Here is a 113,214-nt window from a genome sequence, read left to right as displayed (position 1 = left end):
TGAAATAAAAAAACTATTACGCATTCCTGCTCTTGTATCCCGATCTCTTTATATCAACATGACACCTGTATTGAAGCTTTGCCTGTTTGATGGTTCGGTGGGGGGCATAGTGGATTTCCTATAAGTGTCATGACATTGCCCTGTTGGTGAGGTTTATGACCCTCATAAATACCTTTACCCTTTTCCTCTCTCTACTCTACAGATTTGACTCTTGGAAAGCAGTTTGTTAACATCGAGAGAGTCTGGTAACATCAAAGGGGTGGGGAACGGAACCATATTTCGGTAATCCAACCAGTTGAAAATATCCATTGGTACTTGAAGAATACGATGTCAGATCAGTTGTGTTCTGAGACATTATTACTGATAATAGGATGACATAAACTGTATCTTGGAAAGTCTACACATTCTAGTTATCAGATTCACATGGAATTGTTGTGCAATTTAAATGTTTAAATATGAAACTATTTGTGAAAAAATTTAATGTAATTTTAGCTTCTAAATGAGGGAATTGTTTTCATGAAGTAAACTCTGCTCACTCAGTGGCCCCACCCAAGTGAACAGATATTGGTTTTGAACTACAAATCACGACCTTCTCTCCACCACTACAAAAGCCACGTTGACGAAAAGTCAAGCATGTGTTGCCGATGACGTGAGGACTGCTGTCCATACGTTTTAAATGGCTAATATCAACTACAGAACTAAGCGAACCTCAGTGTGAGCTCTGGTTGCGAATGGTTGAACGACTTGTCGTGGTAATTTCCTGTATTACTAAATGAGGAGAGTTTACAAACTTCACCATAGCCCTTTGACTCTCAAAACAATTCAGTGTCTATAAATGAATTCCGAGAGTGCTTACAAAAGAATACTTAGTATCTTTTATAGCCAAGATCCACCCCTCTCAACTCACATGACGAACCACAGATCTTAGGAACTTCACAAATGGCCTTTTACTTGAGAGAGGAGTATCCCATAGCCAGATAGCATTAGCTATAAATTATTGTTCAGTTTGGTCTCTTAGACGAGGTTCTACTTCTCGTTCTTGGTACTTCATAGTACCAAAACATTACCTCATCCAATGGCATATATCAATTGTCAATTCTAGATACTTCCATCTCAAATACACCCCTTTCTGGACAAGCTCATGGAGGGGAGTGAGCCTCTAGGTCATATACTAGGTCAAGATAAGTTTCAACATCAGAGGGGACATACAATGGTTCCAGACACTGATATACTCCTCCCCCCAATGGGAAAAGGAGGGAGTGACTGGAGTACAGACATTGTGGAGCCCTTCACATGGTTTAACAGATACATTCACATATGAAGACAATCCTGACCTCTCCCTTCTCTGGGCCCCAAGTGACTATCTCACATAAGCATATTATGAAAGTAAATAAAACATCTTATTTATCAATGTTAACTAACTCATTCTGATTCAGCTACGACCGACTACAACCTAACAAAATTAACATTGCGTTCCCGGTGATGTGAGGACTGATGTCTATACATTTAAAAGGGTGAATTTCAACATGGAGGTGACGATCGACACGCTGGAAGGATGAATTTCGACTATACCAACCAGAATATAGCATGAGCTTATAGTATGGCAACTTGGTATGAACTTTGAACTCTTATTCATTTAAAGAAGTGATACATCCTAGACGCCGAGTTAGCAGCAGCAGCTGTAAACGTGGGCTCGGAAAGAACGGACAATCTTCAGAAAGATAGGGTACTACAATGGATCCATTCTACCACAAGACATATTCTTCAAAGGACAAGAGAGATCTCTGTTGGGCAACCCAGCCTTCCATCTACAACCAATCTATCGAAGCGCAGCTCAGAGTAAATATTTCTTACATTTTCCTTTTCCAAATGGGCAGTTATTTAGAATGCATAAGATTCTGTATTTACGATAGCATAGCTTCATAAGGTCCAATAGAGACTAAATTATTTTGTTCCTCAGTCTTCCAGCGCTTTCATTCAAACCCAACCCCCTTTCTTTGTGTAACCAGCCATCATATTGGTTCTGTCCATTCAGGACGCTTTCTTGTATGACATAATTAGTCATCAATGTATGATCCATCCTGTGTATATGTAATTCTTTGTGATTATTTAGGTATTTAGTAAATAAATAATTAAAACACATTTTGTATTGCTGATTCAACTTGTTAGCCAGGGTTCGTGAAGATAACCAAGAATTTTACGACATTCAGATGAGACTGAATGAGGTGACAATTAATAATTGACTGCTATTGATATAAAAGATGACCCGATCTTTAAGAGTTTTTTTCGGAAGACAACAGCTCTATAAACATTATTCCATGGACATATTTAGCAAGGTCTTTAATCAGCCGTATCCAATACCAGGTGAATCAAAATCATTCATTATAGCAAGCAGGGTTCGGATTTTCACCCTCCAGACATTATTTCCTAAAGGTCAAAATTATGAAATGCCTATGTATGTTATGTTGTAAATTAGAACATTAATTATGCCCCTATTTTAGATTACTATGATGTTTTTTTACACTGTACCCAATGATTCATGAAAATTTGTTTGGTAGGTCATGTCCTCATTGTGGTTTTGCAGACATGTTTGATACGTTTTATGTACACACATTATTCGAATATTCATGAAATGCATATTGTTATATTTGGTAGCACTTATTTGTTTTTCCTTCACCTCCTACCCCTTTCGATGCATGGAATGGATGTGGCTGTGACTTGGTCTACATAAGGGTGCTAATTTAAAAAACTCACAAAAGCTCTGACGATGGCCGTGAGGCCGATACATAAGGCTTATTAAAGATCAGTGATACGATCAAGAGCCGTGTGCGGGTTCCTTCTTCTTTTTCCTCATCTTATCCGGGTGTTGCCATGCACTGCAAAAAAGATAGCTCAGATGTGCGAGTGCCTTCTGAATTTTGAATTTGACTTTACAAACAACAAGAGGGCTTAACAGGAGTCTATTTCTTCGGAGCCTAGACCTATATAAAATAACTTAATTGGCTGAGATAGGCTATGAGGCTTAACAGCCTAAGAAGTAGGATTTATTAGGCCAACTTACAATTGCAACTGATCAAAAATGTAGCCTCCTACATAAAACAATCATTTTAAAGAAGAAAAGTCTGCACGTTCAAACTTAAACAATGTAACTAAAAAGAAAGCGCACATTTGCAATTCCCAAACTCTAAAAGTAATTGGAAAAGTAGATACAAATGATGTATGACATTGTGGTTACAATAAAGAATGTAGCCCATCATGCAAATGATTCCTGTTAGCAGGACAAAATACTTTTTATAGCCCGGCTACTGTTGTGAAAATCCCTCAGCTTGCCATGTATTCGATGCTTAAGTACTCTAAAGTGTTACATTTCTAACTCAAAACAGCATTTCTTCATCAACATCTTTAGGCTTTCATTAATCTTCTTGATCTTCTTTCTTTTTTTCTGTAGCAATTTTGAGAAAATTGCTCAAGGTCAGCGGTTGATTCGTCTGTGAAGATGACGTTATTGAATGTCTCACCAGCTTTGATCCATACCTGGGCTTGGACGCAAAGTTCTTTGTTTGTCAGATGAATCATTGGGTTGAAACTACAGAACACTACAAAACAAGCGAACACACATGGTTAATATTCTGAGAATTAAAATAAATAAATATATATACAGTGCCTTGCGAAGGTATTCGGCCCCCTTGAACTTTGCGACCTTTTGCCACATTTCAGGCTTCAAACATAAAGATATAAAACTGTATTTTTTTGTGAAGAATCAACAACAAGTGGGACACAATCATGAAGTGGAACGACATTTATTGAATATTTCAAACTTTTTTATCAAATCAAAAACTGAAAAATTGGGCGTGCAAAATTATTCAGCCCCCTTAAGTTAATACTTTGTAGCGCCACCTTTTGCTGCGATTACAGCTGTAAGTCGCTTGGGGTATGTCTCTATCAGTTTTGCACATCGAGAGGCCGAATTTTTTTCCCATTCCTCCTTGCAAAACAGCTCGAGCTCAGTGAGGTTGGATCGAGAGCATTTGTGAACAGCAGTTTTCAGTTCTTTCCACAGATTCTCGATTGGATTCAGGTCTGGACTTTGACTTGGCCATTCTAACACCTGGATATGTTTATTTTTGAACCATTCCATTGTAGATTTTGCTTTATGTTTTGGATCATTGTCTTGTTGGAAGACAAATCTCCGTCCCAGTCTCAGGTCTTTTGCAGACTCCATCAGGTTTTCTTCCAGAATGGTCCTGTATTTGGCTCCATCCATCTTCCCATCAATTTTAACCATCTTCCCTGTCCCTGCTGAAGAAAAGCAGGCCAAAACCATGATGCTGCCACCACCATGTTTGACAATGGGGATGGTGTGTTCAGGGTGATGAGCTGTGTTGCTTTTACGCCAAACATAACGTTTTGCGTGGTTGCCAAAAAGTTCAATTTTGGTTTCATCTGACCAGAGCACCTTCTTCCACATGTTTGGTGTGTCTCCCAGGTGGCTTGTGGCAAACTTTAAACAACACTTTTTATGGATATCCTTAAGAAATGGCTTTCTTCTTGCCACTCTTCCATAAAGGCCAGATTTGTGCAATATACGACGTGCAAACTTCAACTATGACAGACAAAATGTGACAAAAAAAATCACATTGTAGGACTTTTAATGAATTTATTTGCAAATTATAGTGGAAAATAAGTATTTGGTCGATAACAAAAGTTCATCTCAATACTTTGTTATATACCCTTCGTTGGCAAAGACAGACAGAGGTCAAGCGTTTTCTGTAAGTCTTCACAAGGTTTTCACACACTGTTGCTGGTATTTTGGTCCATTCCTCCATGCAGATCTCCTCTAGAGCAGTGATGTTTTGGGGCTCTTGCTGGGCAACACAGACTTTCAACTCCCTCCAAAGATTTTCTATGGGGTTGAGATCTGGAGACTGTCTAGGCCACTCCAGGACCTTGAAATGCTTCTTACGAAGCCACTCCTTCGTTGCCCGGGCGGTGTGTTTGGGATCATTGTCATGCTGAAAGACCCAGCCACGTTTCATCTTCAATGCCTTTGCTGATGGAGGGAGGTTTTCACTCAAAATCTTACGATACATGGCCCCATTCATTCTTTCCTTTACACGGATCAGTCGTTCTGGTCCCTTTGCAGAAAAACAGCCCCAAAGCATGATGTTTCCACCCCCATGCTTCACAGTAGGTATGGTGTTATTTGGATGCAACTCAGCATTCTTTGTCCTACAAACACAATGAGTTGAGTTTTTACCAAAAAGTTATATTTTGGTTTCATCTGACCATATGACATTCTCCCAATCTTCTTCTGGATCATCCAAATGCTCTCTAGCAAACTTCAGACGGGCCCGGACATGTACTAGCTTAAGCAGAGGGACACGTCTGGCACTGCAGGATTTGAGTCCCTGGCGGCGTAGTGTGTTACTGATGGTAGGCTTTGTTACTTAGGTCCCAGCTCTCTGCAGGTCATTCACTAGGTCCCCCCGTGTGGTTCTGGGATTTTTGCTCACCGTTCTTGTGATCATTTTGACCCCACGGGGTGAGATCTTGCGTGGAGCCCCAGATCATGGGAGATTATCAGTGGTCTTGTATGTCTTCCATTTCCTAATAATTGCTCCCACAGTTGATTTCTTCAATCCAAGCTGCTTACCTATTGCAGATTCAGTCTTTCCAGCCTGGTGCAGGTCTACAATTTTGTTTCTGGTGTCCTTTGACAGCTCTTTGGTCTTGGCCATAGTGGAGTTTGGAGTGTGACTGTTTGAGGTTGTGGACAGGTGTCTTTTATACTGATAACAAGTTCAAACAGGTGCCATTAATACAGGTAACGAGTGGAGTACAGAGGAACCTCTTAAAGAAGAAGTTACAGGTCTGTGAGAGCCAGAAATCTTGCTTGTTTGTAGGTGACCAAATACTTATTTTCCAACATAATTTGCAAATAAATTCATAAAAAATCCTACAATGTGATTTTCTGGATTTTGTCTTCTCATTTTGTCTGTCATAGTTGAAGTGTACCTATGATGAAAATTACAGGCCTCTCTCATCTTTTTAAGTGGGAGAACTTGCACAATTGGTGGCTGACTAAATACTTTTTTGCCCCACTGTATCGTCCTACTGCCCAGCCGTAATATATTATCGTTTTTAATGTCCCATTGGTAGGATATACATGCTCGTAGTTTGTCTATTTTATTATCGATTGATTGTAAGTTGGCTAATAGTACCGATGGTAAAGGTAGATTACCCTCTCAGCGACGGATCCTTACAAGGCACCCGGACCGTCGTCCACGATACCTTCCTCTTTTCCTCCTGCTAATGACAAGTGTCTGGGGGAAATTTTCGGGTGTCTGGAGGAAATCCTTCCCATTCAACTCATTGAAGAAGAAAAATTCCTCCAGTCCAGTACGGGGTGAGTAATCGCCGCCCTGATATCAAGAAGCTCTTTTCGGTCATAAGACAAGGTGGCAAGAACATTATGTACAAAATAAGCTTCAAATAACGCAAAAGAAACCATACACAATAGCACAATTGATTATGGGATCATAAAACAGAGGTCATCTCCTTCGGTGCCATTTCCTTCAGAGCCTTTACTTTCCAATGGGAGCAAATTAATCATAGCAGGCAGAAGAAGCGAAGAGGTGGGCAGAGACAAGAACGAGCTAGGAAGATCCGATTGGCACATTCTAGCTAATTTTTGCACATTTCATTTAGGGAATGTCTACTCTGTGAAGCAAGTGTGTGCAATGTCTCATTTCGTTCTTGTACTCCTTCTAAACAACACCATAATTTGTTTGGGGGAAAGGGTAAAGTCTACAAACTTCAGTCCACTCTGCCTTTTACAGATTGTAGTTTTGGAAATAGAGAACTGAATGGAGATCAAATGCTTTATCGATAAGAACATTTGCAGAATATCTGCCAAAATCGATCCTCTCCCGTTACCGGCCACTGGGCTTCCGCTCATCACCATATTTGGTAGTGAGTGGAAACGCCAACTGGATGCTTCACGTTTTTCAACAGGCGAAATCTCTGGTTCGAGGCTTTCTGGAACGCTTTGCAAGTCAGACCAAGCTGTTGTTTGGGGTTAGAGAAGTGAAACATTCTTCCTTAGTTGTTAATTTTCTCAAATTCTAAAGGCACAGCCTAGAGTCGAGCCAATGTGTTCAGTAGTCGAACATGTTTTTTTTTGTATAAAATAACTATATCAAAGGCATTACTAGTTTGACTTCCTGCACATGCGCAATTCGGTGTGAGACAAATGTTAGACCCCATTCCGTGTTTCTGCGCGTACATTTTGCTACCCAAGGTCGCGCCATGACATCGCCTACAAGTGTAATCTGGGATTTCTATTGGAGAGGCAGTTTTAGTACTGTCTTTAATGTAGCCTTTTGACTTTGTGGCTGTGGTAACAACCTTGCAGTGCAGTGCTTTTCCACGTGACCGAACGCGGAAGCGGATTGTACAAACAACAGCTGAGAAGTCTGGGGATGATGATGATGATGGCGGAGTTGGTGCAGGGACAGGCCTCCGTGGCTCAGCCCGGAATGAAAGCTGACGGCTTCGCCGACGCTTTACATCGGGCTCGACAGGTAATAACAGTATAAACACTCGCAAAGAAATCGATTGATTTTGAACTAAGCCTTTTAAACGACGAAAACACTTTTATTTTAACTCGCCCATCACCAGTTTATGCTATGCGCTCATGGAAAAACACACTAGCTAGACAGCTAATGTTACCTAGCCGGCTAACTAGCATGCTAAGCTAGTTGACAACCACAATAGTTTCGAGTTCGCAATGAATACTCGTGCTCGTTCATTTTTGGATACAACAGGGCACGACAGGAAACAATGTTTTTATGTAGTTAACCGTGTTAATGTCTTCAAGTGACTTCGTTAATCCAGCTAGGTAGCTAACTAGCTAGCTACGTTTTCTACACGTGTCCACATGCAACCTGTTGTTCAGTCACTGAAGTTCTGGGGTTGAAACCCATAACAATCTGTGACAAGTGGTCGAAGGTTCCAAACCCATCCACTCGTTTTTAAACAGATATCCGTTTTGTTTCCCAGTGGTAGGTAGACAACATTGATCCAGTTGCCCCTCCCTCCCCTGTTGAGACAGTGTCAAAGTTTGTAGCTCCATTATGTAACTGGCAAGCACCAGATATACACTTCGGGGAGCGGGTGGTGTCTAGTCAGGAACCCGTTTAGGGAGTAGGTTAATTCAGTACTATGTTATATTTTATCTTATAAAACAAAGTGTTTTTCGGGACGAGCAAAACATATTTTTACTAGCCAACTACTATAACTAACGTGGCTATTTTTTGTGCATCATAAAGGTTAGGGATAAAACTTTTTTTTAAAAACCTTTATTTAACTAGGCAAGTCAGTTAATAAGAACACATTATTATTTACAATGACAGCCTATCCTGGCCAAATCTGATATTACAGTGCTCCCTTGTGCGAAATATACATTATTTAGTTTTGATTGATTGACCCATCTATTACATTTGACAGAAACTTGCACTTTAGCACCAAAACTCATGGAGAGGTGATAACTTGGCCCCTGAAAGATTCAAAATCATTTCAAGAGTTGACAAGAATTTATTTGGAAGGAGAATGGTACAACTGCATCGGCATACATTGGCAACTCAAAGTTCAGGGGTGGGGGGGACTAGATCCATTGGGAAAAACAGTTTTTAACTGTCATCCAACTTGGAAAATCAGGCAGATCTAGAGCTCAGACTTTCTGACCTGAAGTTATGATTTGATCCCCATTTTTTTTTCTTTTTTCTCCGAGTTCCCAGTTGTCTTGAAAGCACCATGACCATCAGAAGCTGGTAACATCAGTCCAGTAAAATAAAAAAGCGAATAATTCAAATTTATGCTCAGCTGTGCCTCGCAAGTGCTACACCAACTGATTTCTTTTTTTAATCAAAGCTTGCTTTCGGAAATATAATATGTTCAGAGAAAAACAATATTGTCAGGTAAAATGCTGTGACAATGTATTTGGCCTACTGCACACAACTCATTCCTACAAATAGTTTTTATTAGGTTCATGTTTTTGTAGTTGTGTAAAAAAAAATAAAGTTGGTTACCGCTGGTTTAGACATTTCAGTTGCCGGTGAGTCAACTGCGTGTTGTTGTTATTCAGCAGATGGTGGCCCTAGCGCTCATGATGCTTTTGACCTACAGATATTGGATTTGCTTGACGTGTGGGGCGGCAGGTAGCCTAGCGGTTAAGAGCATAAGACCACTAGGTTACCCTGGGGCGGCAGGTAGTCTAGCGGTTAAGAGCATAAGACCATTAGGTTACCCTGGGGCGGCAGGTAGCCTAGCGGTTAAGAGCATAAGACTACTAGGCTACCCTGGGGCGGCAGGTAGGTAGTCTAGCGGTTAAGAGCATAAGACCACTAGGTTACACTGGGGTGGCAGGTAGCCTAGCGTTTAAGAGCCTAAGACCACTAGGCTACCCTGGGGCGGCAGGTAGCCTAGCGGTTAAGAGCGTAAGACCAGCAACCAAAGGGTCGCTGTTTTGAATCCCAAAGCCAGCTAGGTGAAAAATATGTCGATGTGCCCTTGTGCAAAGGCGCTTACAGGCAAATTTTGGGATTTTGTCAACGAGACCCTTTATCTACGTCCCTAGAGTCTGGAGAAGTCATGGATATCATTTTTATGTCTATAATTTTTGTTTCTTCTAAGACACCTGTCTGATTCGTGCCTTTCTGAGTGGACTAATACGTTGTGGAGGCTGTGGGGATGGCACAGTCCACTTTAAGACGTGCTGCGGAAGTTGTTAATGGATATTTTACCTAAGAAGAATGGTGCATCGCTAATAACAATTATATTATTTCAGAACAAATGCACTCTCTCCTGCGTTGGATAGTGGTCGCTGTTCACGGTTCTGAAAACATCAGTGCGCTGTTAAGTTGGCGCCTTTTCCTAGACCATGTTGCTACACTACATGGCCAATGCCAAGCATCGGCTGGAGTGGCGTAATGCCCACCGCCATTGTATTCCAGAGCAGTGGAAACGTGTTCTCTGGAGTGATAAACCATCTGGCAGTCCGACGGGTGAATCTGGGTTTGGCGGATGCCAGGAGAACGCTACCTGCCCGAATGCATATTGCCAACTGTAAAGTTTGGTGGAGAAGGAATAATGAATGGGCTGGGGCTGTTGTTCTTGGTTCGGGTTAGGCCCCTTAGTTTCAGTTGAAGGGAAGCTACCTACAGCATACAATTACATTTTTGGTAACTTTGAGGTAACAGATGTATGAAGCCCTTTCATGTTTCAACATGACAATGCCCATATGCACAAAGCGAGGTCCATACAGAAATTGTTTGTCAAGATCAGTGTGGATGAACTTGACTGGCCTGCAATAAATAAACCATTCTATTTTGGAAATTGCATTCAAGAATGAATGCAACTGCTTTGAGTCTTTGCTGTAATAAAGGCTTAACAAAAAAGTTACAACAGACTCTCTGGTACGCTTATTTGTTTAGTGTTTACATGTTCTAAACGGTCAAATTATACTGAACAGAATTATGAACACAACATGCAACAACTTCAAAGATTTTACCTGAGTTACAGTTCATAGAAAGTCAGTCAATTGAAATAAATAAATGATACCCTTATCTATGGATTTCACATGACTGGGCAGGGGTGCAGCCTTGGGCCGGCTGGGAGGGCGTAGCCCCACCCCCACACACACGCTTAGGAGCAAAGCCCACCCACTGGGGAGCCAGGCCCAGCCAATTATAAAGGGTTTTTCCCCACAAAAGAGAAGCTGGATGTGAAGGTCCTGGGCTGGCGTGATTACACATGGTCTGTGGTTGTGACGTACTGCCAAATTCTCTATAACAATGTTGGTGACGGCTAATGGTAGAGAAATTAACATTAAATTCTCTGGCACAGCTCTGTTGGACATTCCTGCTGTCAGCATACCAATTGCACATTCCCTCAACTTGAGACATCTGTTTGTTATAACCAATTTATTGATGTGAGACGTGATTATGATATGCTATAGATCAGGCCCTATTGTTCATGTGCATGGGTCACGGAAACAGAGCAAGGGTTGGGGGAATCGGGAATGCTTTTCCTAAACAAATGAGGGGTTTCAGTAACAGAACTTTAAAGTCAGAAATGGCTGTAATTATGTTGCAGTTTCAGAAACACGGACAGCGCAATAAACACTGATGTTCTGTGGTGGTCGCTGCAGCAGGGAGGAGAGAGACAACACTATAAACACTGTTGATGTTCTGTGGTGGTCGCTGCAGCAGGGAGGAGAGTGAGACAATGGGTGCTAGTTTACAGTCACTTACTGTCATTTTTTAAAAACCCAGTGCAGCAAGTCTGAGCCGAGCCCAGCACAATCAAATAAGTTGAGTTGGACTCCTGCTAGTCATTTGTCTTAATTATTCAAATCAAATGTTATTGTTCACATACACATGGTCAGCAGATATTAATGTGAGTGTAGCGAAATGCTTGTGCTTCTATTATTTAATCAAACAGTGCGCTTAAAGCATCAGACAAGCTCAGTGCATATACTTTATTTGATTAAAACACAATAGATGTGTCTATATAATCGATTGGTCGAAAGTTAAAATCAAATAAAAAAGTGTCTAGTAAGAAGGAAATTAGAGGTAGTTTCAAGAACAAATGCTAACTAGCATTAGAGCAATGACTATGTGTATCTACTAGTTTGCATTTGAACGCAAAACTACCTCTAACTAACTTCATACTAGACACGGAGTAATAAAAATGATATCCATGAGTTCATCTGACTCTGGGGGAATTAGATAAAGGTACATTGCCAAAATCCTGAAGTATCCATTTAACCCTAATTGAGCCCGTATGTGACTAAAATGTAATGTGGTCATAGCACTAGCAATTTGGGAAAACTTAATGCAATTAGCCATTTATGTGTAATGCAACAATGGATACAATGAATGGATTAACTGTTGTATAGAAAATCTGTGAAGTAATTATTATTATTTTTTCTCACCTTTCAGATGGCAGCAAAGATGGGGAATGAGCAAATTGTAGACCCCTCCATGTATGGCTATGGGGGCCAGAAGCGTTCGGTGGAAGATGGAGGTAACCTCCATTTCTCTCCCGCCAACGATTTAAAAGGATAGTTTCCTGTGGTTTTCACAATGTTTTAATCTTCTTACCTCCAAACGAGTTCATGAACATATTGTCGGTTATCGTAACAATTTTCTAAACACATACCATAAAAGCCAATAGTAAAAGCTTTCAAAATTTTGGATCAGAAATGTTCATGTCCAAGTGTTAAGGTTTACCTCAGTTTAAAATGTTTTTATTCTACTTTTGAATTTTTTTGAGTTCTGTTTCAACTTACAGTGCTAGTTAAAGGTTTGGACACACCTTCTCATTCCAGGGTTTTTCTTTATTTTTACAATTTTCTACTTTGCAGATTAATAGTGAAACCATCAAAACTATGAAATCACTTATATGGAATCATGTAGTAACCAATAAAGTGTTTTACAAATCAAAATATATTTGAGATTCTTCAAAGTAGCCACCCTTTGCCTTGATGACAGCTTTGCACACTTGGAATTCTCTCATCCAGCTTCATGAGGTACTCACCTGGAATGCATTTCAATTAACAGGTGTGCCTTGTTAAGTTAGTTTGTGGAATTTATTTCCTTAATGCGTTTGAGCCAGTCAGTTGTGTTGTGACAAGGTAGGGCTGGTATACAGACGATAGGGCTGTCTGGTAAAAGACCAAGTTATATTATGAGAAGAACAGCTCAAATAAGCAAAGAGAAACGACAGTCCATCATTACTTTTAGACATGAATGTCAGTCAAGAACTTTCAAGAACTTCTAAAGTTTCTCAAATGCAGTCGCAAAAACCATCAAGTGCTATGATGAAACTTGCTCTCATGATGACTGCCACAGGAAAAGAAGACCCAGACTTACCTCTGCTGCAGAGGATAAGTTAGAGTTACCAGCCTCAGAAATTTCAGCTCAAATAAATGCTTCACAGAGTTCAAGTAAGAGACACATCTCAACACCAACTGTTCAGAGGAGACTGTGAATCAGGCCTTCATGCTCGAATTGCTGAAAAGAAACAACTACTAAAGGACACCAATAAGGAGAATAGACTTGCTTGGGCCAAGAAACGCAAGTAATGGACATTAGACCGGTGGAAATCAGTCCGTTGGTCTGATGAGTCCAAATTTGAGATTTTTGGTTCCAATCGCCATGTCTTTGTGAGATGCAGATTAGGTGAACGGATGATCTCCGCATTTGTGGTTCCCACCGGGAAGCATGGAGGAGGAGGTGTGGGGGTGCTTTGCTGGTGACACTGTCTGTGATTTATTTAGAATTCAAGGCACACCAGCATGGCTACCACAGCATCTTGTAGCGATATGCCATTCTGCAGCGATACGCCATCCCATCTGGTTTGCACTTAGTGGGACTATCATTGTTTTTCAACAGGACAATGACCCAAAACACACCTCCAGGCTGTGTAAGGGCTATTTGACCAAGAAGGAGAGTGATGGAGTGCTGCATCAGATGACCTGGCCTCCGCAATCACCCGACCTCAACCCAATTGAGATGGTTTGGGATTAGTTAGACCGCAGAGTGAAGGAAAAGCTGCCAACAAGTGCTCAGCATATGTGTGAACTACTTCAAGGCTGTTGGAAAAGCATTCCTCATGAACCTGGTTGTGTGTGCAAAGCTGTCAAGGCAAAGGGTAGATACTTTGAATTATCTGAAATATGCAGTCATGTCCATAAATATTTGGGCATTGACCAAATTTTTCTTTTAGCTGTCTACCACAGCATATTGGAGTTGAAACTAAATGATGAATAAATTGTTTGGTTTTTACATCCAAATCGGGTGGACGGTGTAGGAATTACAGGACTTTTTACATGTGGTCCCCCCTTTCTAAGGGACCAAAAGTAATTGGACAATTGGCCGCTCAGCTGTTCCATGGCCAGGTGTGTTTTATCCCCTCATTAGGTAATTTACAAGTAAGCAGATAAAATGTCTAGAGTTGATTTCAAGTGTGGCATTTGGAATCTGTTGCATTTAACCCTCAATATGAAGTCCAAAAAGCTGCCATTGAAATGAGCCGTCATTAGGCTGACAACTCAAAACAAACCCATGAGAAAGAAAAAACATTAGGTGTGACCAAATCATAAGGTTTTATTTCTTTCTTCACATTCCCAGTGGGTCAGAAGTTTACATACACTCAATTAGTATTTGGTAGCATTGCCTTTAAAATGTTTAACTTGGGTCAAACGTTTTGGGTAGCCTTCCACATGCTTCCCACAAATTATCTATAGGATGGAGGTCAGGGCTTTGTGATGGGCACTCCAATACCTTGACTTTGTTGTCCTTAAGCCATTTTGCCACAACTTTGGAAGTATACTCGAGGTCATTGTCCATTTGGAAGATCCATTTGCGACCAGCTTTAACTTTCTGACTGATGTTGCTTCAATATATCCACCTAATTTTCCTGCCTCATGAAGCCATCTATTTTGTGAAGTGCACCAGTCCCTCCTGCAGCAAAGCACACCCACAACATGATGCTGCCACCCCCGTGCTTCACGGTTGGGATGGTGTTCTTCAGCTTGCAATCCTCCCCCTTTTTCCTCCAAATATAATGATGGTCATTATGGTCAAACACTTCTATTTTTGTTTCATCAGACCAGAAGACATTTCTCCAAAAAGTACGATCTTTGTCCCCATGTGCAGTTGCAAACCGTTTTTATGGTGGTTTTGGAGCAGTGGCTTCTTCCTTCCTTAATAACCTCTTGGAACCACCATTCCTGAATCCGGGATAATTGTCATCAACTACGCTAAATAGCATAGCGCAACGGTCAAATAATCTTACCAGAAAATATTCATATTCATGAAATCACAAGTAAAATATAGCAAAACACAGCTTAGCCTTTTGTTAATCACCCTGTCGTTTCAGATTTTGAAATGATGCTTTACAGCGAAAACAATACAAGCGTTTGTGTAAGTTTATCGATATACTAGAAAAACATTATGTACACCTAGAGGCAGGAAACTTGGTCACGAAAATCAGAAAAGCAATCGTTTACCTTTGATCCTCGGATGTTTTCACTCACGAGACTCCCAGTTAGACAGCAAATTTTCCTTTTGTTCAATAAATATATTTTTTATATCCAAATACCTCCGTTAGTTTGATGCGTTATGCCCAGGAATCCACCGGAAATAGCGGTCACGACAACGTAGACAAAAATTCCAAATTATATCCATAATATCGACAGAAACATGGCAAACGTTTTTTATAATCAATCCTCAAGGTGTTTTTCAAATATCTATTCGATAATACACTGCTCAAAAAAGTAAAGGGAACACTAAAATAACACACCCTAGATCTGAATGAATGAAATATTCTTATTAAATACTTTTTTCTTTACATAGTTGAATGTGCTGACAACAAAATCACACAAATTATCAATGGAAATCAAATTTATCAACCCATGGAGGTCTGGATTTGGAGTCACACTCAAAAGTGGAAAACCACACTACAGGCTGATCCAACTTTGATGTAATTTGCAACGCCACGGTTGTGGGTTCGATTCCCACGGGGACTAGTATAAAAATGTATGCACTCACTACTACTGTAAGTCGCTCTGGATAAGAGTGTCTGCTAAATGACGTAAATGTAAATTGCAGTTTTATTATTAGAGATTCACAGCGATGCTTTGCCTGGCTACCCAGACTCGATGCTTCTCCACGCCCATTGACTTTAGTGTCTTCTCTTCTTTAGTGTCTTCTCTGCAATGAGTCTGGATCTGAGTACCTCCCCGAGTACCTCTTCACCGAATGCATACACATTTGGGACGATCTGATTGGTCCAGAAACCGATGGGTTGGCCCAGAGCAAAAACACAGCGGTTTGAAAATTCATCATTGGCTTTGATACTTTGATTGGTTAGAGACGATCCAATCGCTGGTGACTTTGTTTTGTACAATGCCCTTCATCACCACAAACGACTTCAATGATGGCAGTCTGACTAAAGTATGTAGCGAACAACAGAGCAGCGGAATCATTTTGTCGCATCAGGCTAAACGAAGCTGATACCTATTGTTATTATCTGAATTCTTATTTCGTTTTTTTCCTTTACATGGTCAAATGACTCAAGATTGGAAAAATAAAAATTGACTAAAAGTCAAATTCACTCCGAATTTGGTCTTCGGACTCATCACAACAGCCCCTAAAGAGTTTGAGAAACAAAAGTTCATGCGTTTAAAGATGGCCACGCTATACCAGTAGCGGCGTATCAGCACATATGCTAAAAATATTTCACATCTTCTCATGAACAATAGGTATAAATGGAATGTAGGCCCATGGTACATGTCTTAATTTAGTTTGAGAAAAGCTAAGGGATTGGTCAAAAGATGGCTGAGTTATTGGCAAATCAGATTAATGTGTCCATTGAATAAACCACTTTAAATTCGCTCCACATTGGCCTATCAACTTTTTAAAATGGTTTTATTTAACCCTTATTTAACTAGGCAAGTCAGTTAAGAACTAAATCTTATTTATAATGACGGCCTATCCTGGCTAAATCCTCATATCCGTCGCCCCGTTTGACCTAGAGACTTGGACCTTTTTATGTAGGTGTTTTTCCTCATGGGGAATACATTTGCCTCACTGGCCCATAGATTTTCCTCTATTCTGAAGGACCGTATCTTAAAAATGTTATCAAATAACTCCAAATTCGATATGTAGGCCCATGGTAAAGGCAAATCAGATTAATGTGTCCATTTTAATAAACCACTTTAAATTCACTTTAAATTCAATAAACCACTTTAAATTCACTTCACTCTGGCCTATCAACTTTTAAAAGTTTTATTTGACTAGGAAAGTCAGTTAAGAACAAATTCTTATTTACGTTGACGGCACTGCCCTATGGGGACTCCCAATCACGTCTGGTTGTGATACAGCCTGGAATCAAACCAGGGTCTGTAGTGACGCCTCTAGCATTGAGATGCAGTGCCTTAGACCGCAGTGCCACTTGGGAAACTGGTATATAAACTCAATACATTAAGTGAACACGTTAAGGGATACTTTGGGATTTTGGCAATGAGGCCCTTTACCTGCTTCCCCACAGTCAGATGAACTCATGGATACTATTTGCAAACTAGCTTTTGCGCTAACTCTCTAATTAGCGTTGGCTCGCGAAACTACCTCTACCTTTCTTTATACTGGACACAGAGAGACATACAAAAGGTCGAGTTCATCTGACTGGGGAAGTAGGTAAAGGGCCTCATTGCCAAAATCCCAAAGTATCCCTTTAAGAATGATTACCTGCTGCATTCAAAGATAATCAACCTACAGCACTAGACTGAACTTTACTGATTGCTTTATAAGGAAGAAAGTTCCCACATGATAGTGCTTGCTTTGTTATCCATCTGATCTTGTCCTTTCTGTCATCCTGTGAACCCTGTTCATTGCTGCTTGCAATTTTATTATTGGATTCATTCAACTAATGGGCATTTCAATTAGACTTAAGACTCTATTTTTTACTTTGGCTAATAGTCATCATAAAAAGTAGTGGGGTAGTGTATCCTTTACTCATCTGGGCTGTTACATGATACGCTGCATTTCGGATGAGCCCTCTCGGCTTCTCCGTCAGTTGTTTTCGGCCTGTTGTAGCCTATTATTGTCTCTGGTTTGTTAATGTTGAAGGAATAGCTGGAGTCTGTGCCGTGCCAAGCTTCATCCCCTAGCTTTGGGTTCTGGCCAGAGGGAGGCATGTCTAATATGCTATTAACTGGGAGGGGGTTAGCTTAGCTAGCATACCCAACTTCATACCTGTCATAGGCTCATCTCCTAGTGGGGGGGTGTATTGCACACACACTTTACTTCGACATCCAGCTGTGTGTCTGATATAAAAAAAATATTGACAGATCCATCTCATCATTTTCACCCTCTGCCCAGGCGCATAACTCCTGCAATTGGGCTCTTTGGCACAGGTGCAGGATGCAGTTAATACTTCTAATCTTTTTCTCTCTCCACTGCATCTCCATCTGGCTCTGGTCCCATCCCTGGTTGGCTCTTGTCTATTTCCCTCACAGTAGGTAACCAGCTGGGAGCCATGGTACATCAAAGGTAAGCCTGTAGCCAGCACCAATTTACCCGCTGTATTGACAGACTAAATAGGTATTGATTGAGAAATCTGTGCGATGAGGACATTCCTTCAGTCAGCATGCCAATTGCACGCTCCCTCAACATGACATCTGTAGCATTGTGTTGTGACAACTGCACATTTTAGCCTTTTATTGTCCCCAGCACAAGTTGCACCTGTGTAATGACCGTGATGTTTAATCAGAATCTAGATATGCCACACCTGTCAGGTGGATGGATTATCTTGGCAAAGGAGAAATGTTAACTAACAGGGAGACAAGCAAATTTGTGCACATTTTAGAGAAATTTGTTTTTTTGTGCATATGGAACATTAAAGGCATTTTTTATTTAATGAAGCATGGGACCAGCACTTTAGATGTTGCATTTATATTTTTGTTCAGTGTAGTTCACATTGTTGAATGGAGTGATGGAATGTAATAATTTGACATCTGCTGGCCTTTTTATTTGATATATTTGGTCTCTTTTCACCCCACCCTTTTGTCATTTAGGGCTGTCATGACAGAAGACTTTAAAGTGCCTGATAGAATGGTTGGATTCAGTAAGTACATGTTATGGGAGGTGTGCTCTGTGGTTTGGGATGGTTTTGTCTTTGTATGCTTTGTTTTGAATTATGTTAAGGATGTATTCATTAGTGTTGTCCCTGACGAAATAAAATGTCAGACCGAGAGTCGTCGTCTTTTGACCAATCGATTGGTGGAAATGTTCAGATGTGTAGACACACTGCGTGCCTGTGTTGTAATAAAATCAACTATATGTACTGAGTTTGTTGTTATGCTTTAAGCACACTGTTTGATTAGGAGGACACGCAAATTATTTGAGGGAGCCTGAGAGCCTAACCAGAAGAAAGAAAATCAAAAATGAACATTGTATTTTCAGCTGTTTGAAGCTAGTGTACAAAACCTAAAGTAAAAGATGCAAAAACTAAACTTAAAACCTGGAAACATAGAAATAGCCCACGTAAAACAGATCTACTCTTTCTTAGACTTGCTTGCAATGAGTGACAGATCTATAACACATATTTCTATATGAATTTGGTCATGCCACCCAAAAAGTTACATATTGCAGCATTTATTCAATCAGAAATACTATTAGACATCCCCAAATGGGCACATTTATAGACCTACATTTGCGCACAGGTCACAGGTTAGGTAGCTCGGCCCACTTCAAAATGTGTAATCAGGTGCGCGTCCTTACTCAACATTGACAGGAGCGCTCAAAACAAAAGACAAAGAATAAATTGACAACTCGTAAATGGAATGAAATAAACTTAAACTTCTTTCTCACAAGAGTAGCATAGGTTGTGATCTATGCAAACAAGGTGTCTACTCTGTGAAAATCAGAATGGTCAACAACTGTAACAATATATTGAATGCATTAACAGTAATTACCCTAACCAAATAACAAAGTAGATTATGGGGATTAACGGTAAATGTAAGCTACTACTGGTGATATGTAATGAGGAATTGATACACTAACGCTCAAAGTCTAACATTTGTCACAATGAATGTGAATGAAATGGCAGGAGAGAGCTCATTCTGGAGAAAGATGTGGCTTGTGTATCTTAGCCACACCCCTTCCTGGACTGTGTCATCTCCCCGCGGCCTCCTCAATGGATTAGTCCACTAAGCCAGGCGCAAATCAGACTGGTGTCATGTGCCATGAAAGAAACCAATCTATTTGCGACTGCTCGACAAATCAAATACTGTTAAACCATCAGCCTATCGACCAAACAATCAACCAGTCGACTTTAACGGGGTCAGCCCTAGTATTTATTTTGTCCGACACATTACCTGAACTATTTTCTCCTCTCCCATCCCACTTTTATTTTCCTCTCCTCCCATTTATTTTAGTCATAGGCAGAGGAGGAGAACAAATTACAAGAATCCAGCTGGAGTCCGGGTGTAAGATTCAAATTGCGTCTGGTAAGCAGCCATCAATATGTCCCATAATGTCTGACTACACACACTTCCAACCTTCATATGATATAGTAACTAATATCAGAGTGCTTTTAGTTGAATATCTCAGCAACATATAGTATGAGTGTTGTCAGCTAGCTTGATGCGCTGTCAGCAATGCAAAATGGATTATCATGACTGTTTTTGCTCAATACTGAAGGGGCTCTATCTTGGAAACTTGACTCCTTTAACTGTATGCTGTTCTATACATGATGCTGACTGTCTGTTTGTCATGGTAGAGAGTGGAGGTATGATGGACAGAGCCTGCTCCCTCACTGGAACCCCTGAGAGCATTGAGTGAGTTTCTAGATTGACGGTTGAACGTGTTAAATTCTATAAACTCAGTAGCAGTAAAGAACCGTCGACATCCTTTGTCATTTTGAAAAGAACAATATGTTTCCGTCTTGAGTGTACCCTATTGCATTTAATGGCCCCATATTATGTGGGAAGTCCCCATATTTACGGTCTATAGATGCTCACAGTATCAACTGTAACCCTGTTGGAATTAGGTAAAAATATATATATTTAACGGTCACTCCACAATACTACAGTTTTGACAAGGCATAATACATTTTTAAAAACCACATTGTGGACCACTCAGATAAAGTCTTGAGACACTGTAGGACAGTCATTGTAGGAAATCAGTACATTATTTCATTGGTTTCGGCGATAATACATTCCAGCATCTATAATTCATTGACATGTAACCATTTACACTCCACCAGGCAGGCCAAGAGAATGCTTGGTCAGATAGTGGAACGCTGTCGGAACGGCCCAGGGTTCCACAGCGAGGCTGAGAGCAACAGCTCAGTCCAAGAGATGCTCATCCCAGCCAGCAAAGTGGGCCTGGTCATTGGAAGGGGAGGGGACACCATTAAGCAACTGCAGGTATGTCTTCCAAGAGAAAAAATGACAACTTATTAGGATCTCTGTGGCTATACACCCTCTAGCCTGGCTATTCCCAAACTGGGGTACGCGATGCCGTCGGAGGTACGCCAAATACAAAATGCGGTTCACATTTTCTAACAGATCATTTAGATTTTCCAACGGGGCTATACATTTGGGTGAGTTTTTTTTGTCCCCTGAGTAGCTTTGTTTCACTGCCAGAAATAATATTCAACTATCTAGTATTCAGCAAAATAAAGATTCAATAACAAACACAGGTAGCCTGGTCAAATAATAAACATCCAATCACATGAACCATTACTCTCTTGTGGGAATTCCACTGACGGTCCGTATGTAGCCAAACGTAGCTGCTACTCATTCAGGCCCACGTCCATAGAGACATATACCAGCTCCACTGGTAGTACTGCTACTGCCAGCACTGTTTCATGATGCATCAGTGACATGGCAGGAGGTGTTTTGAAACAATTACTGCTTTGCATACAAGCCAGTGAATTATATGTGTTACAGCTGGATGAGTCACTAGACGTGGCGGGCCTGGCACAGCACCTGGTATATGTCCGTTATGTTTATGGGGGGTCAATTAAGGAAGACATCCTCTTCTGGAAACCAGGACAAAAGGAGACTATATTTTTAAAGTACTGGACAGCTTTGTGACATTGAATGGACTTTGGTGGTTAAGATGTGTTTGTATCTGTACTGATGGCGCAAAAGCCATGACAGGGAGACATAGTGGAGTGGTAATGCGCGTGCAAGCAGTTGCTCCTGACGCCACTTGGGTACTCTGCAGCATCCACCTAGAGGCTCTTGCTGCCAATGGAATGCCTGACAGCTTGGAAGACATTTTGGACACTACAGTGAAAATTGTTAACTTTTTTAAAGCAAGTATCCTGAACTCTCCTCTATTTTCTGCATTATGAAATGATATGGGCAGCGTAATGTAATGCTTTTACAACATACCGAAGTGCGCTGGTTATCAAAGTTTTGACACATTTAAAAAAATTGAGAGACGAGCTTAAAGTTTTCTTTACTGACCATAATTTTCACTTGTCTGACTGCTTGCATGATGACGAGTTTCTCACACGACTGGCCTATCCGGGCAATGTTTTTTCTCGCCTGAATGATCTGAATTTAATATTACAGGGACTCCGCAAGTATATTCGAAATGCAGAATAAAATTGAGGCTATGAATAAAAGGTTGGAGCTCTTCTCTGTATTGACAAGGACAACACACAGGTCTTTCCACAATGGTAGGATTTTTTATGTGCAAGTGAATTCAAGCTTACGGACAATGTTGAATGTGATATAGCGAAGCACTTGAGTGAGCTGGGTGCGCAGTTACGCAGGTACTTTCCCAAAACGAATGACAAACAACTGAATTTGTTTTCCCTTTCATGTCCTGCCTCCAGTCCACCGATATCGTTGCAACAAGCACTTCTATGAAAATTGAATTTAATCAGAAGCCTCTGACAGATTTCTGGATAGGGCTGTCTAAGAGTATCCTGCCTTTGCAAATTGCGCTGTTAAGACACCCTTTGCAACCACTTACCTATGTGAGAGTGGATTCTCAGTCCTCACCAGCATGAAAAATAAATAATCAAATCACATTTTATTAGTCACATGCGCCGAATACAACAGGTGTACAGTCATGGCCAAAAGTTTTGAGAATTCCACAAATATTAATTTTCACAAAGTCTGCTGCCTCAGTTTGTATGATGGCAATTTGCATATACTCCAGAATGTGATGAAGAGTGATCAGGTGAAATGCAATTATTTGCTAAGTCCCTCTTTGCCATGCAAATGAACTGAATCCCCAAAAGACTTTTCCACTGCTTTTCAGCCCTGCCACAAAAGGACCAGCTGACATCATGTCAGTGATTCTCTCGTTAACACAGGTGTGAGTGTTGACGAGGACAAGGCTGGAGATCACTCTGTCATGCTGATTGAGTTCGAATAACAGACTGGAAGCTTCAAAAGTAGGGTGGTGCTTGGAATCATTGTTCTTCCTCTGTCAACAATGGTTACCTGAAAGGAAACACATGCCGTCATCATTGCTTTGCACAAAAAGGGCTTCACAGGATATTGCTGACAGTTAGATTGCACCTAAATCAACCATTTATCGGATCATCACGATCTTCAAGGAGAGCGGTTCAATTGTTGTGAAGAAGGCTTCAGGGTGCCCAAGAAAGTCCAGCAAGCGTCAGGACCGTCCTAAAGTTCATTCAGCTGCGGGATCGGGGCACCACCAGTACAGAGCACCACTAGTACAGAGCTTGCTCAGGAATGGCAGCAGGAAGGTGTCAGTGCATCTGCACGCACAGTGAGGCGAAGACTTTTGGAGGATGGCCTGGTGTCAAGAATGGCAGCAACAAAGCCAATTCTCTCCAGGAAAAACATCAGGGACAGACTGATATTCTGCAAAAGGTACAGGGATTGCACTGCTGAGGACTGGGGTAAAGTCATTTTCTCTGATGAATCACCATCATCATCAGCCATGAATAAATCAAATCATATCAAATGTATTTATATAGCCCTTCGTACATCAGCTGATATCTCAAAGTGCTGTACAGAAACCCAGCCTAAAACCCCAAACAGCAAGCAATGCAGGTGTAGAAGCACAGTGGCTAGGAAAAACTCCCTAGAAAGGCCAGAATCTAGGAAGAAACCTAGAGAGGAACCAGGCTGAGGGGTGGCCAGTTCTCTTCTGGCTGTGCTGGGTGGAGATTATAACAGAACATGGCCAAGATGTTCATAGATGACCAGCATGGTCAAATAATCATAATCACAGGCAGAACAGTTGAAGCTGGAGCAGCAGCACGCCCAGGTGGACTGGGGACAGCAAGGAGTCATCATGTCAGGTAGTCCTGAGGCATGGTCCTAGGGCTCAGGTCCTCCGAGAGAGAGAAAGAAAGAGAGAATTAGAGAGAGCATACTTAAATTCACACAGGACACCGGATAGAACAGGAGAAGTACTCCAGATATAACAAACTGACCCTAGCCCCCCGACACAAACTACTGCAGCATAAATACTGGAGGCTGAGACAGGAGGGGTCAGGAGACACTGTGGCCCCATCCGAGGACACCCCCGGACAGGGCCAAACAGGAAGGATATAACCCCACCCACTTTGCCAAAGCACAGCCCCCACAACACTAGAGGGATATCTTCAACCACCAACTTACCATCCTGAGACAAGGCCAAGTATAGCCCACAAAGATCTCCGCTACGGCACAACCCAAGGGGGGCGCCAACCCAGACAGGAAGATCACATCAGTGACTCAACCCACTCAAGTGACGCACCCCTCCCAGGGACGGTATGAAAGAGCCCTAGTAAGCCAGTGACTTAGCCCCTGTAATAGGGTTAGAGGCAGAGAATCCCAGTGGAAAGAGGGGAACCGGCCAAGCAGAGACAGCAAGGGCGGTTCGTTGCTCCAGAGCCTTTCCGTTCACCTTCACACTCCTGGGCCAGACTACACTCAATCATATGACCCACTGAAGAGATGAGTCTTCAGTAAAGACTTAATGGTTCAGACCGAGTCTGCGTCTCTGACATGGGTAGGCAGACCATTCCATAAAAATGGAGCTCTATAGGAGAAAGCCTTGCCTCCAGCTGTTTGCTTAGAAATTCTAGGGACAATTAGGAGGCCTGCGTCTTGTGACCGTAGCGTACGTGTAGGTATGTACGGCAGGACCAAATCAGAGAGATAGGTAGGAGCAAACCCATGTAATGCTTTGTAGGTTAGCAGTAAAACCTTGAAATCAGCCCTTGCCTTGACAGGAAGCCAGTGTAGGGAGGCTAGCACTGGAGTAATATGATCAATTTTTTTGGTTCTAGTCAGGATTCTAGCAGCCGTATTTAGCACTAACTGAAGTTTATTTAGTGCTTTATGCGGGTAGCTGGAAAGTAGAGCATTGCAGTAGTCTAACCTAGAAGTGACAAAAGCATGGATACATTTTTCTGCATCATTTTTGGACAGAAAGTTTCTGATTTTTGCAATGTTACGTAGATGGAAAAAAGCTGTCCTTGAAACAGTCTTGATATGTTCTTCAAAAGAGAGATCAAGGTCCAGAGTAACACCGAGGTCCTTCACAGTTTTATTTGAGACAATTGTACAACCATTAAGATTGATTGTCAGATTCAACAGAAGATCTCTTTGTTTCTTGGGACCTAGAACAAGCATCTCTGTTTTGTCTGAGTTTAAAAGTAGAATGTTTGCAGCCATCCACTTCCTTATGTCTGAAACACATGTTTCTAGCGAGGGCAATTTTGGGGCTTCACCATGTTTCATTGAAATGTACAGCTGTGTCATCAGCATAGCAGTGAAAGTTAACAATATGTTTTCGAATGACATCCCCAAGAGGTAAAATATATAGTGAAAACAATAGTGGTCCTAAAACGGAACCTTGAGGAACACCGAAATTTACAGTTGATTTGTCAGAGGACAAACCATTCACAGAGACAAACTGATATCTTTCCGACAGATAAGATCTAAACCAGGCCAGAACTTGTCTGTGTAGACCAATTTGGGTTTCCAATCTCTCCAAAAGCAGCAGGAAGGTCTAGGAGCACGAGGACAGATGCAGAGCCTCGGTCTAATGCCATTAAAAGGTAATTTACCACCTTCACAAGTGCAGTCTCAGTGCTATGATGGGGTCTAAAACCAGACTGAAGCATTTCGTATACATTGTTTGTCTTCAGGAAGGCAGTGAGTTGCTGCTCAACAGCCTTTTCTAAAAATTTTGAGAATGGTACCAACACATCCTCCGAGAGCATCTTCTCCCAACCATCCAGGAACAGTTTGGTGACGAACAATGCCTTTTCCAGCATGATGGAGCACCTTGCCATAAGACAAAAGTGATAACTAAGTGGCTCTGGGAACAAAACATCAATATTTTGGGTCCATGGCCAGGAAACTCCCCAGACCCATTGAGAACTTGTGGTCAATCCTCAAGAGGCGTGTGGACAAACAAAAACCCACAAATACTGACAAACTCCAAGCATTGATTATGCAAGAATGGGCTGCCATCAGTCAGGATGTGGCCCAGAAGTTAAATGACAGCATGCCATGGTGGATTACAGAGGTCTTGAAAAAGAAGGGTCAACACTGCAAATATTGACTCTGCATCAACTCCATGTAATTGTCAATTAAAGACATTGACACGTATGCTTGTAATTATGCTTCAGTATTCCATAGTACCATCTGGCAATATCTAACGAGACTGAAGCAGCAAACTTTGTGGAAATTAATATTTGTGTCATTCTCAAAACTTTTGGGCACAACTGTAGACCTTACAGTGAAATGCTAACTTACGAGCCCCTAACCAACAATGCATTTTCAAAAAATACAGATACAAATAAGAGATATAAAAGTAACAAGTAATTAAGGAGCAGCAGTGAAATAACAACAGCGAGACTATATACGGGGGGGGGGGGGGGGGGGGGGGGGTACCGATACAGAGTCAATGTGCAGGGGCACTGGTTTTTCGAGGTAGTATGTACATCCTAGGTAGAGTTAGTAGTGACTATGCACAGATGACAACAGAGAGTAGCAGTGGTGTGAAGGGTGGTTGAGGGAGGCACTGCACATTGTTTGTTAGCCATTTGACACATATGTTCAGGAGTCTTATGGCTTGGGGGTAGAAGCTGTTTAGAAGCCTCTTGGACCTAGACTTGGCGCTCCGGTACCACTTGCTGTGCGGTAGCAGAGAGATCAGTCTATGACTAGGTTGGCTGGAGTCTTTGACAATTGTATGGGCCTTCTTCTGACTCTGCCTGGTATGGAGGTCCTGGATGGCAGGAAGCTTGGCCCCAGTGTTGTACTGGGCCCTTCGCACTACCCTCTGTAGTGCCTTGCGGTCAGAGGCCAGGGCAGTTGCCATACCATGCAGTGATGCAACCAGGATGCTCTCGATGATGCAGCTGTAGAACCTTTTGAGGACCCATGCCAAATCTACACGACTGTCATGGTGTGCTTGAACCATGTTAGTTCGTTGGTGACGTGGACACCAAGGAACTTGAAGCTCTCAACCTGCGCCACAGCAGCCCTGTCGATGAGAATGAGGGCTTGCTCGGTCCTCTTTTTCCTGTTGTCCACAATCATCTCCTTTGTCTTGATCACGTTGAGGGAGAGGTTGTTGTCCTGGCACCACAAGGCCAGGTCTCTGACCTCCCTATAGGCTGTCTCGTCGTTGTTGGTGATCAGGCCACTGTTGTATCATCGGCAAACTTAATGATGGTGTTGGAGTCGTGCCTGGCCATGCAGTCATGAGTGAACAGGGAGTACAGGAGGGGACTGAGCATGCACCCCTGAGGGTCCTCTGTGTTGAGGGTCAGCATGGCGGATGTTGTTACCTACCCTTACCACCTGGGGGCGGCCCGTAAGGAAGTCCAGGATCCAGTAGAAGAGGGAGGTGTTAAGTCCTCGGAACCTTAGCTTATTGAGGAGCTTTGAGGGTAATATGGTGTTGAACACTGAGCTGTAGTCAAAGAATAGCATTCTCACAGAGGTGTTCCTTTTGTCCAGGTGGAAAAGGGCAGTGTGGAGTGCAATAGAGATTGCATCATCTGTGGATCTGTTGGGGCGGTATGCAAATTGTGGTGGGTCTAGGGTTTCTGGGATGATGGTGTTGATGTGTGCCATGTTCAGCCTTTCAAAGCACTTCATGGCTGCAGCCGTGAGTGTTACGGGTTGGTAGTCGTTTAGGCAGGTTACCTTAGTGTTCTTACGCACAGGGACTATTGTGGTCTGCTTGAAACATGTTGGTATTACAGACTCTGACAGGGAGAGGTTGAAAATGTCAGTGGAGACACTTGCCAGTTGGTCAGCGCATGCTCGCAGTACACGTCCTGGTAATCTGTCTGGCCCTACGGCCTTGTGAATGTTGACCTGTTTAAACAAAACACTCACTAAACCCTAAACCTCAACTAAATCTTGTAATGCATAATGTGGAAATTGAGCAAGTTGAAATTACTAAACTGCTTGGAATAACACTAGATTGTAAACTGTCATGGTCAAAACATATTGATGCAGTAGCAGCTAAGATGGGGAGAAGTCTGTCTAATAAAGTGATGCTCTGCCTTAACAACACTATCAACAAAGCAGGTCCTAGCGCCCTAATTTTGTCGCACCTTGACTACTGTTCAGTCGTGTGGTCAGGTGCCACAAAAAAGGACTTGGCTCAGAACAGGGCAGCACGGCTGGCCCTTGGATGTACACAGAGAGCTAATATTAATAATATGCATGTCAATCTCTCCTGGCTGAAAGTGGAGGAGAGATTGACTTCATCACTACTTTTATTTATGAGAGGTATTGACATGTTGAATGCTCCAAGCTGTCTGTCTGAACTACGGGTACACAGCTCGGACACCCATGCATATCCCACAAGACATGCCACGAAGTCTCTTCACAGTCCCCAAGTCCAGAACAGACTATGGCAGGCACGCAGTACTACATAGAGCCATGGAACTCTATTCCACATCACGTAACTGATGCAAGCAGTAAAATTATATTTAAAAAAAAAAAAACAGATTTAAAAAAACACCTTATGGAACAGCGGGGACTGTGAAGCAACACAAACATTGGCACAGACATGCATACACACATGCACGATAACATACGCTCTATACATACACATGGATTTAGTACTGTAGATATGTGGTAGTGGTGGAGATGGGGCGTGTTGTGAAATCTGTGAATGTATTGTAATATTTTAAAACTGTTTAAACTGCCTTAATTTTGCTGGACCCCAGGAAGAGTAGCTGCTGTTTTGGCAGCGGCTAATGGGGATCCGTAATAAATACAAAGGTCTTACTCACATTGGCTGCGGATCACACAGTCTTCTGGAATAGCTGGTGCTCTCATGCATGTTTCAGTGTTTGTAAGTAGTTTAGCTCGTCTGTTAGTCTCGTGTCTCTGGGCAGCTCTCGGCTGTGCTTCCTCTTGTTGTCTGTAATGGTTTTCAAGCCCTGTCACATCCGACCGGCGTCGGAGCCGGTGTAATACGATTCGATCTTAGTCCTGTATTGACGCCTTGCCTGTTTGATGGTTCGTCGGAGGGCGTAGCGGGATTTCTTATAAGCTTCCGGGTTAGAGTCCCTCTCCTTGAAATCAGGCACAGACTGTGTGTGGAAAATTATTTAAGATACAATACATCTCAACATTGCAGAGTTATGTGCATGCTTTCAAGCACACCCTTCTCATTAACCCGTGGTGAGTTATTCACAATTTTCTATTAACAAAAATATGTAAGATGGCTAAATAAAGATCAAAATGATTATTGATTATTATATTTGGATTTGTGCCCTGGTCCTATAAGAGCTCTTTGTCACTTCCCATGAGCCGTGTTGTGACACAAACTCACACTCATTCTTATGTTTAATAAATGTATCGTATAGTGTGTGTGTGGCAGGCTTACAATGATGGCTAAAAAACAAAAGAGAGTACTCTGACCCTGGTGCTAGATAGGGTACGCAGCTGGAGGTTGAATATTTGAAGGAGTACTGGACTATAAAAGGTTTGGGAACCACTGCTCTAGCCTACCATACTAATCCTCTATAATAATGCCACAGCTATCCCTATTACTACCATTACTGATGCAGCACTACCAATACCACTACTACTGCTACTAGGCCTGCACTGCAATTTTTTTCACAACCATAAATACTTCAAGACAAGCAATCACAGTTTCTACAGTCTTTGTAAGTATCAAGTAATTATGATGTTCACTATTTTCCTTTGTTCCCTCGTATGGACAGAAGGCCCACAGGATTGTTGTTTCTCCGTATGCACCCTACTTAACTTCACTCTGCGTCAGTGGTAGGGCTGTTGCAGTGACCGTATTACACCACACCGGCGGTCACGAGTTATGAAGACAGTCAAAGTCCATATGACTGTTTAGTCAAAGTAATTAGTCTTCTCCAAGCTCTGATGCTGCTGATGGTCATAGGTAGCCAACCAAACTTGCTAACTACCTGGTACTCAGCACTCTATTGTCCCTCTAATCACTCGGACCTCAATACAAATTCAATCGAAAATCTAATCAAACACTTCATGAGAGCCCATGAGCTCATGTTGCACAATATTTCTATAGGCTATGCAATTGCGTGAAGGCCTCGTAAAAAGAGTGGGATCACATCAACTTTCTATAGACTAGGCCTACTATATTTATTTCTCAACTTTCCTAATATTAAACACAATTCTTATCTTTAAGAAGATAAGCGCTTATAATGGAAATAAATAAATAGCCCAATAGTTTATCAACATTTTAAGATAAACGGTCTGATCTGTTGCGTCAGCCACATTGCGTAGAAATGTTTTTTTTTATGCTAGTGGTTGTATTAATATGGGATCTATCGCATCCCACAAACCAGGACTATGTTTGGAATATTTATTTCTCTCATAGAATAGGTCAACATTTGTACTATGGGAGGATAATAAGATTGTCATAGGCTAGTGCTTTTGCTGTTCGTTAGGCCTACTTATCTTGTTGGCTGACAAAGTAAAGGTGGAGACAGTTCTTCCAATATCTTCAATATGCACCTCTGAATTGGAAAAGGAAGCACACAGTTGCGTCTCCTGTGTCGGTCTTCAGCCTGTTAGAAAGACCCGATCAGGTGATGGAGATGTGAGTAAGAGGTTCTTCGGAACATGCAGCACTCGGGGAGAAGGGCACAGCGCAGCTCTAGGGGCCAAGGGCACAACGGCACTGGTCGCAAAAGGCCTGGATTTTTTTAGGATGCGTTACGGCCACACCAAGGGGATGCTGTGAAATTCGAGGCATTATCAAGTGCTTGTCAAATTGTGAATGAGAGACTGATAAAGTGTTTACAGCCTGCACAAAGAAACAAAGCAGAGCTCATTTTTTCAAGCTACTTTTTTCAAATCATCATTAGTCTCATCATGCAGCCTTTAAAATATATAAAAAATCTAAACATATACAATGTTTGTAGAACAACTAAAGTTAAATTAATAACTCTAAATTAAGCATATAGGAGGACCCATTCCATTGTTAACCACTCAACACAGAATAGCTGCATGTGCTCACTCCCTCAGATTGTGTGGAGAAAATATCCTTTCTATTTTATTCAACTTTGATCAGCTATATTCTTCATACTATAAAATAATGCCACGGGAATTCTAAGCAAATCTTATCTGCTAAATGAAATAGTGTAGCCCACAGTATTTGGCATAGCCAGATCAGGACCTAACATAAGGACAAGTCAGAGTATGCTGTTCTGTTTTCTGAAGTAGACTACATTTTTTTCATATCGTGTTCCTTTAGACCTGTCTAAAATAAATAATGTATGTATTAGACTTTTTAAAATGTAGATGTTCCAACGGTCTGCATCGATGGCTTGTAGGCTAAGTGTGGAAACCAGGAGATGCTAAATGTGTTTATGTTTATGGTCAGTTATCGTTAGACTGACAGTTATTTGAAGGTGGTTTGGTTCATTCTGTCAGAGAGATCTAAAAGCAGCAGCCTATAGCGAGGGCTCTAGACTAATCTTTTCAAGTTCCAAAGACTATTAAAATGTTGGCTACCCAAGAAGGTGGTTTGGTTCATTCTGTCAGAGAGATCTAAAAGCAGCAGCCTATAGCGAAGGCTCTAGACTAATCTTTTCAAGTTCCAAAGACTATTAAAATATTGGCTACCCAAGAAGGTGGTTTGGTTCATTCTGTCAGAGATCTAAAAGCAGCAGCCTATAGCGAAGGCTCTAGACTAATCTTTTCCAGTTCCAAAGACTATTAAAATATTGGCTACCCAAGAAGGTGGTTTGGTTCATTCTGTCAGAGAGATCTAAAAGCAGCAGCCTATAGCGAAGGCTCTTGACTAATCTTTTCAAGTTCCAAAGCCTATTAAAATATTGGCTACCCAAGAAGGTGGTTTGGTTCATTCTGTCAGAGAGATCTAAAAGCAGCAGCCTATAGCGAGGGCTCTAGACTAATCTTTTCAAGTTCCAAAGACTATTAAAATAGGAAACGTTTTTACCATCTCTGCAACAGAAGAGCCTCGCTATTTTGCAAAATGCATTGCATTCCTGTCTAGTCATTTGAACTCTCGAACATAGATTTTCTGAAATAGTGTAACATGGACCATCAACCCGATTGATTGTCTATTTTAGGATATTTGGTGCTATCAGAAATTATTTTGGTGATTTAATTTTTTTTTTTTTTTAAATGCTGGCCTTATTGCCATTATCTCAAAAGTTATAAATAACAGAGCAAAATGTCAGTCTGAAGGAAGTATGCTTTGAAGTGATTGAAAGGTATTTGAAAGTTCAGGAAAAGACCAGGCATAATGACTGAGCAATCTTTGTGTATGATCTAAAGAGAATCAATTCATTTCATTCTGTGTGGTTTTATCACCCTCTGTTCTTATGAGCCTTGTATGGATTTTGAGTGTCATAGAGGGAAACAGAGGACATGGATGTGGGAGTCTTGACTTTCAGGAATGGGCTCTACTAGGTGTTTACCGTGTGTGTTTGTGTGTGTCAGGAGAGAATAGGAGTGAAGATGATGATGATCCAGGATGGCCCCATGCCCACCGGGGCGGACAAACCCCTGAGAATCACTGGTGATCCCTACAAGGTCCAGGTGAGACGGGAGGCCTGATTAACGTTATACAGGGCAACTACTGTCAGGCTGCTGCATGACGGGGACCATTGACTGCCATGGTGCACACACACCGTCCCGTGAATATCACTTTCTTCTCCCCATAGCAAGCTCGGGAGTTGGTGATCGAGATCATCCGCGACAAAGATCAGGGAGACTTCCGCAGCAACCGCAACGACTTTGCGTCAAGATTAGGCGGAAGTACTTTGGATGTAAGAATGCAATGTGCATGCACCAGATGTCCAGGGAATTTCACATCCCCTGACTAGGGTGTCTTTTTAAACACACCCTTGATGTTTGAGCTCACGTGCTTCTGACCTTTTCCCTCCCTATAGGTAGCTGTGCCCAGGTTCGCAGTGGGGATCATCATCGGCAGGAGTGGCGAGATGATCAAGAAGATCCAGGCTGATTCTGGAGTGAGGATCCAATTCAAACCAGGTGTGTGTCGAACGTTTATTTTTACATACTGTATGTCATATGGAGGAGGGTTTCTCTTCATTGTAGCGATGTAATTATATTGAGGGAATGCAGTTTTCCCTGTTTCTTATCATACCATAACCAAGTATGTATGTGGAAAGAGGACTTTGATTCTTTGTGTTGGTGTGTGCCGTATTCGATTATTTGATTATGGTATTCCAGAAGGTGATTAGCTTGTAGTGTGCTGCACAAGTTTTGAGATGTAAAATGGTCACATTCATATTTATCACCCACCAGTTTTTTTGTGGACCCCAGGAAGAGTAGCTGCTCCATGTGCAGTAGCTAATGGGGATCCTAATAAACTAAACCCACCAAGCGGAAGCAAATGTACTTCAAAGGCTGTTGAAGAATGGCGTGCACCGTTTTGGGGAAACGTGCCGTTCAGTACAAACTGTCATGCAAACGTTGAATCTAACTGAACACAGTCCTGCTTTCAGTCACCACTGTTGGCTTAGTGCGTACTCTACTTCCTACTCCCAACTCCAGATGATGGCATCAGCCCAGAGCGCATCGCCCAAGTGATGGGCCAACCAGACAGGTGTCAGCATGCTGTCCATCTCATCAACGAGCTCATCCAAACAGCACAGGTACACACACACACACACCCAGAACAAACAAATACCGCTCCAGTAAACACTCAGAGCAAAGAACACATGCACACTGCACAGAACACACACTTTCCTTAGAAGTAGAGTGTACACACAAACGCACCACCGCCAGCAAACACACACTTGGCACAGAACACACACCAAGCAAGCACACATACCACTCGTGATCCTTATTTTCCAGTCAATGTATTTTTCCCCATGCTGCGTCTCGACCTATGAGTGTGTCCCAAATGACGGCCTATTCCCTACATAGTGCACTACTTTTGACATGCGACCATAAGGCTCAGGTCAAAAGTAGTGCACCGTGTAGGGAATAGTGTGCCATTTTGGACTCGTCCCATGTTGCTTGTTTTCTGGCGTGTATCGCTCAGGTGGCCAAGACAATTACCATTTAGATCTGCAAATAAGTACTGCTACTCCTGGTCAAATACAGCTAACAGATTAGTCATACGTTTGGATCTTTGTAAGTGCAGACGACCTCAAGCAAAAGTACACGTTTGCAATTAACAGGATTGATAAGATACATTATCAGATATATTCAAATATTTGACCTGTGATATATCACAATGACATTGTAAAAGAATTCCACTCCATGCTTGGGTTATGCTCCGGGGTATAATACCTGTACGAGCTGGTGAGGGTCTCCTTGCTGTATGTAAGAAGTTTGAATGTTTTATCATTATGAATCGCTCATTAACTTTTATATTCTCATTGTATTTATTGTCTGTAATTGTCTTAATGTCCATTGTCTTTGCTTGATGACATGTTTTAATGTATGAAAAGAGCTGCAATTAAAAGTTCCCCATGGGGATAATAAAGTTATCTTATGTGTGATTGGAGCAGGAGCGCGATGGCTTTGGGGGCTCTGGAGGACCAAGAGGAAGGGGACGAGGCCGCGGGGACTGGGGCATGGGCTCACCAGGGGGACTGCAGGAGGTCACCTACACAATACCCGCTGACAAGTGTGGTCTGGTGATCGGCAAAGGTACTGCAACTCGGTCCCTCAGTGTTCAAAGCAGGCTAGGGCAGCGTAGAACCTCGAAGCTACAAACACAAGTGGATATCGTGCGGAACACTGAGATGTCCGAAGTTCCCTTAAAACTGTATCGAACCATTATAGAAAATATGGATTGTGTATTTACACAACTTTTCTCATCTTTTAGCCAGATGCTGTAATTATCGCTTGTGTTTTCTGCACATGTATGCCTAAGCAATATTTATGTTTGTCTGAAGCCTACAAAAATGTATTGGGTTTTTGTTGCATTTAAAGGCCCAGTGCAGTCAAAAACTTTTGATAAGAGCTGTTTGAAAGGACCGCCTGAAGTTTCTGACTGTTTTGTTGGGGTGGAGTTTTGGCCTGCCTGGTGACATCACCAGGTGGTAAATTAGTTAAGAGCAATCAGAATGCGTTCCAAACCTCTCTGCCAATAAGAGCTTGTTGTCCGTTTTCCCCGCTCCACTCAAACCACTCCCAGACCACTTTCTCAACGTGCGTCAATCTCATAGGAAGTCTATGCCAGAAGCAGCTGGGTGGCCAGTCTCCCCCTCTCCCACCTCCTCCTGCACTCATGTGTATATGGCTTTTTAAAGTGACATTCGGTGCCTATGTAAAGTGTCTAATGAGAGGGACAATGCATGTAAGGTGTGACAAATTGTTTCGGTCTCAAAATAACAGCCCGATGGACATGAATGAGGGAATGACTGTCAAATTTGCTTATTTGCTATTCATGCTCACTCTATTGCCTGACCATTTAGTGAGTTTGCTTGCCGCGAGGGGGGGGGTGTACTTGTGTTTTGGGTCGGTTGACAGCGGGCGCGTAGAGAACAGACGACTCATGTGAATGGTGTTCATTTAATAAAGTTAGATCAAAGTTGTATTAATGTCTTCAAGATCACATAATGATAGTATTCTACCCAACAGCATAGTATAACGTTACTGTAAGACAAAAACACCACCACATTTCTCTCTACCGCCCCCGTTGTCCTATAAATATTTTCCTTAAGTATTAAGGAATGTTATTACTTCAACCTTGTGAATGTGACAAACTGACACTTTTTCATTTTTGTCAAAAACAACTTTAGTTCGAAGGAATGCCCTTTGATTTGACAGCCTGCACATGTTAATTTCGGCCAGAGACAACCATTAGACCCGATTACTTGTTCATTTCGGCCAGAGACAACCATTAGACCCGATTACTTGTTCATTTCGGCCAGAGACAACCATTAGACCCGATTACTTATTCATTTCGGACAGAGACAACCATTAGACCCGATTACAAGCATTTCGCTACACTCGCATTAACATCTGCTAACCATGTGTATGTGACAAATAAAATTTGATTTGATTTGACTTGTTCATTTCGGACAGAGACAACCATTAGACCCGATTACTTGTTAATTTCGGACAGAGACAACCATTAGACCCGATTACTTGTTTCTACGCATGAGCTTAGCTAGCCAACGTCGCCATGACATAGCCCTCAAGTGTGATCAGGGATATCTATTGGAGTAGCAGTCTTAATACTGTCTTTGCTATTATTTTTTAGTTAGCTCCTTAGCTAGGGCGTCATTACGACAAAGGTAGTTAACTACAGCGTTTAGTCAACTAAGAGAGAACTCTGTGGAAAGGGGCTTTCCATGACGTTTGGGTATAATGTCTGTACTCACGGGGGAATGGCCACTGACTGGATTAACTTTACGTGAAAAAACTTTTTCTCATTTAGACGACTAACATCACATTTCATCTTCTCACAAATAGTTTCATATTTAATCATATATATTCCCCTACATTTGGATGTGACCCTGACAACTGGGAAATATACATTTTTGTAAAGAAAATATCGCAATTTGAAATGCTTTGGGAGCTCTTTTAAATATTTTTTATAGTTCAAAAAGTATAAATGCCTTGAAGTATCTACTCAAGCAATCCGAGTTGGAGCAGTCTGGACATTTGGAAGTTGTTTTTTTGTTAATAGCTTTAATAATTGAAGCTCTAGAGCGGGCTAAAGAAACCAAATAATAACATGAAGAGTATGTAAGAAATCTAGAGTTGTGCTTTGACTTCAGCAAGCACACCTAATAATAATATTAATTAGTTGGTAACTTTACAAGGGAAGTTGTGGGGCTTGCTAAAGCTCTTTAAAATTATTTTTGTGGAATCTGTTTTTAATTTGTTTTATTATTCTAATAGTGAAATCATTTCAAATGCCCATCCCTAGTCAGTAGTGGTGAGTAGCAGTAGTTGAGTGGTCAGTCATTTTTTGTTGTTGTGGTCAGTTGTTTTGGCAAGTAGGTGTGTGTGGTTCAGTTGTTGTGGTCTATAGTTTTGGTATTTTTTGCACCAAATTTGAGCTAAATACATTTTTTGTGCATAACGAACATTTCTGGGATCTTTTATTTCAGCTCATGAAACATGGGACTAACACTTTACATGTTGCGTTCATATTTTTGTTCAGTGTAGGTACAGAACCTTTAGGGGTGCCATATATGAAGGAAGCAATATAACCCTTTTTGGATCTACCTAGAACAGTTGTTAGTTGTTGTGGTCTAAACTACAGTTGTTGCATGTGAAAACGGAACGAAGTGCGATGTGAAGTGATCGGGTGAAGTATGAATCGAGTGAACGGAGAAAGCTTCACTCTATCCAATCAGAGGTGTACAGATTGCCCCTCTTTTTACAGACAGGCAAACTTGCCAGTTGAGTTATTTAGAGCACGGAGCATGATCCTGAGAAGGACGAAGCTAGTGAGCATTAGAAATGTTCTGTGTCATTCCTGGTCGTCCAGACTGGGGATGCATTCAACATCTTAGTGTTTGTTGGCTGTTCGGTGTGAAACAGATACACAAATCTAAGGAATTACTTCATATTTTAAATTTTAGAACTCAGAACCCATCAATAGTTATAGTTGATACGTGTTTAAATCATTTTAAGTTAGGATAGCCTGAGTTATACTATGCAAATGTTATATGTTGATAAAGATTTAAAAAGTTATAATACTGTTTGGATGGTGTGAACATGTGAGAGTTGGTGTGGTTCGGAAAGTATTCAGACCTCTTGACTTTTTCCACATTTTATTACGTTACTGCCTTATTCTAAAATTGATGAAATTGTTTTCTTCTCTCATCAATCTACACACAATACCACATTGACAAAGCAAAAACAGGCAAAATATTTTTTTAAATGTATTACTGACCCTTTACTCAGTACTTTGTTGAAGCACCTTTGGCAGCAATTACAGCCTTGAGTCAAGTTACAGAAAATGTTGATTCAGTTACTAAAACAGCTGTAACTTTTTATCAGAATATAGTTTTTTTTGTTCAAACAGCAGATTTGAGTAGCAGACGACAGTGTAAACACTAACTTTTTGTCTAAGTTGCTGCAAAGTGGTCAAAGTAGCTGATCTGTGTCAATAGTTGCATTATTGCATTTACAGTGAATCGAAGTGATGTCACAATGGGGCCTTGAGGAAATCCCAATTAAGTTGATAGAGGACAAAATATTTATTACCTTCAATATAAAATGTATAAAAAGGTTGTATACAATCACACGAGGAGGAAATGCTAGAATTTGCAGACGTGCCCTATTTACTTGAACCGAAATACACAGACAAGGAACTTCAACAGATGGAAGATTACAGAGAAATGAGAGAGAGAAACAGAGCAGGCAACGGATCAGGCAGATGTCCCAACTCGAGACATCTGGAAATTGGTGGTGTACCAGTGCTCAATGCCCACTGAAGACAAGTGTCTTTGCTGCACGGAGTGGGACCTACTTATGCCACCTGTGAAGAATCTAGAATTGTCCGGCAACGAGACGTTGATCTGAGAGCCCCGCCTACTTTGTGTAACCAGTTACAATGATTTTCCAGCTCTCATAAACCCAGCCGATGTAGAAACTTTTTTTCCATGTGCCAAAAATAAACTGGAAAATAAACTGGAAGAAGAGACCTCGGCCTGAGGGACCTAATGGCCAGCTGTCAGTAAAGTAAGTAGTGATAGTTTATTATTTTATACATAGACTTCCCAACGGTACAGTATTCATAGGCTGTGTCAAATATGTGACCCGACCGGTTCAAATCGGTCTTATGTATTGATTTTTTTTTATTTTTTACATTGGATAAAAGTAGAGACTCAGAGCTACAAAATAGTATATCATACACTGCATTTTTTAGGAACAATGGGAATGTAATTCTGCTTTGAAAGTTGATCAACTTGTAAAATTCACCTTTGAGAAAATGTCCTTTGAATGTTTTAGTACCTAGTGAAGGGCTCTTCTTTGTCTACACCTATTCAGCATCGTTCACACCCTCTTAAGCTTTAGCCCCACCCATCTCGTTTTGCTCTCGGATCGTTCAGAGCGCACGCTTGACGCTCTGGCCGATGATTTGTTTACCTCTGGTTAACAGGAGAACAGTCTAACCAGCTCTGCTGGCAACAATTTTGTTGCGCTTTTTTGCCGACGTTTACTGATGCCGGCTATATTCAACGAGCGTTATGCTTTTGAAAATTCATCAGTTATTCTGCGTTCTGGCATACTCGGACTGAATTTACGAATGCACCCAAAATGGTTACTTGCATAGTGGAGTATTGTTAAGACAGGTAGCTAGCTAGGTAAACAACGTGTAAGATCATACACGTCACGTAACATTAGCTAGCAAGCCAGCCAGCTAACGTTAGCTAATTAAACAACAATGAGCATAGCGCCAAATCATGTCGTTACTACCCTGCATGAATCTGCTGGGTAGTAGGTTCAACCAGGTTCAATGTAGCTAGCTAACGTTAGGCTCTAACTAGCCATGCAAATGGCTCTGGGATACGAATAATATCAAACGCCAGTCAGCTAAAGTTAGCTAGCTAGGTAACAGTACACTTTAGCTTGAAATGAAACCACTTTCTTTCAAAATGAGAAATGTGTAATATCTGAAAATGTAGCTAGCTAGACTATCTTACCGTATACTGCATCATGCATGATGGACACGTCTCCCTGTCACGGATGCCATGCCATGGTTGCCCATAGTTTGAAGATGTAATCCGGAGACTGGTGTTTTCTTCACCTCTTTAGCGATCATACTCCACTTTTTGGAGTCAACACGTATGCAGCTCCATTACACAATACATTTTATTTAAAATCTGCGTTGGACAGGATTACCTACACAGACTGACCAGCTCAAATAGACAGAAGCCTTCTATATGGCAGACCAATCTGATCTCCTTTCTCGGCATGTCCTGCCCACTCATTATCTCAGCCAATCATTGCTAGTGGGAAGGTTGCTGGCTTTTTCCGTGGCTAAACCAACTAGACTCGTAATTTAACAATTGTATGTGTATTTACAAGTTTATTATTAAGGCACATGAAAGTTCACATCTTCCAGAAGGCATTTCTGCCAAAAAAAATGCAAATTTGATGCAAAGAAACAAACTTTCAAATGGCTCTGCTGTGAAGTAGTGACTTACGACATAAGCCTAGTTTCCTGAAACGAGTCACATATGTCATTAGTCACCTAATATGTTCATTAGTAGGCCTACCTAGTGTTATTCTGCTTTCACACAGCGAGCTGACTTTTTTTTCTACCATTTGTTTTCTTGGCAATATAGACTTGAGGCTTAAAGAGCAACAACTACCCCTCCCCCACTAATGTCTATGCTGGATTCAAGAAGGCAGATGACGCCATCAGAATCCTTTGAACAACCTTCCACCCATGGCTCATCACCTTTCCCTTCTGTTAGTTTCTATATCTCTTTTTATCATTATATATGTTTTGCTTTTATACTGCAATTCTACTTTTAGTTGCCAATGTGTACAAGATCAAATAGTCCGTACTATACATGCAACTCATAGCGTTGAAAAATCCCAATTGACACCTGTGCTATGGATGTATAACAAGACCAGAAACAGTATTATAACTTCCAATTGTTTTGAGGGATAATGATGCATTGTAGACTTTAACATTTACAATTGAGGAATGAAGAACATGTATGACTTTTATTTCACAGATGAAATCCGTAATAATATATTGACAGTATCTGTAGAAAATTCCCTCTGGACCATCTCTCTGACCCTGGGAGTTAGGGAGACCTTTGTGATTATCAGGTTGCATCAAGTAGTTTACCATCACCCAACCAGAGCCTAACGAAGAGGGCAATTCACTCCTCTGTTGTTAGGGAGGTTCCTAGGGAGCCTTCTAGGAGAGTTCCAGACCTTTGTGATTATCAGGCTGCATCAAGTAGTTTACCATCACCCAACCAGAGCCTAACGATTGTCTTGCAGGAGAGGGCAATTCACACATCTGTTGTTAGGGAGGTTACTAGGGAGCCTTCTAGGAGAGTTCCAGACCTTTGTGATTATCAGGCTGCATCAAGTAGTTTACCATCACCCAACCAGAGCCTAACGATTGTCTTGCAGGAGGGCAATTCACACCTCTGTTGTTAGGGAGCCTTTTAAGAGAGTTCCAGACATTGTGACAAACTCTCCCTTACTTTCAGGGTCAAAGAGAGGGTACAGAGGGGATTCTCTACAGCAGTGGTTCCCAAACTTTTATTGTGCCGTACCCCTTCAAACATTCAACCTCCAGATGCGTACCCCTCTAACACCAGGGTCAGCGCACTCTCAAATGTTGTTTTTTGCCATCATTGTAAGCCTGCCACTCACCCTGTATATAGCTTACCTAATTTCTCATGTTCTTATTTATCTTTGTTGTGTGTTTTTGATCTACCTTTATTTTATAGTACTACGTTGATATTGATAAGAGGTTGCAAGAAAGGCATTTCACCAAAATGTTTTGAAATTTGCGATACTGACTTGAGTAGTTTGCTACTATTCTGTAAATCAAGAAATACGTTCTAGTTGGCCTGAACTGGTTTTGATTAGCATTTGTGTGATGGCTGTGATTATGGAGTGGGAACGTTAGTTTTCTCCTTTTCCAGCTACAGTTGTAAGGGGCAGGAATCGGGATCGGTTTGCAGCTACAATCTCCGCTATGTCTGGTCTTGGAAAACTGGCTATGTTCTTGGGTGGTCGTCTTGGAAGTTGTACATGGGAGAGCGGGTCCCTGTACACTACTGTCTTGTCCTCCCATCTTTTCAGCACACACTCTGCCAGGTCCAACTATACTCAGCAAAAAAAGAAACGTCCTCTCACTGTGTTTATTCTGCCAACTTAACATGTGTAAATATTTGTATGAACTTAACAAGATTCAACAAATGAGACATTAACTGAACAAGTTCCACAGACGTAACTAACATAAATAGAATAATGTGTCCCTGAACAAAGGGGGGGTCAAAATCTAAATGAAGTCTGTATCTGGTGTGGCCACCAGCTGCATTAAGTACTGCAGTGCATCTCATGGACTGCACCAGATTTGCCACTTCTTGCAGTGAGATGTTACCCCACTCTTCCACCAAGGCACTTGCAAGTTCCCAGACATTTCTGGGGGGAATGGCCCTAGCCCTCACCCTCCAATCCAACAGGTCCCAGACATGCTGAATCGGATTGAGATCCAGGCTCTTTGCTGGCTCTGGCAGAACACTGACATTCCTGTCTTGCAGGAAATAATGCACAGAACGAGCAGTATGGCTGGTAGCATTGTCATGCTGGAGGGTCATGTCAGGATGAGCCTGTAGGAAGGGTACCACATGAGGGAGGAGGTCTTCCCTGTAACACACAGTGTTGAGTTTGCCTGCAATGGCAACAAGCTCAGTCAGATGATGCTGTGACACACCACCCCAGACCATGATGGACCCTCCACCTCCAAATCGATCCCGCTCCAGAGCACAGGCCTCAGTGTAATGCTCATTCCTTCTACGATAAATGCGAAACCGACCATCACCCCTGGTGAGACAAAACTGCGAATCGTCAGTGAAGAGCACTTTTTGCCAGTCCTGTCTGGTCCAGCGACGGTGGGTTTGTGCCCATAGGCAATGTTGTTGCCGGTGATGTCGGGTGAGGTTCTGCCTTACAACAGGCCTTCAAGCCCTCAGTCCAGCCTCTCAGCCTATTGCGGACAGTCTGAGCACTGATGGAGGGATTGTGCTTTCCTGGTGTAACTCGGGCAGTTGTTGTTGCCATCCTGTACCTGTCCCGCAGGTGTGCTGTTCGGATGTACCGGTCCTGTGCAGGTGTTGTTATCAGCTGTCCGTCCTGTCTCCCTGTAGTGCTGTCTTAGGCATCTCACATTAGACATTTACATTTATTGCCATGGCCACATCTGCCGTCCTCATGCCTCCTCACACAGATGAGCAGGGACCATGTTTTTCAGGGTCAGTTGAAAGGCCTCTTTAGTGTCCTAAGTTTTCATAACTGTGACCTTAATTGCCTACCGTCGCTAAGCTCTTTGTGTCTTAACGACCGTTCCACAGGTGCATTTTCATTAATTGTTTATGTTTAAGCATGAGAAACCGTGTTTAAACCCTTTACAATGAAGATCTGTGAAGTTATTTAGATTTTTACGAATTATCTTTGAAAGACAGTGTCCTGAAAATGGGACGTTTCTTTTCTTGTTGCGTTTTGTTGTAAATTTTCTTAGCAACCAAGGTTTTGGTTTGTTTTGGGAAAACCATACTATACAATTTTCTAAATTCTGCATTAAGATTTACACACTAAGTCTGTCTGGTGTCTACTTTTCCCGAATAATAAGATTATCCAATGACAGAGAAGCATTACTTGGAAAATAGTTAAATTGTGTAACTTTTACCCAGCCGACAAAGATTTCAAAACAATGACTGTGATTAGCTTCTCCCAAACCCTAGACCAAATGTCTCCTGTTACCATGGCCCTTAATAGAATCCATGACCTGTCCCTTGCAAAACATCACATTTTACTTGAAGTAGTGGTCGCCTGTCAGTTTTTTGTTGTTGTCCGGAGATACAGCAAAAATATGTGATGTTAGGGGTACTCTAGAGCCAGAGTTGGGTAACACTGATCTAAGGTGTAAGGTATACAAATTTTAACATGTTGAAATCTGAAAAGCTTGTAAGAGTAAAATGTAACCCCTCACTTGTGCTACTTTATGGGTTGGTTCTGGCTGACTTGGATCAGTCACTTTAGGTTTTCTGTGACATACTGTATAGACCAGGGTTTGTTGAAATTTGGGAAAGCTGAAACCTGGAAAACTGAACTTGGGGAAAAAAAACTGAAGTAGACAAAAAATATTAACAGATTTTAAAAGGCCATACCTGGGTGATCACAGGTATCAAACCCAATATCCTGGCATTGCAATGCTCTACCAAGAGGCAATTTAATATGATTTATAAAGCACAGGTTTGTCATATTTAACAGTGCGTAATGTCACATTTGACATTGGTGGTTGTGTCAGTTATACCACATTTTATAAACCCTTTACAAAGTGTGATGTGGTTATACATTTGTAACACTTACAGTGGGGCAAAAAAATACTTAGTCAGCCACCAATTGTGCAAGTTCTCCCACTTAAAAAGACGAGAGGCCTGTCATTTTCATCATAGGTACACTTCAACTATGACAGACAAAATTAGGGGAAAAAATCCAGAAAATCACATTGTAGGATTTTTATTGAATTTATTTGCAAATTATGGGAAAGCTGTGGACTTTTTTTGCAGCCTTTTTTTAGTTTATAAGCACACAACATTCCCTTACACCTCAGTGTATTTTGTTAAACGCCATGCCTCTCGGCCATTGATTCATAATATTATAAATGCACCGTGTTTATGTATTGAATGCATGTGAAGGACTAGTTGATCAAATTAATGTTATTACATCAAATTCATCATCTCCAGCACCACTGCATTGTCAACATACAGTATGTGAAAACGTCAGGTGTCTATGTTTTGTAGTTTAAATGATAGAATAAGTGTTTCCCATGACATGATCCTAATGTTATCATCTGATTGGGCTACCTATCCTGTCTTTGAGCCATCCCAGACGTCCCAATATTTTCAAAATCTGCATAGCTCATGTAGTGTTTCAACTGTTCTGCCTGCGGCTATGGAACCCTGACCTGTTCACCAGACGTGTTACCTGTCCCAGACCTGCTGTTTTCAACTCTCTAGAGACAGCAGGAGTGGTGGAGATACTCTGAATGATCGGCTATGAATAAAAGCCAATTGACATTTACTTGTGAGGTGCTGACCTGTTGCACCCTCTACAACCACTGTGATTATTATTATTGACCCTGCTGGTCATCTATGGACATTTGAACATCTTGGCCATGTTCTGTTATAATCTCCACCTGGCACAGCCAGAAGAGGACTGGCCACCCCTCAGCCTGGTTCCTCTCTAGGTTTCTTCCTAGGTTCTGGCCTTTCTAGGGAGTTTTTCCCACCATCTCACTGGCTTCTTCTCTAGCAAGCTCTCGCTATTGCTGACCACCGTGCTTCTACACCTGCATTGCTTGCTGCATTGCTGCATTGCTTTGGTTTTTTTGGCTGGGTTTCTGTACAGCACTTTGAGATATCAGCTGAAGAAGGGCTATATAAATACATTTGATTTGATTTAGTGTGAGATGTGCAATGACAAGTTTTGAGAAGGTTGATCAGCAATAGCGAGAGCTCGCTAGAGAAGAAGCCAGTGAGATGACGACATATTGCCCAGAATGTTTAGACTACAACTAGCATACGTTTGCACTTGCCTTTATCCAAAGTGTCAGATCGTTACAGCTCTGAAATTCACAAGCAATGTTATTCAATTCAACATGTATTGGCTAGATATTTCAACTCTGTATGGAAGCGTTAATGTCTGACTGAAAACGTTTGAGGCTACTTTAAGGCTTTACAGCTGGTTCTAGCTAGGTTAAACATCTAAACACATCATACTGTTTTCGTGAATCAGCGTGGTATCACGGCCAAGTGAAGAATCTTGTAGTGTGTGACCCCCCCCCCCCCCCCCCCCCCCCCCGTTTGCGCTCCACTACGTTGGCAATACAAACTACTGGAAAGACGGTCGTTTAATGTGAGAGGCTCAGAGATTTTAGGAATTCGGAAGTCGTGTATTGTACGCCCGCCATTAAAGGAGATCGATTTGATATTCAAGTAACCTACTTTTCATGTTCTGACATAGCATTATAATGTAGCAGTTTCCTTTTTTTCCTTCTATTTTTAAACGTTCTCAACTAGCCTCGGCTCCAGAAGCGGGCCAGCATCCGGAGGGCTGCTGGCATAAACAATTTTGTCCACAACATTTGAGAGTAATAAGCTTTTTGTGCGTATGGAACATTTCTGGGATTTAGTATTTCAGCTCATAAAACATAGGACCAACACTTTACATGTTGCGTTAGTTTTTATTCAGTGTATATTTAGTTATTTGTTTCATTAGTCCACTGTTGATACAGTCCTAAAAATGTTCTTCATGTCAGCAATCAAGTTTGCAAAACACGTCATACTGTGAAACTTTCTGTATTTTGAACGTTTTATATTTTCAACTTGATTTCTGACATGCAAAACATTTCTGTGACTGTATCAACAGTGGACTAATGAAACAAATACCAAAAAACAGGTAGTGGTATTTTCCTTTAATGACTAAATGATACTACACTGCTATTTTTGTGCTTATTTATGATATTATGGTTGCTTTACCAGAAAAATACTCTCAAAGCAATACAATAAGAACAAGTGAATTAATTTAGGCTTAATTTGTAACATATTGATAAAGCCCAACTGAGAGAACTGCACTGTTTTAATTTACAAACTTCAAGTAGAGTGTCGTCTTGCACATTACGATATCTCAACCATATATTGTCTAGGTCAAATTTTGACGATATCGTATATCGGCCCAACCCTATTGCATACAAACGACAAGGGCGCTGTCAAATAATGACCAAGGATGTGTTATTCCCAGCCGTGCGTGGTCTCATGTGATGTGATGTGCTGTCTGTCCAGGCGGAGATACCATCAAGAGCATCAACCAGCAGTCTGGAGCCCACGTGGAGCTGCAGAGGAACCCCCCTCACAACACCGACCCCAATGTCCGCATCTTCTCCATCAGAGGCACCCCGCAACAGATGGAACTAGCACGCCAGCTCATCGATGACAAGATCGGAGTAAGTAGTTGTTGGAAAAAGTTCCCCCAAGCCCAAGTGCCTTTAACACTACATCTGCCGTAGGCCACTGGCCACTGGCGTTTGATTTTGTACATATTTCTCTCCTCACTGAATGAATTAATGCGTGATACAACCAATAAATTACTTGTTTTCATATCTTGTCCTGAAAATATATTTTCACAAATATTTCTTTATGCAATTAATTCTTTAAATTTGTGTTATGCCTGTTTATCAGCGTTGGCACTCGTGTTTATAACAAATAATTTGTCTCCGTGCCTTGCGGGTTGATAACATTCTCTGTATGAAGATGTTGCTAGACTATATTTACTATACCTCTAGTACTAATCAAGTATATTGTAAGGGAAACATGGTACAGCCTTTAGAATGATGCAGAACAGATCCTTGACTCTATCTGAGTTGATGAGCGACGGGAAGCTAATGATGCGTGTTACAGCCTTTAGAATGATGCAGAACAGATCCTTGACTCTATCTGAGTTGATGAGCGACGGGAAGCTAATGGTGCGTGTTACAGTAGGCCTTTAGAATGATGCAGAACAGATCCCTGACTCTGAGTTGATGAGCGACGGGAAGCTAATCATACGTGTTACAGCCTTTAGAATGATGCAGAACAGATCCTTGACTCTATCTGAGTTGATGAGCGACGGGAAGCTAATGGTGCGTGTTACAGTAGGCCTTTAGAATGATGCAGAACAGATCCCTGACTCTATCTGAGTTGATGAGCGACGGGGAGCTAATGATATGTGTTACAGCCTTTAGAATGATGCAGAACAGATCCTTGACTCTATCCGAGTTGATGAGCGACGGGAAGCGAATGATGCCAGACAGCCTGCGAAGCCGGCCCATTTTTAAAACTGCACCTAAACTAAACCAAAACAAATTTCACGCTTAATAAGAGTTAGATTAAATTGGCAGTAGTCTGATGAGTGACGATATTATCAGTTGCCAAATTGTACATGACGAGATGGGTGCAGCTTGGAATTGACAGAGGCAGGGAAAGGTGCAACTCCTTTATCAAATCCTCCTCAAGAGTCTCATGCAGTTAAAACGTATCAGAAAGAGCATATTTTGCAGATTCTATGACACTTTGTCAAATAACTCTCAATATTCAAGAGGTGCAGCTCTATTTCCAAACATCACTTTTGAATAACAGCACTGTCCATGCGTTCAGCACTCGCGCGACAGTGTTTCTCAGGCCACTAAGCACAGACTAGTAATCTGATTAAAATATAAATGTTCTTATTTCCACAATGTTTCTTTAGACCTGCACAAACTAAATTAGAACAGATTTCTTTGATGGATTTAACTCTTGAACTAGTGGTTTTAGGTTTTTAAGAAACTAATGAAAATGCTATTAATTTATTTAAAAAATATGTTTTTATTCTGTTACCTAAGACCTTCATAAACACAACCAAATTGTTGTTTTTCTGATAGCATACAGTGCATTCGTGAAGTATTCAGACCCCCTGACATTTTGTTACAGCCTTATTCTAAAATGGATTAAATAGTTTGACAATGACATTTTTAGAAATGTTCTGAACTGAAATATCAAATTTACACAAGTATTCTGACCCTTTACTCAGTACTTTGTTGAAGCACTTTTAGCAGCGATGACAACTTCAAGTCTTCTTGGGTATGACACTACAAGCTTGGCACACCTGTTTTTGGGGAGTTTCTCTCATTCTCCTCTGCAGATCCTCACAAGCTCTGTCAGGTTGGATGGGGAGCGTCGCTGCACAGCTATTTTCAGGACTCTCCAGAGATATTCGATTAGGTTTAAGTCCGGGCTCTAGCTGGGCCACTCAAGGACATTCAGAGACTTGTCCCGAAGCCACTCCTGCATTGCTGTGTGCTTAGGATCATTGTCCTGTTGGAAGGTTAACCTTCACCCCAGTCTGAGGTCCTGAGCTTCATCAAGGATGTCTCTGTACTTTGCTCCGTTCATCTTTCCCTCTTTCCTGTCTAGAGCTCAATTTAGAGTCTCGTAGCAAAGGGTCTGAATACTTATGTAAAGAAGGAAAGAAAAACCTGTTTTCGCTTTGTCATTATGGGGTATCGTGTGTAGATTGAGTATTTACATATTTAAAAAAATATCTATATATATATATATATATATATATATATATATATATATATATATATATATATATATATATATATATATATATATATATATAAAATAAATAAATTTTTGAATAAGGCTGTAACATCACAAAAAGTCAAGGGGTCTAAATAATTGCCTGAATGCACTGTATATGTCATTTGTTTATTAGAATGTTAGAATGGGAGGTCCATCGATGCCAGGCGTATGCTAACATTCTCTAGCAGATACTTATAGGCTGAAAGGCCTGGCAGTTCTAGTGAAAAGTCAACAGGACTACCTAGGCAAATTGTTAAACATTTCTAAACGTTTTAATTATTAACTGTTAGTCGACTAAGTAAATACTGCCGTGATTTCAATTTATTCAACCTGGTGTTATTTACTCTGGTTAACAGTGTTGAATGTATGGTTTTTTTTTCCAGGGTTCAGGAATAGTGAGCAACAATAATTTTGGATTTAGCCCTTTCACTCAAGGCCCTGCAACTCATCAAAAGTAAGTCAGACTTTCTGTTCGCCCCTGTCGGTTGTACCTACATGCATTTTTTTTGTGTTGCTGTAGCTCTTTATGCTTTCTGTCTTGATAAGTTGTGGCAGTGGAGCCCAGACCTTCATGACAGGAGGATGGGGGACTACTTATCAAACATGGCAGCCTCAAGGCCAGCAGGACCCCAGTAAGTCACCTTTTGCTCAACAGCTCGTCATAAGCACAGCCTGTAAACATTTGGTAACCCTTTCTTGTATTGCGATTAACATCAACTCTGCTAGCCTGATGGAACCAGCCTGATCTCTGCATAAAAAAATTTACAAATCTATTTAACCTTTATTTAACTAGGCAGTTAAGAACAAATTCTTATTTACAATGACGGCCTACACCGGCCAAACTCAGACGACGCTGGGCCAATTGTGCGCCGCCCTATGGGACTCCCAGTCACAGCCGGTCGTGAAAGTCTGGATTCGAACCAGGTTGTCTGTAGTGACGCCTCAAGCTGAGATGCAGTGCCTTAGACCACTGCGCCACTTGGGAGCCCAAGTGGCATTCGTCATTGAAACCAAAGGTGAATGCAGCGATCAGGCTGGTTCCACCAGGCTAAACTCTACAGCAATATCTTGATATCGATATTTCCTCAGCTTAAACATAGTTTTGAAACAATTTTGCACAGAGTTTATATGAAATAGACATATAAAGATGGACTCTGCAAAATGTGGCTAATTTCAGTGTCTTACAAATATCTCTCAAATGTAAGACTCATAAATGCTTACAAGCAGATAAGTCAGAGTTTGAATTGTCCAGGGTATTTCATCTTCTCAGGGCAATGCTCTGTAATCAGTAGAGGTTGCTGTGCTTGGGTCAGTTTTGCATTTACCCCTTAGTGGTTTATGTTAGGATTGGGGGAGGGGAAGCTAATCATAAATCTGTCCCTTGGCGGGACTTCACACCGGAGCCTAATAGAGCATTAATAGGACAGGAGAGATGCGTTCATGTTTAGATGTTTCTGACCCAGCAGTAGGTGTGGTTGGCTAGTGTTAAACATCACCACAAACATGTTTAGATGTTTCTGACCCAGCAGTAGATGTGGTTGGCTGGTGTTAAACACCACCACAAACATGTTTAGATGTTTCTGACCCAGCAGTAGGTGTGGTTGGCTGGTGTTAAACACCACCACAAACATGTTTAGATGTTTCTGACCCAGCAGTAGGTGTGGTTGGCTAGTGTTAAACACCACCACAAACATGTTTAGATGTTTCTGACCCAGCAGTAGGTGTGGTTGGCTAGTGTTAAACATCATCCAGGCGTAAGACTTATTTAGGTGGGAATGAACTAGGGCTGCACGATTCTGACAAAATACTATTTCACCAAAGATTGATATGATTTGCAATTACGTACCTCTTCTTAACTACTGCAGTCAGTAGCCTACCACCATTACTACTACTACTACTACTACTATTACTGCAATTACTACTACTACAACAAAGGTTTTTAAATCCCATGACAACTTTCTTCACAACCATAGTTCAAGACAAGCAAGCACACATTTTCTTAACATCTATTTCGATGTTTGGAATAGTGGGCACTTGGAATACGGTGTTTTGCAATGAATGAAAAGCAGAGGATTTTCATTCAGAACATGTCGTTGCGCAAACATTCAGATCTCCACCACCACTGGTACCAGTCTGTATTAGATAGCTAACGTTTGTGAGCCAAATTTCTTGCCAGCAGCATCCCACCCTGCATCCATCTGCTGGCTGGTTGCTGAAGCTTGCTCGTTCATCCCTCCCTCTCCCCTGTAACTATTCCCCAGGTCGTTGCTGTAAACAGGAATGTGTTCTCAGTCAATTTATATGGTGAAATAATTTAATACCATATTTATTTAGCTCAGTCGTATTAGCATTAGTGGCTAGATACAGCTTGCTAAAAAAAAGTACCTCAACTAACAAGCTTTTTTCAGAGAGTAAGATTCACAAAGTAGATGCATATTGTAGATGCATATTAAGAAGCAATTGGAAAGCTGCATTGTTTTCACAAATTGGACAAGTCTGTTTGCAATACCGCATGCATTAATATAAGAACTGCACGCGGACAGTGTGAATATAACTTTGGACAGTCAGGAACTGTACTACCTGCTTGAGTGGAAGGGGGCGGTCTTGGTGTGTGTTCGAAACGGGTGCAGGAGGACAGGGTCATCAAATTGTATTTGTCACATGAGCCGAATACGAACCGTGAAATGCTTACTTACAAGCCCTTTAACTAACAATGCCGTTCAAGAAAGAGTTAAGAAAATATTTACAAAATAAACAAAAGTAAAAAATTATTAAAAGTAACTCGATAAAATAACAATAACGAGACTATATACACTGGGTACTGAGTCAATGTGCGGGGGTACAGGTTAGTCGAGGTCATTTGTACATGTAGGTATGGATAAAGTGACTGCATAGAGAATAGACAGCTTGTAGCAGCAGTGTAAAAACAAATAGGGGGTGTCAATTTAAATAGTCCGGGTGGCCATTTGATTAATTGTTCAGCAGTCTAATGGCTTGGGGGTAGAAGCTAAGGAGCCTTTTGGTCCTAGACTTGGTGCTCCCATACCGTCTGCCATGCGGTAGCAGAGAGAGCAGTCTAGGACTTGGGTGACTGGAGTCTTTTTGACAACTTTTTGGGCTTTTCCTCTGACACCGCCTAGTATATAGATCCTGGATGGCAGAAACCTTGACCCCAGTGATGTACTGGTTAGATGCCGAGCAGTTGCCATACCAGGCAGTAATGCAACCAGTCAGAATGCTCTCGATGGTGCAGCTGTATAACTTTGAGGATCTGTGGACCCATGCCAAATAATTTCAGTCTCCTGAGGGTGAAAATGTGTTGTCGGTGCCCTCTTCACGACTGTCTTGGTGTGTTTGGACCATGATAGTTTGTTGGTGATGTGGACACCAAGGAGCTTGAAACTCTCGATCCGCTCCACTACACCCCGGTTGATGTTATGGGGGCCTGTTTGGCCTGCCTTTTCCTGTAGTCCACGATCAGCTCCTTTGTCTTGCTGACATTGAGGGAGAGGTTGTTGCCCTGGCACCACACTGCAAGGTCTCTGACCTCCTCCCTATAGGCTGTCTCATCGTTGTTGGTGATCAGGCCTACCACTGTTGTGTCATCAGCAAACTTAATGATGGTGTTGCAGTCGTGGGTGAACAGGGAGTACAGGCGGGGACTAAGTTGTTGCCTATCTTTACCACCTGGGGGCGGCCCATCAGGGTCCTTAGCTTAGTGATGAGCTTTGTGGGCGCTATGGTGTTGTAACGCTGAGCTGTAGTCAATTAACAGCATTCTCGCATAGGTGTTCCTTTTGTACAGGTGGGAAAGGGCAGCGTGGAGTGCGATTGAGATTGTGTCGTCTGTGGATCTGTTGGGGAGGTATGCGAATTTTAGTGGGTCTAGGGTTTCCGGGATGATGTTGATGTGTGCCATGACCAGCCTTTCAAAGCACTTCATGGCTAATGACATGAGCGCTACGGGGTGGTAATCATTTAGGCAGGTTACCTTCTCTTCCTTGGGCACAAGGACTATGGTGGTCTGCTTGAAACGTAGGTATTATTAATAGTCAGGGAGAGGTTGAAAATTGCCAGTTGCCAGTTTGTCCGCACATGCTTTCAGTCCACGTCCTGGTAATCCGTCTAGCCCTGCGGCTTTGTGAATGTTGACATGTTTTTAAAGGTCTGCTTACGTCGGCTGCCAAGAGCATGATCACACAGTCATCTGGAAAAGCTGGTGCTCTCATGTATGCTTCAGTGTTGCTTGCCTCGAATCGAGCATAAAAGGCATTTAGCTCATCTGGAAGGCTCGCCTCACTGGGCAGCTCGCGGCTGGTTTTCCCTTTTGTAATACGTATTAGTTTTCAAGCCCTGCTACATCTGACCAGCGATAGTTCTTAATCCTGTATTGACACAAAATCATAAATCCTACCTATTTCTACTATTTATCTTAAAATCTGATTTGAAACCTAACCATTGTGCTAACCTTAAATCAAGACCAGAAAGCAATGTTTGTTTTCATTAATCTTTACAATATAGCCAATTTTGTCTTTGTGGCTGTGGTCACTAGTGGAAACCGGAGGACAGTGAGAGACCACTCGAGCATCCGAAAAATCATAAGTAACAACGAGTAAATTATAGAAACAGATGTTGCACGCGGCTGAGGGGTATTTCAAAGTATCGCACACAGCCTCTTGCTGGACATTGCACTTGTCAATATTGCAATTTCGATGTGAATTGGATTAATCATGCAGCCCTAGAATGAACCAGGCCTAGTAGGTACACATTAGAGTTCACCAACTCCTCTTTTGCTTGTAAGCCAATTGAAGGGGGTAGTCTATTATGGCTTGAACCAATTTCATTGGCGAAACAGAAATGTTCTACAAATAACAAAAAAAATTGTTAGGAAATTGTCAGAAGGGCTTCTGAGGAAAATTAAAATATAAGTTTACTACTTAGAAACCGAATCAAGTGAGTTCTGACAGCTTTGGGCCAAATGCTGCAAATCAAATACATATCCCCAAATGTTAGTGAACATATCCCCAAATGTTGGAGCCTGTCTTAAATACACTGGTATTTGTCATATGTTTAATACAATGTTGTATTATTTGGGTACAGGTCACAATGGACCCCAAGCAGGCCAGATGGACTACTCTAAAGCATGGGAGCAGTATTATAAAAAGCTAGGCAAGTGCTCATGAGACCTTACAAACCCTGTCTTACCCATGTGACTTTTCGAACAAATGCAATATTCAGAGTTTTGTTTTTCAGTAACTTTGCTTTATTGTGACAATTTTGTGCAACTGCATTAAAGCTTGAGGTTCAGCATTTAGCGCAGTATATCCCCAGTAGTAGACATTGCAGATAATGCAATGATTATGATTCTCCATGTCCACCTTAATGGCCCTTTCTGTGTTTGCAGGCCAAAATACCCATGCTCAGATTATTGTCCATGACTACAGCAAAGCACGGGAGGATTAATATAACAAATTGTAGGCTCATTCATTTTGTCAGTTGTCTTTAGACATAGTCAAGGTTACGAATAGGATTGTGATAGCGTTATTTGATGCTGTTTTCTCACAATGTCTTTACGCTTGTGCCCTAAAAGGTCAGACATCTCAGCAGCAGAGCTCGCTCCCAGAATACAGCGCGGCTGTGGCAGAGTATTACAGGCAGCAGGGAGCATACCTCTGGCCGGGTGCACAGGCAACCCAGGGCCCAGGTCTTCAGGTAATGTACAACACAGCCAAACTTGTACTCACAATGGCTTTAAACAGCTCTCTAAGCTGGTCTTTGCCTCTAGACAGCTCTGTCTGCCTCTAAACAACTTTGTCTCTAAACATGACCTAAACAGCCTTTTGTCTCTAAACAGCATTGTAAACTCAGCAAAAAAAGAAACGTCCTCTCACTGTCAACTGCGTTTTATTTTCAGCAAACTTAACGTATGTAAACATTTGTATGAACATAACACGATTCAACAACTGAGACATGAACTGAACAAGTTCCACAGACATGTGACTAACAGAAATTGAATAATGTGTCCCTGAACAAAGGGGGGTCAAAAGTAACAGTCAGTATCTGGTGTGGCCACCAGCTGCATTAAGTACTGCAGTGCATCTCCTCATGGACTGCACCAGATTTGCCAGTTCTTGCTGTGAGATGTTACCCCACTCTTCCACCAAGGCACCTGCAAGTTCCCAGATATTTCTGGGGGGAATGGCCCTAGCCCTCAACCTCCGATCCAACTGGTCCCAGACGTGGTCAATGGGATTGAGATCCGGGCTCTTCGCTGGCCATGGCAGAACACTGACATTTCTGTCTTTGCAGGAAATCATGCACAGAACGAGCAGTATGGCTGATGGCATTGTCATGCTGGAGGGTCATGCCAGGATGAGCCTGCAGGAAAAGTTCCACATGAGGGAGGAGGATGTCTTCCCTTCCCTTCCCCGACCATCACCCCTGTTGAGACAAAACCGCGAAGAGCACTTTTTGCCAGTCCTGTCTGGTCCAGCGACGGTGGGTTTGTACCCATAGGCAACGTTGTTGCCGGTGATGTCTGGTGAGGACCTGCCTACAACAGGCCTAAAAGCCCTCAGTCCAGCCTCTCTGTCTATTACGGACAGTCTGAGCACTGATGGAGGGATTGTGCGTTCCTGTTGTAACTTGGGTAGTTGTTGCCATCCTGTACCTGTGCCGCAGGTGTGATGTTCGGATGTACCAATCCTGTGCAGGTGTTGTTACACGTGGTCTGCTACTACGAGGACGATCAGCTGTCTGTCCTGTCTCCTTGTAGCGCTGTCTTAGGCGTCTCACAGTACGGGCGTTGCAATTTATTGCCCTTGCCACATCTGCCGTCCTCATGCCTCCTTGCAGCATGCCTAAGGCACATTCACACAGATGAGCAGGGACCCTGGGCATCTTTCTTTTGCTGTTTTTCAGGGTCAGTAGAAAGGCCTCTTTAGTGTCATAAGTTTTCATGACTGTGACCTTAATTGCCTACCGTCTGTAAGCTGTTTAGTGTCTTAACGACCGTTCCACAGGTGCATGTTCATTAATTGTTTATGGGTCATTGAACGAGCATAGGAAACAGTGTTTAAACCCTTTACAATGAAGATCTGTGAAGTTATTTGGATTTTTACGAATTATCTTTGAAAGACAGGGTCCTGAAAAAGGGACGTTTCTTTTTTTTGCTGAGTTTATGCGCCTCTCTCTAAACCGCTCTGTTTTTGCCTCTAAACAGCTCGGTCTCTCACTTCTCGTTCTCTAAACAAATTTTCTGCTTTTAAACGGCTATGCTTCTAAACCGCTCTGTCTCTGCCTCAGTCTTTAAATTCCTCTGTTTCTACCCCTAAACAGTGCAGTAAATAAAGGACCTGTACTAGAAAGAAATCGTTGTGCCAACCATTACTCAAAAAGGGCTGTATAGTGTTTAGCCTCTCAGCACAGCACTGTCTCTGCCTCTCAACACAGCTCTGCCTTTAAACATACAGTGCCTTCAGAAAGTATTCATACCCCTGGACTTATTATTATTACACATTTTGTTGTTACAGCCTGAATTCAAAGTGGAATAAATTGACTACACACTATACCTCATAATGACAGTGAAACCCTGTTTTTAGACATTTTAGCAAATTTATTGGAAAGGAAATATGTAATTTACATAACTCCGAATGTAGAAGCACCTTTAGCGGTGATTACAGCTTTGAGTCGTTTTTGGTATGTCTATCAGCCTCTCACATCTGGATTTGGGGATTTTGTCCCATTCTTTCTTGCAGATTTTCTCAAACTCTTAAGTTAGATTGGGAGCGGTGGTGAACAGCTTGGTGGCTTGAATGAAGGACTCAAGGACTTTCACATTATTGTTCTAATGCCATTCCAGCGTTGCTTTGGCTGTATGCTTGGGGTCATTGTCCCTTTGGAACGTACGTCTTCACACCAGTCTAAGGTCGTTTGCAATCTGTAGCAGGTTCTCATCAAGGATTTCCCTGTATTTGGCTCCATTCATTGTTCCCTCTCTCCTCACCAGTCTTCAAGTCCCTGCCGTTGAAAAGCATCCCCACCGAATGATGCTGCCAACACTATGCTTCATGGTAGTGTTAAGAGGGTGATAGGCTGTGCCTGGTTTTCTCCAGACATATTGCTTTGCATCCAGGACAAAGTTACATTTTTGTCTCATCAGACCACAGACCACGTGCCTTTTTGCAAACTCCAGATGAACTGTCGTGCCTTTTTCTCAGGAGTGGCATCCATCTGGCCACTCTCCCATAAAGCTCAGATTAGTGAAGTGCTCTAGAGACTGTTGTCCTTCTTGCAAGTTCTCCCATCTCATACAATGAACTCTTGTTCTGTCAGTGTTGTCGTGACTTGACTTTCATTAATCTGATGATTTATTTAATCCACTAACTACGTTTAATTGTTACCCGATTTTAAAAACTTTTTTATTAGATCTTTTAAAATCATGCAACAGTTAACTCATTCGGAATTTGGGGCACCACGGAAGAAGTTGTTTAACGAGTTACCATCTCCCGAATTCAACTCTAGAAGATATATGTTATATATCGATAAGTCACGTATTAATCATTACCTCATGTAAGTCTCATTCTGAACTGTCGTAACCTTCTTGGATCTGCAAGAACCCCAGCTTTACTGATCACTGCCTACTATACAAATTGGTTTAATTATTTATCTATTAGCTAACTAAATAATAAGACCGAATACACACTTACATGAGACAAAGTCGACTGACAAGATATGATGGCTTGTTACAACATAAAGTTAGATGGAGAGGGGGAAGAGCGAGAGCGACGAAGGGATACATTCTAGGACTGTCCTCACATTAATCATATACTTTTCACACGAACCGCCGCCCGTTCGGAAAAAGAAGTAATGAATGTTTTTACTGGTTGAATGCCGTTTGCCGTTTCTCAGTCGGAGATAGCCCTCCTTCAGAAGAGTGTTGGTTTGGTGGGCTTTTCCTTTTACCTGCTCTGATTGTCCACCAGAGGGCACAATGTCCTTCGTGTCTGTTGCTTCAATGGGCTGTTTCCTAAGAACAGCTACTTAGCCGTACCCGTTATTGTCTGAGAGGGGAGTTTCCTTCTCCTCTTCCTCGGGTAGACGGTCCTCCTGACAGAGCTAGTGTAACTGAGTCAGGTTTGTAGGCCTCCTTGCTCGCACATGCTTTTTCAGTTCTGCCCACAAATTTTCGGTGGGATTGAGGTCGGGGCTTTGTGATGGCCACTCCAATACCTTGACTTCATTGTCCTTAACCTCTCTGGGATATGTGGGATGGTAACGTCCCACTTGGCCAAAAGCCAGAGAAAATGCAGAGAGCGCCAAATTCAAATAAATTCCTATAAAAACCTAACTTTCATGAAATCACACATGTAAGATACTAAATTAAAACTACACGTGTTGTTAATCCAGCCAACATGTCAGATTTCAAAAAGGCTTTTCGGCTAAAGCAAACGATGCCATTATCTGAGGATAGCACCTCCGTAAACAAAAGAGAGAAAACATATTTCAACCCTGCAGGCATGAAACAAATCGCAGAAATAAAAATATTAATCATGCCTTTGACGAGCTTCTTGTGTTGGCACTCCAATATGTCCCATAAACATCACAAATGGTCCTTTTGTTCGATTAATTCATTTTTAAAGTAAATAATAGAAAATTGAAGACGGGATGATCTGTGTTCAATACAGGAGATAACAAACTGATGCTAGCTTTCTGGTTACGCGCCTCTATCAAACAGGGCACATGAAGTGACCCTCGTTTTGAGCAGGGCTACTTCTTCATTCCACAAAGGATAAACGTCAACCAATTTCTAAAGACTGGTGACATCCAGTTGAAGCGGTAGGAACTGCAAGCAAGTCCTTTAGAAATCTGGATTCCCAATGGAAACCCATTGAAAAGAGATTGAGCCCTAAAAGAAAATCTGAATGGTTTGTCCTCAGGGTTTCGCCTGCTACATAAGTTCTGTTATACTCACAGACATGATTCAAACAGATTTAGAAACTTCAGTCTATCCAAATCTACTAATAATATGCATATCTTATCTTCTGGGGATGAGTAGCAGGCAGTTGAATTTGGGCATGCTTTTCATCCAAAATTCCAAATGCTGCCCTCTATCCTAGAGAAGTTTTAAGCCATTTTTCCACTTTTTTGGAAGTATGCTTGCGGTCATTGTCCATTTGGAAGACCCATTTGCGACCAAGCTTTAACTTCCTGACTGATGTCTTGAGATGTTGCTTCAATATAGCCACATAATTTTATATTTTTTGAAGTGCACCAGTCCCTCCTGCAGCAAAGCACCATCACAACATGATGCTGCCACCCCTGTGCTTCACGGTTGGGATGGTGTTCTTTGGCTTGCAAGCCTCCCCCCTTTTCCTCCAAACGTAACGATGGTCATTATGGCCAAACAGTTCTATTTTTGTTTTATCAGACCAGAGCACATTTCTCCAAAAAGTACGATCTTTGTCCCCATGAGCAGTTGCAAACCGTAGTCTGGCTTTATTTATGGCGGTTTTGGAGTAGTGGCTTTTTCCTTGCTGAGCGGCCTTTCAGGTTATGTCGATATAGGACTCATTTTACTGTGGATATAGATACTTTTGTACCTGTTTCCTCCAGCATTTTCACAAGGTCCTTTGCTGCTGTTCTGGGATTGATTTTCACTTTTCGCACCAAAGTACGTTCATCTCTAGGAGACAAAATGCGTCTCCTTCCTGAGCGGTATGACAGCTGTGTGGTCCCATGGTGTTTATTCTTATGTACTATTGTTTGTACAGATGAACATGTTACCTTCAGGCATTTGGAAATTGTTCCCATGGAGGAACCAGATTTGTGGAGGTCTACACTTTTTTTTCTGAGGTCTTGGCTGAATCCTTTTAATTATCCCATGATGTCAAGCAAAGAGGCACTGAGTTTGAAGGTAGGCCTTGAACTACATCGAGGTACACCTCCCAATTGACTCAAATGATGTCAGTTAGCCTGTCAGATGCTTCAAACGCCATGACACCATTTTCTGGAATTTTCCAAGCTGTTTAAAGGCACAATCAACTTAGTGTATGTCAACTTCTGACCCACTGGAATTGTGATACAGTGAATTATAAGTGAAATAATCTGTCTGTAAACAATTGTTGGAAAGATTACTTGTGCCATGCACAAAGTAGATGTCCTAACTGCCAAAACTATAGTTTGTTAACAAGAAATTTGTGGAGTGGTTGAAAAATGAGTTTTAATGACTCCAACTTAAGTGTATGTAAACTTCTGACTTCAACTGTGTATATATATATATGTGTGTGTGTGTGTGTGTGTGTGTGTGTGTGTATTATAATATTTTTGCAAGTGTAGAACCTTTCATCCTGTAGCTTGTTCTCCATTTTCTTTTTAAATAGTGAGCCACCATGTTTTCAGCACTTATTTCCCTGACTGAAAACTTGTTTTCTCATACTCTCTCTGCAGCAGACATATAATGAACATTATGTTTGGAACATCAATTCTCAAAATTGCAGTATCGAATCGCAAAACAAATAGATTTGTAAGAATCGCAATACTTATTGTGATGATATCATATGGTCTGACCCACTGGAATTATGATACAGTAAATTATGAAGTGAAATAATCTGTCTAAACAATTTTTGTAAAAATGACTTGTCATGCACAAAGTAGATGTCCTAACTGACTTGCCAAAACTATAGTTTGTTAACAAGAAATTTGTTAAGTGGTTGAAAAATGAGTTTCAATGACTCCAACCTAAGTGTATGAAAACTTCTGACCTCAACTGTACATAAACAGAATACTGCATAGTTTCCTAAGAACCACGAAGCAACCATCTCTGTTGGTGCTAGAGAACCAGAAAAATGCACAAAAAAAATGAGACCCCCCCCCCCCCCTTATCCCAATTATAGAGATCACTGTGCTCTGAGAAACTTCCAACAATCTAGAAAGAGTTTTATACCCTTCCCCAGATACAATGTAAATAGTCCAGGTGGCTATTTGATTAGTTTAGTTGGTCTTATGGCTTGGGGGTAGACGCGGTTAAGGAGCCTTTTGGTTCTAGAAATGGCGCTCCGGTACCGAATGCTGTGCGGTAGCAGAGAGAACAGTCTATGACTTGGGTGACTGGAGTCTTTTGACAAATTTTAGGGGCTTCCTCTGACACCGCCTAGTATGTAGGTTCTGGATGTCAGGAAGCTTGGCCCCAGTGAGGTACTGGGCCGTTTTCACTACCTTCTGTAGCGTCTTACGGTCAGATGCGGAGCCATACCAGGTGGTGATGCTCTCGATGGTGCAGCTGTAGAACTTTTTGAGGATCTGGGGACCCATGCCAAATCTTTTCAGTCTCCTAAGTGGGAAAAGGTGTTGCTGTGTCCTCTTCACAACTGTCTTGGTGTGTTTGGACCATGATAGTTTGTTGATGATGTGGACACCAAGGAACTTGCAACTCTCGACCTGCTCCACTTCAGTCCCGTCAATGTTTTTTTCAATGTAACTAGGCAAGTCAGTTAAGAACAAATTCTTATTTACGTTGATGGCCAAACCCAGACAACGCTGGGCCAATTGTGCGCAGCCCTATGAGACTCCCAATCACGGCCGGATGTGATACAGTCTGGATTCAAACCAGAGACTGTCGTGAAGCCTCTTGCACTGAGATGCAGTGCCTTAGACTGCTGCACCTCTCGGGAGCCTTGTTAACGGGGGCCTGTTCAGCCCTCCTGTTCATGTAGTCCACGATCAGCTCCTTTGTCTTGCTCACATTGAGAGAGAGGTTGTAGTCCTGGCACCACACTGCCAGGTCTCTCTCATCATTGTCGCTGATCAGGCTGTTATGTCGTCAGCAAATGTAATGATGGTGTTGGAGTTGTGCTTGGCCACGCAGTCATGGGTGAACAGGGAGTACAGGAGGGGACTAAGCCTTCACCGCTGAGAGGCCCCAGTGTTGAGGATCAATGTGGCAGATGTGTTGTTGCCTAACCTTACCACCTGGGGGCGGCCCATCAGGAAGTCCAAGACCATGTTGCAGAAGGAGATGTTTAGTTCCAGGGTCCTTAGCTTAGAGATGAGCTTTGTGGGCTCTATGGTGTTGAACGCTGAGTTGTAGTCAATGAACAGCATTCTCACAATAGGTGTTCCTTTTGTCCAGGTGGGAAATGGCCATGTGGAGTGCGATTGAGATGGCGTCATCTGTGGATCTGTAGGGGTGGTATGCGAATTGGCGTGGGTCTAGGGTTTTTGGCATGATGGTGATGATGTGAGCCATGACGAGCCTTCCAAAGTACTTCATGGCTACCGATGTGAGTGTTACAGGGTGGTAATCATTTAGACAGGTTTTCTTGGGCAAAGGGACTATGGTGGTCTGTTTGAAACATGTAGGTATTACAGACTCGGTCAGGGAGAGGTTAAAAATGTCAGTGAAGACATTAGCCAGTTGATCTGCACATGCTATGACTACACGTCCTGGTAATCCGTCTTGCCCTGTGACTTTGTGAACTCGGCTACGGAGAGCTTGATCAGTCGTCCGGAACATCTGGTGCTCTCATGCATGCTTCAGTGTTGCTTGCCTCAAAGCGAGTATAACATGCATTTAGCTTGTCTGGTAGGCTCGCGTCACTGGGCAGCTCGTGGCTGGGTTTCTCATTGTCGTCCGTAATAGCCCTACCTCATCCGATGAATGTCAGAGCCGGTGTTGTAGGATTCAATCTTATTCCTGTATTGACGCTTTGCCTGTGATGGTTCGTCTGAGGGCATAACGGGATTTCTTATAAGCGTCCGGATTAATTTCTCGCTCCTTGAAAGCGGCAGCTCTAGCCTTTATCTAGGTGTGGATGTTGCCTGTAATCCATAGCTTCTGGTTGGGAAATGTACGTACGGTTACTGTGGGGATGACGTCGTCAATGCTCTTACTGATGTTGGCAGTGACTGAGGTGGTATACTCCTCATTGCCATTGGATGAATCCCGGAACATTTTCCAGTCTGTGTTAGCAAAACAGTCCTGTAGCGTAGCATCCGAGTCATCTGACCACTTCCGTATTGAGCAAGTCACTGGTGCTTCCTGCTTTAGTTTTTGCTTGTTAGCAGAAATCAGGAGGATAGAATTATGGTCAGATTTGCCCAATGGAGTGTGTGGGAGAGCTTTGTATGCTTCTCTGTGTGTGGAGTAAAGGTGGTCTAGAGTTGAATTTTTTTCGTTTGGTTGCACATATGACATGCTGGTAGAAATGAGGTAAAACGGATTTAAGCTTTCATGCATTAAAGTCCCCGGCCACTTGGAGCGCAGCTTCTGGATGAGCATTTTCTTGTTTGCTTAAGGCCTTATACAGCTTGTTGAGTGCGGTCTTCGTGCCAGCATCGGTTTGTGGTGGTAAGTAGACAGCTGCGAGTAATATAGATGCAACCTCTCTTGGAAGATAGTGTTGTCTACACGTTATAATGAGCTTTTCTACCACAGGCAAACAATAACTTGAGACTTTAATATTTGATATCGTGCACCAGCTGTTATTGACAAAGACAGACACCCCCGCCCCTCATCTTACCAGACGTAGCAGCTCTGTCCTGCCAAAACATGGAGAAGCCAGCCAGCTCTATATTATCCGAATTGTTGTTCAGCCAAGTCTTCGTGAAACAACATAAGATATTCGTTTTTAATGTCCTGTTGGTAGGATAGTCTTAATCGTAGATCATCCAGTTGGTTTTCCAATGATTGCACGTTGGCCAATAATACAGAGGGTAGTGGTGGTTTACTCACTTGCCAACAAATTCTCACAAGGCACCCAGAACTCCGCCCCCTGTATTTCCTTATTTTCTTCACGCGAATGACGGGGATTTGGGCCTGGTCTCCGGGAAGAAGTATATCCTTCACGTCGGAGTCATTAATTAAAGAAAAAAAATCTTTGTTTCCAGTTTGAGGTGAGTAATCGCTGTTCTGATGTCCAGAAGCTCTTTTCGGTCATAAGAGACGGTAGCAGCAACATTAACAGCAGTCATCCCTTCCAGCGCCATTATCTAGTGTTGGAGTCACGCATGGCCACGCAGTCGTGGGTGAACAGGAGGGGACTCAGCACACACCACTGTGGGGCCCCTGTGCTGAGGGTCAGCATGGCAGAGGTGATGTTGCCTACTCTCACCACCTCGGGTCGACCTGTCAGGAAGTCCAGGATCCAGTTGCAGACCGAGTCGTAAGCTGGTGACGAGCTTGGAGGGGACAATGGTTTTGAATGCTGAGCTGTGGTCAATGAAGAGTGTTCTCTTATAGGTATTCCTCTTTTCTAGGTGGGTGAGGGCAGTGTGGAGAGCAATTGATATTGCGTCATCTACGCATCTGTTGGGTGGGTCGGTATGGCAAATTAGTGTGTCTCGAATGGTGGAGTTAATGTGTGCCGTAATCAGCCTCTCAAAGCACTTCATGATTACAGAGGTGAGTGCTACAGGGTGGTAGTCATTGTGGCATAAAGCCTTAGAGTTATTGAGGACAGGAAGGATGCTGGTCATCTTAAAATTTGTGGATTACAGACTGGGACAAGGAGAGGTTGAAAGTACCTATAATATGCCTGACAGCTTTTCTGCGCATGCTCTGAGAAAGTGCCCTGGAATACCATCGGGCCCCGCGTTCTTGCGGGTGTTGATGTGATTAAATAACTTTTTCACGTTGACCTCGGAAAGTGGAGTTCTGGGTCAATGACGGCCATCACACCCGGCACGATTTTGTTGTCAAAGCGTGCATAAAATGCATAGAGTTTGTCTGGTAGAGATGCATCGTTGAACAGATCACAGTTGGATCTTCCTTCGTAATCCATAATGGACTGGGGCCACTGGCACATACCACAGGCTTCGTAGCCTGTGTAGTATGAGTCAACATTATTCCTATATTGATGACTCTGCGGTCATAGCAGGACTTATTTTACTTACTCCTGTCCTCAACCGTAGCCTCAGGGTTGTCTACGATTTAGTTTTATTTTAAATGGCAGCTTCAATACATAGTACCCGCAAAACACCAGTCACAATGTCAACAGTGAAGAGGCGACTCCGGGATGCTGGCCTTCTAGGCAGAGTTCCTCTGTCCAGTGTCTGTTATTTTTCCCATCTTAATCTTTTCTTTTTATTGGCCAGTCTGAGATATGGCTTTTTCTTTGCAACTCTGCCTAGAAGGCCAGCATCCTGGAGTCGCCTCTTCACTGTTGACATTGTGACTGGTGTACTATTTAAGGAAGCTGCCAGTTGAGGACTTTTGAGGTGTCTGTTTTTAAACTAGACACTCTAATGTTCTTGTCCTCTTGCTCAGTTGTGCACCGGGGCCTCCCACTCCCCTTTCTATTCTGGTTAGAGCCAGTTCTCGCATGGAATAGCCTTAATTTCTCAGAACGAGAATAGACTGATGAGTTTCAGAAGAAAGTTATTTGTTTCTGGCTATTTTGAGCCTGTAATCAAACCCACAAATGCTGATGCTCCAGATACTCAAGTAGTATAAAGTTTTATTGCTTCTTTGATCAGACCAACAGTTTTCAGCTGTGCTAACATTATTGTAAAAGGGTTTTCTAATGATCAATTAGCCTTATAAAATGATAAACTTGGATTAGCTAACACAACGTGCCTTTGGGACACAGGAGTGATGGTTGCTGATAATGGGCCTCTGTATGCCTGTGTAGATAATCCATAAAAAAAAACATCTGCCATTTCCAGCTACAATAGTCATTTACAACATTAACAATGTCTACACTGTATTTCTGATCAATTTTATGTTATTTTAATTATAGGTCGACCAATTATGATCTTCAACGACGATAACGATTATTGGAGGACCAAAAAAAGCCGGTACCAATGTTCAATTTGGTTTAAATAGTGCGAAAACACAGTGTTGGAGAAGAAAGTAAAAGTGCAATATGTGCCATGTAAAAAGGCTAACGTTTAAGTTCCTTGCTCAGAACATGAGAACATATGAAAGCTGGTGGTTCCTTTTAACATGAGTCTTCAATATTCCCAGTAAAAGGGCACAAAGCGGGACCCAGATGCAGACACGGGAGGCAGATGGTTTGAGTCTCTTCTATTTATTAATCAATCCAAAAGGGGTAGGCAAGAGAATGGTCATGGACAGGCAAAAGGTCAAAACCAGTTCATAGTCCAGAAGGTACAGAGTGGCAGACAGGCTTGAGGTCAGGGCAGGCAGGTGGGTACGGAGTCCAGAAAACAGGCAAGGGTCAAAACCGGGAGGACAAGCAAAAAGAGAATTAGAAGCAGGAGTACAGGAAAACACGCTGGTTGACTTGACAAAACATACAAGACGAACTGGCACAGAGAGACAGGAAACACAGGGATAAATACACCAGAGCAAATAAGCGACACCTGGAGGGGGTGGAGACAATCACAAGGACAGGGGAAAAAGATCAGGGTTTGACACCCAGTTAAGAAGTTTTAGGTTGTAGTTATTTTTGGACTATTTCTCGCTATACCATTTGTATTTCATATACCTTTGACTATTGGATGTCCTTATTAGAGGTCGACCGATTATGATTTTTCAACGCCAATACCCATTTATTGGAGGACAAAAAAAGCCCATACTGATTAATCGGCCGATTTATAAAAAATATATATATATATATATATATATAATTATTATTATTTTTTTTATTTTTTTTTTGTAATAATGACAATTGCAACAATACTGAATGAACAATGAACACTTTTATTTTAACTTAATATAATACATATGGGCTTTTGGATGGGTGTTCTTAAGGTGATTCCACAGGTTGGTGGTATTTATTGATTTAGCCGTTGCTGACCCCATGCTTACATCTTTATCACAAATAAGACACCTTGCTTTCCCTGGTGCCAATTCCATGTAATACCAACACTGGTGCTCTGCTTTTCTCTGCTCTCTGTGAAACACACACACACACAGCTCTGAAGTGACAATGATACTGAAGAGTCTGCTTAGGAGACAAATACTCTCAACTGTTTGAATAAATATAGAGTTTAAGTTACCTGTGATGAATGTTGAAAACAAAAACTGTAATTTCTATATGCATGAAATCCTATTTTAATAATGGACAATGGTAAGAATTGACTACCAAAGTGCGAGTCAAAATTCCCATGACACCTTCTAGCAAAATCTGAAAAGCGGTTCCTTCATTCATTTATTCCATAAGATATTTTTTAGATTAACTTAAAATAAGGTCTGTGTTTCGTGTAGGTAGCTTACACCACCTTGCCAATTTTATAACTGTGTAGATATCCATAGGACAAGGTAACTCTGATCAATATTGGCTAAATATAAGCGAAGATCATTTTTTTGTAGAGTGGATTTATGAAAATATGTTGACAAACGTTACCTTATCCTAGTGAGATTTACACGGGTACCAAAACGCTGAGGCGTTTAGCACGAAACATTGACCTTATTTGAAGTAGATCAAGACATTCTCTATGGAAGACATGAACAGAGGCGTTTAAGCCTGAACGAAACACAGACCTTATTTGAAGTAGATCAAGACATTCTGTATGGATGACATGAATAGAGGCAGTTTAAGCACGAAACACAGACCTTATTTGAAGTAGATCAAGACATTCTCTATGGAAGACATGAACAGAGGTGGTTTAAACCTGCACGAAACACAGACCTTATTGGAAGTAGATCAAGACATTCTCTATGGAAGACATGAACAGAGGTGGTTTAAACCTGCACGAAACACAGACCTTATTGGAAGTAGATCAAGACATTCTCTATGGAAGACATGAACGGTAAAATAACGAAGGAACCCCTTTCAAGTTCAGCCGCAAGTTATTACAGGAATTATAACGCGTCGACTATTTCTCTCTAAACCATATACCTTTGACTATTACGAGCCTGCAGCTGCCTACCACCCCTCAGTCTGACTGCTCTATCAAATCATAGACTTAACTATAATAAACACACAGAAATACTAGCCTAGGTCAAATCCAGAAACTATCACCTCAAACAAAACGTTTATTCTGTTCTGTATTTTATCTAACAGGTGGCATCCATGAGTCTAAATATTCCTGTTACATTGCACCTCCTTCAATGTTATGTCATAATTACGTAACATTCTGGCAAATTAGTTAGCAAAGAGTCAGGCCACCCAAACTGTTGCATTTACCCTGACTCTGCGTGCAATGAACGCAAGAGAAGTGACACAATTTCACCCTGTTTAATATTGCCTGCTAACCTGGATTTCTTTTAGCTAAATATGCAGGTTTAAAAATATATACTTGTGTATTGATTTTAAGAAAGGCATTGGTGTTTATGGTTAGGTACACATTGGAGCAACGACAGTCGATTGTTTTTTATAAGATAAGTTTAATGCTAGCTAGCAACCTACCTTGGCTTACTGCATTCGCGTAACAGGCAGGCTCCTCGTGAGGCAGGTGGTTAGAGCGTTGGACTAGTTAACTGTAAGGTTGCAAGATTGAATCCCCCGAGCTGACAAGGTAAAAATCTGTCGTTCTGCCTCATTCCTAGGCCGTCATTGAAAATAAGAATGTGTTCTTAACTGACTTGCCTAGTTAAATAAAGATTAAATAAAGGTGTAAAAGAAAAAAAAACTGAAAAATCGTCGCCCAAAAATACAGATATCCAATTGTTATGAAAAATTGAAATCGGCCCTAATTAATCGGCCATTCCGATTAATCGGTCGACCTTGAGGAACCGTTCTGTATTTTATCTAACAGGTGGCAACCCTAAGTCTAAATGTTACTGTTACATTGTACAACCTTCACTGTTATGTCATAATAATGTAAAATTCTGGCAAATTAATTAGTCTTTGTAAGGAAGAAATGGTCTTCACACAGTTCGCAACGAGCCAGGCGGCCCAAACTTTTGCATATACCCTGACTCTGCTTGCACTGAACGCAAGAGAAGTGACACAATTTCTCTAGTTAATATTGCCTGCTAACATGAATTTATTTTAACTACATATGCAGGTTTAAAAAATATATACTTGTGTATTGATTTTAAGAAAGGTATTGATGTTTATGGTTAGGTACATTTGTGCAACGATTGTGCTTTTTTCACAAATGCACTTTTGTTAAATTATCACCCGTTTGAATTAGGCTGTGATTCGATGATAAATTAACAGGCACCGCATTGATTATTTGCAAAATTCCTCCAAAACAAGGACCTTTCTTAAGTGACCCCAAACTTTTGAACGGAAGTGTAGGTTTTCTTACTTGTTTATGGCTTTGCACAGTTCGTTAAGTGCCAGCTAGTTATTTCTCTTATCCTGGTGGAATACAACAGTCACGATAAGAGCTGAAAACTCCCTCGGGAGGTAGAAGGGTCGGCATTTGACCATCAGGTATTCCAAGACCAGTGAACAGTGGGTCGACACTTCCACCGCGCTGGAGTTATAGCACACCACTTGGAGTTGATGTGGAGGCAAACCCCTCCCCCTCGACTTCCCCGACTTCACTGTCCTGTTCACCCTGTGAATGGAGAATCCATTGAGTTGGATAGCCATGGGGGTATCTTGTCCGAGAACCATGTTTCAGAAAAGCAAAGGATATTGCGGTTTCGAGAGTCCCGTTGTCAGCAAATCCACAATCGGAGGTCATCCATCTTATTGTCGAGTGACTACATTCGCCAGTAGAATGGAGGGAGGGAACCAGTTGCCGGTTTATCTTTTTTGCCTTAATCTCGCATAGGACCCCCCCCCCCCCCCCCCCCCCCCTTGCATCTGTAATGCCAGCATTTCCTCTTGGGTAGCCCGAAAATTGGGTCGGAGTACTTTCTGAAGGCACTGTATATGTTAAAGCCAAGTCTTGAAAAGTTTACAGGCATGCGTGTATTGGTGTGTGCTGTTGCATGAATGAATGCATGGTAAACAACATAACATTTTCCTCTTTGTAATATCTTTCAGGAGCATTAGAGTGGACGCCCATCTTATGAAGATTTTGGAATCATTGAGATGATGAAAACAGAACTATTAACAGTACTATTGAGGTTTCTAAAGTATATTTTCAACACTTTGCGGCTTACCTTTCCTTTTTGTAATGCACTAGCTATAGAATAACAAAAAATAATTAACGAAAATCTATTTCTTTTATTTTAATTTTTTCTTATTTTCTTTTATTTTTTTACCTAAAAACTGATATTTTACTGGGCAATTTGGAATACCTATGGTCTTGAATATAACTTTCTTTCTTTTTGATCAAACTTGAACTTAAAATGTATCGGTGTGGCTTTGAACAAAATGCAGTATAATCTATTTTGTCCAGTTTTAGCAATAAAATGGTATTGGCTTAGCAGTCTTGAGTATTGAGTATAATGACAGTTTTGTTTTTGTAAACTATGTTTTAAACATGTGCTTGTGATGATTTGTGTTTTTACGTAGACATTTTTTTTGTTGAGAGATTGAAATGTAATGTATTATTGTTGGAAAAAAGTTTTCTTTTGTACTAAATTCCTGGTATGGTGTCTAATTTCTTATTTAATCCTGTTATTCTTCTGTGTTATTGTTTTGTTTTCTGTTCAGGGAGGTGCAATATCTCATTTCGGTTTGCAGACAAATATGTTGACAAAAATGAGTTCTTATTCCTACATTAGAAATCTTAGGTTTAAGCCTAAGTGTAATAAATGCTTGTCAAAATGATCTGTTAGGGAGTGGGGTTATTATTATGAGTTTGATTTAATCTTGTTATGTATGTATCCTTATGTACATGGGTATTTAAGTATATTTGTTGAATAAGGATTGTTTGTGTAGTTTTCACATGGATGCTCTCCCAATTTTCTGTATTCACTGCTCAAATATGGTAAATATGTTTCGAAATTTGATGTTGCATCTCTCACCAAGTGCAAATATAAACCCAGTATACACTCTGTGCTCAAGACTGCTAAGCCTTTCTTTCATTCTACCTGTTAAAAATATTTGTTTTTGTATGGCAAATGTGTGTACCCCCTAGCTTCCACAATATCCCAACCAGAACACTCTGTTACTCGCTAACATGATTGTTTTTGTGTGAGCAAGAATGTATGCTATGATTTGTTACATGATTACTGTCTCTACTATATTTTCTAATGACAAGGCATACTGTATCCTCTTATTTTAATTTTTTTTTCTCATATGCACAGCTAACGATGTATTTAAAAGTAGTCATTTTTTTGTTTCTGGGGCAGTTGATACCATTTGGGCTATTGTAAAGCACATTCCTGTTTTGAAATGTTTGCTGCCTTTTCAATGGCAAATTAGCTTAACTGCAGAGTTACCCAGAGAGCCATATCACTGGACTAACAAATTCATTGTTCTGTAGCATACAGTGTGATTTAGATACCTTAAGTGTAAAGTTTTATATGCCATAAACATGAATAGAGGCAATATATATTCTCACTAGTTTATTTCTATGCTTTCTTTACTCTTTGACTCAAAGTAATTTGCCACAATTGCTTTTGTGGTGAAAATATAGAATCTTTATTTTTGTACTGTTAAAAAGTTAACTGCACCGGTATGAAGTATAATGATGTGTCAATCTCCCTACCAGTTTTCTTTGTTGCTGTGTACCCTGCTTCAATTAAATCTAAACTCCACGATTGAGTATGAATTTACCTCTTCTTTCAGAAGCATTATTTTAATCTGATCCTATGGAATTTTTTCTAGATATGAAATGCCATGATGTGGACAGCAAAAGTAATGACTAGTTTTCTGCCAGAAAAAAAGCATAAGTGTTGTGTGTTTACAAGTCTGTCATTCTTAATTTAATCCATTAGCGAAATGCAATCCCTCATTCGCTCACTCATGCATTAAAACACATTAGCAAAACAAGTTGTAGAACTCTTTTCCCTACATAGTGCACTACTTTTGACCATAGGGCTCTGGTCCAAAGTAGTGCACTCAGGGCCGACCCTGGGCTTAATTAAGCGACATAAGCCGATGCTTAGGGCCCCCCCCCCCCCAAAAAAAAAAACAGTGCCTTCAGAAAGTATTCATACCACTTGACTTATTTCACATTTTGTTGCCTGAATTCAAAATTGATTCAATAGTTTTTTTTCTCACCCATCTACACCCATTTGTTGCTTATTTATTTGGAAATGATATGCAGAAATATCTCATTTACATAAGTATTCACACCCCTGAGTCAGTACACTTTTGGCAGCAATTACAGCTGTGAGTCTTCATGGGTAAGTCTCTAAGAGCTTTCCACACCTGGATTGTGCAACATTTTTTATTTTTTTATGTATTCTTCAAGCTCTGTCAAATTGATTGATGATTATTGCTAGACAACCATTTTCAGGTCTTGCCATCGATTTTCAAGTAGATTTAAGTCAAAACTAACATTCACTGTCTTGGTAAACAACTCCAGTGTAGATTTGGCCTTCTGTTTTAGGTAATTGTTTTATTTCACCTTTATTTAACCAGGTAGGCCAGTTGAGAACAAGTTCTCATTTACAACTGCGACCTGGCCAAGATCAAGCACAGCTTTTTGATAAAAACAACAATTGGCCACATCGGATAAACAAACGTACAGTCAATAACACAATAGAAAAATCTATGTACAGTGTGTGCAAATGTAATAAGATTAGGGAGGTAAGGTAGGCCATAGTGGCAAAATAATTACAATTTATCATTAACACTGAGTGATAGATGTGCAGATGATGATGTGCAAGTAGAGATACTGGGGTGCAAAAGAGTAGTTAGGTAGTTGGGTGGGCTATTTACAGATGGGCTGTGTACAGGTACAGTGATCGGTAAGCTGCTCTGACAGCTGATGCTTAAAGTTAGTGAGGGAAATGTAAGTCTCCAGCTTCAGTGATTTTTGCAATTTGTTCCAGTCATTGGCAGCAGAGACCAGTGAAATATACCTGCTGGAGTGCGTGCTACTGGTAGGTGTTGCTATGGTGACCAGTGATCTTAGATAAGGCAGGGCTTTACCTGGCAAAGACTTATAGATGACCTGGAGCCCGTGGGTTTGGTGACGAATATGTAGTGAGGACCAGCCAACAAGAGCATACAGTTCGCAGTGGTGGGTAGTGTATGGGGCTTTGGTGACAAAACGGATGGCACTGTAATAGACTACATCCAATTTGCTGAGTAGAGTGTTGGAGGCTATTTTGTAAATGACATCGCCAAAGTCTAGGATCGGTAGATTTGTCAGTTTTACAAGGGTATATTTGGCAGCGTGAGTGAAGGAGGCTTTATTGCGAAATAGGAAGCAGATTCTATATTTAATTTTTAGATTGGGGATGCTTAATGTGAGTCTGGAAGGAGAGTTTACAGTTTAACCAGACACCTAGGTATTTGTAATTGTGCACATATTCTATGTCAGAACCGTCCAGGGTAGTGATGCTAGTCGGGCCGGCGGGTGTGGGCAGCAATCGCTTGAAGAGCATACATTTAGTTTTAATAGCATTTAAGAGCAGTTGGAGGCTATGGAAGGAGTGTTGTATGGCATTGAAACTCATTTGGAGGTTTGTTAACACACTGTCCAGAGAAGGGCCAGATATATACAGAATGGTGACGTCTGCGAAAAGGTGGATCAGAGAATCACCAGAAGGAAGAGTGACATCATTGATATATGCAGAGAAAAGAGTCTGCCCGAGAATTTAACCCTGTAGCACCCCCATAGAGACTGCCAGAGGGCCGGACAACAGGCCCTCCGAATTGACACACTGAACTCTATCAGAGATGTAGTTGGTGAACCAGGCGAGGCAATCATTTGAGACACCAAGGCTGTCGAGTCTGCCGATGAGGATGTGGTGATTGACAGAGTCGAAAGCCTTGGCCAGATCAATGAATACGGCTGCACAGTACTGTCTTTTATCGATGGCGGTTATGATATCGTGTAGGACCTTGAGTGTGGCTTAGGTGCACCCATGACCAGCTCAGAAACCAGATTGCATATCGGAGAAGGTACGGTGGGATTCGAAATGCTCGGTGATCTGTTTGTTAACTTGGCTTTTGAAAACTTTAGAAAGGCAGGATGGATATAGGTCTGTAACAGTTTGGGTCTAGAGTGTCTCCCCCTTTGAAGAGAGGGATGACCGCGGCAGCTTTCCAATCTTTAGGGATCTCAGATGATACAAAAGAGAGGATGAACAGGCTAGTAATAGGGGTTGCAACAATTTCGGAACAGTTTTAGAAAGAGAGGTTCCTGATTGTCTTGCTGTTATTGTCCTGCTGAAAGGTTAATTCGTCTCCCAGTGCCTGGTGGAAAGTAGACTCAGCCAGGATGCCTTTTTAGGAAGGACGCATGTGTCTTTGTACAGTGGGTGTATTACTCTGTCTGTAATAAACACTATTACACACAGTGAGTCCATGCAACGAAGGGGTTGAATACTTGCTGACTCAAGACATTTCAGCATAAAATTGTTAATTAATTTCAAAAGGTGTTCGATGGGGTTGAGGTCAGGGCTTTGTGCAGGCCAGGCAAGTTCTAACACAACGATCTAGACAAACCATTTCTGTATGGACCTAGCTTCGTGCAAGTGAGCATTGTCACGCTGAAACAGGAGAGGGCATTCCTCAAATGAAAGCACATAATCGTCTAGAATGTCATTGTACGCTGTAGCATTAAGATTTCCCTTCACTGGAACTAAGGAGCCTAGCTTGAACCATGAAAAACAGCCCCAGACCATTATTCCTCCTCCACCAAACTTTACAGTTGGCACTATGCATTTGGGCAGGTAGCGTTCTCCTGGCGTACGCCAAACCCAGATTCATCACTTCAGAGAACGCGTTTCCACTGCTCCAAAGTCCAATGGCGGCGAGCTTTACACCACTCCAGCAGACGCTTGGCATTGCGCATGGTGATCTTATGCTTGTGTGCGGCTGCTTTGCCATGTGCACCCATTTCATGTAGCTCCTGTGCTGATGTTGCTTCCAGAGGCCGTTTGGAACTCGGTAGTGAGTGTTGCAACTGAGGATAGACTATATTTACTAGCTTCAGCACTCAGTGGTCCCTTTCTGTGAGCTTGTGTGGCCTACTACTTTGCGGCTGAGCCGGTGTTGCTCCTAGAGCACTTCACAACAACAGCACTTACAGTTGACCGGGGCAGCTCTCGCAGGGCAGAAATTTGATAAACTGACTTGTTGGAAAGGTGGCATCCTATCCAATTTGAAAGTCACTGAGCTCTTCAGTTATGCTATTCTACTGCCAATGTGTGTCTCTGAAGCATGGCTTGGTGCTCGATTTTATACACATGTCAGCAACGGGTGTGGCTCGTGGCAGCCAAATCCACTAATTTGAAGGGGTGTCCATATACTTTTGTATATACAGTGCATTCCTGAAAGAATTCAGACCCCTTGATTTTTTTCCCACAATACTCCATAATGACAAAGCAAAAACAGGTTTTTAGAAATACATTATTCACAAGTATTCATACCCTTTGCTATGAGACTCTAAATTGAGCTCAAGTGCATCCTGTTTCCATCGATCATCCTTGAGATGTTTCTACAACTTGATTGGAGTCCACCTGTGGTAAATTCACTTGATTGGACATGATTTGGAAATGCGCACACCTATCTATATAAGGTACCACAGTGGCCAGACGGAAGCCACTCCTCAGGAAAAGGCACATGACAGCCCATTTGGAGTTTGCCAATACGCACATAAAGAACTCAGACCATGAGAAACAAGATTCTCTGGTCTGATGAAACCAAGATTGAACTGTTTGACCTGAATGCCAAGCGTCACCTTTGGAGGAAACTAGGCACGATCCCTACGATGAAGCATGGTGGTGTCAGCAATCATGCTGTGGGGAGGTTTTTCAGCGGCAGGGCCTGGGAGACTAGTCAGGATCGAGGGAACGATAAACAGAGCGAAGTACAGATAGTTTGTTGATAAAACCTGCTCCAGAGCGCTCAGGACCTCAGACTGGGTTGAAGGGTCACCTTCCAACAGGACAACGACCCTAAGCACACAGCCAAGACAACGTTAGAGTGGCTTCGGGACAAGTCTCTAAATAATCTTGATTGGCCCAGCCAGAGCCCGGACTTGAACCCAATCTAACATCTCTGGAGAGACCTGAAATAACTGTGCAGTGGTGCTCCCCATCCAACCTGACAGAGCTTGAGAGGATCTGCAGAGAAAGGTGAGCCAAGCTTGTAATGTCATACCCAAGACGACTCAAGGTTGTAATCGTTACCAAAGGTGCTTCAACCAAGTACTGATATTAAATGGTCTGAGTACTTATGTAAATGTGATATTTCAGTTTAATGTAATATGTGGAAAAAGTCAAGGGGTCTGAATACTTTCCGAATGCACTGCACTGTGCACGAAGTACACGTTCCCCAATTTATTTTCTTACTCAGATATCATATTGTCCTGGCAAAATGTGTAGAATTTCAGGAAAATAGTTATTTAAAAAAAAAAAAAAAAGTATTTACTCATTTAGAGAATGCTCCAGAGCAACTTAGTGCATTCATCTATGGATGGCTAGTTGGGACAACCACATATCACAAGTATAGAAAATACATGTTTCCTCAATTAAGTAGCTATCATTAGTCAGCTCTAGAAAAGGGAGGTCAAGTGCTAGTTCAGCATTTACATTTTTTGGGGGGGGGTTGAGGTGAAAAGGAGGACCAGAGGTGGCAGAACGGAGTGCTCGTGTTGGGGTGTAGGGTTTGAGCATAGCCTGAAGGTAGGGAGGGACAGTTCCTCTTGCTGTTCTGTAGGTAAACACCATGGTCTTGTAGTGGATGCAAGCTTTGACTGGGAGCCAGTGGAGTGTGCGGAGGAGCAGGGCGACATGAGAGAACGTGGGAAGGTTGAAAACCAGGCGGCTGCAGCATTCTGGATTATTTGCAGGGGTTTGATGACACAAGTGAAGAGCCCAGCCAGCAGTGAGTTGCAGTAGTCCAGATGAGAGAGGACATGTGCCTGGATTAGGACCTACGCTGCTTCCTGTGTGAGGTAAAATGGCCCCGTTTTACGGTCTCCTAACCAATTGTGCTATTGTGTGTTTTTTCGCGCTATTTGTAATTTATTTTATTTCTGCCAGTGGGTAATCTGCCTCTGTACATTGGCTACTAATCATTGGGTAACAAAATAGACAAACTATCACGAATATCATACCAACGGATCATAAAAAAAAGTAAAATCTTATGTTTCACCGAGTCGTGGCTGAACGACGACATAAATAACACAGCTGGCGGGGTTTGCGCTGCATTGAAAAAATAGAGCAGCTGCCTCCTGTAAGATGAGGGGTGACGGTCTGTGTATATTTGTAAATAACAGCTGGTGCACAACATGTAATCGTAAGGAAGTATCAAGGTTTTGCTTGCCTGAGGTAGAGTATTTCATGACAAGCTGTAGACCACACTATTTACCAAGAGAGTTTTATATTTTTCATAGCTGTCCATTTACCACCACAAACCGATGCTGGCACTAAGACCGCACTCAATGAGCTGTATACGGCCATAAGCAGACAGGAAAACACTGTGCCAGAGGCGGCTGTCCTAGTGGCCTGGGACTTTAAGGTAGGGAAACTTAAATCAGTTTTACCAAATTTCTACCGGCATGTTAAATATATGCAACCAGAGGAAAACAAAAGTCTAGACCACCTTTACTCCACACACAGAGATGTGTACAAAGCTCTCCCTCGCCCTCCATTTGACAAATCTGACCATAACTCTATCCTCCTGATTCCTGCTCACAAGCAAAAACTAAAGCAGGAAGCACCAGTGACTCGGTCAATAAAGAAGTGGTCAGATGACACGGATGCTAAGCTACAGGACTGTTATCCTAGCACAGATTGGAATATGTTCTGGGATTCTTCCGATGGTATTGAGGAGTACACCACATCAGTCACTGGCTTCATCAATAAGTGCATCAGTGACGTCGTCCCCACAGTGACTGAGTGTACATACCCCAACCAGAAGCCATGGATTACAGGCAACATCCACCCTGAGCTAAAGGGTAGAGCTGCCGCTTTCAAGGAGCGGGACTCTAACCCGGAAGCTTATAAGATATCCTGCTATGCGTAGCGGCCTGCCAGGTAGTATACAGTGCCTTGCGAAAGTATTCGGCCCTCTTGAACTTTGCGACCTTTTGCCACATTTCAGGCTTCAAACATAAAGATATAAAACTGTATTTTTTTGTGAAGAATCAACAACAAGTGGGACACAATCATGAAGTGGAACGACATTTATTGGATATTTCAAACTTTTTTAACAAATCAAAAACTGAAAAATTGGGCGCGCAAAATTATTCAGCCCCTTTACTTTCAGTGCAGCAAACTCTCTCCAGAAGTTCAGTGAGGATCTCTGAATGATCCAATGTTGACCTAAATGACTAATGATGATAAATACAATCCACCTGTGTGTAATCAAGTCTCCGTATAAATGCACCTGCACTGTGATAGTCTCAGAGGTCCGTTAAAAGCGCAGAGAGCATCATGAAGAACAAGGAACACACCAGGCAGGTCCGAGATACTGTTGTGAAGAAGTTTAAAGCCAGATTTGGATACAAAAAGATTTCCCAAGCTTTAAACATCCCAAGGAGCACTGTGCAAGCGATAATATTGAAATGGAAGGAGTATCAGACCACTGCAAATCTACCAAGACCTGGCCGTCCCTCTAAACTTTCAGCTCATACAAGGAGAAGACTGATCAGAGATGCAGCCAAGAGGCCCATGATCACTCTGAATGAACTGCAGAGATCTACAGCTGAGGTGGGAGACTCTGTCCATAGGACAACAATCAGTCGTATATTGCACAAATCTGGCCTTTATGGAAGAGTGGCAAGAAGAAAGCCATTTCTTAAAGATATCCATAAAAAGTGTTGTTTAAAGTTTGCCACAAGCCACCTGGGGGACACACCAAACATGTGGAAGAAGGTGCTCTGGTCAGATGAAACCAAAATGGAACTTTTTGGCAACAATGCAAAACGTTATGTTTGGCGTAAAAGCAACACACCTGAACACACCATCCCCACTGTCAAACATGGTGGTGGCAGCATCATGGTTTGGGCCTGCTTTTCTTCAGCAGGGACAGGGAAGATGGTTAAAATTGATGGGAAGATGGATGGAGCCAAATACAGGACCATTCTGGAAGAACACCTGATGGAGTCTGCAAAAGACCTGAGACTGGGACGGAGATTTGTCTTCCAACAAGACAATGATCCAAAACATAAAGCAAAATACTTTCGCAAGGCACTGTACAACCCAGAGTGTGCGCAGCCTGAGATGCCCAGCTTTGAGAGGATGGAGAGGAGGATATGATGGTTCACGGTATCTAATGCGATGGATAGATCTAGGAGGATGAGAACAGAGGAGAGAGAGTCAACTTTGGCAGTGCTGAGAGCATTCTTGACACAGATAAGAGCTGTCTCGGTTGAGCGACGCGTCTTGAAGCCTGACCGTTCAGAGAGCGAAATGGATAAAGTTGATCAGGGACCACACCCTCAAGTGTTTTGGAAAGGAAAGAAAGGGATACAGGTCTATAGTTTTTGATGTCAGATGAGTCAAGTGTTATTTTCTTGAGGAGGGGAACGACTCAGGCCATTTTGAAGTCAGAGGGGACGCAGCCAGTGGTCAGGCATGAGTTGATGAGGGAATTGAGGAATGGGAGAAGGTCTCCAGAGATTGTCTGGAGGAGGGGATGGGGTCGAGTGGGCAGGTTGTCGGGCGGCCAGACCTCACTTCACCTAGAGAGGGAATTGAGAAAGAGGTCAAGGCATAGGGTAGTTCTGTGTGAGTGAGACCAGTGGACTCGTAGTGATTGAGTAGCGGATGTCGTCAACCTTTTCAAAGTGGTTGACAAAGTCGTCGGTAGGGGTGGAGAATTGAGGGAGGAGGTGGTGGTGCTTCCTAGGGTTAGATGCAGAAGCTACGGATACAGAGGAAGAGAAGGTAGACGGGGAGTGAAAGGATGATAGGTCCTCCGTAAGTTTAGTTTTCCTCCATTTTCTCTCAGCTGCCCACAGCCCTGTTCTGTAAGCTCGCAATGAGTCACTCAGCCACAGAGCAGGAGGGGAGGCCCGAGCCGGCCGGAAAGAAAGGGGACAGTGCGAGTCATAGTTTGCTATTCACAAGAAGCATTGCCTGATGTGAACCATGCCTTGAACAAAAGAGATCTTAAAATACCTAAGATGAAGAATTGTTGACTTGATTAAAGCTGGAAATGGTTACAAAAGTATCTTTAAAAGTCTTGATGTTCATCAGTCCACGGTAAGACATCTATAAATGGAGAAAGTTCAGCACTGTTGCAACTCTTGCTAGGAGTGTCCATCCTGCAACGATGACTGCAAGAGCACAGTGCAGAATGCTCAATGAGGTTAAGAAGAATCCTAGAGTGTCAGCTAAAGACTTACAAAAATCTCTGGAACATGCTCACATCTCTGTTGACGAGTCTACGATACGTAAAACACCAAACAAGAATGATGTTCTTGGGAGGACACTACGGAAGAAGCCACTTCTGTCCAAAAAAACCATTTGCTGCACATCTGAGGTTCACAAAAGAGCACCTGAATGTTCCACAGCGCTTCTGGCAAAATATTCTGTGGACAGATGAAACTAAAGTTGTGTTGTTTGGAAGGAACACAACACTATGTGTGGAGAAAAAAAGGCACAGCACACCAACATCAAAACCTCATCCCCAGTATGGTGGAAGGAGCATCATGGTTTGGGCTGCTTTGCTGCCTCAGGGCCTGGACAGTTTGCTATCATCGACAGAAAAATGATTTCCCAAGTTTATCAAGACATTTTGCAGGAGAATGTAAGGCTATCTGTCTGCCAATTGAAGCTCAACAGAAGTTGGGTGACGCAACAGGACAATGACAAAAAACAGAAGTAAATCGACAACATAATGGTTTCAACAGAAGAAAATACACCTTCTGGAGTGGCCCAGTCAGAGTCCAGACCTCAACCCAATTGAGATGCTGTTGTAGCATGACCTCAAGAGCGGTTCACACCAGACATCCCAAGAATATTACTGAACTGATACAGTTTTGTAAAGAGGAATGGTCCAAAGTTCCTCCTGACCATTGTGCAGGTCTAATCCATAACCACAGAAAATGTTTGGTTGAGGTTATTGCTACAAAAAGGAGGGTCAACCAGTTATTAAATCCAAGGGTTCACATACTTTTTCCACCCTGCACTGTGAATGTTTACACAGTGTGTTCAACAAAGACATTAACAAGTATCATTGTTTGTGTGTTATTAGTTTAAGCAGACTGTGTTTGTCTATTGTTGTGACTTAAAATGTAATCTGATCTTCATCTGTGACAAATTTATGAAGAAATCCAGGTAATTATAAAGGGGTCACCTACTTTTTCTTGCCACTGTACATTCTAAGGCTGCATGATGTGACTAATGATGATTTGAAAAAAGTTGCATGAAAGGCATGAGCTCTGCTTTGTTTTTGCGCAGGCTGCACACACTTCATCAGTCTCTCATTCACAATTTTACAGGCACTTGATAATGCCTCGACTGTCCCGGCAGCCTCTTTGCGTGGCTGTAATGCACCCTAAAATAATGAATGCCTTTTGCGGGCAGTGGCCGTTGTGCCCTTGAGCTGAAAATAATACTTATAATTCCTTTCTCTCAGCTGCGTGCTCCGAAGCACCTGGAACTCACATGGCTCTCTCAGATATCTCAATTATTATTAGCCAATGCCCGTCAGGTGATAGTGTCCTTCTCACAGGCGACACATCGGGGATGCAACTGTTCACGTCCTTATCGAATTCCGAAGAGCATATTGAAAAAGGTGGAAGAATTGTATGTCATCTATGCACTTAAATAGTGAATGGAGGACGCTTTTCCCATGGTTCATTTTCATACCATCCAGGTAGGCAATACTCCAGTTGTAAAGAGCAGCAATGTGCTTAATATTAGGAATGTTGAAAAATAAAAATAGTAGACCTAACATATAGAAAGCTGATGGGATTCTCTTTTTAAGACTTGCGCGATTGCATAGCTTATAGAAATGTTGCGCAACATGAGCTCATGGACTATCATGAGGTGTTTGATTAGATTTTCGATTAAATTTGCATTGATGTCAGAGTGATTAGAGGAGCAATAGAGTGCTGAGTACCAGGCAGTTAGCAAGTTTGGTAGGCTACTAATGACCATCAGCAGGATCGGAGCTTAGAGAAGCCTAATTAATCATTAATTGACTAAACGACCACGTGGAAATTTACTGCCCTCATGACTCATGACCCCCGGTGTGGCAGTAATACGGTCACCGTAACAGCCCTACGCATGACCATCTGGGTAGGGGCTGAATGGTTAGAGTTGGAGGAAAAGTAGTTATCAGAGACCTGGAGCTAATCAAGGCATTGAGAAACTCTTCGAGGGCACCTGGTGAGTGATAGATGACAATGTTAAGCTTGAGTGAAGTTACAGTGACAGCATGGAATTCAAATGAGATGGACAGGTGAGAGAGAGAGAAAATAATCTCCACGGGAGAAATGAGTAGACCTGTGCCACCACCGCTTCATCCAGATTTCTCTATGAGAGAAAACGTAGTCGGATGAATAAAGAGCAGCTGGAGTAGCCGTGTTCTCTAGGGTGATCCATGTCTCCGTCAGGGCCAAAAGGTTAAGGGACTGAAGGGCTGCATAGGCTGAGATGAACTCTGCGTTCTTGACCACAGATTGGCAGTTCCAAATGCTGCCAGAGACCTGTAATTCCACATGAATTGTGTGTGCAGTGTACACTATTAGAAGGATTGCAGTCCAGGGGTGGGGAGCGTCTGTAAATCCTACAGGGAGAGGAGCGAACATGGATAGAAAACACACACGTAGTTGCTAAAGCTACAAAAATAGCAAAAATAAGATTTGAAAATAATTAGGTAAGATACTCAAGCGAGAAAGTGATGTGGAGCCTTCCTCGAATAACTTGGCAAAACTGTCTTTCTTTCAGCGACATTCTTAGATTTGCGACACCACACAGAAGTTGCACTATTTAACATGAGAGAAATTATGTTTTCAGTTATTCCCCTAAAATCCATTAGGGCTGGAATCCATTTGGAACAGTGAAACAACCAACAGGTTTCCGTTATGGGATGATATTAGTGCCATCAGAAATGTATCTGATGAATCACACTACTATCACTCCATATTCCAGCATCTGTTTGAAACTAGCAATGTGATGATAAATGTGCTCTTTCTTACATTCTCTTAACTGCCAGTCATATCTTATGTCCCAGTGGTTTGTCAACAATCATTTCTTCACCTCTTCCACACTCAAAATTACAATGCTTGTCTTTCATAATTTGGTCAGATATACTTGAATGTGTAGTGCCAGTGTTTGATTCTGGCATGTCATGCCTAAAATTGCTTATCTTGCCAATAAAGAAATCATTAAAGTAGTTGGCAATATCAATGGGTTTTGTGATGAATGAGCCATTTGATTCAATGAATGAAGGAGTTAAATTTGCCTTTTTGCACAACATTTTATTTAAGGTGCTCCAAAGCTTTTTACTATCATTCTTTGTGTAATTTATCTTTGTTTCATTGTGTAGTTAATTATTTTTATTCAGTTTAGTCACATGATTTTTCAGTTTGCAGTATGTTTGCCAATCGGTTGTACAGCCAGGCCTATTTGCCACCTCTTGCCTCATCCCTCTCAAACATACCATTTTTTAATTCCTCATCAATTCACAGGGATTTAACAGGTTTTACAGTAATTTGTTACTGTAATAAATACAGTAACAAAGACAAAACTATTTACCACAACTACTGACTTAACCTACTGACCACAACAACATAAATACTATCCACAACTGCTAACCACAACCACATAACTACTGACCACTACTACTGTCCATATCTACTGACTAGAGATGGACATTTGAATTGATTTCACTATTTGAACTTGTTAAACTTATTTCACTACCACAAAAATTATTTTAAAGAGCTTTAGCAAGCCCCACAACTTTACATGTAAAGTTACCATGTAGTGATCCTCTACGGGATCGGTGTCCCTAAACCGGTACAGTTGTTGCTCAATGTGCAATAATGTGATTAGAAAATGTTGTGTACAAAAGCCAACTGTCTGGGACATAGACATGTTTTATATGGGCAGAAAGCTTAAATTATTGTTCATCTAACTGCAGTGTCCAATTTACAGTAGCTATTACAGTGAAAAAATATCATGCTATTGTTTGAGAGTGCACAACAACAACTTTTATCACGGCAACTGGTTTGATACATTCACCTCTGAAGGTTAACAATATACTTACATTCAGCAATCTTGCTCTGATTTGTCATCCTGATAGTCCCAGAGATAAAAGTGTAGTTTTGTTATATTCAAATGTAGGAACTGGGGTCTAGAACTTGACACCAAGGCTGTCTCTGGCTCCACACCCACCCCTCCTGGTCCTCTAGATGTGTGAAGGTTAGTGTCTTTCCTGTAGGGAAGCTAATGATCCATCATGTATGACATTCCTGGAAGTGTGTAAATGTACATTTCTTTATTACCAGAGCATTTTTGTTTGTTCTCTATAATGATGTACTTGAAAATGTTTAAATTGACCAATTTGGCACATGTGGGCAAACTACTGGCAGACTTGATGCAAAATATTGTGTAATGTAATAATTCTTCACTGGATCAGTCTGCAACTTTGCACACACGCTGCTGCCGTCTTGTGGACATCTAAATTACACAGGACACTATCTCAAAGATAGAAAAAAATATATATATATATTGAAAACGCATGTTTTTCTGTTTGTATTATCTTTTACCAGATATATTCTCCTACATTAATTTGACATTTCCACTATCCTCAAAGTATTTCCTTTCAACAGGCAGTTGGATTTGGGTATGTCATTTTAGGCGAAAATTGAAAAAAAGTGTCCGATCCTTATTAATGGGACTTGTGAAGCAAACGTCCCATTCTAAATCTTCGACCTTCTTCTTATGGTTGTTATTTGGAACGCTTCTCCTCCTTACACCGTTGTAAAATTTTTAGTTTTATTTTTGCCATTCTTTTTGTTCTCCCTCCGTTTACATGGGATTTCCTCAAGATTCTAAAAGGACCTATTGTTACATCACTTCCAATTTCCATACATTGTAAATTTTAACTTCTGACCACAAACACACAACTGCTGACCCCATCTAGTGACCACAACCACACAACTATTGACCACAACCACACATCTAATTACCATAATTACTGACCACCACAACTACTGACCATGACCAACTGGCCACAACTACTGACCACAATTAATGTCCACAACCACACTACTACTGACCACACAACTGCTGAAGACAAATACTAAACCACAACTACTAACCACAAAACTACTAACCACAACTACTAATCACAATTACTGATCACAACCTCTTACCACAACTACTGACCTAAACACACAACGACTGACCACAAAGACAAAACTACTAACCACAATTACTGACTACAACTACTGACCTAACCTACTGACCACAACTACTAACCACAGCCACACAACTACTGACCACACACACACTGACCACAACCACACAGCTACTGACCACTGCTACTGACCACTACTACTGACCACTACTGACTTTCGATGGGCATTTGAAATTATTTCACTATTCAAAATATATATTTAATCTAGCAATACAGCTGTTTTAGAAACATCATTGACCAGCCCAAAAGACCCATTGTTATGGATACCAATGCGTCTCAATGGCAAAAAAAGAGCCGTAGACTACAATGGTTAAAAAAAACACACATTCTAGACCTATCTCCTCTTTCAATGCTTAAGCTATTAACTCCAATCCAACGCTGAGATGTTTAGACTGACCCTACTTAGATTGTTTGTCAAAATATTTATTTTGAACTATAACCATTTATAATATGCATACATTAACATGGGTTTGAATGAGAACCATAGGAATACAGAGGTAGCAATACAAAATGGTCCTGCTCCTTGGCCAATTAAGCTACAAGACCAATTTTAAAACATTCAGGCTATCAAATTCTTTAACACTTTCATAAACTTTAACTAAATACATTTGGCAACATTTGCATAAAATAACTCACCAACACTAATTCTTCAAATGTTCAAGACACCAAACCGACGTGTTTAGGCTATCTTAACTTTAAATTCTCAAACTAATATGAACTAACGGCAAAAAGGCTCACTTTGCCACCTTATGGGCCACAGTTAAAGTCCCTGTTGCAGCTTTCACGTTCTTCCGCTACACTGGTGGCAGCATTGAGATCACTTCCAGTGGTCTCATGTCTAGTGTTGGGAAGAATTCTCACTGCATTCTCACCGCTTCTTGAGAGAGGGGAAATGCTGTAAAACAGTGGGTGTGTTCCATACATAGCCCTATGGGCCCTGGTCAAAAGTAGGGTGCTAGAGAAAAGTGTGCCATTTGGTTTGCATCGGGGGAAGGTGAGCGTGGTAGAGGCTACTACCTCAGCCCAGACGCCTGGGATTTTGTGGCACAAACATCATGCAAATGGATCTTTAATTCCAATAAAATATTATTATTCAATGAAATTCAAATAATAAAATATTTATTTTGACATTATGTATGTTGCCATAATATAAACTGATATAAAAAAGACTGACCAGGTAAATCCAGGTGAAATGTATGATCCATTGATATCCATCGTTATCCACTAAAATCAGTGTACAGTGGGTGTAGAGTCACCACCCCCTTTCAAAATGTCCCCCTTTTGTTGCCTTACAGCCTGAAATGAAAAAACATCAAATCAGACTTTTTACGGCTTTATTTACACACAGTAACCCACAATATTTTTTCCTAAATAAAACTCTGAAAATGAAGTAAAAGTAAAATACCCAGAAGTGAACACCCCCTTAGAATTGCAATTGTATGCCTGCGGAGGTATAATCAACCACCTTCCAGATCACAAATCAGGCTAATTGGCTTCCATCTGTGATCAATTGTAGTGATTTTGATTAGTTCAGAATAAAAGCAGTAGTTCATAGAGGACTCCACTGCTCTGTAGTGCAATTCAAAGCAAAGAATCCACTATGGGCGGAAAGGTACTGTCAAAGGATCTACGAGATAAAGTTGTGGAAAGGCACAAGTCAGGGGATGGATATAAAAATAATTCAAAGGCTTTGTCTATCCCTCGTAGCACAGTTAAGAACATTATTAAGAAGTGGAATGGGCGTGGCACCCCCAAGACCCTGCAAAGATCAGGCCGGGCGAGGAGGAGACTGATCAGAGAGGTTACCAAGAAGCCAACGGTGACTTTGAAGGAGCTTCAAGCCTTTATGGCAAAGACTGGTCAATGTGTGCATGTGACCACTATATCACAAGTGCTCCACAAATCTGGCCTCTATGGGGGTGTGGAAAGAAAAATAAAAGAGTATTGTTTGAGCTTTGCCAAAAAGCCGAGGCCAAGAGATGCTGTGGTCAGATGAGAACAAAATTGAACTTTTTGGACTGAACCCAAAACGATATGTCTGGCGAAAACCCAATACATCTTTCCACCCAAAGAACACCGTGCCTCACAGTAAAGCACGGCGGTGGCAGCATCCTGTTGTTGAGGCGTTTCTCTTCAGCAGGGACTGGAGCGCTTGGCAGGATAGAAGGTAAAATGGACAGTGCAAAATACCAACAGATTCGTGAGGAGAACCTGCAGCCCTCTGCCAGGATGATGGTTCATGTTTCAACATGACAATGAGCCAAAGCAACAGTACGGTGGCTGAAGGACAAGAAGGTGAATGTCCTTGAGTGAACTAGTCAGAGCCCCGACCTAAATCCCATAGAGAATCTGTGGAATGAGAGTGAAGTCCATGAGTGGTCACCATGCAATTTGACTGAGCTTGAACAATTCTGTAAGGAAGAATGGGCAAATATTGCACAGTCTAGGTGTGCAAAGTTAGTAGAGACATATTCAAAGAGAATAATGGCTGTAATTCAATTAACAGGTGGTTCACCATGTATTAACCTGTTCACTTATCCAAATAGGGTATTTAACTTTTTTTAAACTATTGTGAGCAAATAAAGCCGCAAAAGGTCAGATTTTGTGTTTTCAATTCAGGCTGTAAGGCAACTAAAGGTGAACAGGGGGTGGTGGTGACTTCCTACACCCACTGTACATGAAGGGGAGGAGAAGGATTTTAAAGTCTTGAGACAATTGAGACATGGATTGTGCGTGTGTGCCATTCAGAGAGTGACATTTTATTTTAAGTAAATGAATCGCCTATCATCAGACATTTCCCCCCATCAAATCCACCTACACAACATTTTCATCCAATGTATTTAAACGTGGCGTATAATGTCCTTTTTTTATGGATCTGGAAGCCTCGCGAAGAAGAATAATAATAATATTAGGTCACGTTGACATCCGAAGTTCATAACTCTTTTTTTCATTGGTCCTAACAATTTGTTTACATTTTTGCTAGAGCGAAACAGACCTCAAGACATTTGCATTTGTAATTATTAGAGATCCCCCATTACTCTTCCTTGAGTCCAAAAATATTAAGGCATTTACATTACACATAAAACATAAAACTGGACATCATAACATTATTACACCGCTCCATAGCAACAATACAAAATATATAGTACCACCATTCAACAATATTACAATGTCCAGTACCAGTCAAAAGTTTGGACACACCTACTCAAGGGTTTTTCTTTATTTTTACTATTTTCTACATTGTAGAATAATAGTGAAGACGTCAAAACCATCAAATATGGAATCATGTAGTAAAGCAAAAAAAGATATATTTCATATTTGAGATTCTTCAAAGTAGCCACCCTTTGCCTTAATGACAGCTTTGCACACTCTTGGCATTCTCTCAACCAGCTTCATGAGGTAGTCACCTGGAATGCATTTCAATTAACAGGTGTGCCTTGTTAAAAGTGAACTTTCCTTTAATGCATTTGAGTTTGTGACAAGGTAGGGGTGGTATACAGAAGATAGCCCTATTTGGCAAAAGGCCAAGTCGATATTATGGCAAGAACAGCTCAAATAAGCAAAGAGAAATGACAGTCCATCATTACTTTAAGACATGAAGGTCAGTCAATCCTGGAAAAACTCAAGAACTTTTAAAGTTTCTTCAACTACAGTCGCAAAAACCCTCAGGTTCTGTGATGAAACTGGCTCTCATGAGGACCAACACAGGAAAGGAAGACCCCTCTGCTGCAGAGCATAAGTTCATTAGAGTTAACTGCACCTCAGATTGCAGCCCAAATAAATGCTTCACAGAGTTCAAGTAACAGACACATCTCATCATCAACTGTTCAGAGGAGACTGCGTGAATCAGGCCTTCAAGGTCAAATTGCTGCTAAGAAACCACTACTAAAGGACACCAATAATAAGAAGAGACTTGCTTGGGCCAAGAAACACGAGCAATGAATATTAGACCGGTGGAAATCTGTCCTTTGGTCTGACGAGTCCCAATTTGAAATGTTTGGTTCCCACTGCCGTGTCTTTGTGAGATGCAGAGTAGGTGAATGGATGATCCGTGAAGCATGAAGGAGGAGGTGTGATGGTGTGGGCATCTGATTTATTTAAAATTCAAGGCACACTTAACCAGCATGCCTACCACAACATTCTGCAGCGACACGCCATCCCATCTGGTTTGCGCTTAGTGGGATTATCCTTTGATTTTCAACAGGACAATGACCCAACACACCTCCAGGCTGTGTAAGTGCTATTTGACCAAGAAGGAGCATGATGGAGTGCTGCATCAGATGACCTGGCCTCTCCAATCACCTGACCTCAACCCAATTGAGATGGTTTGGGATGAGTTGGACCAGAGAGTGAAGGAAAAGCAGCCAACAAGTGTTCAGCATATGTGGGAACTCCTTCAAGACTGTTGGAAAAGCATTCCAGGTGAAGCTGGTTGAGAGAATGCCAAGAGTGTGCAAAGCTGTCATCAAGGCAAAGGGTGGCTACTTTGAAGAATCTGAAATATAAAATGTATTTTATTTTGCTTAACACTTTTTTGCTTACTCCATGATTCCATTTGTTATTTCATAGTTTTGATGTCATCACTGTTATTCTGCAATGTAGAAAATAGTAAAAATATATAGAAAAACCCTTGAATGAGTAGGTGTTCTAAAACTTTTGAAAGGTAGTGTAGATTGTCAGTTTTGCTGAGTAAAAGAAAGCAAAGCTGAAAGGCGATGCTCACAAGTTTATTTGTTCACAAAACAGTGAGCTAATGCTAGCTAGCTTGGTTGGCTGCTCATAAAATGTTCCATAATATGGGGAATGACTTTAATCCATAGAGTTTCTTAAATAATGCACCATTGCTGCTTCACTTTCCATACATGCTACCCAAAGGTACCCGGAGGACAGTGTTTGTAACCACTGAAGTAATTAATAATGAAGAATACACAGTGAATTTATTAGATCTACTGTATTATTTACACTGTATATACAAAGTATGTCGACACGCCTTCAAATTAGTGGTTTTGCGTATTTCAGACACTCAATCTCCATAGAAATATACATTTCCAGTAGATTGGCCTTAGTGAAGAGCTCAGTGACTTTCAACGAGGCACCGTCATCAGATGCCACCTTTCCAACAAGTCAGTTTATCACATTTCTGCCCTGCTAGAGCTGCCCCGGTCATCTCTAAGTGCTGTTATTGTGAAGTGGAAACAAAGCCTCAGCCACGAAGTGCTCGGCCACACAAGCTCACAGAACGGGACCGCCGAGTGCTGAAACGTGTAGTGTGTAAAAATCGTCTGTCCTCGGGTGCAACTCACTGCCAAGTTCCAAACTGGCTCTGGAAGCAATGTCAGCACAAGAACTGTTCGTTGGGAGCTTCATGAAATGGGTTTCCATGGCCGAGCAGCTGCTCACAAGCCTAAGACCACCATGTGCAATGCCAAGTGTAGGCTAGAGTGGTGTAAAGCTCACCGCCATTGGACTCTGGAGTGGTGAATCACGCTTCACCATCTGTTAGTCCGACGGACTAATCTGGTTTGACGGATGCCAGGGGAACGCTACCTGCCTGAATGCATAGTGCCAACTGTAAAGTTTGCTGGAGTGTAAGTGCATTGAACCTACAACTAATTTACGGCCCTGCAACTTTGACATCACTGCCTAAATACTGTTAATGTAAAGGTCTTGAGATGAATCCTTGTCTGGGACAATTTAAGGATATTTAATTTTATGGTTGTGGGGTAGATCCATTTACTCCTTTGTTCTTCTTTAAGAGCACAGCCATATAGAAATACATTGGTCGGACAGTATCTCAGATCCATTTACTCCTTTGTTCTTCTTTAAGAGCACAGCCATATAGAAATACATTGGTCAGACAGTATCTCAGATCCATTTACTCCTTTGTTCTTCTTTAAGAGTACAGCCATATAGAAATACATTGGCCGGACAGTAGGCCGCAGAGGCTTTGAATATGTGTGACTTACATCTTTCCAGTTTTCCATACTGTATGTATTATAATGTGTTGTGTTTATGTATTTGTATGCTGACGTCATGAAATCAATTTCCATGTACAGAGTTTACAAAACATTAAGAACACCTGCTCTTTCCATGACATAGACTGACCAGGGGAAAGTTATGATCCCTTATTGATGTCACTTGTTAAATCCACTTGAATCAGTTTAGATCAAGGGGAGGATGTTGGTTACAGAATGATATTTAAGCCCGTGAGACATGGATTGTGTATGTGTGCCATTGAATGGGAAAGACAAAAAATGTAAGTGCCTTTCAATGGGGTATGATAGTAGGTGCCAGACGCACCCGTTTGTGTCAAGAACTGCAACAACAGTTTCCTGCGTGTATCAAAAATGGTCCACCACCCAAAGGACATTCAGCCAACTTCACACAACTGTGGGAAGCACCCCTGTGGAATGCTTTCAACACCTTGTAGAGTCCATGCCCCAACGAACTGAGGGGGGGTGCAACTCAATATTAGCAAGGTGTTCCTTGTGTTTCGTATACTCAGTGTTAATGGACAATAACGTATATTGTATCGTATCTACAACAATTTACCCCCCTAAACTGCTAACTTTTCACTCTGGTTATAGAAAATCCCTCAATAGAGAAGTCCCCTGTCTTGCCACATATTCCACAATCTGTAGCCTAATATCAAAGCAAGGGATAAATATGTCTCATATAGCTATAGTCTCTTATCTGCTGCAGGCTGACACTGAATTTAGGAGATTCAATTCACACACATTATCTGATGTACATGAATGGTTCAAAATGAACATTGAGGGCAGTCATAAAGAAACTTTGAGGACAACCAGTTTCCAAGTCCTCTGACAGCATAAATTGGGTTCAGATTAAAGACGAGGATAACTAAAAATGGACTAAATTAAGAAGAAACCATTCTCACTCGAAAGTTTAAAAGCATTCCAAAGAAGGCCAACATGGGTGAACATTAACAGTACATTTTAAACTTTTGTAAACAAGATGCATATTTAACTTAAGAGCAACAGCATCTCACAATTACAACTTCAAAATCACAACCGAGGGCACAACACCACTCTAAATTACAACCACGCAAGATTGAATACTGAGACAGATGTTGCTTTTCGATTCTCCTTCGATCTCTCCCTAACTGTACACTCATACACTTCACCTTGTGATTTAAAAGGATGGAGTGGTGTAAGGAAAATGGTGTGAAATTCCTAGAGCTGTTCTTGCCTCAATCCAACACTTTCAAATACATGAGGGGGAGTGAACAAGTGCACACTTCAAGGTGAAGGGTAGAGAATCAGGACACGCATACATTTCATATTCCGGTGACATAATACCTTGCACCGTTTTCTTCTGATACCTCCTCCTTTTGGCCCACATAGTTACCCCTCTGCCATTCTCCCTCCTTGGTAAGTATCAGGAGAATGTTCAATCCCAATGATAATAACATCAATCAATAGCTTTGACCAATCCCCGAGGTTTGTCAGACCATGGATTTAATAATAATTAGTCAAAGACTCGGCTTATGCAAAAGGTTAGTACAGTTTATTCAGAGAACGTTCTAAAGTCCACAATACAAAGACATCCATTTTATAGCGGCGCACAAACAGCAGATATCATACGCACATACTTCCACACAAACAGTAGGTATCCTAATCACATACTTCCACACAAACAGCAGATATCATACGCACATACTTCCACACAAACAGTAGGTATCCTAATCACATACTTCCACACAAACAGTAGGTATCCTAATCACATACTTCCACACAAACAGCAGATATCATACGCACATACTTCCACACAAACAGTAGGTATCCTACGCACATACTTCCACACAAACAGTAGGTATCCTAATCACATACTTCCACACAAACAGTAGGTATCATACGCACATACTTCCACACAAACAGCAGATATCATACGCACATACTTCCACACAAACAGTAGGTATCCTACACACATACTTCCACACAAACAGCAGATATCATACGCACATACAAGCACACGAACAGTAGGTATCATACGCACATACTTCCACACGAACAGTAGGTATCATACGCACATACTTCCACACAAACAGTAGGTATCATACGCACATACTTCCACACAAACAGTAGGTATCCTAATCACATACTTCCACACAAACAGTAGGTATCCTAATCACATACTTCCACACAAACAGTAGGTATCCTAATCACATACTTCCACACAAACAGCAGATATCATACGCACATACTTCCACACAAACAGTAGGTATCCTACGCACATACTTCCACACAAACAGCAGATATCATACGCACATACAAGCACACGAACAGTAGGTATCATACGCACATACTTCCACACAAACAGCAGATATCATACACACATACAAGCACACGAACAGTAGGTATCATACGCACATACTTCCACACAAACAGCAGATATCATACGCACATACAAGCACACGAACAGTAGGTATCATACGCACATACTTCCACACAAACAGCAGATATCATACGCACATACAAGCACACGAACAGTAGGTATCATACGCACATACTTCCACACAAACAGCAGATATCATACGCACATACAAGCACACGAACAGTAGGTATCATACGCACATACTTCCACACAAACAGCAGATATCATAAAGCACATACAGTGGGGCATAAAAGTATTTAGTCAGCCACCAATTGTGCAAGTTCTCCCACTTAAAAAGATGAGAGGCCTGTAATTTTCATCATAGGTACACGTCAACTATGACAGACAAAATGAAAACAAAATCCAGAAAATCACATTGTAGGATTTTTTATGAATTTATTAGCAAATTATGGTGGAAAATAAGTATTTGGTCAATAACAAAAGTTTATCTCAATACTTTGTTATATACCCTTTGTTGGCAATGACAGAGGTCAAACGTTTTCTGTAAGTCTTCACAAGGTTTTCACACTGTTGCTGGTATTTTGTCCCATTCCTCCATGCAGATCTCTTCTAGAGCAGTGATGTTTAGGGGCTGTTGCTGGGCAACACAGACTTTCAACTCCCTCCAAAGATTTTCTATGGGGTTGAGATCTGGAGACTGGCTAGGCCACTCCAGGACCGTGAAATGCTTCTTACGAAGCCACTCCTTCATTGCCCGGGCGGTGTATTTGGGATCATTGTCATGCTGAAAGACCCAGCCACGTTTCATCTTCAATGCCCTTGCTGATGGAAGGAGATTTTCACTCAAAATCTCACGATACATGGCCCCATTCATTATTTCCTTTACACGGATCAGTCGACCTGGTCCCTTTGCAGAAAAACAGCCCCAAAGCATGATGTTTCCACCCCCATGCTTCACAGTAGGTATGGTGTTCTTTGGATGCAACTCAGCATTCTTTGTCCTCCAAACACGATGAGTTGAGTTTTTACCAAAAAGTTATATTTTGGTTTCATCTGACCATATGACATTCTCCCAATCTTCTTCTGGATCATCCAAATGCTCTCTAGCAAACTTCAGACGGGCCTGGACATGTACTGGCTTAAGCAGGGGGACACGTCTGGCACTGCAGGATTTGAGTCCCTGGCGGCGTAGTGTGTTACTGATGGTAGGCTTTGTTACTCTGGTCCCAGCTCTCTGCAGGTCATTCACTAGGTCCCCCCGTGTGGTTCTGCGATTTTTGCTCACCGTTCTTGTGATCATTTTGACCCCACGGGGTGAGATCTTGCGTGGAGCCCCAGATCATGGGAGATTATCAGTGGTCTTGTATGTCTTCCATTTCCTAATAATTGCTCCCACAGTTGATTTCTTCAAACCAAGCTGCTTACCTATTGCAGATTCAGTCTTCCCAGCAGGTCTACAATTTTGTTTCTGGTGTCCTTTGACAGCTCTTTGGTCTTGGCCATAGTGGAGTTTGGAGTGTGACTGTTTGAGGTTGTGGAAAGGTGTCTTTTTATACTGATAAGAAGCTCAAACAGGTGCCATTAATACAGGTAACGAGTGGAGGACAGAGGAGCCTCTTAAAGAAGTTGCAGGTCTGTGAGAGCCAGAAATCTTGCTTGTTTGTAGGTGACCAAATACTTATTTTCCACCATAATTTGCAAATAAATTCATTAAAAATCCTACAATGTGATTTTCTGGATTTTTCTCATTTTGTCTGTCAGAGTTTAAGTGTACCTATGATGAAAATTACAGGCCTCTCTCATCTTTTTAAGTGGGAGAACTTGCACAATTGGTGGCTGACTAAATACTTTTTTGCCCCGCTGTACAAGCACACGGACAGTAGGTATCATACGCACATACTTCCACACAAACAGTAGATATCATACACACATACATACACACGAACAGTAGGTATCCTAAACACCATACTTTATCATTACCCAGACGACAAAGATTATGGAGACCGTGTGAAGCACTCCCTGTCCTCCCCCAAGATTAGGGAGGCCATGAGAAGTACTCCCTGCCCTCTCACAAATCTCTGTGGCCCCTAGCCAAGGTCGGCACCGAATTTTGCTCAGACAGTCTGTGTTTAAGATACTGTAGAGACATTTTGTACAGAGAGATACTTTTACTGACTAAACCTACACACCTCATTACTAGTAACTTTATGATTCTAATGAATTTCATACAATTATATGGTTTCAGGGTGGAATATTCTAATCCTTACTTTAAACATATAAGTTCCATTATCAGTAAGATAATGACAAAATAATACACAGTATAGATAGACATTATCAGTAAGATAATGACAAAATAATACACAGTATAGATATAGACATTATCAGTAAGATAATGACAAAATAATACACAGTATAGATATAGAACTTGCTGATATCATTACATTGAATAATTAAAGGTAGATAACTACGACTTGCTATGACCTATGGAGTGCAGACAAAGGGGTCACGCTACCTGTTGAAGACACTGATCTCACACTTTAAATTTCAGGTATTTAGCAGATTCTCTTATCCAGAGCAATTAGGGTTAAGTGCCTTGCTCAAGGGCACATCGACAGATTTTTCACCTAGAAGGCTATGTGAAAACCAAATCTGTTCGTTCGTATGTATTTTCAAACGCTTGCACAGGGGTCAACTATTTTGTGCCTGTCTTTAGCTTCAAGTGGCGAGATTGGTTTAATTAAGGTACTTGATTTGATGAAACAAGTGCAACAGTTTTTCCACCATCGGGAACATTTACGAAGATGGTCCCTTCTGTCCTCAACACAAAACTTGGGCTTAACGGCAAGAAGGTTGATCTATCATCGATAATAAAAACATACGAAACCTGGAAGGCCATGGAGAGCCGGAGTGGAAGAGGCCCTTACAGCGTGAAGACGAGGACTTGGAAACTGATTACAATAGCCCCTGAAAAGGAGGGAAATGCTGACTCGTCTTTTTCTCTAAGAAAGTAATAATGACCAGTTTTTCCTACAAAAAGTATTATACATATAAACATGTATTGTGTAGTAATACCTTGTATGATTTCTATAAAGGTTTAGTAAAACAAACAGTAGTGGTACAGTTTAATATGGCATAGTAAACTTTTAATAATTGTAATATGTATGCATTTCTGTACTAAAGATTTAGAAGAAAATAAAAACATTTGAAAAGAAAATGTAATTTACCTTTAATGATGTCTCTGTTTGTCTGTCTCCCTGATCTGTTTCTCTCTCTCTCTCTCTCTCAGGCTATGAAAAATACTAATTACATGACATTGACTCCTGAGTGTTGAACTTCTGCCCACTCTATAGCCACCCTGGTTATTATTTGACCCTGCGGATCAACTACGAACGATGGAACATCTTGCAACCTTCCGGTTACTAGTCCACCGCTCTAACCACTAGGCTACCCTGCTGCCCCTCTATAACTTCTCTGTACAGCAGCCCCAGACAATCGTGTACAGTCACTCCAACTTACAAGAATGGTTTTACATGGCAGTGATGAAAGCAGTTTATATTTGCGCTAATGATATACATTTGATATACATTTTGATATAAATGAATTATATTTGATACAATTACCCATTCAAAACTGTTGTTACAATATCACTTCTCATTGTGTACATTTCAAGGTTTCACAAACATAAAACAACTATAGAGTTGTTTCTCAGACTAACACACTGTAGAGTTTCCTATTTACTAAAGAACAATCATTGAGAAAAAACACAAAAAAGTTGTAAAATAATCTGTATACATATCATTCTCATACTGAAAACAGATACATTCTGAATGATGTTGATGTGATAACATTTTTTATTCATGTCTCAATTTAGGAAAATACAGTTTATTTTTATTTGACTTAAATGGTATTATTTATCTTGTCTCACACCGTGCTAATACACTACCAAGCAATGCAAGCAGATTTAACGTCAAAACAGTGTCTTTTTGGATCAATAATTGATCAAGAATACCAATAGGCTTGATTCAGATCCTCTGTCCTATTCAGACATAATGTAATGCACAGCCACATGCAAATCCATAAACTCCACCAATAAAACATTGAAATACTGTCATTATTTTTGTCACCGTCCATCAATGGATGAATTGCATTATTGTTCTTTGCACCGAGCTTCCATTGGCTGGAGCTAATCAACAGGGTAAATGAAAAAGACCCAAGTAAAACATATGTGAAAAGATGTGGTCAATGTAAAGCTTTGCTGTTCTTAATGATTTTTGTATTTTATTTTATGACAACCATGTCTTCCTAACATTTGCCATAACTAGTAAGCCTTACATCCTGAATGTACATGGGCTATCAAATATGCACCTGGGCATACATGGGAAGGGCGGGACAACATGAACTTCTAAGTAATTGAGGCGAGAACATAATTCCTAAATATTGCCAATAAAATCATTGACCCATAAGAGAACACATGACTGAAGCAAGGCATATATACGTGTATAGATGTTCTTTACCATTCGGCCATCAGATTTGCCACCAGCTGAAGGTTAGCTGATGACCGCTAGCAGTGGTTAGCTGACTGATACCTAGTTAGCTAGCTAGCTTCAGTTGAGGTATTCCAGTTCGGAGGTAAATAGAAATACTTTAGGAGAAAATAAACAGATCCACATTGGGTGAGGCGCGTTGCAGGAGAGTATTTTGAAGTTGAGGTTTAGGAAAAATATTCAAAAGAACGCGAAGAAAAATATATACACATGGGACGAGACAAAGACAAATATGTCTGACTGCTACGCCATCATGGATTTAATTGTAAAGGGTTTAAACACTGTTTCCCATGCTTGTTCAATGAACCATGAACAATTAATGAACATGCACCTGTGGAACGGTCATTAAGACACTAACAGCTTACAGACAGACGGTAGGCGATTAAGGTCACAGTTATGAAAACTTAGGAAACTTAAGAGACCTTTCTACTGACTCTGAAAACACCAAAAGAAAGATGCCCAGGGTCCCTGCTCATCGGTGTGAATGTGCCTTACGCATGCCGCAAGGAATTGCAATGTCCGTACTGAGCTACAAGGGAGACAGAACAGACAGCTGATCGTCCTCGCAGTGGCAGACCATGTGTAACAACACCTGCACAGGATCGGTACATCCGAACATCACACCTGCGAGACAGGTACAGGATGGCAACAACTGCCCGAGTTACACCAGGAATGCACAACTCCATCAGTGCTCAGACTGTCCGCAATAGGCTGAGAGAGACTGGACTGAGGGCTTGTAGGCCTGTTGTAAGGCAGGTCCTCACCAGACAGTACTGGCAACAACGTCCCCTATGGGCACAAACCCACCGTCGATGGACCAGACAGGACTGGCAAAAAGTGCTCTTCACTGACGAGTCGCGGTTTTGTCTCACCAGGGGTGATAGTCGGATTCGTGTTTATCATCGAAGGAATGAGCATTACACCGAGAGCGGAATCGATTTGGAGATGGAGGGTCCGTCATGGTCTGGGGCGGTGTCACAGCATCATCGGACTGAGCTTGTTGTCATTGCAGGCAATCTCAACGCTGTGCGTTACAGGGAAGACATCCTCCTCCCTCATGTGTTACCCTTCCTGCAGGCTCATCCGGACATGACCCTCCAGCATGACAATGCCACCAGCCATACTGCTCGTTCAGTGCATGATTTCCTGCAAGACAGGAATGTCAATGTTCTGCCATGGCCAGCGAAGAGCCCGGATCTCAATCCCATTGAGCACGTCTGGGACCTGTTGATCGGATGGTGGTGGCTAGGGCTATTCCCCCAAGAAATATGTGGGAACTTGCAGGTGCCTTGGTGGTAGAGTGGGGTAACATCTCACAGCAAGAACTGGCAAATCTGGTGCAGTCCATGAGGAGGAGATGCACTGCAGTACTTAATGCAGCTGGTGGCCACACCAGATACTGACTGTTACTTTTGATTTTGACCCCCCCCCCCCTTTGTTCAGGGACACATTATTCCAATTCTGTTGAAAAGGTATTCATCCCCCTTAGCTGGATTTCATGTAATGGACATACACAAAATAGTCCAAGTGAAAGTGAAATTAAAACAATTACTTGTTTCCAAAATTATATATTTTTTAACAGAAAAATGGTGCGTGCATATGTATTCACACACTTTGATATGAAGCCCCTAAATAAGATCTGGTGCAACCAATTACCTTCAGAAGTAACATAAGTAGTTAAATCAAGCCCACCTGTGTGCAATCTAAGTGTCACAGGATCTGTCACATGATCTCAGTATATATACACCTGTTCTGAAAGGCCCTACAGTTTGCAACACCACTAAGCAAGGGGCACCACCAAGCAAGCGGCACCATGAAGACCAAGGAGCCCTCCAAACAGGTCAGGGACAAAGTTGTGGAGTACAGATCAGTACAGGGTTGGTTTATAAAAGATATCATAAACTTTGAACATCCCACGGAGCACCATTAAATCCATTATTTGAAAAATGGAAAGAATATGGCAACACAACAAACCTGCCAAGAGAGGGCCGCCTACCAAAACTCATGGACCAGGCAAGGAGGGCATTAATCAGAGAGGCAACAAAGAGACCAAAGATAACCCTGAAGGAGCTGCAAAGCTCTACAGCAGAGATTGGAGTGTCTGTCCATAGGAACACTTTAAACTTTACAGTCCACAGAGCTGGGCTTTACGGAAGAGTGGCCAGAAAAAAGCCATTGCTTAAAGAAGAAAATAAGCAAACATGTTTGGTGTTCGCCAAAATGCATGTGGGATGTGATAAATAGAATTGAAACCTGTGTCTCATTATGGTAATTGGTTAAATAAGTATAGCCAGTTATAATTGTAATGACTTAGCAGAAATAACAAAAGACAATCAGTATTTACCTGGCTAAAAGAGAAAGAAAATAATATCTATTGTTTACAGGAAACTCATTCAACAATTTTAGATGAAGTTTTGTGGGAAAAGGACTGGGGAGGGCAAAATATATTTCTCCCATGGGCAAAGAAATTCAAAAGGGGGATGACATTAATTAACAGTAATTTTGATCCAAATGTGCAAATTGTCCAAACAGATCCTCAAGGTAGATGGATGATTTTAAATGTGTTATTGGATCATAAACAGATATGGCTTATACCTATAAATTTAAAAGAAACTCAACAAAAAAAGAAACGTCCTCTGACTGTCAATTGTGTTTATTTTCAGCAAACTTAACATGTGTAAATATTTGTATGAACATAACAAGATCCAACAACTGAGACATTAACTGAATAAGTTCCACAGACATGCTGGAAGGTGAACCTCCGTCCCAGACTCAAATCTCTGGAAGACTGAAACATGTTTCCCTCATGAATTTCCTGGTATTTAGCGCCATCCACCATTCCTTAAATTCTGACCAGTTTTCCAGTAACCTGCCGATGAAAAACATCCCCACAGCATGGTGTTGGCAGCATCATGCTGAGGGGATGTTTTTCATCGGCAGGTTAATTGTGTGTTCTCGGGGTGATGAGAGGTGTTGGGTTTGCGCCAGACATAGCGTTTTCTTTGATGGCCAATAAGCTACATTTTAGTCTCATCTGACAAGAGTACCTTCTTACATATGGTTGGGTAGTCTCCCACATGCCTTTTGGCGAACACCAAACGTGTTTGCTTATTTTTTCTTTAAGCAATGGCATTTTTCTGGCCACTCTTCCGTAAAGCCCAGCTCTGTGGACTGTAAAGTTTAAAGTGGTCCTATGGACAGACACTCCAATCTCTGCTGTAGAGCTTTGCAACTCCTTCAGGGTTATCTTTATTCTGAGCACTTGAATCAAAGGACAAGTCTACGCATTAAGCACTTCATCAATATCAAGTCACCAATGCTATTTTACAAATAAAGACTGGTTTGTCAATGCGCTGCGAGCAGTTTTAAAAACTGTACGGGGAGACAACACTGGAGTTCATTTGCAATGTTTAAACCACTTGTCCATGGCAGCAGTAGAAATCTAAGGAAAGTGATGAGGAGAAAGAACAAGTGGGCTATTCGCTTCGAGCAATGTTAAAACATGGGTGGGGAGACCCCATTGAAATTCAGGTCCAACGTCTAAAGAACTCGGCCATTGCAGCTGTTGGAATGCAAGTAAAGGGATTGGGATTTGGAAACAGACATCATTGGTGTAAAATGGTAAACTTGATGGCACGTCATATTGATCTTATTGCGCCAAATCACGTCTTAACCACTCGGCCATCACAGCTTTCTGAATTAGCTCACACAAAGACAAAAGTATTCTGAGCATGTGAATCACTGGACAAGTCCATGTATTAAAGAGATTATCCATATCAATTCACCAAGGATAAGTTCAAAACACTGGTTTGGCAAAGCTCTGTGAACAGGGTTCAAACCTGTACGGGAGCCTTCACTAGATTTCCAACACCTTAACCACTGGGCCATCAAAGCATGTTACGTTAACTACCAAGCATTAACCAGTCGGCTATCTAATTCTGTCCATTTTACATCTGTAAAGACTAGACTATCTTCTGAAGAGCCAATTTGAACTGTTTCTCAATGAATTTGTATTCTGAGCACTTGAATCAAAGGACAAGTCCATGGATTAAGCACATTATCCATATCAAGTCACCAAAGATATGTTCAAAATACTGGTTTATCATAGCACTGCGAGCGAAGTTCAACCCTGCGCAGGAAGACAACATTGGATTTCAAGTCCAAAGCCTTAACCACTCTGCCATCAAAACTTATTCTGTTATCTTGCAGTCCTTAACAGCTCGACTTCCACAGAACCAGCAGGATCTGGACTGTAGAGCCTATTTGAACTCTTTGTCAAGGAAGAAATATTCTGAGCACTTGAATCAAAGGACAAGTCCATGCATTAAGCACATTATCCATATCAAGTCACCAAGGATATGTTAAAAATAAAAACTGGTTTGTAATAGCGCTGTGAGCAGGGTTCGAACCTGCGCAGGGAGACCCCATTTGATTTCAAGTCCAATGCCTTAACCACTCGGCCATCGCAGCTTGCTACTTTAACTACCAGGCCTTAACCAGTCGGTTATCTCATTCTGTCAATTTTACTTCTGTAAAGACTAGACTGTCTACTGAAGAGCCTATTTAAACTGTTTTTCAAGGAATACATATTCTGAGCACTTGAATCAAAGGACAAGTCTACGCATTAAGCACTTCATCAATATCAAGTCACCAATGCTATTTTACAAATAAAGACTGGTTTGTCAATGCGCTGCGAGCAGTTTTAAAAACTGTACGGGGAGACAACACTGGAGTTCATTTGCAATGTTTAAACCACTTGGCCATGGCAGCAGTAGGAATCTAAGGAAAGTGATGAGGAGAAAGAGCAAGTGGGCTATTCGCTTCGAGCAATGTTAAAACATGGGTGGGGAGACCCCATTGAAATTCAGGTCCAACGTCTAAAGAACTCGGCCATTGCAGCTGTTGGAATGCAAGTAAAGGGATTGGGATTTGGAAACAGACATCATTGGTGTAAAATGGTAAACTTGATGGCACGACATATTGATATTACTGCGCCAAATCACGTTTTAACCACTTGTCCATCACAGCTTTCAGTATTCTGAGCATTGAATCACTGGACAAGTCCATGTATTAAAGAGATTATCCATATCAATTCACCAAGGATAAGTTCAAAATACTGGTTTGGCAAAGCTCTGTGAACAGGGTTCAAACCTGTACCGACTAGCTTGGAAAGACAGTACTGTGCAGTACCGAAGAGCCCTTACTGCTGCTCGATCATCCTATTTTTCTAACTTAATTGAGGAAAATAAGAACAATCCGAAATTCCTTTTTGATACTGTCGCAAAGCTAACTAAAAAGCAGTATTCCCCAAGAGAGGATGACTTTCACTTTAGCAGTGATAAATTCATGAACTTCTTTGAGGAAAAGATTGTGATTATTAGAAAGCAAATTACGGACTCCTCCTTAAATCTGCGTATTCCTTCAAAGCTCAGTTGTCCTGAGTCTGCACAACTCTGCTAGGACCTAGGATCAAGAGAGACGCTCAAGTGTTTTAGTACTATATCTCTTGACACAATGATGAAAATAATCATGGCCTCTAAACCTTCAAGCTGCATACTGGACCCTATTCCAACTAAACTACTGAAAGAGCTGCTTCCTGTGCTTGGCCCTCCTATGTTGAACATAATAAACGGCTCTCTATCCACCGGATGTGTTCCAAACTCACTAAAAGTGGCAGTAATAAAGCCTCTCTTGAAAAAGCCAAACCTTGACCCAGAAAATATAAAAAACAATCGGCCTATATCGAATCTTTCATTCCTCTCAAAAATTTTAGAAAAGGCTGTTGCGCAACAACTCACTGCCTTCCTGAAGACAAACAATGTATACGAAATGCTTCAGTCTGGTTTTAGACCCCATCATAGCACTGAGACGGCACTTGTGAAGGTGGTAAATTACATTTTAATGGCATCGGACCGAGGCTCTGCATCTGTCCTCGTGCTCCTAGACCTTAGTGCTGCTTTTGATACCATCGATCACCACATTATTTTGGAGAGATTGGAAACCCAAATTGGTCTACACGGACAAGTTCTGGCCTGGTTTAGATCTTATCTGTCGGAAAGATATCAGTTTGTCTCTGTGAATGGTTTGTCCTCTGACAAATCAACTGTAAATTTCGGTGTTCCTCAAGGTTCCGTTTTAGGACCACTATTGTTTTCACTATATATTTTACCTCTTGGGGATGTTATTCGAAAACATAATGTTAACTTTCACTGCTATGCGGATGACACACAGCTGTACATTTCAATGAAACATGGTGAAGCCCCAAAATTGCCCTTGCTAGAAGAATGTGTTTCAGACATAAGGAAGTGGATGGCTGCAAACTTTCTACTTTTAAACTCAGACAAAACAGAGATGCTTGTTCTAGGTCCCAAGAAACAAAGAGATCTTCTGTTGAATCTGACAATTAATCTTAATGGTTGTACAGTCGTCTCAAATAAAACTGTGAAGGACCTCGGCGTTACTCTGGACCCTGATCTCTCTTTTGAAGAACATATCAAGACCATTTTAAGGACAGCTTTTTTCCATCTACGTAACATTGCAAAAATCAGAAACTTTCTGTCCAAAAATTATGCAGAAAAATTAATCCATGCTTTTGTCACTTCTAGGTTAGACTACTGCAATGCTCTACTTTCCGGCTACCCGGATAAAGCACTAAATAAACTTCAGTTAGTGCTAAATACGGCTGCTAGAATCCTGACTAGAACCAAAAAAATTGATCATATTACTCTAGTGCTAGCCTCTCTACACTGGCTTCCTGTCAAAGCAAGGGCTGATTTCAAGGTTTTACTGCTAACCTACAAAGCATTACATGGGCTTGCTCCTACCTATCTCTCTGATTTGGTCCTGCCGTACATACCTACACGTACGCTACGGTCACAAGACGCAGGCCTCCTAATTGTCCCTAGAATTTCTAAGCAAACAGCTGGAGGCAGGGCTTTCTCCTATAGAGCTCCATTTTTATGGAACGGTCTGCCTACCCATGTCAGAGACGCAAACTCGGTCTCAACCTTTAAGTCTTTACTGAAGACTCATCTCTTCAGTGGGTCATATGATTGAGTGTAGTCTGGCCCAGGATTGGGAAGGTGAACAGAAAGGCTCTGGAGCAACGAACCGCCCTTGCTGTCTCTGCCTGGCCGGTTCCCCTCTTTCCACTGGGATTCTCTGCCTCTAACCCTATTACAGGGGCTGAGTCACTGGCTTACTGGGCTCTCTCATGCCGTCCCTGGAGGGGGTGCGTCACCTGAGTGGGTTGATTCACTGATGTGGTCATCCTGTCTGGGTTGGCGCCCCCCCCCCCCCCCCCCCCCCCCCCCCCCCTCCCTTGGGTTGTGCCGTGCCGGAGGTCTTTGTGGGCTACTCAGCCTTGTCTCAGGATGGTAAGTTGGTGGTTGAAGATATCCCTCTAGTGGTGTGGGGGCTGTGCTTTGGCAAAGTGGGTGGGGTTATATCCTTCCTGTTTGGCCCTGTCCGGGGGTGTCCTCGGATGGGGCCACAGTGTCTCCTAACCCCTCCTGTCTCAGCCTCCAGTATTTATGCTGCAGTAGTTTGTGTCGGGGGGCTAGGGTCAGTTTGTTATATCTGAAGTACTTCTCCTGTCCTATTCGGTGTCCTGTGTGAATCTAAGTGTGCGTTCTCCAATTCTCTCCTTCTCTCTTTCTCTCTCTCGGAGGACCTGAGCCCTAGGACCATGCCCCAGGACTACCTGACATGATGACTCCTTGCTGTCCCCAATCCACCTGGCCGTGCTGCTGCTCCAGTTTCAACTGACCTGAGCCTTAGGACCATGCCCCAGGACTACCTGACATGATGACTCCTTGCTGTCCCCAGTCCACCTGACCGTGCTGCTGCTCCAGTTTCAACTGTTCTGCCTTATTATTATTCGACCATGCTGGTCATTTATGAACATTTGAACATCTTGGCCATGTTCTGTTATAATCTCCACCCGGCACAGCCAGAAGAGGACTGGCCACCCCACATAGCCTGGTTCCTCTCTAGGTTTCTTCCTAGGTTTTGGCCTTTCTAGGGAGTTTTTCCTAGCCACCGTGCTTCTACACCTGCATTGCTTGCTGTTTGGGGTTTTAGGCTGGGTTTCTGTACAGTACTTTGAGATATCAGCTGATGTACGAAGGGCTATATCAATACATTTTATTTGATTTGATTTGAAAGAGGAGTGGGAGGCCTCGGTGCACAACTGAGCGAGAGGACTAGTACTTAGAATGTTTGGTTTGAGAAACAGACGCCTCACAAGTCCTCAACTGGCAGCTTCATTAAATAGTACCTGCAAAACACAGGTCTCAATGTCAACAGTGAAGAAGCGACTCCGGGATGCTGGCCTTCTAGGCAGAGTTCCTCTGTCCAGTGTTTGTGTTCTTTCGCCCATCTTAATCTTTTATTTTTATTGGCCAGTCTGAGATATGGCTTTTTCATTGCAATTCTGCCTAGAAGGCCAGCATCCCAGCATGCTGGCCTTCTAGACAGAGTTGCAAAGAAAATGCCATATCTCAGACTGGCCAATAAAAATAGATGTAATAGTCAGGTGGCCATTTGTAATAGTCCGGTGGCCATTTAATTATTAATTGTTCAGCAGTCTTATGGCTTGGGGGTAGTTAAGGAGCCTTTTGGTCCTAGACTTGGTGCTCCGGTACCGCTTGCCGTGAGGTAGCAGAGAAAACAGTCTATGACCAGGGTGACTGTAGTCTCTGAGAATTTTATGGGCTTTCCTCTGACACCACCTATTATATAGGTCCTGGATTGCAGGAACCCTGGCCCCAGTGATGTACTGGGCCCTCTGTAGCGCCTTACAGTTAGATGCCGAGCAGTTGCCATACCAGGCGGTGATGCAACCGGTCAGAACGAAGCAATAAACTGGGCCTCTGTACGCCTATGTAGATATTCCATCAAAAAATTGGCCGTTTCCAGCTACAATAGTAATTTACCACATTAACAATGTCTACACTGTATTTCTGATAAATGTGATGTTATTTTAATGGACAAAAAAAAACGCTTTTCTTTCAAAAACAAGGACATTTCTAAGTGATCCCAAACTTTTGAACGGCAGGTTAACTGTATAGAGTTTTTCCCATCCCTATTGGGTTGATGTTAAACTATATCCCACTGATTCCTTATGACTCTCCTTCCCAACAGCCATAGAGAGGGAGGAGAGAAAGTCATTTTTCATTCAGAGATTTGGATTAAGGCTGTTGTGGATTATAAACACTTTAAGCCTTTCCATAACACACACACACACACACACACACACGCGCACCGATAAGTTAGCGACCGAGCAACCGTCTGTTCTCGTCCACATGTTGAACTAAAAAATAAACTCCCGACTAGAAGTAGTCGATGGGTGGCAGGAAGCCCAACCACATCCAGAGTCTCAGTTGGGTTGTTGGCTTTAGCCCATCCATCCATCTTCTGCTGGGGACTTCAGGGGGAGTTGTGTAAGGTCCACACCCTAAGGTCTGGCTCTTGTTCTGGGCCACAGCTCCCCAAGAAACCTGCCTCCTGGGTTCCAGGAGCATGACAGCAGATGGGGTTGTGGAGAGGGAGTGTGTGGATGAGTCTGGGTGGGTGGGTGCACGTGCATGCCTGATGTATCAGTTTCCATTGTCAAAAGCTGGAGACGAGTCCCATAGTGCTAGTGAGGGACCGAAAGGAAAGGAGGATAGAGGGAGAGGGGCTTGGAGGGAGGGGGGCATGGAGGGAGGGGGGCTTGTAGGGAGGGGAAGAGAGAGAGGGGCTTGGAGGGAGGGAAGAGAAGAGAGAGAGAGAGATGCTTGGAGGGAGGGAGGGAGGGAGGGAGGGAGGGAGGGAGGGAGGGAGGGAGGGAGGGAGGGAGGGAGGGAGGGAGGGAAAGAGAGAGAGGGGCTTGGAGGGAGGGGAAGAGAGAGAGGGGCTTGGAGGGAGGGGGGCTTGTAGGGAGGGGAAGAGAGAGAGGGGCTTGGAGGGAGGGGAAGAGAGAGAGGGGCTTGGAGGGAGGGGGGCTTGTAGGGAGGGGAAGAGAGAGAGGGGCTTGGAGGGAGGGGAAGAGAGAGAGGGGCTTGGAGGGAGGGAAGAGAAGAGAGAGAGAGAGATGCTTGGAGGGAGGGAGGGAGGGAGGGAGGGAGGGAGGGAGGGAGGGAGGGAGGGAGGGAGGGAGGGAGGGAGGGGCTTGGTATGTGTCGTTGGCCCCTGGTTGTTTTTCCTCCGTATTGTCATTTCCTCTGCAGCTTGAGTTGGAGCGCTCCGAACAGTCCGAAGGCTGCGAACGGGAACAAAGGAGCTGGGAAACCTAAACATTTATTCAGCGAGCCTAATGGGTGTTCCCTCTTTTGTTGTGCCCTCTCTTCTGTAGCATCTGAGAGGGTTGTAATCTAAACATGTATCTCTCTCTCCTCTCTGCACTGCAGGCATCTCTAAAGAGTAGCCTATATACTGTTGATGTTGTTATGAGTCAGTGCATCCTCTATTAAAGAGCATAATAGAATGTTTCAGTGGGTCAACATGGACTATGAGCACCTGATGTTTTGCAGCTTTTTGGCACATCAGCTGCTTACTCATTTAAGTCAGCTCCCTTAGTTGCTGAACCTGCCATAGAGAGCCTTGACCAAAATGACGATGACCCACTCTTTCTATGAGCTAGCACAGACTGTGTGTGTGGAGGGGGGTCTGGGAAAAAAAAACAATTAACCTAAATTAGGGCCAGACTAATTACCATCATTTTCTCACATTGCCATTGACAGTTTTTTCTATTGTCTCTTTTTGGTCCATTTCGATTGTTAATGTAGATTGTATACAAAAAAAATTTTTTAAATACTGTTGTTAAAAATGTTAATGTTTTACTGTGACTTGTTGTAGGCTCCTAAGTGGACCATAAGGTTAAAAACCAAACCAAATTAAGAAAACTAAACTTTTTTTTTTTAACTAAGTAACTCCGCCAGAGTGTCTCTTTTGGGTCACTTTTCCCAAGCCCAGATAAAGGAGGAGGTTTGGAATTGTGACATAAAAAAAAACAAGAATCAACAGAAGAAAGTTCATTTGTAGTTCTAAACATATTTAGTTTTTTTTTTACTCACTTCTTGTCTCTCCCACGGAGTTATTCCTCTCTCCAACAGCATCCATCACAATTACATGATCATGGCCAATTATGCAAATTAGGTGATGACGTCATGTAGCGACTTCTAGCGTCTTTTAGGACAGCCAATAGCTACTTTCCTTACTGAGGAGTTGGCAACACTAGGTGAAAGAGGTCCCAGCAGGCTCAGACAGCAGGGGAAGACCAGTCTTCAGAGCTCAGTTGAATTTTGCAGCATATTTAACAATATCAGTGAATGATACAAAGTTCCATCTTGAGTTGATGGGTAGACCCACAGTAGATACAGGACAGCAGCGTAAAGCTACTTTCTGGGATCTGGGAATAATGGTCAAAACAATTATTGAACAATAGGTTGGGGATTGTTATCTACAGTTATGATGAGGCCCTTAGTAATAGGTTGGGGATTGTTATCTACAGTTATGATGAGGCCCTTAGTAATAGGTTGGGGATTGTTATCTACAGTTATGATGAGGCCCTTAGTAATAGGTTGGGGATTGTTATCTAAGTACTACTTACGTCATTTTTGGGGGTATCTGTACTTTGGGGGTATCTGTAAAAATACTTTGGCTTTTATTTCACTACATTCCTAAAGAAAATATTGTGCTTTTTACTCCATACATTTTCTCTGACACCAAGTACTCATTACATTTTGAATGCTTAGCAGGACAGGAAAATGGACTATGTCACGCACTTATCAAGAGAACACGTGGTCATCCCTACTGCCTCTGATCTGGTGGACTCACTGAACAGAGAACATCTCTGGTCATCCCTACCGCCTCTGATCTGGAGGACTCACTAAACAGAGAACATCCCTGGTCATCCCTACTGCCTCTGATCTGGAGGACTCACTAAACAGAGAACATCCCTGGTTATCCAGTTCCAAGAATTAGACAATGCCTTCACATAACAACCCTGACCACTGCTATCAAGGTGTCCCAAGAATTAGACAATACCTTCACATAACAACCCTGACCACTGCTATCAAGGTGTCCCAAGAATTAGACAATGCCTTCACATAACAACCCTGACCACTGCTATCAAGGTGTCCCAATAATTAGACAATACCTTCACATAACAACCCAGACCACTGCTATCAAGGTGTCCCAAGAATTAGACAATACCTTCACACAACAACCTGACCAGATTTACAGATCCTATATCCACATTTTTATGTCGAGATAGTAGGCCTCAATGTGCACAAATAAGTAAAAAAATATGTTTTATGAATTGCCAACTTTGTGGTACAACTGTTTATTAGAAACAATACATACATAGCAAAATCAGGAGCCCATGTTGTATTATAACCATATAGAGTTACAGTTTGTGTCTGAGCTGCTGTCTTGCTGTAATCAAAATCAGGAGCCCATGTTGTATTATAACCATATAGAGTTACAGTTTGTGTCTGAGCTGCTGTCTTGCTGTAATCAAAATCAGGAGCCCATGTTGTATTATAACCATATAGAGTTACAGTTTGTGTCTGAGCTGCTGTCTTGCTGTAATCAAAATCAGGAGCCCATGTTGTATTATAACCATATAGAGTTACAGTTTGTGTCTGAGCTGCTGTCTTGCTGTAATCAAAATCAGGAGCCCATGTTGTATTATAACCATATAGAGTTACAGTTTGTGTCTGAGCTGCTGTCTTGCTGTAATCGGGATATTTCCAACAAACCTTTACTTGGTGATACTTTCTTCGTTATTGGTTCGAAAGGTTCCAGTGTATGTAGGAAATGCCTGGAGTAGCGCACTTCTGTGTCTAGTTGCAAGTGGAACTAAAAAAAAAAGAGAGAATATTCAGAAAATTATTATATCCACAATTTGCATAGATTGAGAAACGCCTCTTGCACGTGTATAGATCTTTGTTTTGGACGCACTCTGTGACATGCTGTCAGCCACGTCGCATAGAAACGACTAGTTCCTGCAAAGATGTTGGAAAATGCAAGATGTCTGGCAGCTAAAATCAGGAGGCCACCTCTCACTCTGTGCAAAAAGTGGATTTAATATCTTTCTGAATATTCTCAGATTTTTTGGAGTACCACTGGCAACTGGACACGGACGTTTATAAGAGACAAGTTTCTTCCAAATCAAGAACAAAGAAAGTATCGGCAAGAAAAATGCCTTTCAATACCTCTGCTGTAACAGGTATGGAAGTACAGAGTACATTATTTCATACCCCATTACAAACTGTAGCTGGTTGAATTAGTGGTCTGAAGGGGAGACAGGCTTTTTGTCAACCAGGATCACTTCTCCACTGGAGACCACAGCATTCTGTATAGTCTTCCTCTGAGCAGCAGCAACATCTCTCCCTGAAAAACACCACGGAAACAGATAAGAACAGAACCTGGGTCATGTTCACAATAACATCTGAACGTAGAAGTGTTGATCTCGGATCAGTTGTCTGTTAAATCATAACGATTAAGATTATGGACAGGGAGGATCTGATTGGAGATCAGCACTCCTACTCTGAGACACTTTAAATATGGGCCATGGTGCCCAAGCAAGGCCTTTATAACGGGAGAACCACTACCTACTTTGCCTGTTGCATTTCGGTTCACAGGAGACCCCTGGAGTAGGGTAGCACACAGAGGTACTACAGTGGATGAAAATCTGTAAAAAGAGTACAGAATAAAATAAGTTAGTGAAAAGTAAATAGTATATCAAATGAAGTTTCTATTATAAAAAAGCCAGCCAATTACCCGCTCTTTCTGGGGAGACAGAGTGTGATCCACAAAGGTGAACATCTCGAGGGTAAAGCGTTTGTAGTGGTTGGGGTACAGAAGGCCAGAGGAATGTTCCACAGGGACCATGGTGGTCAGGTAATTATCATTCGGGTAGGAACAACTGGAAAGAGAGAGATGAGTGATAGATAGTTCATGTTGCAAAATCCAACCCTTCCTGTCCAAAGCACTTTAGTGTACAAAACATTAGGAACAACCGCTCTTTCCATGACATAGACTTGTCCCAAATCAAATTGTATTGGTCACATACACATGGTTAGCAGATGTTAATGCGAGTGTAGGGAAATGCTTGTGCTTCTAGTTCCGACAATGCAGTAATATCTAACAAGTAATCTAACAACAACTACCTTATACACAACAACTACCTTATACACACACAAATGTAAAGGGATGAAAAATAATATGTACATATAAATATATGAATGAGTGATGGCCGTGCGGCATAGGCAAGATACAATAGATGGTATAAAATACAGTATATACATATGAGACGAGTAATGTAGGGTATGTAAACATAATTAAAGCTGCATTATTTAAAATGACTAGTGATACCTTTAATAAGTCCATTAATTAAAAGGGAACTATACACTCATCAGAGATGAGATGGAGTAATATCTGGGGTTCCACATTGCACTGTATCCCGAACCGGTACTTGAATGGACAAAACAAAATGTTTAAGTGCCTTGGAACAGGATATAGTAGGCGCACCGGTTTTTGTCATGAACTGCAACGCTGCTGGGTTTTTCACGCTCAACAGTTTCCACTGTGTATCAAGAATACTCCACCATCCAAAGGACATTCAGCCAACTTGACACAACTATGGGAAGCATTGGAGTCAACATGGGCCTGCATCCATGTTGAACGCTTTCGACACCTTGCCGACGAAGCGAGGCTGTTCTGAGGGCAAAAGGGGGTGCAATTCAATATTAGGAAGGTGTTCCTAATGTTTTGTGCACTCAGTGTATCTATAATTCAAAATACATAGTGGTACATGATACCTTTGATGTCACATAACGAAGAGATCTCAAACATATTGTTCAAAATACATACAGTATTAGTAAAAAGAGCAAGTCCTATAATCAGGGAGCAGCAAGCATGGAAATCAGGTGGATAGTACTGAAGTTACTCTTCAATGATGAGATCCCACTGGGGCATGCTGACAGGGCTGGGGTCAGAGGTGGTCCAGCAGTGCTCCAGCATCAGGAACAGGTTGGGATCCTTCCTCTCCAGGATGCGAACCTCAACGTTCACAGGCTGCCTCAAGACTTTAGTGATGGGGTAGTCTTCCTCAGTGTAATACAACGTGAAGGATCTCGACTCTGGAAGTCAGACGGGATTGGAAAAACTTGTAAAAGTCAATAAAACATTTT

General features: G+C 41.8%; 2 protein-coding genes and 1 non-coding gene across 6 annotated transcripts in view; 1 reads left to right on the top strand and 2 right to left on the bottom strand.

Annotated features, from left to right (window-relative positions):
- Window positions 1–7,214: 7,214 nt before the first annotated feature.
- LOC110508374 (far upstream element-binding protein 3) lies at window positions 7,215–71,404 on the top strand. Of its 3 annotated transcripts, XM_021588868.2 has the most exons (18): window positions 7,219–7,583; window positions 12,003–12,087; window positions 18,086–18,119; window positions 18,644–18,693; window positions 20,006–20,077; window positions 20,350–20,407; window positions 20,836–20,998; window positions 32,507–32,605; window positions 32,731–32,835; window positions 32,959–33,061; window positions 33,587–33,687; window positions 34,552–34,693; window positions 46,555–46,715; window positions 49,257–49,327; window positions 49,420–49,505; window positions 53,974–54,042; window positions 54,464–54,585; window positions 69,723–71,404. In XM_021588868.2, exons 1-18 carry the CDS (start codon window positions 7,482–7,484, stop codon window positions 69,729–69,731), a joined length of 1,632 nt encoding a protein of 543 aa, XP_021444543.2. In that variant the 5' UTR covers window positions 7,219–7,481; the 3' UTR covers window positions 69,732–71,404. The 3 variants fall into 3 exon arrangements, with proteins under 3 accessions (XP_021444544.2, XP_021444546.2, XP_021444543.2); XM_021588869.2 differs by lacking the exon at window positions 53,974–54,042 and having other exon boundaries at window positions 7,215–7,583; XM_021588871.2 differs by lacking the exons at window positions 53,974–54,042; window positions 54,464–54,585 and having other exon boundaries at window positions 7,216–7,583.
- A 31,016-nt stretch (window positions 71,405–102,420) lies between these two features.
- Window positions 102,421–102,502, bottom strand: trnas-uga. The gene has a single exon. It is a non-coding gene; the product is annotated as a tRNA-Ser (tRNA).
- Window positions 102,503–110,339: 7,837 nt separating this feature from the next.
- Window positions 110,340–113,214, bottom strand: part of LOC110509198 (mediator of RNA polymerase II transcription subunit 15-like) — a 6,093-nt gene continuing 3,218 nt past the window's right edge. Inside the window, exons 5-9 of one of the 2 annotated variants that reach the window (XM_036966870.1) lie at window positions 112,971–113,163; window positions 111,803–111,947; window positions 111,638–111,713; window positions 111,280–111,412; window positions 110,340–110,878 (exon numbers count right to left, since the gene is read on the bottom strand). In XM_036966870.1, coding sequence (XP_036822765.1) covers window positions 111,306–111,412; window positions 111,638–111,713; window positions 111,803–111,947; window positions 112,971–113,163 — 521 coding nt within the window. In that variant the 3' untranslated portion in view covers window positions 110,340–110,878; window positions 111,280–111,305. Of the gene's footprint in view, window positions 111,413–111,637; window positions 111,714–111,802; window positions 111,948–112,970; window positions 113,164–113,214 lie in introns of both variants that reach the window. The other variant, XM_021590179.2, reaches the window with a different exon arrangement.

The sequence above is a fragment of the Oncorhynchus mykiss genome, chromosome 28 (genome assembly GCF_013265735.2).
Source record: "Oncorhynchus mykiss isolate Arlee chromosome 28, USDA_OmykA_1.1, whole genome shotgun sequence".
Classification (NCBI taxonomy): Eukaryota; Metazoa; Chordata; class Actinopteri; order Salmoniformes; family Salmonidae; genus Oncorhynchus; species Oncorhynchus mykiss.
The sequence above is the reverse complement of the archived record's forward strand: the minus strand, read 5'-3'. Positions and strand labels throughout refer to the sequence as shown.

Excerpts from the sequence above, each read along its gene's own strand:
- LOC110508374 (XM_021588868.2), top strand. The coding sequence starts at position 7,482 with ATGATGATGATGATGGCGGAGTTGGTGCAGGGACAGGCCTCCGTGGCT. Across the intron at positions 34,694-46,554 it reads TGGTCTGGTGATCGGCAAAG|GCGGAGATACCATCAAGAGC; the intron begins GTACTGCAACTC and ends CTGTCTGTCCAG. Across the intron at positions 46,716-49,256 it reads TCATCGATGACAAGATCGGA|GGTTCAGGAATAGTGAGCAA; the intron begins GTAAGTAGTTGT and ends TTTTTTTTCCAG.